Source organism: Phyllobates terribilis, unplaced genomic scaffold (genome assembly GCF_046119375.1).
Source record: "Phyllobates terribilis strain yellow unplaced genomic scaffold, ASM4611937v1 Scaffold_12__6_contigs__length_324123572, whole genome shotgun sequence".
Lineage (NCBI taxonomy): Eukaryota > Metazoa > Chordata > Amphibia > Anura > Dendrobatidae > Phyllobates > Phyllobates terribilis.
Window position 1 is genome coordinate 42,767,074 of NW_027362772.1, and position 144,179 is coordinate 42,911,252.

Consider the following 144,179-nt stretch of genomic DNA (forward strand, 5'->3'; position numbering starts at 1 on the left):
TGTGGGGAAAAGTACCAACCAAGATGCCAGAACATCAGCCTCAGAGGACTGTTGCAGCGCTGGTGGCCTTCACCAGAAACCACAGGTGGGGTAGTCGAACAACCACTTATCCAAGAAGCCCATTTTTCATGTGACAGCCCTGGGCATGGAACGGGTCAAGGCCACGACTGCATCCCCACAACATCAGCAAGGCCCGGCTCCGAGTATACCAATTCCCCCATCCGCTCAGGGAGGGCATCACAAAACTGGCGTAGTTGGCAGGATTGCGTGCCCGCAGCAACGGAAGAAGGTAATCCCCATTGCCGCCGCGTACTGTGCGCCTTTCGCAAAAGACTGTCTTTACATACTCAATGTGGCGCCCACCCAAGAAGAGCGGACGCCATTATATGCAAAAACGACAGCAACCTAAGACCTTCCATGGTGGGCCTGGCTCCCCAATGGTGCCAAAAGTGCCGACCACCCCCTCCAGCAGAGACAGTCCGCATAGTAGTGTCCTTCAAGACGGATGGGACGTTCCAATGAGTGCCCATCAGCCAGCCGCCCTTGAGCCACCCCAAAAGTAGGAGGAGAAGGAGACCGCACCTTGCAGCAAAGATGGATGCAGCTAAGTAGAAGCTCTCCGTCGCTGGCCCACCAGCTGCCACCTCCCTCGCTATGGAGGGAATTCACCTGACCGCGGAGGAGGCTGAGTTCCTCCGCAGTGAAACGCAGGATCTGACCCGGAGGGTCGATGATGCCCAACGACTGGCCGCTGCCAAATGGAGGAAAGGGGTACTGCGGAAGATCAAGGCCCGCCGCCAGAGCTCTCATCGCGTCTAATTCCGGAGGCCTCAGCCCAGGCGGAGGAAGCCCAGGAGGCCCTGTGCAGCCCAAGAGTGGGTAAGGTTAAAACCCCTATTCCGGGCGTGGGACGCACCGAAGCCCTCCTAGATCTCCTGCCATAACCACTGTCCCCAGGTGCCATCGTTTGGGAGCAACTCCTGGCTCCGGAGGCCGAGGCCCAAGCCACCACCACTGCCGGAGACCTGCTATGCCTCCCGACTCCCGATACGGAGAACCCTGCATTCACCTGGGTGTACACCTGCCCCAACCCGGACTGGTCCACACCAATAGAGGGCCCGCAGCAACCCCTGCTATTGCCGCTGCCCGCGCCTGCGATCGCCTGCCTTGCGGCAGAAGAGTTTGCCTGGGACAACCAGGGGGGTGATCTGATGGGCTTCCCCCGGGAGACCCAGTCCGAAGCGTGGAGGCGAGAGGACTTCTGCCGTAAGGAGATCCTCCAGCTCGACAAGGAGCGGCGAGAGAGGAGGATCTGCTGTGAGTGCCTGGAGGTGCGCACCAAGGCTGCCAAGTCACAGGCCCGTCAGGCAGAGGCCACCCGTCCAAGACCCCGGGAAGAAGGCCTTATCATGTGCTTCCACCAGGAGGCAGGATCGGGCTTCATCCGTAGCCCACAGTTCAGCCGTGACGTCTTTGTCAACCGGCGGGACGTCAAACCGTGGCTGGAGCAGGGCCACCCTTGCTGGAACCTCTACACGGGTGATCTCGTGTCCTACACCCGCCACCATGGGGAGCATGGGTGGTATGTCCTGGATATGCACTGGTTATTCAAGGAGGATGCCCCCACTCACCTAGCTACAGAGGATCGGTCAGGCTCCGTTGGTAAGAATGAGCCATTTCCCCGGTTAGGATACCACTGTTAAGCAGCCCCGGAAGATGCACCTCCCTGTTGTTTGAACTTTTATTTGTTTTCTTGTTCCTTGTTTGCACCCGGTTAATCGGAACCAAAAATTTGTCCCTGCGGACACTGCGCATGAGACAGACTAACATTGTATAGAGTTTGCACCTATTTAGGTGCTCCCTATCGGTTTTATGCAAAATCACCTCTACCTCTGACCTCAGAAGCAAAACCTGTCTGGTCGTGGCTCTACCGGAGGTCCAACTCAGGATCTCCATGCCCTGCAGCCACCCCGGGGCCTACGTTGAGGGTTTTGGGCAGGTCCCTCATGCTGCTGAACTAGCACTTTTTCTACCGAACTATTTTATAGTATTTTTCAACATGCATAATGTCTCTTTAATATTTAATATATTTATACTATAAATCCTGCAATGTTAAAGTAACTCAGCCTCCCATAAAGGGAAGATTTTTTTATTGTTTACAAAAGCATTTAAAATTTGGAATGTTTGTACCAATCTATTACTCTATTACAGCCCGCGGACGTGCTTTGTTTCACCAGGGGGGAATGTGGCACCTCTGAGGGTTCAGTCGCCACAGGGGTACTGCACCTCAGATGAGGTGTGGTATCTCCTCCTCCAGGTAAGGATGGAGCATCACACAAGACCCTACCTCACACTCAACACTACATCACTCCTGTCCTGTAGGGGGCCTAAATGCACCAGGGTGCTGCCCGGCCTGGGATAGAGGAGATGGGGGGATCCAAAGATAGGGGGAACCAAGTAGTGGGTGAGGGTGGAGGAAACACTTACAGGAAGCACTTATAGAATCTTATATAATAATTGGTCATCTTAGGTTCAAGGTCCTTTGATTGCGGGTCTTCTGTCGGGGTCCAGCAAAAGTCTGTAGCAGGCTAAAGATTTGTGGTCCTCGCTCTCTGGCCTTGAGACGAGGAGTGGGTCAGAGTTAACAAGGGTCTCTGCCCGGTTAAGGTCCTGATCTAAGAAGGCCTTGGAGGGGAGCAGAGGAGATAGGCTCCACAGGCAAAAGGATCCCAGGGGTATACGGATGGAGCGGAGTCGCCACCTGTATTCTTCACTCTGGCCTACCCAGGGGGATTCCTGCTGCAAAAGGAGTAACCAGCCCCCGATATCTGACTTTGTCACTTCACGTCTCAGTCAGAAAAGCCCGGAGGTTTAATGGATCCCAGGGGTTACGGACGGAGTGGAGTCGCCACCTGTATCTCTCAAACTGCGTTTACCCAGTGGGACCAGGTCTTACACCACGTTCATATCACACACAGTCAGGAGAAGACTCAGTGGGAGAACTTACTAAGGAGAGGAACACACCAGCGGGGTCTCGACACGTGCTCCTGATCTACCTGGGAAGTGCTGAACCCCCTTCCTGGTGGCCGCAGTACGCCATGTGTAGCAGAGAGAAGCTTTGCGGCTGAAAGTTCATCTAAAGTGAGTAAAGACCCGGATGTCTTAATTCACTGCCTCCGCTTGTTTATTCCCGGGCGGCACTGCACCCACCATACCTCCACACAGTTCATCAAACACTTCCCTGAGGCCTACTCCACCTGAGGGGAATAGTACCAACCAAGCTGCCAGAACATCAGCCTCAGAGGACTGTTGCAGCGCTGGTGGCCTTCACCAGAAACCACAGGGTGGCCAAGGAGTGCTGCGTCCGTCTGGGGTCAGCACGTGCGGAGCAGGGGTGCCCCGACGCGCGTTTCGGTATTACCCTTCGTCACTCCTTGGCCACCCTCAGACTGTTCTCTGCTATCCTGCTATCCTGACATCCCTGGTATGTACATAATGGTAACGCTAATAAATCAAGACAAACTATATTTGAGCACATGAGTGAAGTCATATTTAGTATGGTTAGGACAGGGTGGGTAGTTTTGCTGATATGTTCCACTTAAATATGTAATGTTAGATCGCTCTCTATATACTTCATAGAGAGGATAGAGTACAGTGTAATTTGATGTGGTGGCTATACACATCTTTTATATACCTGAATATCCTTTATATGGATTTGAATACTTTTTGATGTCCGGAATTGGGTCTGCTGTGTGGACGGGGTTGTTGCGGCTTTTATTGCCTCCCTCTTTTTCCACACTGATTCCCGTATTTGTCTGTTCATATACGTATTAACTAATAAATTTTGATATTTTTGTAATATTGTGGGCTCCTTTTTCGTTTCGTTCTTTGTTTTGGTTTGTAGATTTTTGGCGATGGAGCCATATTATGTCTTTAATAGGGGTAGTATCGAATACGGTCATCATTTAAGTATGTGATATGGTAATTGATATGCATGTTACTACCTAGTCATGATTAGTGTGTATTAAGAGAAAGAGAGAACCCTACTGACCATAAGTGCCTACGCTCTACAATAGAGAGATACTTACCCAGCGATTCAAGATATGAAAAACAACTCTGCCGTACAAACTGTGCTCCACTGAGATCCACTGATCTGTGATGGTCCAGGTACCAACCACCACTGTGCAAGGTATGATAATCCATAAGATGCCTTAGCCATTATAAAATACCCACGTGGCATCAGAAAATAAAATATCTTGCTCTTAAATGCTTCAACAGTTTGAGAATTGGTGCCGGACAAGTATTCTTTTTTTTTCTTTATTTTATTTAGTAAACTGCGAATCAAATCTAAAAGTATTTGAGACACTACGTATTTCAGGAAATGTACCTGAAGCTTGATTTTCTGCAGATCAGATGTCTCTAATCACCATGATTGTAAAGACCTGCAAAATCATGCGGCCTGGCCGCTTTTATTCCTCAATGGATGTCGTACAAACAATGTACCAAGGAAATATCGCAGAATTGCAATTTTTTTTTTCAACACTTCAAAAAATTTATTTGTCTTTGAAGGTGCATAAAATGTTATAGCTCTTTGAATGAGGGGAGAAAGAGAAGAAAGTGGAAAAAATGAAAAATGGCCAAGTCTGCACAAGTTAGGAGCTTTCAGATACAGTAGATAACAGGAATATAATTTACACATCAGTTGTGCGAATATTTCATATATTATTTTAGTGCTTGTCTACACCATTAGGATGTTCACCTAAGGCTCTTTCTAGCCTGGAGGGGATGGATCTGAAGAAACCTTGCTGGAAATCTCGTCCCATGAAAACATAAATGATTGGATTGATGCAACTGTTGAGGTAAGCCAGGCTGGTAATAATAGTCTGTACAATAGGGAATATAATGCTATAGTCATAATATATGTATGTTAGTGGCCAGATGTAATAAGGAAACCAGCAGATGAAGAAACACAATATAACAGTGGTGATAATCCTGGAGGATCTCTGAGATCTCTGGAATCTCTTAATTTTTCTAAGTTTGTAGAAAATGGTGACATAACTGGTGAATATGATGAGAAAAGGGATCACAAACATTGTAACTAATCTTATCAGCTGAATGGTCCGATGTAATTCTGAATTGTAAGGATGTATATAATAATAATGTACACACCATTCCTGTAGATCAGCTACATGGTATCTATATACATAATATACTAAACCTGAAAGCATTAAGCTCAGCCACCAAATAATCGTTGCAATGATTCTCACCAGTTTACACTTTCTGTGAACTTTGGCCCAAAATGGCCACATAATAGATACCCAGCGGTCAATACTCATGGCTGTCAGGAGAAGAACACTGGTGGTCATGTTTAGAGTAAACAGAATCATGTTCAGTATGCAATATGCAAAATCTGGGACATATGAGAAAACTGAAGCCCACTCAGCAATTCTCAGAGGGAGAGAAGCACAACAAAGGAAGTCCGCGATGGCCAGGTGGAGGAACCACACAGCACTGATTGTCTTCTTCATCCTGAATCCAGCAATCCAGATGACTAATCCATTACCGATAATCCCGAGAGCAAAAACAATGCAGTATAAGGTAATTGCCATTTTCTGTATAATGTTCAGATAATAACGTAACTTGCCATATTCATCAGGTGTCCTGAGAAGACAGGATAGGGTGGACATTATGGAAATGAAGAATTTGTAGTTCCTTAAATGTCTATCTTGCTTACAAGGGGTACATGGATGACGGAGCCTGACATGCATGTGTGGTCACCATTTGGAGCTAGAAGTCATGCCACCCTATTCCCCCCATTCTAGAACAGGAGGTCACAGGACTCATTGATCCTTTTGGCTTTATTTACCAAAAAAGATCCTAGGAACTTATTGCAAATCCAATAAAAAAATGTGGGAAGGGTTAAGAAGCTAATCTACAATACATGAGTCCAGAGTGATATACAGGTGCATCTCACAAAAATAGAATATCATCAAAAAGTTAATTTACTTCAGTTCTTCAATACAAAAAGTGAAACTCCTATATTATATAGAGTATTGACAAACAGAGTGATCTATTTCAAGTGCTTATTTCTGTTAATGTTGATGATTATGGCTTGCAACTAGTGTTGAGCGAGCATGCTCGTCACTGCTCGGTACTCACCCGAGCATCTCACTACTCGGAATGTTCGGCGAGCGCGGAGCATTTTCGGGTTACTCGGGCGGGAGCTCGGGCCTCTGCCATGCATGTTTGGCGCTCTTTACAGAGCCAATGAACATGCAGGGATTGCCAGACAGTCACTGTAATTCCGCAGCCATGTTGGTTGTGGGCATTACAGTGATTGGCTGGCCGCACAGCGTCACCTCAAGTATTTAAAACCGGGCGCCGCCATCTTGGACACAGTGCAGCTGAGCTAGGGAGAGATTTAAACTGCGAAATGGGTAGTGTAGGGTATCTAAAGCCTGCAAAATCAAACAAACAGTCCTTCTGAGGACTAATATCCATCCAAGTTATCAGGTAGGCAGGCAGGCTGTATAGGAGACGCAGTGGTTATACCAACAAACACTGCATTACAGTACTGTGTGCTGCTTCTCAAATTGCAAGACTTAGCCCCAGGCCTCAGGGGCCAGGAAAAATCCTTTTTTTTTTCATCTAAATGTTCTTTTTATTTTTTTCCTCGGTCATACTGTACAAATACCCGTCTTATTGACCTTTTGGCATTTTTTCACGCCCCCCCCAAAAAATTGAGTGTGTCTGTTAGTGTTCAGACAAAAATATATCAGTTTAAAAGATTCTGGTGTAGGCCAGAGAACTAGAACTGTGGTTTTCCTCTTCCACGGTTCAAATCTGGGTGTAAACCACCGTTTTGCATGAAAAAAAACAGTTTCAGTGTCTCGCTGACTGCTCAGACACAAATACATCTGTTTAACAGATTCTGGTGTAGGCAATCGAACTAGAACTGTGGTTTTCCTCTTCCATGGTTCAAATCTGGGTGTAATCCACCTTTTTGCAAAAAAAAACAGTTTCAGTGTCTTGCTGACTGTTCAGACACAAATACATCTGTTTAAAAGATTCTGGTGTAGGCCAGAGAAATAGGACTGTGGTTTTCCTCTTCCACGGTTCAAATATGGCTGTAATCCATCCTTTTGCATGAAAAAAAAAACAGTTTGAGTGTCTCGCTGACTGTTCAGACACAAATATATCTGTTTACAAGATTTTGGTGTAGGCCAGAGAAACAGAACTGTGCTTTTCCTCTTTCACGGTTCAAATCTCCTTTTTATTACCCTTTTGCCATTGATAGTGCGAGTGTAAGCTATTTTACTTCATTTACAATGGGCAAGGCGCATGGCAAGGGACGTGGAACTGGACTTTCTGGTGATGGTGCGTTCAGAAGACGGGGTCGTGATCAAGGTAAAAATGTGCCACAACCAACAGCCACATCTGCTCGCTCCCAGTTCTTGACCCAATTACTAGGGAAGCACACAAAAACACCACTATTGCGAACTGATCAGTGTGAACAGGTTATTAATTGGATAGCAGATAATACTTCCAGTCACCTGGGCACAACCACTTCTGGTCTGTCTTCCAGACGGTCAAGTGTTAGTAGCCGTGAGTCTCGACCGCATAATCCTCCTCACCCAGATGCTCCTTCCTCCCACCATGCCGAGTGTCGTCATACAGCAACTGATCCCACACTTGGACACACTGAAGAGCTGTTCACTGGTCCATTTCCATATTTGGGCCCCTCGCCCTGCTCCTCTTGAAGTGGTGGAAGAGGAGATCCCATGTAGCGATGGCCAAATATTTGAACAGCCATGGTCACAGGAAGACGACGCTGGCAATTTGTCGCAAGAGGTGGACGATGACGAGACACAATTGCCACGAAGTGAGGAGAAGGGCTGTGGTGCAGAAGTGGAAGAAGAGGAGGTGGTGGATGATCTAGTAACTGATCCAACGTGGCAGGAGGACACGCAGAGCGAGGCCAGCAGCACACAGGGGGAGGGAGGCAGAGTACCCCAACAGGCAGGAAGTAGCAGTGTGGAGGCTGCAGTCAGAAAGTGGGCAACCATTCCCTGTAACACCAACACGAGGGAAGTTGCCAGTAAAACAGGTAGGTCTTCCAGAGTCTGGAATTTTTTTAAAGACTCTGCCGATAACCCCAAAAAGGCTATTTGTACCACCTGCCAGGAAAGCATCAGCAGGGGTGACAAAACTACCAGCCTGACCACCAACAGAGTGATCAGGCACATGTCAGCAAAGCACCTGACTTTGGGGGGCGAACCCCAGTGTCCGCGACCAGTGTCAGCGGGTGTCACCACTGCTTTTTCCACTGTTGTGCATGTAAGAGAACCCCATGATGTGTGTGCAAGGCAATCCCCTGTCCATACTGCTTACAAAGATGCCCCCTTCTCTCAGTCTTCACTTGTTATGGCAGTTTCTCAAGAAACAGCATCGACGTCCACGCCCACGTCCCACCACAGCGTTCAATTGTCCATATCCCAGACCTTTGAATGAAAGCGTAAATTTGCAGCCAACGCCCCACAGGCCACAGTCCTAAATTCGCACATTTCACGGCTTCTTGCGTTGGAAGTGCTGCCTTTTAGGCTGGTGGAGACTGAATCCTTCTGCAACCTTATGGTGGTGGCCGTCCCACGGTACTCGGTCCCCAGCCGACACTATTTTGCCCGGTGTGCCATCCCCGCACTAAACAAGAATGTGTCCCAAAACATCTGCCGTGCCCTCAACTAAGCAGTTACTGGGAGAGTCCACCAGACAACGGACACATGGACAAATGCTTGTGGCCAGGGATGGTACATCTCCCTGATGGCACACTGGGTAAACATAGTGGAAGCTGGGACCCAGTTGGACCTTGGGACGGAACACATACTCCCCACACCGAGGATTGCGGGCCCTATGTCAGTCAGAGTTGCCCCCACAGTGTACAGCTCCTTTGCATCATCATCATCCTCCTTCTCATGTTCAGCCTCCATCTCACATATCACCACTAGTGTTGAGCATTCCGATACTGAAATATCGGGTATCGGCCAATATTCGCAGTATTGGAATTCCGATACTTAATTCCGATACTTTTGCAATATCGTATACCAGAATCGGAAGTTCTCATAATGCAATGAGCCATTTTCATTTTATTCAGCCAATGAGGATCCTAAGAAGTGTCGGCACATCCTGTTAGGCATATAGGCATCTTAACTAATGGCATGGCTGTGATTGGCTGCTGAAATGATGTCATGATGGACTATAAAAGCCGCCGCCGCCATTTTGAGCTCACTCTGCTGTGAATTCAGTTAGGGATAGGACGCTGTTGTTCTGAGGGACAGTTTTAGCTACCTATTTGGTCTATTCTGCTTTACCCAAGCTACTTTATAAATCGCTGTGCCTTGCAGTGCTAGTGCACAGTTCTCTGTGCAGTTCACCGCTTTCTGCAAGGTCTCTGTGTGTGAGTGCAGCTCACCCTGTAGTGTGTGCTTCAGCCACGTCTGGTTGTAGTGCACTCAGTGTGTGTCACTGCCTCATATATTGTCCTTTTTTGCCAATTCATAAGTTTTCCTGATATCTCCTATTAGTGTGGTGGTTCCATTCGTATTCAGCTAAATTGGCTCCAAACACACTATATAGGAGTAGATAGAGATTTTTTTTTGGTCTTGCAGCGCTAGTGCACAGTGCTCTGCTTCTGTACTGTTCACCGCTGTCTGCAAGGTCTGGTGTGTGAGTGCAGCTCACCCTGTAGTGTGTGCTTCAACCACGTCTGGTTGTAGTGCACTCAGTGTGTGTCACTGCCTCATACATTGTCCTTTTTTGCCAATTCATAATTTTTCCTGATTTCTCCTATTAGTGTGGTGGTTCCATCCGTATTCAGCTAAATTGGTTCCAAACACACTATATAGGAGTAGTTAGAGGAGCCTTTCTGCAGCATTGGGCCCTGCAGCCCCAGCCATATTAGTATTAGCCTATTTTTTGTAGCCTCATCTATTGCATTGTAGGTTATGTTCCTACATTGTAATAGCTACAAAAAGTTTGTGATACTATTGTTATTACATCTTTAGGCACATCCAGTGTCTTTTTGTGACAAAAAAAACCTAAATAAAGTTCACCAAACACTCCACTTTACAGTTGTGTAGGCCACATTAGCTCCTATTAAAGTCTAGTCCACACTTTATAAAATTAGTGTTTCTTATACCTGTTAGCAGCTGTTCAGGAATAAGCACACTAAGCCCTTAGTACTTTTCTGCCTATCTTTATCAGTCTACCAAGATGAAGAAGGCAGGGAGTAAGGCATGTGGTCGTGGGTGTGGGCATGGGCATGGAATTTCTGCAGGGAGAGGACGTGAGGATTCTGTGCCTGCAGGGAGAGGACGTGGGGATTCTGTGCCTGCTGCGGGCACCAGTGACTCAGCATCCCCCAGTTTTAGCAGGGAACAGTCCTTTATGCACAGCTTTGTAGGAGCTAGCCGTACCTCACTGCTGCGGGAGGACCAAATTGAAGCCGTTGTCGGATGGATGGCAGCTAACGCATCGACTTCAATCAGTTCCAGATCCTCTCAGGTCCTGAGCACTGAAGAGCACCCATCTGTCTCTTCACCACCTGCCAAATTGCCCAGACAGTCAGAGAGCCCTGGACAGGAGCCATCTCTACTTCTGTTCTCTGAATCTCTTGGCTTGGAAAGAGGGGGCCAGCCAAGCAGAATTCGAGAATTTGAAGAAGAGGTAGTATGCAGTGATGCGCAACCGTTTTGTCTCTCTGAATCTGAAGAGGCGGGTGGGCCAGTGCCTATGGTCTGCAGCACACCTCAGTACGCATCTGATGATGAGACTCAGGTGCCACTTTCTGGTGCGTACTGTGCTGTCGAGACTACCCAGGAGAAGAAGTTGTTTGAAGAGGGTGGTGTAGATGATGAGGTCCTTGACCCATCATGGCGTGAGGGACAGGAAGGTGGTGGGAGCAGCTCTGAGGAAGAGATTCCCCGAACAGCCCAAAAAGGAGGGAGAGGGAGGGGCAGACTTGGTTGCCTGTAGTCTCCACTTCGGCACCCATTAGGAGCATGGCTCTTCCAAAATCCAAAGTGGGCGCTCCCAAGACTTGCAGTGCCTGGTCCTTTTTTGACACAGTTGCAGATGACATTTGCTTTGTCAAATGCAAGCTGTGAAATCAGAAGGTGAAAAGAGGGAAAAGTGTCAGCAACCTCAATACCACAAATATGTGGAAACATGTGCGGACCAAGCATGTGGTGGAGTTACAAAAACACACTGAAGACCTAGGCCAACCTACAGTGCCACCTACCACCTCTTCAGCTCGTGTTGTAGCCTCTTCCTCCAGCTCACACACAGCTGGTTCGGCTTCCTCATAGGATCGCCATGGAAGAATCTCTGGCACTGTTGTACAGAGACACAGTGTAATTCCACCCACAGCACCACTTTCCCAGTCATCCTCACACTCCCAGGCCAGTCTACAGCCATCGTTAGCACAGGCATGGGAGAAAAGGCGCCCATACTCGACATACCACCCCCGAGCACAGGCTCTGAATGCTGGCATTGCTAAACTACTGGCCCTTGAAATGCTATCTTTCAGGCTGGTGGAGACTGACACATTCCGTAACTTTATGGCATTGGCAGTCCCACAATACAACGTGCCCAGCTGCTTTTATTTCAGCAGGCAAGCCGTCCCTGCCCTGTAACATCATGTGGAGGGAAAAGTTAAACATGCGCTACAAAACGCCGTCAGTAGCAAGGTCCACCTGACCACCGATGCGTGGACCAGTAAGCATGGACAGGGACGATACCTTTCCCTCACTGCCCATTGGGTAAATGTCGTGGAGCCGGGTACAGATCTTGAGAGTGGCGCTGTACGTGTTCTGCCAACTCCAAGGATTGCAGGACTCCAGTCTGTACACATTGACTCCTCCTCATACTCCAGTTCCTCTGAATCAGCGCTGCAGGAGCCATCACGGTCTACCTCCACATTGACCAGTGAACGGTTACCTGTTATGATGACCAATATGAGCACAGCCGTGGCCAAACGTTAACAGGCTGTATTAACATTAATTTCTTGGGGCAATCGAAGCCACACAGCGCAGGAGCTCTGGAATGCCATCAAGCAGCAGAGCGACGTGTGGTTTGTGCCAGCGAATCTCCAGCCAGGCATGGTAGTGTGTGACAATGGCCGAAATCTGGTGGCAGCTCTGGGCCTAGGCAACCTCACTCACATCCCATGTCTGGCACATGTGCTCAACGTGGTCGTTCAGAGTTTTTTGAGGGACTATCCGGATCTTGATGCACTGCTTCACAAGGTCCGCATATAGTGTGCTCTTGCGGCGTTCCAGCAATGCAAGATCACGCATTGCAGCTCTGCAGCTCTTCCGGAACATCGCATCATATGTGACCTACCCACCAGGTGGAATTCAACGTTACATATGTTGGAGAGGTTGTGTGAGCAGCAGGCAGCAGTAATGGAGTACCAGCTGCAGCAGGCTCAAACAAGTCGCAGTGCACGCCGTTCACACTTCACCACCACTGAGTGGGCCTCTATGAAGGACATTTGCCACGTTTTGCGTGCCTTCGATTATTCCACGCGGATGGCGAGTGCAGATGATGCACTACTCAGCATGACTATCCCCCTTATCTGCCTGCTTGAAAAAACACTGCAAGCACTAAGGGACAAGGTTTTGGAAGAGGTGGAGGATGAGGAGTCACAAATGCCATCTGCTTCTCTACAGTCTGTGCAACGTGGTTCCTCACAAAGGCCTAGGCAGGGGACACTTTGTGAGGAGGATGAGGAGGAGTCAATGGATGAGGAAGACATCTGTCCAGAGGAGGGAGGTACACAATGCTCTAGTAGTCAGTATCTAGAGTGAGGGTGGAGTGATGCAGAGCAGGCAGAGATCACGCCTCAAGCAGGGGACAGCGTTTCTTGGCCAGTTGGCAGTCTGCAGCACATGGTTGATTTCATGCTGCAGTGCCTGAGAAACGACCGCCGCATCGCCCACATTCTCAACACGGCTGATTATTGGGTGTCCATGCTCCTAGATCCTCGCTACCGGGACAACTTACAAAGCCACATAACACCATTGAACCGGGAGCGTAAAATGCGGGAGTACCAAGATGCACTGGTGCATTCCATCATGTTCTCCATTCCCACCGAGAGCAGTGCTGCTAGTGCTTTACAAAGCAGCTCAGTGCGTCGAGGCAGTGGAGGAAGCTCTGCGCAAAGAGGGAGCAGAAGCAGCGCCTCAGCACAAGGCAAGACCAGTATGGCCGAAATGTGGCAAAGTTTTGTGTCACCGCCACCACAAATGTCTACACCATCACAGACGACTCCAGTCAGCAGGAGGCAACGTTTCCGTCAGATGGTGAAAGATTACATGTCTTGCCCTCTTAGTGTACTCCCAGACGGCTCTTCTCCCTTCAAGTTTTGGGTCTGTAAGCTGGATACATGGCCAGAGCTTAGTCAGTATGCATTGGAGTTGCTAGCTTGCCCTGCTGCTAGTGTATTATCGGAACGGGTCTTTAGTGCCGCAGGTGGTGTACTAACAGACCGTCGCATGCGACTTTCCTCCGATAACGTTGACCGGCTTACTTTTCTCAAAATGAACAAGGCCTGGATGTCTCATGAATTTGTCAGTCCTCTTCCAGAATAAATAATTGGTTGGCAACAGTATCCAGGTATTCTGTTCTGTTCATGTTTCTACCACCTGAACTGTAATCCCTGAGCTCCAACACCTCCCCTCCAGTTGGCGCTCGGAAGTGCCATCTGCACAGTCAACAAATGCTGCCGTGTTATTGGGGTTCAGTAACGTCAGCTGTTCCCCTGCTGTGCGACCGGCAATTTCTATTGCTCTGTCCACATTCTCACTACTACAGATTTTAAAGTTGCTCCAATTACACCTCTGGCTCCTCTGTTTTCAGTATTATCGCTGAGCTCCAACACCGCCAGTTGGCGCTCGGAAGTGCCGTCTGCACAGTCAACACTTGCTGCCGTGTTATTGGGGTTCAGTAATGTCAGCTGTTCCCCTGCTGTGTGGACGGCAATTTCTCCTGCTCTGTCCACATTCTCACTACTACAGATTTTAAAGTTGCTCCAATTACACCTCTGGCTCCTCTGTTTTCAGTATTATCCCTGAGCTCCAACATCGCCAGTTGGCGCTCGGAAGTGCCGTCTGCACTGTCAACACTTGCTGCCGTGTTATTGGGGATCGGTAACGTCAGCTGTTCCCCTGCTGTGCGGACGGCAATTTCTCCTGCTCTGTCCACATTCTCACTTCTACAGATTTTAAAGTTGCTTGAATTACACCTCTGGATCCTCTGTTTTCAGTATTATCCCTGAACTCCAACATCGCCAGTGGCGCTCGGAAGTGCCGTCTGCACAGTCAACACTTGCTGCCGTGTTATTGGGGTTCGGTAACGTCAGCTGTTCCCCTGCTGTGCGGACGGCAATTTCTCCTGCTCTGTCTACATTCTCACTACTACAGATTTAATTAAAAGTTGCTCCAATTACACCTCTGGCTCCTCTGTTTTCAGTATTATCCCTGAGCTCCAACACCGCCAGTTGGCGCACGGAAGTGCCGTCTGCACAGTCAACACTTGCTGCCGTGTTATTGGGGTTCGGTAACGTCAGCTGTTCCCCTGCTGTGCGACTGGCAATTTCTCCTGCTCTGTCCACATTCTCACTACTACAGATTTTAAAGTAGCTCCAATTACACCTCTGGCTCCTCTGTTTTCAGTATTATCCCTGAGCCCCAACACCGCAAGCTGGCGCTCGGAAGTGCCTTCTGCACATTCAACACTTGCTGCCGTGTTATTGGGGTTCAGTAACGTCAGCTGTTCCCCTGCTGTGCGGACGGCAATTTCTCCTGCTCTGTCCACATTCTCACTACTACAGATTTTAAAGTTGCTCCAATTACACCTCTGGCTCCTCTGTTTTCATTATTATCCCTGAGTTCCAACACCGCCAGTTGGCGCTCGGAAGTGCCGTCTGCACAGTCAACACTTGCTGCCGTGTTATTGGGGTTCAGTAACGTCAGAGGTTCCCCTGCTGTGCGGACGGCAATTTCTCCTGCTCTGTCCACATTCTCACTACTACAGATTTTAAAGTTGCTCCAATTACACCTCTGGTTCCTCTGTTTTCACTATTATCCCTGAGCTCCAACACCACCAGTTGGCGCTCGGAAGTGCCGTCTGCACAGTCAACACTTGCTGCCGTGTTATTGGGGTTCAGTAACGTCAGCTGTTCCCCTGCTGTGCGGACGGCAATTTCTCCTGCTCTGTCCACATTCTCACTACTACAGATTTTAAAGTTGCTCCAATTACACCTCTGGCTCCTCTGTTTTCAGTATTATCCCTGAGCTCCAACATCGCCAGTTGGCGCTCGGAAGTGCCGTCTGCACTGTCAACACTTGCTGCCGTGTTATTGGGGATCGGTAACGTCAGCTGTTCCCCTGCTGTGCGGACGGCAATTTCTCCTGCTCTGTCCACATTCTCACTTCTACAGATTTTAAAGTTGCTTGAATTACACCTCTGGATCCTCTGTTTTCAGTATTATCCCTGAACTCCAACATCGCCAGTGGCGCTCGGAAGTGCCGTCTGCACAGTCAACACTTGCTGCCATGTTATTGGGGTTCGGTAACGTCAGCTGTTCCCCTGCTGTGCGGACGGCAATTTCTCCTGCTCTGTCTACATTCTCACTACTACAGATTTAATTAAAAGTTGCTCCAATTACACCTCTGGCTCCTCTGTTTTCAGTATTATCCCTGAGCTCCAACACCGCCAGTTGGCGCACGGAAGTGCCGTCTGCACAGTCAACACTTGCTGCCGTGTTATTGGGGTTCGGTAACGTCAGCTGTTCCCCTGCTGTGCGACTGGCAATTTCTCCTGCTCTGTCCACATTCTCACTACTACAGATTTTAAAGTTGCTCCAATTACACCTCTGGCTCCTCTGTTTTCAGTATTATCCCTGAGCCCCAACACCGCAAGCTGGCGCTCGGAAGTGCCTTCTGCACATTCAACACTTGCTGCCGTGTTATTGGGGTTCAGTAACGTCAGCTGTTCCCCTGCTGTGCGGACGGCAATTTCTCCTGCTCTGTCCACATTCTCACTACTACAGATTTTAAAGTTGCTCCAATTACACCTCTGGCTCCTCTGTTTTCATTATTATCCCTGAGTTCCAACACCGCCAGTTGGCGCTCGGAAGTGCCGTCTGCACAGTCAACACTTGCTGCCGTGTTATTGGGGTTCAGTAACGTCAGATGTTCCCCTGCTGTGCGGACGGCAATTTCTCCTGCTCTGTCCACATTCTCACTACTACAGATTTTAAAGTTGCTCCAATTACACCTCTGGTTCCTCTGTTTTCACTATTATCCCTGAGCTCCAACACCACCAGTTGGCGCTCGGAAGTGCCGTCTGCACAGTCAACACTTGCTGCCGTGTTATTGGGGTTCAGTAACGTCAGATGTTCCCCTGCTGTGCGGACGGCAATTTCTTCTGCTCTGTCCACATTCTCACTACTACAGATTTTAAAGTTGCTCTAATTACACCTCTGGCTCCTCTGTTTTCAGTATTATCCCTGAGCTCCAACACAGCCAGTTGGCGCTCGGAAGTGCCGTCTGCACAGTCAACACTTGCTGCCGTGTTATTGGGGTTCAGTAACGTCAGCTGTTCCCCTGCTGTGTGGACGGCAATTTCTCCTGCTCTGTCCACATTCTCACTACTACAGATTTTAAAGTTGCTCCAATTACACCTCTGGCTCCTCTGATTTCAGTATTATCCCTGAGCTCCAACATCGCCAGTTGGCGCTCTTAAGTGCCGTCTGCACTGTCAACACTTGCTGCCGTGTTATTGGGGTTCAGTAACGTCAGCTGTTCCCCTGCTGTGTGGACGGCAATTTCTCCTGCTCTGTCCACATTCTCACTACTACAGATTTTAAAGTAGCTCCAATTACACCTCTGGCTCCTCTGTTTTCAGTATTATCCCTGAGCCCCAACACCGCAAGCTGGCGCTCGGAAGTGCCTTCTGCACATTCAACACTTGCTGCCGTGTTATTGGGGTTCAGTAACGTCAGCTGTTCCCCTGCTGTGCGGACGGCAATTTCTCCTGCTCTGTCCACATTCTCACTACTACAGATTTTAAAGTTGCTCCAATTACACCTCTGGCTCCTCTGTTTTCATTATTATCCCTGAGTTCCAACACCGCCAGTTGGCGCTCGGAAGTGCCGTCTGCACAGTCAACACTTGCTGCCGTGTTATTGGGGTTCAGTAACGTCAGATGTTCCCCTGCTGTGCGGACGGCAATTTCTCCTGCTCTGTCCACATTCTCACTACTACAGATTTTAAAGTTGCTCCAATTACACCTCTGGTTCCTCTGTTTTCACTATTATCCCTGAGCTCCAACACCACCAGTTGGCGCTCGGAAGTGCCGTCTGCACAGTCAACACTTGCTGCCGTGTTATTGGGGTTCAGTAACGTCAGATGTTCCCCTGCTGTGCGGACGGCAATTTCTTCTGCTCTGTCCACATTCTCACTACTACAGATTTTAAAGTTGCTCTAATTACACCTCTGGCTCCTCTGTTTTCAGTATTATCCCTGAGCTCCAACACAGCCAGTTGGCGCTCGGAAGTGCCGTATGCACAGTCAACACTTGCTGCCATGTTTTTGGGGTTCGGTAACGTCAGCTGTTCCCCTGCTGTGCGGACGGCAATTCCTCCTGCTCTGTCTACATTCTCACTACTACAGATTTAATTAAAAGTTGCTCCAATTACACCTTTGGCTCCTCTGTTTTCAGTATTATCCCTGAGCTCCAACACCGCCAGTTGGCGCACGGAAGTGCCGTCTGCACAGTCAACACTTGCTGCCGTGTTATTGGGGTTCGGTAACGTCAGCTGTTCCCCTGCTGTGCGACTGGCAATTTCTCCTGCTCTGTCCACATTCTCACTACTACAGATTTTATAGTAGCTCCAATTACAACTCTGGCTCCTCTGTTTTCAGTATTATCCCTGAGCCCCAACACCGCAAGCTGGCGCTCGGAAGTGCCGTCTGCACAGTCAACACTTGCTGCCGTGTTATTGGGGTTCAGTAACGTCAGCTGTTCCCCTGCTGTGCGGACGGCAATTTCTCCTGCTCTGTCCACATTCTCACTACTACAGATTTTAAAGTTGCTCCAATTACACCTCTGGCTCCTCAGTTTTCATTATTATCCCTGAGTTCCAACACCGCCAGTTGGCGCTCGGAAGTGCCGTCTGCACAGTCAACACTTGCTGCCGTGTTATTGGGGTTCAGTAACGTCAGCTGTTCCCCTGCTGTGTGGACGGCAATTTCTCCTGCTCTGTCCACATTCTCACTACTACAGATTTTAAAGTTGCTCCAATTACACCTCTGGCTCCTCTGTTTTCAGTATTATCCCTGAGCTCCAACATCGCCAGATGGCGCTCGGAAGTGCCGTCTGCACTGTCAACACTTGCTGCCGTGTTATTGGGGTTCGGTAACGTCAGCTGTTCCCCTGCTGTGCGGACGGCAATTTCTCCTGCTCTGTCCACATTCTCACTTCTACAGATTTTAAAGTTGCTCCAATTACACCTCTGGCTCCTCTGTTTTCAGTATTATCCCTGAGCTCCAACATCGCCAGTTGGCGCTCGGAAGTGCCGTCTGCACTGTCAACACTTGCTGCCGTGTTATTGGGGATCGGTAACGTCAGCTGTTCCCCTGCTGTGCGGACGGCAATTTCTCCTGCTCTGTCCACATTCTCACTTCTACAGATTTTAAAGTTGCTTGAATTACACCTCTGGATCCTCTGTTTTCAGTATTATCCCTGAACTCCAACATCGCCAGTGGCGCTCGGAAGTGCCGTCTGCACAGTCAACACTTGCTGCCATGTTATTGGGGTTCGGTAACGTCAGCTGTTCCCCTGCTGTGCGGACGGCAATTTCTCCTGCTCTGTCTACATTCTCACTACTACAGATTTAATTAAAAGTTGCTCCAATTACACCTCTGGCTCCTCTGTTTTCAGTATTATCCCTGAGCTCCAACACCGCCAGTTGGCGCACGGAAGTGCCGTCTGCACAGTCAACACTTGCTGCCGTGTTATTGGGGTTCGGTAACGTCAGCTGTTCCCCTGCTGTGCGACTGGCAATTTCTCCTGCTCTGTCCACATTCTCACTACTACAGATTTTAAAGTTGCTCCAATTACACCTCTGGCTCCTCTGTTTTCAGTATTATCCCTGAGCCCCAACACCGCAAGCTGGCGCTCGGAAGTGCCTTCTGCACATTCAACACTTGCTGCCGTGTTATTGGGGTTCAGTAACGTCAGCTGTTCCCCTGCTGTGCGGACGGCAATTTCTCCTGCTCTGTCCACATTCTCACTACTACAGATTTTAAAGTTGCTCCAATTACACCTCTGGCTCCTCTGTTTTCATTATTATCCCTGAGTTCCAACACCGCCAGTTGGCGCTCGGAAGTGCCGTCTGCACAGTCAACACTTGCTGCCGTGTTATTGGGGTTCAGTAACGTCAGATGTTCCCCTGCTGTGCGGACGGCAATTTCTCCTGCTCTGTCCACATTCTCACTACTACAGATTTTAAAGTTGCTCCAATTACACCTCTGGTTCCTCTGTTTTCACTATTATCCCTGAGCTCCAACACCACCAGTTGGCGCTCGGAAGTGCCGTCTGCACAGTCAACACTTGCTGCCGTGTTATTGGGGTTCAGTAACGTCAGATGTTCCCCTGCTGTGCGGACGGCAATTTCTTCTGCTCTGTCCACATTCTCACTACTACAGATTTTAAAGTTGCTCTAATTACACCTCTGGCTCCTCTGTTTTCAGTATTATCCCTGAGCTCCAACACAGCCAGTTGGCGCTCGGAAGTGCCGTCTGCACAGTCAACACTTGCTGCCGTGTTATTAGGGTTCAGTAACGTCAGCTGTTCCCCTGCTGTGTGGACGGCAATTTCTCCTGCTCTGTCCACATTCTCACTACTACAGATTTTAAAGTTGCTCCAATTACACCTCTGGCTCCTCTGTTTTCAGTATTATCCCTGAGCTCCAACATCGCCAGTTGGCGCTCTTAAGTGCCGTCTGCACTGTCAACACTTGCTGCCGTGTTATTGGGGTTCAGTAACGTCAGCTGTTCCCCTGCTGTGCGGACGGCAATTTCTCCTGCTCTGTCCACATTCTCACTACTACAGATTTTAAAGTTGCTCCAATTACACCTCTGGCTCCTCTGTTTTCATTATTATCCCTGAGTTCCAACACCGCCAGTTGGCGCTCGGAAGTGCCGTCTGCACAGTCAACACTTGCTGCCGTGTTATTGGGGTTCAGTAACGTCAGATGTTCCCCTGCTGTGCGGACGGCAATTTCTCCTGCTCTGTCCACATTCTCACTACTACAGATTTTAAAGTTGCTCCAATTACACCTCTGGTTCCTCTGTTTTCACTATTATCCCTGAGCTCCAACACCACCAGTTGGCGCTCGGAAGTGCCGTCTGCACAGTCAACACTTGCTGCCGTGTTATTGGGGTTCAGTAACGTCAGATGTTCCCCTGCTGTGCGGACGGCAATTTCTTCTGCTCTGTCCACATTCTCACTACTACAGATTTTAAAGTTGCTCTAATTACACCTCTGGCTCCTCTGTTTTCAGTATTATCCCTGAGCTCCAACACAGCCAGTTGGCGCTCGGAAGTGCCGTATGCACAGTCAACACTTGCTGCCATGTTTTTGGGGTTCGGTAACGTCAGCTGTTCCCCTGCTGTGCGGACGGCAATTCCTCCTGCTCTGTCTACATTCTCACTACTACAGATTTAATTAAAAGTTGCTCCAATTACACCTTTGGCTCCTCTGTTTTCAGTATTATCCCTGAGCTCCAACACCGCCAGTTGGCACACGGAAGTGCCGTCTGCACAGTCAACACTTGCTGCCGTGTTATTGGGGTTCGGTAACGTCAGCTGTTCCCCTGCTGTGCGACTGGCAATTTCTCCTGCTCTGTCCACATTCTCACTACTACAGATTTTATAGTAGCTCCAATTACAACTCTGGCTCCTCTGTTTTCAGTATTATCCCTGAGCCCCAACACCGCAAGCTGGCGCTCGGAAGTGCCGTCTGCACAGTCAACACTTGCTGCCGTGTTATTGGGGTTCAGTAACGTCAGCTGTTCCCCTGCTGTGCGGACGGCAATTTCTCCTGCTCTGTCCACATTCTCACTACTACAGATTTTAAAGTTGCTCCAATTACACCTCTGGCTCCTCAGTTTTCATTATTATCCCTGAGTTCCAACACCGCCAGTTGGCGCTCGGAAGTGCCGTCTGCACAGTCAACACTTGCTGCCGTGTTATTGGGGTTCAGTAACGTCAGCTGTTCCCCTGCTGTGTGGACGGCAATTTCTCCTGCTCTGTCCACATTCTCACTACTACAGATTTTAAAGTTGCTCCAATTACACCTCTGGCTCCTCTGTTTTCAGTATTATCCCTGAGCTCCAACATCGCCAGATGGCGCTCGGAAGTGCCGTCTGCACTGTCAACACTTGCTGCCGTGTTATTGGGGTTCGGTAACGTCAGCTGTTCCCCTGCTGTGCGGACGGCAATTTCTCCTGCTCTGTCCACATTCTCACTTCTACAGATTTTAAAGTTGCTTGAATTACACCTCTGGGTCCTCTGTTTTCAGTATTATCCCTGAACTCCAACATCGCCAGTTGGCGCTCGGAAGTGCCGTCTGCACAGTCAACACTTGCTGCCAAGTTATTGGGGTTCGGTAACGTCAGCTGTTCCCCTGCTGTGCGGACGGCAAATTCTCCTGCTCTGTCTACATTCTCACTACTACAGATTTAATTAAAAATTGCTCCAATTACACCTCTGGCTCCTCTGTTTTCAGTATTATCCCTGAGCTCCAACACCGCCAGTTGGCGCACGGAAGTGCCGTCTGCACAGTCAACACTTGCTGCCGTGTTATTGGGGTTCGGAAACGTCAGCTGTTCCCCTGCTGTGCGACTGTTAATTTCTCCTGCTCTGTCCACATTCTCACTACTACAGATTTTAAAGTAGCTCCAATTACACCTCCGGCTCCTCTGTTTTCAGTATTATCCATGAGCTCGAACACCGCAAGCTGGCGCTCGGAAGTGCCGTCTGCACAGTCAACACTTGCTGCCGTGTTATTGGGGTTCAGTAACGTCAGCTGTTCCCCTGCTGTGCGGATGGCAATTTCTCCTGCTCTGTCCACATTCTCACTACTACAGATTTTAAAGTTGCTCCAATTACACCTCTGGCTCCTCTGTTTTCAGTATTATCCATGAGCTCCAACACCGCCAGTTGGTGCTCGGAAGTGCCGTTTGCACAGTCAACACTTGCTGTCATGTTATTGGGGTTCGGTAACGTCAGCTGTTCCCCTGCTGTGCGGATGGCAATTTCTCCTGCTCTGTCCACATTCTCACTACTACAGATTTTAAAGTTGCTCCAATTACACCTCTGGCTCCTCTGTTTTCAGTATTATCGCTGAGCTCCAACACCGCCAGTTGGCGCTCGGAAGTGCCGTCTGCACAGTCAACACTTGCTGCCGTGTTATTGGGGTTCGGTAACGTCAGCTGTTCCCCAGCTGTGCGGATGGCAATTTCTCCTGCTCTGTCCACATTCTCACTACTACAGATTTTAAAGTTGCTCCAATTACACCTCTGGCTCCTCTGTTTTCAGTATTATCGCTGAGCTCCAACACCGCCAGTTGGCACTCGGAAGTGCCGTCTGCACAGTCAACACTTGCTGCCGTGTTATTGGGGTTCGGTAATGTCAGCTGTTCCCCTGCTGTGCGACCGGCAATTTCTCCTGCTCTGTTCACATTCTCACTACTACAGATTTTAAAGTTGCTCCAATTACACCTCTGGCTCCTCTGTTTTCAGTATTATCCCTCAGCTCCAACACCGCCAGTTCGTGCTCGGAAGTGCCGTCTGCACAGTCAACACTTGCTGCCGTGTTACTGGGGTTCGGTAACGTCAGCTGTTCCCCTGCTGTGTGGACGGCAATTTCTCCTGCACAGTCCACATTCTCACTACTACAGATTTTATTGTTGCTCCAATTACACCTCTGGCTCCTCTGTTTTCAGTATTATCCCTGAGCTCCAACACCGCCAGTTGGCGCTCGGAAGTGCCATCTGCACAGTCAACACTTGCTGCCGTGTTATTGGGGTTCGGTAATGTCAGCTGTTCCCCTGCTGTGCGGACGGCAATTTCTCCTGCTCTGTCCACATTCTCACTACTACAGATTTTAAAGTTGCTCCAATTACACCTCTGGCTCCTCAGTTTTCATTATTATCCCTGAGCTCCAACACCGCCAGTTGGCGCTCGGAAGTGCCGTCTGCACAGTCAACTCTTGCTCCAGTGTTATTGGGGTTCAGTAACGTCAGCTGTTCCCCTGCTGTGTGTCCGGCAAATTCTCCTGCTTTGTCCACATCCACTGTACTACTGATTTAAAACCACCTCCAAATACACTTCTGGCTCCTCTGTTTTTAGTATTTACCCTGGGCTCCAATACCGCTAGTTGCTGCTCAGAAGTGCCGTCTGCACAGTCAATGCTTGCTCCAGTGTTATTGGGGTTCAGTAACGTCAGCTGATCCCCAGCTGTGTGTCCGGCAAATTCTCCTGCTTTGTCCACATTCACTGTAATACTGATTTAAAACCTCCTCCAAATACACCTCTGGCTCCTCTGTTTTTAGTATTGACCCTGGGCTCCAATACCGCTAGTTGCTGCTCATAAGTGCCGTCTGCACAGTCAACGCTTGCTCCAGTGTTATTGGGGATCAATAACGTCAGCTGTTTCCCTGCTGTTTGTCTGGCAAATTCTCCTGCTTTGTCCACATCCACTGTACTACTGATTTAAAACTTGCTCCAATTACACCTCTGGCTCCACTCTGTTTTTAGTATTTACCCTGGGTTCCAGCACCGCCAGCTGCTTCCCCGCAGTGTCTTTTGCACGGTTACTCCCTCCTGCCCAGGCTGGTTCCAGCATGCCAGCTGTTTCCGGGTAGTGTCAACGTCACTTTGCCTCCAATGCGTTGTCCTGTCGTGTTGCGGTCGGGTTAGCCGACTCTATGGTGCCTGCAATTTAGGTGACTCCTATGTGGGCTGCGGGATCTGGCAATGAAGGCTGGTTCCATAGTGCCAATAGGACAAGCACCCCCTGTAGGACTGTGTGTTTTGGTAACTGCGGCCGGCTCGCGGCCTTGAACTTTTTTTTACATGGGTACCTTCTGCTACCCATCCGGGTTTCAGTACCGTCAGCTGGTTCTCGGCAGTGTCTTTGGATTTGGTGCCTCCTTCTCGGTATCCAAGTTCCACCAACGTCTGCTGGTCCTTGGTAGTGCTTTCTGGCACAGGTACCTCCTGCTTAGTAACCGAGTTCCAGTACCGTCAGCTGGTCTTCGGCAGTTCCATTGGCTCTTGTACCTTCTGCTACCCATCCGGGTTCCAGTACCGTCAGCTGGTCCTCGATAGTTCCATTTGCTCTTGTACCTTCTACTACCCATCCGGGTTCCAGTACCGTCAGGTGGTTCTTGGCAGTGTCTTTGGCTTGGGTACTCCCTCCTGCCCAGCCTGGTTCCAGCATGCCAGCTGCTTCAGGGTAGTGTCAATGTCACTTTGCCTCCAATGCGTTGTCCTGTCGTGTTGCGGTCGGGTTAGCCGACTCTATGGTGCCTCCAGTTTAGGTGACTCCTATGTGGGCTGCGGGATCTGGCAATGAAGGCTGGTTCCATAGTGCCAATAGGACAAGCACCCCCTGTAGGACTGTGGGTTTTGGTAACTGCGGCCAGCTCGCGGCCTTGAACTTTTTTTTACATGGGTACCTTCTGCTACCCATCCGGGCTCCATTACCGTCAGCTGGTTCTCGGCAGTGGCTTTGGATTAGGTGCCTCCTTCTAGGTATCCAAGTTGCACCAACGTCTGCTGGTCCTTGGTAGTGCTTTCTGGCACAGGTACCTCCTGCTTAGTAACCGAGTTTCAGTACCGTCAGCTGGTCTTCGAAAGTTCCATTGGCTCTTGTACCTTCTGCTATCCATCCGGGTTCCAGTACATCAGCTGGTCCTCGGTAGTTCCATTTGCTCTTGTACCTTCTACTACCCATCCGGGTTCCAGTACCATCAGCTGGTTCTCGGCAGTGTATTTGGCACGGGTACTCCCTCCTGCCCAGCCTGGTTACAGCATGCCAGCTGTTTCCGGGTAGTGTCAACGTGACTTTGCCTCCAATGCGTTGTCCTGTCGTGTTGCGGTCGGGTTAGCCGACTCTATGGTGCCTGCAGTTTAGGTGACTCCTATGTGGGCTGCGGGATCTGGCAATGAAGGCTGGTTCTATAGTGCCAATAGGACAAGCACCCCCTGTAGGACAGTGGGTTTTGGTAACTGTGGCCGGTTCGCTGCCTTGAACTTTTTTTTACATGGGTACCTTCTGCTACCCATCCGGGTTCCAGTACCGTCAGCTGGTTCTCGGCAGTGCCTTTGGATTAGTTGCCTCCTTCTCGGTATCCAAGTTCCACCAACGTCTGCTGGTCCGTGGTAGTGCTTTCTGACACAGGTACCTCCTGCTTAGTAACCTAGTTCCAGTCCCGTCAGCTGTTCTTCGGCAGTTCCATTGGCTCTTGAACCTTCGGCTACCCATCCGGTTTCCAGTACCGTCAGCTGGTCCTCGGTAGTTCCATTAGCTCTTGTACCTTCTACTACCCATCCGGGTTCCAGTACCGTCAGCTGGTTCTCGGCAGTGTCTTTGGCACGGGTACTCCCTCCTGCCCAGCCTGGTTCCAGCACGCCAGCTGTTTCCGGGTAGTGTCAACGTCACTTTGCCTCCAATGCGTTGTCCTGTCGAGTTGCGGTCAGGTTAACCGACTCTATGGTGCCTGCAGTTTAGGTGACTCCTATGTGGGCTGCGGGATCTGGCAATGAAGGCTGGTTCCATAGTGCCAATAGGACAAGCACCACCTGTAGGACTGTGGGTTTTGGTAACTGCGGCCGGTTCGCTGCCTTGAACTTTTTTTTACATGGGTACCTTCTGCTACCCATCCGGGTTCCAGTACCGTCAGCTGGTTCTCGGCAGTGCCTTTGGATTAGGTGCCTCCTTCTCGGTATCCAAGTTCCAACAATGTCTGCTGGTCCTTGGTAGTGCTTTCTGGCACAGGTACCTCCTGCTTAGTAACCGAGTTCCAGTACCGTCAGCTGGTCTTTGGCAGTTCCATTGGCTCTTGTACCTTCTGCTACGCATCCGGGTTCCAGTACAGTCAGCTGGTCCTCGGTAGTTCCATTTGCTCTTGTACCTTCTACCACCCATCGGGGTTCCAGTACCGTCAGCTGGTTCTCGGCAGTGTCTTTGGCAGGGGTACTCCCTCCTGCCCAGCCTGGTCCCAGCACGCCAGCTGTATCCGGGTGGTGTCAACGTCACTCTGCCTCCAATGCGTTGTCCTGTTGTGTTGCAGTCGGGTTAGCCGACTCTATGATGCCTGCAGTTTAGGTGACTCCTATGTGGGCTGCGGGATCTGGCAATGAAGGCTGGTTCCATAGTGCCAATAGGACAAGCACCCCCTGTAGGATTGTGGGTTTTGGTAACTGCGGCCGGATCGCAGCCTTGAAGTTTTTTTTACATGGATACCTTCTGCTATCCATCCGGGTTCCAGTACTGTCAGCTGGTTCTCGGCAGTGCGTTTGGATTAGGTGCCTCCTTCTCGGTATCCAAGTTCCACCAACGTCTGTTGGTCCTTGGTAGTGCTTTCTGGCACAGGTACCTCCTGCTTAGTAACCGAGTTGCAGTACCGTCAGCTGGTCTCCGGAAGTTCCATTGGCTCTTGTACCTTCTTTAACCATCCGGGTTCCAGCACCGTCAGCTGGTCCTCGGTAGTTCCATTTGCTCTTGTACCTTCTACTACCCATCCGGGTTCCAGTACCGTCAGCTCGTTCTCGGCAGTGTCTTTGGCATGTGTACCCCCGCCTGCCCAGCCTGGTTCCAGCACGCCAGCTGCTTCCGGGTAGTGTCAACGTTACTTTGCCTCCAATGCGTTGTCCTGTCGTGTTGCAGGCGGGTTAGCCGACTCTATGGTGCCTGCAGTTTAGGTGACTCCTATGTGGGCTGCGGGATCTGGCAATGAAGGCTGGTTCCATAGTGCCAATAGGACAAGCACCCCCTGTAGGACTGTGGGTTTTGGTAACTGCGGCCGGCTCGCGGCCTTGAACTTTTTTTTTCTGGGGTACCTTCTGCTACCCATCCGGGTTTCAGTACCGTCAGCTGGTTCTCGGCAGTGCCTTTGGATTAGGTGCCTCCTTCTCGGTATCCAAGTTCCACCAACGTCTGCTGGTCCTTGGTAGTGCTTTCTGGCACAGGTACCTCCTGCTTAGTAACCGAGTTCCAGTACCGTCAGCTGGTCTTCGGCTGTTCCATTGGCTCTTGTACCTTCGGCTACCCATCCGGTTTCCTGTACCGTCAGCTGGTCCTTGGTAGTTCCATTTGCTCTTGTACCTTCTACTACCCATCCGGGTTCCAGTACCATCAGCTGGTTCTCGGCAGTGTCTTTGGCACGGGTACTCCTTCCTGCCCAGCCTGGTTCCAGCACGCCAGCTGTTTCTGGGTAGTGTCAACGTCACTTTGCCTCCAATGCGTTGTCCTGTCGTGTTGCAGTCGTTTTAGCCGACTCTATGGTGCCTGCAGTTTAGGTGACTCCTATGTGGGCTGCGGGATCTAGCAATGAAGGCTGGTTCCATAGTGCCAATAGGACAAGCACCCCCTGTAGGACTGTGGGTTTTCTTTACTGTGGCCAGCTCGCGGCCTTGAACTTTTTTTTACATGGGTACCTTCTGCTACCCATCCGGGTTCCCGTACCGTCAGCTGGTTCTCGGCAGTGCCTTTGGATTAGGTGCCTCCTTCTCGGTATCCAACTTCCACCAACGTCTGCTGGTCCTTAGTAGTGCTTTCTGGCGCAGGTACCTCCTGCTTAGTAATCGAGTTCCAGTAACATCAGCTGGTGTTCGGCAGTTCCATTGGCTCTTGTACCTTCTGCTACCCATCCGGGTTCCAGTACCGTCAGCTGGTCCTCGGTAGTTACATTTGCTCTTGTACCTTCTACTACCTATCCGGGTTCCAGTACCATCAGCTGGTTCTTGGCAGTGTCTTTGGCACGGGTACTCCCTCCTGCCCAGCCTTGTTACAGAACACCAGCTGTTTCCGGGTAGTGTCAACGTCACTTTGCCTCCAATGCATTGTCCTGTCGAGTTGCGGTCGGGTTATCCGACTCTATGGTGCCTGCAGTTTAGGTGACTCCTATATGGGCTGCGGGATCTGGCACAATGAAGGCTGGTTCCATAGTGCCAATAGGACAAGCACACCCTGTAGGACTCTGGGTTTTGGTAACTGCGCCCGGCTCGCGGCCTTGAAGTTTTTTTTACATGGATACCTTCTGCTACCCATCCGGGTTCCAGTACCGTCAGCTGGTTCTCGGCAGTGCCTTTGGATTAGGTGCCTCCTTCTCGGTATCCAAGTTGCACCAACGTCTGCTGGTCCTTGGTAGTGCTTTCTGGCACAGGTACCTCCTGCTTAGTAACCGAGTTCCAGTACCGTCAGCTGGTATTCGGCAGTTCCATTGGCTCTTGTACCTTCTGCTACCCATCCGGGTTCCAGTACCGTCAGCTGGTCCTCGGTAGTTCCATTTGCTCTTGTACCTTCTACTACCCATCCGGGTTCCAGTACCGTCAGCTGGTTCTCGGCAGTGTCTTTGGCACGGGTACTCCCTCCTGCCCAGCCTGGTTCCAGCACGTCAGCTGTTTCTGGGTAGTGTTAACGTCACTTTGCATCCAATGCGTTGTCCTGTCGAGTTGTGGTGAGGTTAGCCGACTCTTTGGTGCCTGCAGTTGAGGTGACTCCTATGTGGGCTGCAGGATCTGGCAATGTATGCTGGTTCCATAGTGCCAATAGGACAAGCACCCCCTGTAGGGCTGTGGGTTTGGGTAGCTGCGGCTGGTTCGCTGCCTTGAACTTTTTTTTACATGGGTACCTTCTGCTACCCATCCGGTTTCCAGTACCGTCAGATGGTTCTCGGCAGTGCCTTTGGATTAGGTGCCTCCTTCTCGGTATCCAAGATCCACTAACGTCTGCTGGTCCTTTGTAGTGCTTTCTGGCACAGGTACCTCCTGCTTAGTAACCGAGTTCCAGTACCATCAGCTGGTCTTCGTCAGTTCTATTGGCTCTTGTACCATCTGCTATCCATCCGGGTTCCAGTACCGTCAGCTTGTCCTCGGTAGTTCCATTTGCTCTTGTACCTTTTACTACCCATCCGGGTTCCAGTACCGTCAGCTGTTTCTCGGCAGTGTCTTTGGCACGGGTACTCCCTTCTGCCCAGCCTGGTTCCAGCACGCCAGCTGTTTCCGCGTAGTGTCAACGTCACTTTGCCTCCAATGCGTTGTCCTGTCGTGTTGCGGTCGGGTTAGCCGACTCTATTGTGCCTGCAGTTTAGGTGACTCCTATGTGGGCTGCGGGATCTGGCAATGAAGGCTGGTTCCATAGTGCCAATAGGACAAGCACCCCCTGTAGGATTGTGGGTTTTGGTAACTGCGGCCGGATCGCAGCCTTGAAGTTTTTTTTACATGGATACCTTCTGCTATCCATCCGGGTTCCAGTACTGTCAGCTGGTTCTCGGCAGTGCGTTTGGATTAGGTGCCTCCTTCTCGGTATCCAAGTTCCACCAACGTCTGTTGGTCCTTGGTAGTGCTTTCTGGCACAGGTACCTCCTGCTTAGTAACCGAGTTGCAGTACCGTCAGCTGGTCTCCGGAAGTTCCATTGGCTCTTGTACCTTCTTTAACCATCCGGGTTCCAGCACCGTCAGCTGGTCCTCGGTAGTTCCATTTGCTCTTGTACCTTCTACTACCCATCCGGGTTCCAGTACCGTCAGCTCGTTCTCGGCAGTGTCTTTGGCATGTGTACCCCCGCCTGCCCAGCCTGGTTCCAGCACGCCATCTGCTTCCGGGTAGTGTGAACGTTACTTTGCCTCCAATGCGTTGTCCTGTCGTGTTGCAGGCGGGTTAGCCGACTCTATGGTGCCTGCAGTTTAGGTGACTCCTATGTGGGCTGCGGGATCTGGCAATGAAGGCTGGTTCCATAGTGCCAATAGGACAAGCACCCCCTGTAGGACTGTGGGTTTTGGTAACTGCGGCCGGCTCGCGGCCTTGAACTTTTTTTTTCTGGGGTACCTTCTGCTACCCATCCGGGTTCCAGTACCGTCAGCTGGTTCTCGGCAGTGCCTTTGGATTAGGTGCCTCCTTCTCGGTATCCAAGTTCCACCAACGTCTGCTGGTCCTTGGTAGTGCTTTCTGGCACAGGTACCTCCTGCTTAGTAACCGAGTTCCAGTACCGTCAGCTGGTCTTCGGCTGTTCCATTGGCTCTTGTACCTTCGGCTACCCATCCGGTTTCCTGTACCGTCAGCTGGTCCTTGGTAGTTCCATTTGCTCTTGTACCTTCTACTACCCATCCGGGTTCCAGTACCATCAGCTGGTTCTCGGCAGTGTCTTTGGCACGGGTACTCCTTCCTGCCCAGCCTGGTTCCAGCACGCCAGCTGTTTCTGGGTAGTGTCAACGTCACTTTGCCTCCAATGCGTTGTCCTGTCGTGTTGCAGTCGTTTTAGCCGACTCTATGGTGCCTGCAGTTTAGGTGACTCCTATGTGGGCTGCGGGATCTAGCAATGAAGGCTGGTTCCATAGTGCCAATAGGACAAGCACCCCCTGTAGGACTGTGGGTTTTGGTTACTGTGGCCAGCTCGCGGCCTTGAACTTTTTTTTACATGGGTACCTTCTGCTACCCATCCGGGTTCCCGTACCGTCAGCTGGTTCTCGGCAGTGCCTTTGGATTAGGTGCCTCCTTCTCGGTATCCAACTTCCACCAACGTCTGCTGGTCCTTAGTAGTGCTTTCTGGCGCAGGTACCTCCTGCTTAGTAATCGAGTTCCAGTAACATCAGCTGGTGTTCGGCAGTTCCATTGGCTCTTGTACCTTCTGCTACCCATCCGGGTTCCAGTACCGTCAGCTGGTCCTCGGTAGTTACATTTGCTCTTGTACCTTCTACTACCTATCCGGGTTCCAGTACCATCAGCTGGTTCTTGGCAGTGTCTTTGGCACGGGTACTCCCTCCTGCCCAGCCTTGTTACAGAACACCAGCTGTTTCCGGGTAGTGTCAACGTCACTTTGCCTCCAATGCATTGTCCTGTCGAGTTGCGGTCGGGTTATCCGACTCTATGGTGCCTGCAGTTTAGGTGACTCCTATATGGGCTGCGGGATCTGGCACAATGAAGGCTGGTTCCATAGTGCCAATAGGACAAGCACACCCTGTAGGACTCTGGGTTTTGGTAACTGCGCCCGGCTCGCGGCCTTGAAGTTTTTTTTACATGGATACCTTCTGCTACCCATCCGGGTTCCAGTACCGTCAGCTGGTTCTCGGCAGTGCCTTTGGATTAGGTGCCTCCTTCTCGGTATCCAAGTTGCACCAACGTCTGCTGGTCCTTGGTAGTGCTTTCTGGCACAGGTACCTCCTGCTTAGTAACCGAGTTCCAGTACCGTCAGCTGGTATTCGGCAGTTCCATTGGCTCTTGTACCTTCTGCTACCCATCCGGGTTCCAGTACCGTCAGCTGGTCCTCGGTAGTTCCATTTGCTCTTGTACCTTCTACTACCCATCCGGGTTCCAGTACCGTCAGCTGGTTCTCGGCAGTGTCTTTGGCACGGGTACTCCCTCCTGCCCAGCCTGGTTCCAGCACGTCAGCTGTTTCTGGGTAGTGTTAACGTCACTTTGCATCCAATGCGTTGTCCTGTCGAGTTGTGGTGAGGTTAGCCGACTCTTTGGTGCCTGCAGTTGAGGTGACTCCTATGTGGGCTGCAGGATCTGGCAATGTATGCTGGTTCCATAGTGCCAATAGGACAAGCACCCCCTGTAGGGCTGTGGGTTTGGGTAACTGCGGCTGGTTCGCTGCCTTGAACTTTTTTTTACATGGGTACCTTCTGCTACCCATCCGGTTTCCAGTACCGTCAGATGGTTCTCGGCAGTGCCTTTGGATTAGGTGCCTCCTTCTCGGTATCCAAGTTCCACTAACGTCTGCTGGTCCTTTGTAGTGCTTTCTGGCACAGGTACCTCCTGCTTAGTAACCGAGTTCCAGTACCATCAGCTATTCTTCGTCAGTTCTATTGGCTCTTGTACCATCTGCTATCCATCCAGGTTCCAGTACCGTCAGCTTGTCCTCGGTAGTTCCATTTGCTCTTGTACCTTTTACTACCCATCCGGGTTCCAGTACCGTCAGCTGTTTCTCGGCAGTGTCTTTGGCACGGGTACTCCCTTCTGCCCAGCCTGGTTCCAGCACGCCAGCTGTTTCCGGGTAGTGTCAACGTCACTTTGCCTCCAATGCGTTGTCCTGTCGTGTTGCGGTCGGGTTAGCCGACTCTATTGTGCCTGCAGTTTAGGTGACTCCTATGTGGGCTGCGGGATCTGGCAATGAAGGCTGGTTCCATAGTGCCAATAGGATAAGCACCCCCTGTAGGACTCTGGGTTTTGGTAACTGCGCCCGGCTCGCGGCCTTGCAGTTTTTTTTACATGGATACCTTCTGCTACCCATCCGGGTTCCAGTACCGTCAGCTGGTTCTCGGCAGTGCCTTTGGATTAGGTGCCTCCTTCTCGGTATCCAAGTTGCACCAACGTCTGCTGGTCCTTGGTAGTGCTTTCTGGCACAGGTACCTCCTGCTTAGTAATCGAGTTCCAGTACCGTCAGCTGGTCTTCGGCAGTTCCATTGGCTCTTGTACCTTCTGCTACCCATCCGGGTTCCAGTACCGTCAGCTGGTCCTCGGTAGTTCCATTTGCTCTTGTACCTTCTACTACCCATCCGGGTTCCAGTACCGTCAGCTGGTTCTCGGCAGTGTCTTTGGCACGGGTACTCCCTCTTGCCCAGCCTGGTTCCAGCAATCCAGCTGTTTCCGGTTTGTGTCAACGTGACTCTGCCTCCAATGCGTTGTCCTGTCGTGTTGCGGTCGGGTTAGCCGACTCTATGGTGCCTGCAGTTTAGGTGACTCCTATGTGGGCTTTGGGATCTGGCACTGAAGGCTGGTTCCATAGTGCCAATAGGACAAGCACCCCCTGCAAGACTGTGGGTTTTGGTAACTGCGGCCAGCTCGCGGCCTTGAACTTTTTTTTACATGCGTACCTTCTGCTACCCATCCGGGTTCCAGTACCGTCAGCTGGTTCTCGGCAGTGCCTTTGGATTAGGTGCCTCCTTCTCGGTATCCAAGTTCCACCAACGTCTGCTGGTCCTTGGTAGTGCTTTCTGGCACAGGTACCTCCTGCTTAGTAACCGAGTTCCAGTACCGTCAGCTGGTATTCGGCAGTTCCATTGGCTCTTGTACCTTCTGCTACCCATCCGGGTTCCAGTACCGTCAGCTGGTCCTCGGTAGTTCCATTTGCTCTTGTACCTTCTACTACCCATCCGGGTTCCAGTACCGTCAGCTGGTTCTCGGCAGTGTCTTTGGCACGGGTACTCCCTCCTGCCCAGCCTGGTTCCAGCACGTTAGCTGTTTCTGGGTAGTGTCAACGTCACTTTGCATCCAAAGCGTTGTCCTGTCGAGTTGTAGTGAGGTTAGCCGACTCTATGGTGCCTGCAGTTTAGGTGACTCCTATGTGGGCTGCAGGATCTGGCAATGAAGGCTGGTTCCATAGTGCCAATAGGACAAGCACCCCCTGTAGGACTGTGGGTTTTGGTATCTGCGGCCGGTTCGCTGCCTTGAACTTTTTTTTACATGGGTACCTTCTGCTACCCATCCGGGTTCCAGTACCGTCAGCTGGTTCTCGGCAGTGCCTTTGGAATAGGTGCCTCCTTCTCGGTATCCAAGCTCCACCAACGTCTTCTGGTCCTTGGTAGTGCTTTCTGGCACAGGAACCTCTTGCTTAGTAACCGAGTTCCAGTACCGTCAGCTGGTCTTAGGCAGTTCCATTGGCTCTTGTACCTTCTGCTACCCATCCGGGTTCCAGTACCGTCAGTTGGTCCTCGGTAGTTCCATTTGCTCTTGTACCTTCTACTACCCATCCGGGTTCCAGTACCGTCAGCTGGTTCTCGGCAGTGTCTATGGCACGGGTACTCCCTCCTGCCCAGCCTGATTCCAGCAAGCCAGCTGTTTCCGGGTAGTGTCAACATCACTTTGCCTCCAATGCGTTGTCCTGTCGTGTTGCGGTCGGGTTAGCAGTCTCTATGGTGCCTGCAGATTAGGTGACTCGTATGCGGGCTGCGGGATCTGGCAATGAAGGCTGGTTCCATAGTGCCAATAGGACAAGCACCCCCTCTATAACTGTGGGTTTTGGTAACTGCAGCCAGCTCACTGCTTTGAACTTTTTTTTACATGGGTACATTCTGCTACCCATCCGGGTTCCAGTACCGTCATCTGGTTCTCGGCAGTGCCTTTGGATTAGGTGCCTCCTTCTCGGTATCCAAGTTCCACCAACGTCTGCTGGTCCTTGGTAGTGCTTTCTGGCACAGGTACCTCCTGCTTAGTAACCGAGTTCCAGTACCGTCAGCTGGTCTTCAGCAGTTCCATTGGCTCTTGTACCTTCTGCTACCCATCCGGGTTCCAGTACCGTCAGCTGGTCCTCGGTAGTTCCATTTGCTCTTGTACCTTCTACTACCCATCCGGGTTCCAGTAACGTCAGCTGGTTCTCAGCAGTGTCTTTGTCACGGGTACTCCCTCCTGCCCAGCCTGGTTCCAGAACGCCAGCTGTTTCCGGGTAGTGTCAACGTCACTTTGCCTCCAATGCATTGTCCTGTCGAGTTGCGGTCGGGTTAGCCGACTCTATTGTGCCTGCAGTTTACGTGACTCCTATGTGGGCTGCAGGATCTGGCAATGAAGGCTGGTTCCATAGTGCCAATAGGACAAGCACCCCCTGTAGGACTGTGGGTTTTGGTATCTGCGGCCGGTTCGCTGCCTTGAACTTTTTTTACATGGGTACCTTCTGCTACCCATACGGGTTCCAGTACCGTCAGCTGGTTCTCGGCAATGCCTTTGGATTAGGTGCCTCCTTCTCGGTATCCAAGCTCCACCAACGTCTTCTGGTCCTTGGTAGTGTTTTCTGGCACAGGTACCTCTTGCTTAGTAACCGAGTTCCAGTACCGTCAGCTGGTCTTAGGCAGTTCCATTGGCTCTTGTACCTTCTGCTACCCATCCGGGTTCCAGTACCGTCAGCTGGTTCTCGGCAGTGTCTTTGGCACGGGTACTCGCTCCTGCTCAGCCTGGTTCCAGCAAAGCCAGCTGTTTCCGGGTAGTGTCAACATCACTTTGCCTCCAATGCGTTGTCCTGTCATGCTGCGGTCGGGTTAGCCATCTCTATGGTGCCTGCAGTTTAGGTGACTCCTATGCGGGCTGCGGGATCTGGCAATGAACGCTGGTTCCATAGTGCCAATAGGACAAGCACCCCCTGTAGGACTGTGGGTTTTGGTAACTGCGGCCAGCTCGCTGCCTTGAACTTCTTTTTACATGGGTACATTCTGCTACCCATCCAGGTTCCAGTACCGTCAGCTGGTCCTCGGTAGTTCCATTTGCTCTTGTACCTTCTACTACCCTTCCGGGTTCCAGTAACGTCAGCTGGTTCTCAGCAGTGTCTTTGGCATGGGTACTCCCTCCTGCCCAGCCTGGTTCCAGAACGCCAGCTGTTTCCGTGTAGTGTCAACGTCACTTTGCCTCCAATGCATTGTGCTGTCGAGTTGCGGTCGGGTTAGCCGACTCTATGGTGCCTGCAGTTTAGGTGACTCCTATGTGGGCTGTGGGATCTGGCAATGTAGGCTGGTTCCATAGTGCCAATAGGACAAGCACCCCCTGTAGGACTGTGGGTTTTGGTAACTGCGGCCGGTTCGCTGCCTTGAACTTTTTTTTACATGGGTACCTTCTGCTACCCATCCGGTTTCCTGTACCGTCAGATGGTTCTCGGCAGTGCCTTTGGATTAGGTGCCTCCTTCTCGGTATCCAAGTTCCACCAACGTCTGCTGGTCCTTGGTAGTGCTTTCTGGCACAGGTACCTCCTGCTTAGTAACCGAGTTCCAGTAACATCAGCTGGTCTTCGTCAGTTCTATTGGCTCTTGTACCATCTGCTATCCATCCGGGTTCCAGTACTGTCAGCTAGTCCTCGGTAGTTCCATTTGCTCTTGTACCTTTTACTACCCATCCGGGTTCCAGTACCGTCAGCTGGTTCTCGGCAGTGTCTTTGGCACGGGTACTCCCTCCTGCCCAGCCTGGTTCCAGCACGCCAGCTGTTTCCGGGTAGTGTCAACGTCACTTTGCCTCCAATGCGTTGTCCTGTCGTGTTGCAGTCGGGTTAGCCGACACTATTGTGCCTGCAGTTTAGGTGACTCCTATGTGGGCTGCGGGATCTGGCAATGAAGGCTGGTTCCATAGTGCCAATATGACAAGCACCCCCTGTAGGACTGTGGGTTTTGGTAACTGCGGCCAGCTCGCGGCCTTGAACTTTTTTTTACATGGGTACCTTCTGCTACCCATCCGGGTTCCAGTACCGTCAACTGGTTCTCGGCAGTGCCTTTGGATTAGGTGCCTCTTCTCGGTATCCAAGTTCCACCAACGTCTGCTGGTACTTGGCAGTGCTTTCTGGCACAGGTACCTCCAGCTTAGTAACCGAGTTCCAGTACGTCAGCTGGTCTTCGGCAGTTCCATTGGCTCTTGTACCTTCTGCTACCCATCCGGGTTCCTGTACCGTCAGCTGGTTCTCGGCAGTGCCTTTGGATTACGTGCCTCCTTCTCGGTATCCAAGTTCCACCAGCGTCTTCTGGTCCTTGGTAGTGCTTTCTGGCACAGGTACCTCCTGCTTAGTTACCGAGTTCCAGTACCGTCAGCTGGTCTTCGGCAGTTCCATTGGCTCTTGTACCTTCTGCTACCCATCCGGGTTCCAGTACCATCAGCTGTTCCTCGGTAGTTCCATTTGCTCTTGTACCTTCTACTACCCATCCGGGTTCCAGTACCGTCAGCTGGTTCTCGGCAGTGTCTTTGGCACGGGTACTCCCTCCTGCCCAGCCTGGTTCCAGAACGCCAGCTGTTTCCGGGTAGTGTCAACGTCACTTTGCCTCCAATGCATTGTCCTGTCGAGTAGCGGTCGGGTTAGCCGACTCTATGGTGCCTGCAGTTTAGGTGACTCCTATGTGGGCTGTGGGATCTGGCAATGAAGGCTGGTTCCATAGTGCCAATAGGACAAGCACCCCCTGTAGGACTGTGGGTTTTGGTAACTGCGGCCGGCTCGCGGCTTTGAACTTTTTTTTACATGGGTACCTTCTGCTACCCATCCGGGTTCCTGTACCGTCAGCTGGTTCTCGGTAGTTCCATTTGCTCTTGTACCTTCTACTACCCATCCGGGTTCCAGTACTGTCAGCTGGTTCTCGGCAGTGTCTTTGGCACGGGTGCTCCCTCCTGCCCAGCCTGGTTCCAGCACGCCAGCTGTTTCCGGGTAGTGTCAAAGTCACTTTGCCTCCAATGCGTTGTCCTGTCGTGTTGCGGTCGGGATAGCCGACTATATGGTGCCTGAAATTTTGGTGACTCCTATGTGGGCTGCGGGATCTGGCAATGAAGGCTGGTTCCATAGTGCCAATAGGACAAGCACCCCCTGTAGGACTGTGGGTTGTGGTAACTGCGGCCGGCTAGCGGCCTTGAACTTTTTTTTACATGGGTACCTTCTGCTACCCATCCGGGTTCCAGTACCGTCAGCTGGTTCTCGGCAGTGCCTTTGGATTAGGTGCCTCCTTCTCGGTATCCAAGTTCCACCAATGTCTGCTGGTCCTTGGTAGTGCTTTCTGGCACAGGTACCTCCTGCTTAGTAACCGAGTTCCAGTACCGTCAGCTGGTCTTCGGCAGTTCCATTGGCTCTTGTACCTTCTGCTACCCATCCAGGTTCCAGTACCGTCAGCTGGTCCTCGGTAGTTCCATTTGCTCTTGTACCTTCTACTACCCATCCGGGTTCCAATACCGTCAGCTGGTTCTCGGCAGTGTCTTTGGCACTGGTACTCCCTCCTGCCCAGCCTGGTTCCAGCACGCCAGCTGTTTCCGGGTAGTGTCAACGTCACTTTGCCTCCAATGCGTTGTCCTTTCGTGTTGCGGTCGGGTTAGCCGACTCTATTGTGCCTGCAGTTTAGGTGACTCCTATGTGGGCTGCAGGATCTGGCAATGAAGGCTGGTTCCATAGTGCCAATAGGAGAAGCACCCCCTGTAGGACTGTGGGTTTTGGTATCTGCGGCCGGTTCGCTACCTTGAACTTTTTTTTACATGGGTACCTTCTGCTACCCATCCGGGTTCCAGTACCGTCAGCTGGTTCTCGGCAGTGACTTTGGATTAGGTGCCTCCTTCTCGGTATCCAAGCTCCACCAACGTCTTCTGGTCCTTGGTAGTGCTTTCTGGCACAGGTACCTCTTGCTTAGTAACCGAGTTCCAGTACCGTCAGCTGGTCTTAGGCAGTTCCATTGGCTCTTGTACCTTCTGCTACCCATCCGGGTTCCAGTACCGTCAGCTGGTTCTCGGCAGTGTCTTTGGCACGGGTACTCCCTCCTGCTCAGCCTGGTTCCAGCAAGCCAGCTGTTTCCGGGTAGTGTCAACATCACTTTGCCTCCAATGCGTTGTCCTGTCGTGTTGCGGTCGGGTTAGCCATCTCTATGGTGCCTGCAGTTTAGGTGACTCCTATGCGGGCTGCGGGATCTGGCAATGAAGGCTGGTTCCATAGTGCCAATAGGACAAGCACCCCCTGTAGGACTGTGGGTTTTGCTAACTGCGGCCAGCTCGCTGCCTTGAACTTTTTTTTACATGGGTACATTCTGCTACCCATCCGGGTTCCAGTACCGTCATCTGGTTCTCGGCAGTGCCTTTGGATTAGGTGCCTCCTTCTCGGTATCCAAGTTCCACCAACGTCTGCTGGTCCTTGGTAGTGCTTTCTGGCACAGGTACCTCCTGCTTAGTAACCGAGTTCCAGTACCATCAGCTGGTCTTCAGCAGTTCCATTGGCTCTTGTACCTTCTGCTACCCATCCGGGTTCCAGTACCATCAGCTGGTCCTCGGTAGTTCCATTTGCTCTTGTACCTTCTACTACCCTTCAGGGTTCCAGTAACGTCAGCTGGTTCTCAGCAGTGTCTTTGGCATGGGTACTCCCTCCTGCCCAGCCTGGTTCCAGAACACCAGCTGTTTCCGGGTAGTGTCAACGTCACTTTGCCTCCAATGCATTGTCCTGTCGAGTTGCGGTCGGTTTAGCCGACTCTATGGTGCCTGCAGTTTAGGTGACTCCTATGTGGGCTGTGGGATCTGGCAATGTAGGCTGGTTCCATAGTGCCAATAGGACAAGCACCCCCTGTAGGACTGTGGGTTTTGGTAACTGCGGCCGGTTCGCTGCCTTGAACTTTTTTTTACATGGGTACCTTCTGCTACCCATCCGGTTTCCAGTACCGTCAGATGGTTCTCGGCAGTGCCTTTGGATTAGGTGCCTCCTTCTCGGTATCCAAGTTCCACCAACGTCTGCTGGTCCTTGGTAGTGCTTTCTGGCACAGGTACCTCCTGCTTAGTAATCGAGTTCCAGTACCTTCAGCTGGTCTTCGTCAGTTCTATTGGCTCTTGTACCATCTGCTATCCATCCGGGTTCCAGTACCGTCAGCTTGTCCTCGGTAGTTCCATTTGCTCTTGTACCTTTTACTACCCATCCGGGTTCCAGTACCGTCAACTGGTTCTCGGCAGTGTCTTTGGCATGGGTACTCCCTCCTGCCCAGCCTGGTTCCAGCACGCCAGCTGTTTCCGGGTAGTGTCAACGTCACTTTGCCTCCAATGCGTTGTCCTGTCGTGTTGCGGTCGTGTTAGCCGACTCTATTGTGCCTGCAGTTTAGGTGACTCCTATGTGGGCTGCGGGATCTGGCAATGAAGGCTGGTTCCATAGTGCCAATATGACAAGCACCCCCTGTAGGACTGTGGGTTTTGGTAACTGCGGCCAGCTCGCGGCCTTGAACTTTTTTTTACATGGGTACATTCTGCTACCCATCCGGGTTCCAGTACCGTCAGCTGGTTCTCGGCAGTGCCTTTGGATTAGGTGCCTCTTCTCGGTATCCAAGTTCCACCAACGTCTGCTGGTACTTGGTAGTGCTTTCTGGCACAGGTACCTCCAGCTTAATAACCGAGTTCCAGTACGTCAGCTGGTCTTCGGCAGTTCCATTGGCTCTTGTACCTTCTGCTACCCATCCGGGTTCCTGTACCGTCAGCTGGTTCTCGGCAGTGCCTTTGGATTACGTGCCTCCTTCTCGGTATCCAAGTTCCACCAGCTTCTGCTGGTCCTTGGTAGTGCTTTCTGGCACAGGTACCTCCTGCTTAGTAACCGAGTTCCAGTACCGTCAGCTGGTCTTCGGCAGTTTCATTGGCTCTTGTACCTTCTGCTACCCATCCGGGTTCCAGTACCGTCAGCTGGTCCACGGTAGTTCCATTTGCTCTTGTACCTTCTACTACCCATCCGGGTTCCAGTACCGTCAGCTGGTTCTCGGCAGTGTCTTTGGCACGGGTACTCCCTCCTGCCCAGCCTGGTTCCAGAACGCCAGCTGTTTCCGGGTAGTGTCAACGTCACTTTGCCTCCAATGCATTGTCCTGTCGAGTAGCGGTCGGGTGAGCCGACTCTATGGTGCCTGCAGTTTAGGTGACTCCTATGTGGGCTGTGGGATCTGGCAGTGAAGGCTGGTTCCATAGTGCCAATAGGACAAGCACCCCCTGTAGGACTGTGGGTTTTGGTAACTGCGGCCGGTTCGCTGCCTTAAAATTTTTTTTACATGGGTACCTTCTGCTACCCATCCGGGTTCCAGTACCGTCAGCTGGTTCTCGGCAGTGCCTTTGGATTAGGTGCCTCTTCTCGGTATCCAAGTTCCACCAACGTCTGCTGGTACTTGGTAGTGCTTTCTGGCACAGGTACCTCCAGCTTAATAACCGAGTTCCAGTACGTCAGCTGGTCTTCGGCAGTTCCATTGGCTCTTGTACCTTCTGCTACCCATCCGGGTTCCTGTACCGTCAGCTGGTTCTCGGCAGTGCCTTTGGATTACGTGCCTCCTTCTCGGTATCCAAGTTCCACCAGCTTCTGCTGGTCCTTGGTAGTGCTTTCTGGCACAGGTACCTCCTGCTTAGTAACCGAGTTCCAGTACCGTCAGCTGGTCTTCGGCAGTTTCATTGGCTCTTGTACCTTCTGCTACCCATCCGGGTTCCAGTACCGTCAGCTGGTCCACGGTAGTTCCATTTGCTCTTGTACCTTCTACTACCCATCCGGGTTCCAGTACCGTCAGCTGGTTCTCGGCAGTGTCTTTGGCACGGGTACTCCCTCCTGCCCAGCCTGGTTCCAGAACGCCAGCTGTTTCCGGGTAGTGTCAACGTCACTTTGCCTCCAATGCATTGTCCTGTCGAGTAGCGGTCGGGTGAGCCGACTCTATGGTGCCTGCAGTTTAGGTGACTCCTATGTGGGCTGTGGGATCTGGCAGTGAAGGCTGGTTCCATAGTGCCAATAGGACAAGCACCCCCTGTAGGACTGTGGGTTTTGGTAACTGCGGCCGGTTCGCTGCCTTAAAATTTTTTTTACATGGGTACCTTCTGCTACCCATCCGGGTTCCAGTACCGTCAGCTGGTTCTCGGCAGTGCCTTTGGATTAGGTGCCTCCTTCTCGGTATCCAAGTTCCACCAAAGTCTGCTGGTCCTTGGTACTGCTTTTTGTCACAGGTGCCTCCTGCTTAGTAACCGAGTTCCAGTACCGTCAGCTGGTCTTCGGCAGTTCTATTGGCTCTTGTACCATCTGCTATCCATCCGGGTTCCAGTACCGTCAGCTTGTCCTCGGTAGTTCCATTTGCTCTTGTACCTTTTACTACCCATCCGGGTTAAAGTACCGTCAGCTGGTTCTCGGCAGTGTCTTTGGCACGGGTACTCCCTCCTGCCCAGCCTGGTTCCAGCACGCCAGCTGTTTCCGGGTAGTGTCAACGTCACTTTACCTCCAATGCATTGTCCTGTCGTGTTGCGGTCGGGTTAGCCGACTCTATGGTGCCTGCAGTTTAGGTGACTCCTATGTGGGCTGTGGGATCTGGCAATCAAGGCTGGTTCCATAGTGCCAATAGGACAAGCACCCCCTGTAGGACTGTGGGTTTTGGTAAATGCGACCAGCTCGCGGGCTTGAACTTTTTTTTACATGGGTACCTTCTGCTACCCATCCCGTTTCCAGTACCATCAGCTGGTTATCGGCAGTGCCTTTGGATTAGGTGCCTCCTTCTCGGTATCCAAGTTCCACCAATGTCTGCTGGTCCTTGGTAGTGCTTTCTGGCACAGGTACCTCCTGCTTAGTAACCGAGTTGCAGTACCGTTAGCTGGTCTTCGGCAGTTCCATTGGCTCTTGTACCTTCTGCCACCCATCCGGGTTCCAGTACCGTCAGCTGGTCCTCGGTAGTTCCATTTGCTCTTGTACCTTCTACTACCCATCCGGGTTCCAGTACCGTCAGCTGGTTCTCGGCAGTGTCTTTGGCACGGGTACTCCCTCCTGCCCAGCCTGGTTCCTGCACGCCAGCTGTTTCCGGGTAGTGTCAACGTCACTTTGCCTCCAATGCGTTGTCCTGTCGTATTGCGGTCGGGTTAGCTGACTCTATGGTGCCTGCAGTTTAGGTGACTCCTATGAGGGCTGCGGGATCTGGCAATGAAGGCTGGTTCCATAGTCCCAATAGGACAAGCACCCCCTGTAGGACTGTGGGTTTTGGTAACTGCGGCCGGCTCGCGGCCTTGAACTTTTTTTTACATGGGTACCTTCTGCTACCCATCCGGGTTCCTGTACCGTCAGCTGGTTCTCGGTAGTTCCATTTGCTCTTGTACCTTCTACTACCCATCCGGGTTCCAGTACTGTCAGCTGGTTCTCGGCAGTGTCTTTGGCACGGGTGCTCCCTCCTGCCCAGCCTGGTTCCAGCACGCCAGCTGTTTCCGGGTAGTGTCAAAGTCACTTTGCCTCCAATGCGTTGTCCTGTCGTGTTGCGGTCGGGATAGCCGACTCTATGGTGCCTGAAATTTTGGTGACTCCTATGTGGGCTGCGGGATCTGGCAATGAAGGCTGGTTCCATAGTGCCAATAGGACAAGCACCCCCTGTAGGACTGTGGGTTTTGGTAACTGCGGCCGGCTCTCGGCCTTGAACTTTTTTTTACATGGGTACCTTCTGCTACCCATCCGGGTTCTAGTACCGTCAGCTAGTTCTCGGCAGTGCCTTTGGATTAGGTGATTCCTTCTTGGTATCCAAGTTCCACCAACGTCTGCTGGTCCGTGGTAGTGCTTTCTGGCACAGGTAACTCCTGCTTAGTAACCGAGGTCCAGTACCGTCAGCTGGTCTTCGTCAGTTCTATTGGCTCTTGTACCATCTGCTATCCATCCGGGTTCCAGTACCGTCAGCTTGTCCTCGGTAGTTCCATTTGCTCTTGTACCTTTTACTACCCATCCGGGTTCCAGTACCATCAGCTGGTTCTCGGCAGTGTCTTTGGCACGGGTACTCCCTCCTGTCCAGCCTGGTTCCAGCACGCCAGCTGTTTCCGGGTAGTGTCAATGTCACTTTGCCTCCAATGCTTGTCCTGTCGTGTTGCGGTCGGGTTAGCTGACTCTATTGTGCCTGCAGTTTAGGTGACTCCTATGTGGGCTCTGGGATCTGGCAATGAAGGCTGGTTCCATAGTGCCAATATGACAAGCACCCCCTGTAGGACTGTGGGTTTTGGTAACTGCGGCCAGCTCGCGGCCTTGAACTTTTTTTTACATGGGTACCTTCTGCTACCCATCCGGGTTCCAGTACCGTCAGCTGGTTCTCGGCAGTGTCTTTGGCACGGGTACTCCCTCCTGCCCAGCCTGGTTCCAGCACGCCAGCTGTTTCCAGGTAGTGTCAACGTCACTTTGCCTCCAATGCGTTGTCCTGTCGTGTTGCGGTCGGGTTAGCTGACTCTATGGTGCCTGCAGTTTAGGTGACTCCTATGAGGGCTGCGGGATCTGGCAATGAAGGCTGGTTCCATAGTCCCAATAGGACAAGCACCCCCTGTAGGACTGTGGGTTTTGGTAACTGCGGCCGGCTCGCGGCCTTGAACTTTTTTTTACATGGGTACATTCTGCTACCCATCCAGGTTCCAGTACCGTCAGCTGGTCCTCGGTAGTTCCATTTGCTCTTGTACCTTCTACTACCCTTCCGGGTTCCAGTAACGTCAGCTGGTTCTCAGCAGTGTCTTTGGCATGGGTACTCCCTCCTGCCCAGCCTGGTTCCAGAACGCCAGCTGTTTCCGTGTAGTGTCAACGTCACTTTGCCTCCAATGCATTGTGCTGTCGAGTTGCGGTCGGGTTAGCCGACTCTATGGTGCCTGCAGTTTAGGTGACTCCTATGTGGGCTGTGGGATCTGGCAATGTAGGCTGGTTCCATAGTGCCAATAGGACAAGCACCCCCTGTAGGACTGTGGGTTTTGGTAACTGCGGCCGGTTCGCTGCCTTGAACTTTTTTTTACATGGGTACCTTCTGCTACCCATCCGGTTTCCTGTACCGTCAGATGGTTCTCGGCAGTGCCTTTGGATTAGGTGCCTCCTTCTCGGTATCCAAGTTCCACCAACGTCTGCTGGTCCTTGGTAGTGCTTTCTGGCACAGGTACCTCCTGCTTAGTAACCGAGTTCCAGTACCATCAGCTGGTCTTCGTCAGTTCTATTGGCTCTTGTACCATCTGCTATCCATCCGGGTTCCAGTACTGTCAGCTAGTCCTCGGTAGTTCCATTTGCTCTTGTACCTTTTACTACCCATCCGGGTTCCAGTACCGTCAGCTGGTTCTCGGCAGTGTCTTTGGCACGGGTACTCCCTCCTGCCCAGCCTGGTTCCAGCACGCCAGCTGTTTCCGGGTAGTGTCAACGTCACTTTGCCTCCAATGCGTTGTCCTGTCGTGTTGCAGTCGGGTTAGCCGACACTATTGTGCCTGCAGTTTAGGTGACTCCTATGTGGGCTGCGGGATCTGGCAATGAAGGCTGGTTCCATAGTGCCAATATGACAAGCACCCCCTGTAGGACTGTGGGTTTTGGTAACTGCGGCCAGCTCGCGGCCTTGAACTTTTTTTTACATGGGTACCTTCTGCTACCCATCCGGGTTCCAGTACCGTCAACTGGTTCTCGGCAGTGCCTTTGGATTAGGTGCCTCTTCTCGGTATCCAAGTTCCACCAACGTCTGCTGGTACTTGGCAGTGCTTTCTGGCACAGGTACCTCCAGCTTAGTAACCGAGTTCCAGTACGTCAGCTGGTCTTCGGCAGTTCCATTGGCTCTTGTACCTTCTGCTACCCATCCGGGTTCCTGTACCGTCAGCTGGTTCTCGGCAGTGCCTTTGGATTACGTGCCTCCTTCTCGGTATCCAAGTTCCACCAGCGTCTTCTGGTCCTTGGTAGTGCTTTCTGGCACAGGTACCTCCTGCTTAGTTACCGAGTTCCAGTACCGTCAGCTGGTCTTCGGCAGTTCCATTGGCTCTTGTACCTTCTGCTACCCATCCGGGTTCCAGTACCATCAGCTGTTCCTCGGTAGTTCCATTTGCTCTTGTACCTTCTACTACCCATCCGGGTTCCAGTACCGTCAGCTGGTTCTCGGCAGTGTCTTTGGCACGGGTACTCCCTCCTGCCCAGCCTGGTTCCAGAACGCCAGCTGTTTCCGGGTAGTGTCAACGTCACTTTGCCTCCAATGCATTGTCCTGTCGAGTAGCGGTCGGGTTAGCCGACTCTATGGTGCCTGCAGTTTAGGTGACTCCTATGTGGGCTGTGGGATCTGGCAATGAAGGCTGGTTCCATAGTGCCAATAGGACAAGCACCCCCTGTAGGACTGTGGGTTTTGGTAACTGCGGCCGGCTCGCGGCTTTGAACTTTTTTTTACATGGGTACCTTCTGCTACCCATCCGGGTTCCGGTACCGTCAGCTGGTTCTCGGTAGTTCCATTTGCTCTTGTACCTTCTACTACCCATCCGGGTTCCAGTACTGTCAGCTGGTTCTCGGCAGTGTCTTTGGCACGGGTGCTCCCTCCTGCCCAGCCTGGTTCCAGCACGCCAGCTGTTTCCGGGTAGTGTCAAAGTCACTTTGCCTCCAATGCGTTGTCCTGTCGTGTTGCGGTCGGGATAGCCGACTATATGGTGCCTGAAATTTTGGTGACTCCTATGTGGGCTGCGGGATCTGGCAATGAAGGCTGGTTCCATAGTGCCAATAGGACAAGCACCCCCTGTAGGACTGTGGGTTGTGGTAACTGCGGCCGGCTAGCGGCCTTGAACTTTTTTTTACATGGGTACCTTCTGCTACCCATCCGGGTTCCAGTACCGTCAGCTGGTTCTCGGCAGTGCCTTTGGATTAGGTGCCTCCTTCTCGGTATCCAAGTTCCACCAATGTCTGCTGGTCCTTGGTAGTGCTTTCTGGCACAGGTACCTCCTGCTTAGTAACCGAGTTCCAGTACCGTCAGCTGGTCTTCGGCAGTTCCATTGGCTCTTGTACCTTCTGCTACCCATCCAGGTTCCAGTACCGTCAGCTGGTCCTCGGTAGTTCCATTTGCTCTTGTACCTTCTACTACCCATCCGGGTTCCAATACCGTCAGCTGGTTCTCGGCAGTGTCTTTGGCACAGGTACTCCCTCCTGCCCAGCCTGGTTCCAGCACGCCAGCTGTTTCCGGGTAGTGTCAACGTCACTTTGCCTCCAATGCGTTGTCCTGTCGTGTTGCGGTCGGGTTAGCCGACTCTATTGTGCCTGCAGTTTAGGTGACTCCTATGTGGGCTGCAGGATCTGGCAATGAAGGCTGGTTCCATAGTGCCAATAGGAGAAGCACCCCCTGTAGGACTGTGGGTTTTGGTATCTGCGGCCGGTTCGCTACCTTGAACTTTTTTTTACATGGGTACCTTCTGCTACCCATCCGGGTTCCAGTACCGTCAGCTGGTTCTCGGCAGTGACTTTGGATTAGGTGCCTCCTTCTCGGTATCCAAGCTCCACCAACGTCTTCTGTTCCTTGGTAGTGCTTTCTGGCACAGGTACCTCTTGCTTAGTAACCGAGTTCCAGTACCGTCAGCTGGTCTTAGGCAGTTCCATTGGCTCTTGTACCTTCTGCTACCCATCCGGGTTCCAGTACCGTCAGCTGGTTCTCGGCAGTGTCTTTGGCACGGGTACTCCCTCCTGCTCAGCCTGGTTCCAGCAAGCCAGCTGTTTCCGGGTAGTGTCAACATCACTTTGCCTCCAATGCGTTGTCCTGTCGTGTTGCGGTCGGGTTAGCCATCTCTATGGTGCCTGCAGTTTAGGTGACTCCTATGCGGGCTGCGGGATCTGGCAATGAAGGCTGGTTCCATAGTGCCAATAGGACAAGCACCCCCTGTAGGACTGTGGGTTTTGCTAACTGCGGCCAGCTCGCTGCCTTGAACTTTTTTTTACATGGGTACATTCTGCTACCCATCCGGGTTCCAGTACCGTCATCTGGTTCTCGGCAGTGCCTTTGGATTAGGTGCCTCCTTCTCGGTATCCAAGTTCCACCAACGTCTGCTGGTCCTTGGTAGTGCTTTCTGGCACAGGTACCTCCTGCTTAGTAACCGAGTTCCAGTACCATCAGCTGGTCTTCAGCAGTTCCATTGGCTCTTGTACCTTCTGCTACCCATCCGGGTTCCAGTACCATCAGCTGGTCCTCGGTAGTTCCATTTGCTCTTGTACCTTCTACTACCCTTCAGGGTTCCAGTAACGTCAGCTGGTTCTCAGCAGTGTCTTTGGCATGGGTACTCCCTCCTGCCCAGCCTGGTTCCAGAACACCAGCTGTTTCCGGGTAGTGTCAACGTCACTTTGCCTCCAATGCATTGTCCTGTCGAGTTGCGGTCGGTTTAGCCGACTCTATGGTGCCTGCAGTTTAGGTGACTCCTATGTGGGCTGTGGGATCTGGCAATGTAGGCTGGTTCCATAGTGCCAATAGGACAAGCACCCCCTGTAGGACTGTGGGTTTTGGTAACTGCGGCCGGTTCGCTGCCTTGAACTTTTTTTTACATGGGTACCTTCTGCTACCCATCCGGTTTCCAGTACCGTCAGATGGTTCTCGGCAGTGCCTTTGGATTAGGTGCCTCCTTCTCGGTATCCAAGTTCCACCAACGTCTGCTGGTCCTTGGTAGTGCTTTCTGGCACAGGTACCTCCTGCTTAGTAATCGAGTTCCAGTACCATCAGCTGGTCTTCGTCAGTTCTATTGGCTCTTGTACCATCTGCTATCCATCCGGGTTCCAGTACCGTCAGCTTGTCCTCGGTAATTCCATTTGCTCTTGTACCTTTTACTACCCATCCGGGTTCCAGTACCGTCAACTGGTTCTCGGCAGTGTCTTTGGCATGGGTACTCCCTCCTGCCCAGCCTGGTTCCAGCACGCCAGCTGTTTCCGGGTAGTGTCAACGTCACTTTGCCTCCAATGCGTTGTCCTGTCGTGTTGCGGTCGTGTTAGCCGACTCTATTGTGCCTGCAGTTTAGGTGACTCCTATGTGGGCTGCGGGATCTGGCAATGAAGGCTGGTTCCATAGTGCCAATATGACAAGCACCCCCTGTAGGACTGTGGGTTTTGGTAACTGCGGCCAGCTCGCGGCCTTGAACTTTTTTTTACATGGGTACATTCTGCTACCCATCCGGGTTCCAGTACCGTCAGCTGGTTCTCGGCAGTGCCTTTGGATTAGGTGCCTCTTCTCGGTATCCAAGTTCCACCAACGTCTGCTGGTACTTGGTAGTGCTTTCTGGCACAGGTACCTCCAGCTTAATAACCGAGTTCCAGTACGTCAGCTGGTCTTCGGCAGTTCCATTGGCTCTTGTACCTTCTGCTACCCATCCGGGTTCCTGTACCGTCAGCTGGTTCTCGGCAGTGCCTTTGGATTACGTGCCTCCTTCTCGGTATCCAAGTTCCACCAGCTTCTGCTGGTCCTTGGTAGTGCTTTCTGGCACAGGTACCTCCTGCTTAGTAACCGAGTTCCAGTACCGTCAGCTGGTCTTCGGCAGTTTCATTGGCTCTTGTACCTTCTGCTACCCATCCGGGTTCCAGTACCGTCAGCTGGTCCACGGTAGTTCCATTTGCTCTTGTACCTTCTACTACCCATCCGGGTTCCAGTACCGTCAGCTGGTTCTCGGCAGTGTCTTTGGCACGGGTACTCCCTCCTGCCCAGCCTGGTTCCAGAACGCCAGCTGTTTCCGGGTAGTGTCAACGTCACTTTGCCTCCAATGCATTGTCCTGTCGAGTAGCGGTCGGGTGAGCCGACTCTATGGTGCCTGCAGTTTAGGTGACTCCTATGTGGGCTGTGGGATCTGGCAGTGAAGGCTGGTTCCATAGTGCCAATAGGACAAGCACCCCCTGTAGGACTGTGGGTTTTGGTAACTGCGGCCGGTTCGCTGCCTTAAAATTTTTTTTACATGGGTACCTTCTGCTACCCATCCGGGTTCCAGTACCGTCAGCTGGTTCTCGGCAGTGCCTTTGGATTAGGTGCCTCCTTCTCGGTATCCAAGTTCCACCAAAGTCTGCTGGTCCTTGGTACTGCTTTTTGTCACAGGTGCCTCCTGCTTAGTAACCGAGTTCCAGTACCGTCAGCTGGTCTTCGGCAGTTCTAATGGCTCTTGTACCATCTGCTATCCATCCGGGTTCCAGTACCGTCAGCTTGTCCTCGGTAGTTCCATTTGCTCTTGTACCTTTTACTACCCATCCGGGTTAAAGTACCGTCAGCTGGTTCTCGGCAGTGTCTTTGGCACGGGTACTCCCTCCTGCCCAGCCTGGTTCCAGCACGCCAGCTGTTTCCGGGTAGTGTCAACGTCACTTTGCCTCCAATGCATTGTCCTGTCGTGTTGCGGTCGGGTTAGCCGACTCTATGGTGCCTGCAGTTTAGGTGACTCCTATGTGGGCTGTGGGATCTGGCAATCAAGGCTGGTTCCATAGTGCCAATAGGACAAGCACCCCCTGTAGGACTGTGGGTTTTGGTAAATGCGACCAGCTCGCGGGCTTGAACTTTTTTTTACATGGGTACCTTCTGCTACCCATCCCGTTTCCAGTACCATCAGCTGGTTATCGGCAGTGCCTTTGGATTAGGTGCCTCCTTCTCGGTATCCAAGTTCCACCAATGTCTGCTGGTCCTTGGTAGTGCTTTCTGGCACAGGTACCTCCTGCTTAGTAACCGAGTTGCAGTACCGTTAGCTGGTCTTCGGCAGTTCCATTGGCTCTTGTACCTTCTGCCACCCATCCGGGTTCCAGTACCGTCAGCTGGTCCTCGGTAGTTCCATTTGCTCTTGTACCTTCTACTACCCATCCGGGTTCCAGTACCGTCAGCTGGTTCTCGGCAGTGTCTTTGGCACGGGTACTCCCTCCTGCCCAGCCTGGTTCCTGCACGCCAGCTGTTTCCGGGTAGTGTCAACGTCACTTTGCCTCCAATGCGTTGTCCTGTCGTATTGCGGTCGGGTTAGCTGACTCTATGGTGCCTGCAGTTTAGGTGACTCCTATGAGGGCTGCGGGATCTGGCAATGAAGGCTGGTTCCATAGTCCCAATAGGACAAGCACCCCCTGTAGGACTGTGGGTTTTGGTAACTGCGGCCGGCTCGCGGCCTTGAACTTTTTTTTACATGGGTACCTTCTGCTACCCATCCGGGTTCCTGTACCGTCAGCTGGTTCTCGGTAGTTCCATTTGCTCTTGTACCTTCTACTACCCATCCGGGTTCCAGTACTGTCAGCTGGTTCTCGGCAGTGTCTTTGGCACGGGTGCTCCCTCCTGCCCAGCCTGGTTCCAGCACGCCAGCTGTTTCCGGGTAGTGTCAAAGTCACTTTGCCTCCAATGCGTTGTCCTGTCGTGTTGCGGTCGGGATAGCCGACTCTATGGTGCCTGAAATTTTGGTGACTCCTATGTGGGCTGCGGGATCTGGCAATGAAGGCTGGTTCCATAGTGCCAATAGGACAAGCACCCCCTGTAGGACTGTGGGTTTTGGTAACTGCGGCCGGCTCTCGGCCTTGAACTTTTTTTTACATGGGTACCTTCTGCTACCCATCCGGGTTCTAGTACCGTCAGCTAGTTCTCGGCAGTGCCTTTGGATTAGGTGATTCCTTCTTGGTATCCAAGTTCCACCAACGTCTGCTGGTCCGTGGTAGTGCTTTCTGGCACAGGTAACTCCTGCTTAGTAACCGAGGTCCAGTACCGTCAGCTGGTCTTCGTCAGTTCTATTGGCTCTTGTACCATCTGCTATCCATCCGGGTTCCAGTACCGTCAGCTTGTCCTCGGTAGTTCCATTTGCTCTTGTACCTTTTACTACCCATCCGGGTTCCAGTACCATCAGCTGGTTCTCGGCAGTGTCTTTGGCACGGGTACTCCCTCCTGTCCAGCCTGGTTCCAGCACGCCAGCTGTTTCCGGGTAGTGTCAATGTCACTTTGCCTCCAATGCTTGTCCTGTCGTGTTGCGGTCGGGTTAGCTGACTCTATTGTGCCTGCAGTTTAGGTGACTCCTATGTGGGCTCTGGGATCTGGCAATGAAGGCTGGTTCCATAGTGCCAATATGACAAGCACCCCCTGTAGGACTGTGGGTTTTGGTAACTGCGGCCAGCTCGCGGCCTTGAACTTTTTTTTACATGGGTACCTTCTGCTACCCATCCGGGTTCCAGTACCGTCAGCTGGTTCTCGGCAGTGTCTTTGGCACGGGTACTCCCTCCTGCCCAGCCTGGTTCCAGCACGCCAGCTGTTTCCAGGTAGTGTCAACGTCACTTTGCCTCCAATGCGTTGTCCTGTCGTGTTGCGGTCGGGTTAGCTGACTCTATGGTGCCTGCAGTTTAGGTGACTCCTATGAGGGCTGCGGGATCTGGCAATGAAGGCTGGTTCCATAGTCCCAATAGGACAAGCACCCCCTGTAGGACTGTGGGTTTTGGTAACTGCGGCCGGCTCGCGGCCTTGAACTTTTTTTTACATGGGTACCTTCTGCTACCCATCCGGGTTCCTGTACCGTCAGCTGGTTCTCGGTAGTTCCATTTGCTCTTGTACCTTCTACTACCCATCCGGGTTCCAGTACTGTCAGCTGGTTCTCGGCAGTGTCTTTGGCACGGGTGCTCCCTCCTGCCCAGCCTGGTTCCAGCACGCCAGCTGTTTCCGGGTAGTGTCAAAGTCACTTTGCCTCCAATGCGTTGTCCTGTCGTGTTGCGGTCGTGATAGCCGACTCTATGGTGCCTGAAATTCTGGTAACTCCTATGTGGGCTGCGGGATCTGGCAATGAAGGCTGGTTCCATAGTGCCAATAGGACAAGCACCCCCTGTAGGACTGTGGGTTGTGGTAACTGCGGCCAGCTAGCGGCCTTGAACTTTTTTTTACATGGGTACCTTCTGCTACCCATCCGGGTTCCAGTACCGTCAGCTGTTTCTCGGCAGTGCCTTTGGATTAGGTCCCTCCTTCTCGGTATCCAAGTTCCACCAATGTCTGCTGGTCCTTGATACTGCTTTCTGGCACAGGTACCTCCTGCTTAGTAACCGAGTTCCAGTACCGTCAGCTGGTCTTCGGCAGTTCCATTGGCTCTTGTACCTTCTGCTACCCATCCAGGTTCCAGTACCGTCAGCTGGTCCTCGGTAGTTCCATTTGCTCTTGTACCTTCTACTACCCATCCGGGTTCCAATACCGTCAGCTGGTTCTCGGCAGTGTCTTTGGCACGGGTACTCCCTCCTGCCCAGCCTGGTTCCAGCACGCCAGCTCTTTCCGGGTAGTGTCCACGTCACTTTGCCTCCAATGCGTTGTCCTGTCTTGCTTCGGTCGGGTTAGCCGACTCTATGGTGCCTGCAGTTTAGGTGACTCCTATGTGGGCTGCGGGATCTGGCAATGAAGGCTGTTTCCATAGTGCCAATAGGACAAGCACCCCCTGTAGGACTGTGGGTTTTGGTAACTGCGGCCGGCTCTCGGCCTTGAACTTTTTTTTACATGGGTACCTTCTGCTACCCATCCGGGTTCTAGTACCGTCAGCTAGTTCTCGGCAGTGCCTTTGGATTAGGTGATTCCTTCTTGGTATCCAAGTTCCACCAACGTCTGCTGGTCCGTGGTAGTGCTTTCTGGCACAGGTACCTCCTGCTTAGTAACCGAGTTCCAGTACCGTCAGCTGGTCTTCGTCAGTTCTATTGGCTCTTGTACAATCTGCTATCCATCCGGGTTCCAGTACCGTCAGCTTGTCCTCGGTAGTTCCATTTGCTCTTGTACCTTTTACTACCCATCCGGGTTCCAGTACCGTCAGCTGGTTCTCGGCAGTGTCTTTGGCACGGATACTCTCTCCTGTCCAGCCTGGTTCCAGCACGCCAGCTGTTTCCGGGTAGTGTCAACGTCACTTTGCCTCCAATGCGTTGTCCTGTCGTGTTGCGGTCGGGTTAGCTGACTCCATTGTGCCTGCAGTTTAGGTGAATCCTATGTGGGCTGTGGGATCTGGCAATGAAGGCTGTTTCCATAGTGCCAATATGACAAGCACCCCCTGTAGGACTGTGGGTTTTGGTAACTGCGGCCAGCTCGCGGCCTTGAACTTTTTTTTACATGGGTACCTTCTGCTACCCATCCGGGTTCCAGTACCGTCAGCTGGTTCTCGGCAGTGCCTTTGGATTAGGTGCCTCTTCTCGGTATCCAAGTTCCACCAACGTCTGCTGGTCCTCGGTAGTGCTTTCTGGCACAGGTACCTCCAGCTTAGTAACCGAGTTCCCGTACGTCAGCTGGTCTTCGGCAGTTCCATTGGCTCTTGTACCTTCTGCTACCCATCCGGGTTCCTGTACCGTCAGCTGGTTCTCGGCAGTGCTTTTGGATTACTTGCCTCCTCCTCGGTATCCAAGTTCCACCAGCGTCTGCTGGTCCTTGGTAGTGCTTTCTGGCACAGGTACCTCCTGCTTAGTAACCGAGTTCCAGTACCGTCAGCTGGTCTTCGGCAGTTCCATTGGCTCTTGTACCTTCTGCTACCCATCCGGGTTCCAGTACCGTCAGCTGGTCCTCGGTAGTTCCATTTGCTCTTGTACCTTCTACTACCCATCCGGGTTCCAGTACCATCAGCTGGTTGTCGGCAGTGTCTTTGGCACGGGTACTCCCTCCTGCCCAGCCTGGTTCCAGAACGCCAGCTGTTTCCGGGTAGTGTCAACGTCACTTTGCCTCCAATGCATTGTCCTGTCGAGTAACGGTCGGGTTAGTCGACTCTATGGTGCCTGCAGTTTAGGTGACTCCTATGTGGGCTGTGGGATCTGGCAATGAAGGCTGGTTCCATAGTGCCAAAAGGACAAGCACCCCCTGTAGGACTGTGGGTTTTGGTAACTGCGGCCGGTTCGCTGCCTTGAAATTTTTTTTACATGGGTACCTTCTGCTACCCATCCAGGTTCCAGTACCGTCAGCTGGTTCTCGGCAGTGCCTTTGGATTAGGTGCCTCCTTCTCGGTATCCAAGTTCCACCAAAGTCTGCTGGTCCTTGGTACTGCTTTCTGGCACAGGTGCCTCCTGCTTAGTAACCGAGTTCCAGTACCATCAGCTGGTCTTCGGCAGTTCTATTGGCTCTTGTACCATCTGCTATCCATCCGGGTTCCAGTACCGTCAGCTTGTCCTCGGTAGTTCCATTTGCTCTTGTACCTTTTACTACCCATCCGGGTTCCAGTACCGTCAGCTGGTTCTCGGCAGTGTCTTTGGCACGGGTACTCCCTCCTGCCCAGCCTGGTTCCAGCACCCCAGCTGTTTCCGGGTAGTGTCAACGTCACTTTGCCTCCAATGCATTGTCCTGTCGTGTTGCGGTCGGGTTAGCCGACTGTATGGTGCCTGCAGTTTGGTGACTCCTATGTGGGCTGTGGGATCTGGCAATGAAGGCTGGTTCTATAGTGCCAATAGGACAAGCACCCCCTGTAGGACTGTGGGTTTTGGTAAATGCGACCAGCTCGCGGGCTTGAACTTTTTTTTACATGGGTACCTTCTGCTACCCATCCCGTTTCCAGTACCGTCAGCTGGTTATCGGCAGTGCCTTTGGATTAGGTGCCTCCTTCTCGGTATCCAAGTTCCACCAATGTCTGCTGGTCCTTGGTAGTGCTTTCTGGCACAGGTACCTCCTGCTTAGTATCCGAGTTGCAGTACCGTTAGCTGGTCTTCGGCAGTTCCATTGGCTCTTGTACCTTCTGCCACCCATCCGGGTTCCAGTACAGTCAGCTGGTCTTCGGTAGTTCCATTTGCTCTTGTACCTTCTACTACCCATCTGGGTTCCAGTACTGTCAGCTGGTTCTCGGCAGTGCCTTTGGATTAGGTGCCTCTTCTCGGTATCCAAGTTCCACCAACGTCTGCTGGTCCTTGGTAGTGCTTTCTGGCACAGGTACCTCCAGCTTAGTATCCGAGTTCCAGTACGTCAGCTGGTCTTCGGCAGTTCCATTGGCTCTTCTACCTTCTGCTACCCATCCGGGTTCCTGTACCGTCAGCTGGTTCTCGGTAGTTCCATTTGCTCTTGTACCTTCTACTACCCATCCGGGTTCCAGTACTGTCAGCTGGTTCTCGGCAGTGTCTTTGGCATGGGTACTCCCTCCTGCCAAGCCTTGTTCCAGCACGCCAGCTGTTTCCGGGTAGTGTCAAAGTCACTTTGCCTCCAATGCGTTGTCCTGTCGTGTTGCGGTCGGGATAGCCGACTCTATGGTGCCTGAAATTTTGGTGACTCCTATGTGGGCTGCGGGATCTGGCAATGAAGGCTGGTTCCATAGTGCCAATAGGACAAGCACCCCCTGTAGGACTGTGGGTTGTGGTAACTGCGGCCGGCTAGTGGCCTTGAACTTTTTTTTACATGGGTACCTTCTGCTACCCATCCGGGTTCCAGTACCGTCAGCTGGTTCTCGGCAGTGCCTTTGGATTAGGTGCCTCCTTCTCAGTATCAAAATTCCACCAATGTCTGCTGGTCCTTGTTAGTGCTTTCTGGCACAGGTACCTCCTGCTTAGTAACCGAGTTCCAGTACCGTCAGCTGGTCTTCGGCAGTTCCATTGGCTCTTGTACCTTCTGCTACCCATCCAGGTTCCAGTACCGTCAGCTGGTCCTCGGTAGTTCCATTTGCTCTTGTACCTTCTACTACCCATCCGGGTTCCAATACCGTCAGCTGGTTCTCGGCAGTGTCTTTGGCACGGGTACTCCCTCCTGCCCAGCCTGGTTCCAGCACGCCAGCTGTTTCCGGGTAGTGTCAAAGTCACTTTGCCTCCAATGCGTTGTCCTGTCGTGTTGCGGTCGGGTTAGCCGACTCTATGGTGCCTGCAGTTTAGGTGACTCCTATGTGGGCTGCGGGATCTGGCAATGAAGGCTCGTTCCATAGTGCCAATAGGACAAGCACCCCCTGTAGGACTGTGGGTTTTGGTAACTGCGGCCGGCTCTCGGCCTTGAACTTTTTTTTACATGGGTACCTTCTGCTACCCATCCGGGTTCTAGTACCGTCAGCTAGTTCTCGGCAGTGCCTTTGGATTAGATGCCTCCTTCTTGGTATCCAAGTTCCACCAACGTCTGCTGGTCCGTGGTAGTGCTTTCTGGCACAGGTACCTCCTGCTTAGTAACCGAGTTCCAGTACCATCAGCTGGTCCTCGGTAGTTCCATTGGCTCTTGTACCTTCTGCTACCCATCCGGGTTCCAGTACCGTCAGCTGGTCCTCGGTAGTTCCTCAGCCTTCTTGTACCTTCTGCTACATTTCCAAGTTCAAGCTTTTTGAAATGGTTCTTGGTAATCACTCTGGATCTCCCTGACGAGGACCCTGAAGACCAACCCGAAGAAGACTAGGACTCCGAAGACAACAACCCTGAAGACGAGGACCATGAAGACCACCCCGAAGAAGACGAGGACCCTGAAGACCACCCCGAAGAAGACAAGGACCCTGAAGACCACCCCGAAGAAGACGAGGACCCCGAAGACGAGGACCCCGAAGACCAACCCGAAGAAGACGAGGGCCCCGAAGACGATAACCCCCGAAGACGACGACCCTGAAGACCACCCCGAAGAAGACCAAGAAGATGACACAGAAGAAGTTGACCAAGAGGACAAAGAAGAGAAGACTAGCACCAAGATACAGAAGAACCAGAGACAGAAAACCAAAAAGCAGAAATACAAGAAGCTGCAGAACAAAAAGCGGAAGAACATTAAGCATAAGACTAAAAATCGGAGCAAAAGATAAAATCTAAATTATAAGCAGAAGATGACTAAGCAGTGTATGGGGATGAGTCCGTTCCTCCTCGTGGTGCCCCTGGAAAAGACCTGCTGCTGCAGGCCAAACTGAACATGGACAAATCCTGTTGTAAATCTTTTGTGACGGGCAGAACGAAAGGTGTAATGTCCAACCTTTTATAGATAACAACTACAGGAATGCCTGTCACAAATAAGAATATGATGAAGAAGAAGAATATGAAGAAGATGAAGAAGTAGAATATGAAGAATGTAAAAAAAAAGAATAATACGAAGAAGGTGAAGAAGAAGAAGATGAAGAAGGTGAAGAAGAAGTGGATGAAAAAGATGCTGAGGATGATAAAGGAGAAAGTGTGGGAGAAGTAAAAAAGAAGGTGAAGAGCATGGAAGTGGTGAAACATAAATATCTGACAAAATATAAAAATACTTAACATAGTCAATATTTCCGTAACTCAGAACGTCTTAAAAAAAATATTAATTCCTGCTATTCCATTTGATTGGGCTAAACCTCTATGCCTTATTGTCTCCCCCACCTCCCCCAATACATTCTACATTATTCTTAGTTGTTTTCCTTCATGTAGAATTAACCTACAAGGAAAGAAGGGGTTTATTTTCATTCCGATAATTCTGTCCCATTAACTTGCATTGGTTTCCGGTATCGGAATCGGCGATATCCGATACTTTTTCGGTATCGGTCCGATCCAATCCGATCCGATATTTCCCGATATCGGAAGGTATCGCTCAACACTAATCACCACATCAGTTACAAGCTGGAAGCACTGCAGTACTGACTCAGCCAATTGGCAACAGGCTGTGCTTAAGCTCATAACTTTATGTGAGAAACCTCACACTGCTTGTGAGTTGTGGACAGCTGTGGCTGAGACCACTGAACCTACATCCAGGCATTGTCATGTGTGACAATGGCCTTAACCTGGTGGCGTCTCGGAGGCGAGGCAAGAACACACACCTACCATGCCTGGCTCATGTGCATAACCTCGTGGTTCAGAGGTTTCTTAAATCGTACCCTGAGTTGCCAGATCTGCTCGTCAAAGTACACCGCCTGTCAGCTCATTTTCGCAAGTCGGCTACAGCTTCTGCCGCCCTTGCTGTGTTGCAGTAGCGTTTGCAGCTTCCGGCACACCAACTGGTGTGTGATGTTCCCACACGTTGGAACTCTACCCTCCACATGTTCCAAAGGATTTGTGAGGAGATGAGAGCAGTTGTGGAGTACCAGCATCAACATGGCTGTTGGTATTCAGTTCAGACTCCACACATAAGACCTCAGGAGTGGACCTTGATGTCTGACATATGTAACATTCTGACAAACTTTGAGGAGTCCACCAAGATGGTGAGTTGCGATGAAGCCAAAAGAGGAGGCATTGCAACCACAGTATGATGAGATGGATCAAGAAACCATAGCAGTCGATTACACACAGCCCAGCCTCATCTCATCCCAACATGCAATGGGGAACAATGGGGGAGAGGAGGAGGAGGAGGAAGAGCAGGAGCTGGTATCATGCGTTGTATACGGTAGTACCTGTACAACTGTCATACCGTCAGTTTAGCGTGGGTGGCCTGAGAACAGGGGTGAGTAGGAGGAGGAGAGCATGGTCAGTAGTCATCTTGGTGAGGACACGGAAGTCTTGCCTGTTAGAGGTCACAGTTCATTGCCCAACCAGGGCATACAGGCGAGAGAGACGCAACTCCAATCCAGCAGAGGCAGGGGGAGACTGTCAACATTCTGGGACAGTTTTCTGAGACCCGTCCAGCTTACAGGCCCTGAGGTGCGGTGTAATCCGACAAGGAGTGGAAAGTTTCAAAAGATGGTGAGGGAGTACCTAGCCGACCGTACCAGCGTCCTCCGTGATTCCTCTGTGCCTTTTAAATATTGGGTATCCAAGCTGGACACTTGGAATGAACTCGTTCTGTAATCCTTGTAGGTCCTGGCCTGCCCTACCGCTAGCTTGTTATCGGAGCGTGTTTTTAGTGCCACTGGGGGAATTATAACTGATAAGCGCACATGCCTGTCAAGTGACAATGCGGACAAGCTGACCCTTATCAAAATGAATAAGGGCTGGATTGGGCCTGACTTCTCATTACCACCAAATGACAGCAGAGTAACATAAAGTCAAATCCATTGTGTTTTTTCGGGAGGTGTATTCCCATGCACCGCTTCACACCCACACATGGGTATTCGCTTCCTCATTTCGGCTGTTTTCTGCTCTTCTCCTTATCCTCAGCCTCCACCACCACTATACCACCAGGGTGTCCGTAGTCCGTGTTGCCAGCATTGCAAGTTCTTCTGTCCTAATTTTTGGCAGCTTTTGCTTGGAAGGCATAAGCAAAGACTATGGGAGACTCACTCCCCAATAATGGGAATAATGTTTTTAATATACTGTACTGCATGGCTCTTGAAAGGGGCATTGCCAGTTCCTCCATCCTAATTTTTGGCAGCTTTTGCTTGGAAGGCATAGGCAAAGACTATGGGAGACCCACTCCCCAATAATGGGAATAATGTTTCTAATATGCTTTACTGCATGGCTCTTGTAAGGGACATTAAAATCGTCATGTTAAGATACTGTTACCTCCACGTCTCTTCCAAGGGGCATTAAAACCGTCTTGTTAAACCACTCTGAACTCCACGTCTCTTCCAAGGGGCATTAAAACTGTCTTGTTAAACCAATCTGAACCCCATGTCTCTTCAAATGGGCATTAAAATCGTCTTGTTACTCCACGTCTCTTCCAAGGGTCATTGATATTCTCTTTTTATTCCACTATAACCTCTACCACTCTTCCAAGGGGCATGGATATTGTCTTTTTATTCCACTGGGACCTCAACCACTCTTCCTAGGGGCATTAATATTGTCTTTTTATTCCACTGGAACCTCCACGTCTCTTCCAAGGGGCATTAAAACCGTCTTTTTAAACCACTCTGAACTCCACGTCTATTCCAAGGGGCACTAAAGCCATCTTGTTAAACTACTCTGAACGCCACGTTTCTTCGAAGGGGCATTAAAACTGTCTTGTTAAGCTATTGTGACCTCCACGTCTCTTCTAAGGGGCATTAAAACCGTCTTGTTAAACCACTCTGAACTCCACAGCTTTTCAAAGGGACATTGAAATGTTGCTTTTAATTACCTCTAACCTTCTCGACTCTTCCAACGGACATTGCATTTCCTTTTAATTTTAGTCAGCTTGTGCTTTTCAATGCATAAGTGAACACTAAGGGAGACCCACTCCCCAATAATGGGTAGAAGGTTTTTAGTACACTGTGATCCACGTCTCTTTCAGGGGGCATTGCAGTTCCTCATATTTTTTGGGAAGCCTTCCATTCACTGCTTAGGCCAACAGTATACAGGAGACCCAGTTGCTATAAATGGAAAAAATGGTCTAGATAAGGCCCTCTGACCTCCATGTCACTTCCAAAAGGCATTGGAGTGCCTCGAAATTTTTGGTAGGCATTGCACTCACTGTATGCCCTATAACTGTGTAGCCAAAATGCTCCTTTTGGTACAGAAACATATCCTACAAGACATGTGTGGTTGACTGGCCTGATATTGATGTGAATAGTCCCTGTTCCTCCTGCTCTTTCTCCTTTGCCTCCACCTCATCCATCATTCATCACCTGAAGCTTTGTTTTAACGGGAGTCATAGAACTAGGATAGTAGCAGGAAAACATCCAGCAATCCTTGGAGGAGGTAGGATATGCGCCAAAATGCTGACCACCTCAGGCCTAGCCGCTACTACATACATGCGCTTGCATTCCAAGGAACAGAAAGCTAAGGAGATGGATGGCCTCATGATCATGAATAATTTACTCATTGTGTTGGAGGCCGACCACTGCTGCTGTCTCCCTTCTGAACTTTGTGTTGAAGCCTGATTGACCCAGGACCCACAATCCTCTATGTCTGGAGGACGTGTTGCATCCCAGAGTCAAACTGTGTCCCAGCTTCCACAATATTAACCCAGAGTGAAGGCGCCAGCAAGATGGACCATCCCTGGCAACAATCACTTGTCCATGTGTTTGTGGTTAGGCTGTCTTTCCCACTAAATCCATTGGGGAGGGCACAGATAATGTTTTGGTATGCACGCTTGTGTATAAGGCGCACCGGGACAAATAGGGGTGGCTGGGGACCGTTTAAGGACACCAGGCCACCACCAGTCGGCTGGGGACCATGTGTGGGCACCCGTCCTCAGGGTGGCTGGGGACCGAGTATGGACACCCGGCCGCCCTCTGGCAGCTGGGTACTAAGCGTGGACACCCGGCTGCCAGGCGGCTGGGAACTGAGTATGGATACCAGGCCGCCAACGCAGCCATGACTTGGTGGCCAGATTCCGCCTCCACACGCCTAAAAGGCCCAATTTCAAGTGCAAGCAGGCAAGCAGTAGGGTATTGCAGTCTGGGTGTGGGTGGCAGGCTGCATACTTGCGCTTGCATTGCAAGGAATGGGGGAGGTACAATTGAACACTGTCATGGTAGAAGGACTTTCACGGGGATAGTTGCAAGTCTGCATCTTCTGATGCGGCAAGGATCACGTCTGATGGGCACACTTTTAGGCAGTGACCTGGGTGTCAGAGATGCTTCCAGGGGTCTTCCCCATGCTGTTACCATATCTTTTCAGCACTGTATGCATGTGTCACACAGCACATGGCCAGATAAGTTTGCAAAATGTTAAAATGACATTTCCCGGTGAATGCATTTGTCACGGTTGAAAGCAATACAAAAGTGCAAAAAGACATAAAAAATGCTACTTGTGAACATAGCCCAAGGTGTGGAGGAGTATTTTTGTTTTTGGTTATTTATTTTACCTTATACATAAGTCTTTGACCTGGAAACGATGTTCCTTAACATATTTCAGAGGAAAGCAGTTTCTGTTTCGTTCTTGAACGTTTTATTGTGAGCCCGTAAAAGTGGCTTAATACCAATGACCACGTTGTTGACAGCAGTGACCTGGGGGTTAGAAATGCTTCCTGGGGCAATCCCCTTGCTGTCCTCATGTCATTTGAGCACTGTCACTATCTGTCACTTTTTAGGTTTTCTACAGACTGCCGGGTGTACCGCCGCAAAAATGCTCGGGTCTCCCATAGACTAACATTGGGCTCGTTGCTTGGGTCGAGCACCCGAGTATCACAGTGAGCTCGGCCTGAGCTTCGAGCACCCGAGTATTTTAGTGCTCAGTCAACACTACTTGCAACCAATGAAGACACAAAAGTCATTATCTCAGTAAATTAGAAAATACTTTATAACAACAGCTTGAAAAATGTTTATAAAATCCGAAATGTTGGCATACTGAAATGTATGTTCAGTAAATGCACTCAATACTTGAATGGGGCTCTACAAGGTCTCAAATTTTATTTCGGCTCATATGGACCAAAACAGAACAGCAAGATGCATTCACTGCATAGGCCCTCTTTGTCTCTTCCAAGGGGCATTTGAGTGGCTCCAAATTTTGGGGCATCAATTACTGCATCAATGTGGCGTGGCATGGAGGCGATCAGCCTGTGGCACTGCTGAGGTGTTATGGAAGCCCAGGCTGCTTTGATAGCCGCCTTCAGCTCGTCTGCATTTTTGGGTCTGATATCTCTCATCTTCCTCTTGACAATACCCCATAGATTCTCTATGGAGCTAAGGTCAGGCGAGTTTGCTGCCAATCAAACACAGTGATACTGTTGTTTTTAAACCAGGTATTGGAACTTTTAGCAGTGTGGACAGGTGCCAAGTCCTGCTGGAGAATGAAATTTCCTTCTCCAAAAATCTTGTTGGCAGAGGGAAGAATGAAGTGCTCGAAAATTTCCTGGTAGACGGCTGCACTGTCCTTGGTCTTGATAAAACACAGTGGACCTACACTAGCAGATGACATGGCTCGCCAAACCATCGCTGATTGTGGAAACTTCATACTAGACCTCAAGCAGCTTGGATTGTGTGCCTCTCCACTCTTCCTCCAGACTCGGTGACCTTGATTACATAATGAAAATTGGAACTCTGGGACCTTGTTGAGTTTGTCAATGACTGCCTTCTGAACATCTGTCAAGTCAGCAGTCTTCCCATGAGTGTGAAGCCTACTGAAACAGACTAAGGGACCTTTTTAAACACTTAGGAAGCCTTGGCAGGTGTTTTTTGTTAATTATTAGTGATGGGCGAGCACTAAAATGCTCGGGTGCTCAATGCTCGGGTCGAGCAAATTGGAATGCTCGGGTGCTCGACCCGAGCAACGAGCCCAATGTAAGTCTATGGGAGACACGAGCATTTTTCATACAGCTCCCTCTGGCAGTCTGCAGAGGGCCTAAAAATTGCCCAAATCGAGGGGAATAGTGCTCAAATGACATGGGGACAGCTTGGGGAAGACCCCTGGAAGCATTTCTGACTCCTTGGTCACTTCTGTCAACAACGTTGTTAGAGGTATTATGTCACTTTTACGGACTCACAACAAAACATACAAAAACAAAACCAGAATGGATTTTCCTGGGAAATATGTTAAGGAACATCTTTTCTAGGGTAATGACTTGTATATAAAGCAAAATAAATAACCAAAAACAAAAATGCTCCTCCACATCTTGGGCTATGTTCAGACGTAGCGTTTTTGATGCGTTTTTGCACTTTTGCATTACTTTCAACCGTGACAAATGCATTCACAAGGAAATGTCATTTTAACATTTTACAACCTTATCTGGCCATGTGGTGTGTGAGATATCATCAGACACATAATTTTTCAATTATGAAGAAAGGACTCTGAAAGTCACAAAGCCTATTTTTATAGGGCCATCAGGTGGCCTTTACTATTCTTAAAGGGCCAGCAGTTGGCCCTCACTAATCTAAGAGAGCCATCAGTTGGCTAGGTTTTTATGTTCCCATTACTAAAGAGTTGGTCTCCTATACTGTTATTTCGTATGCAGTGAGTGGCAGGGCTGCCAAAAATTTGAACACACCCCAATACCACTTTGAAAATTTGGACGCACCCCAATACCACTCTGAAAAGACTTAGAGGAGGGCCTCCTGAAAACAATGTTCCCATTATTAGGAGGTAGGTCTCCCATTGTGTTTGCCTATGCAGTGAATGCAAGGGTTTCCAAAAATTTGGAAGAACTCCAATGCCTCTTGAAAGAGACATGGAGGTCAGAGAGCCTCCTGAAAACAATGTTCCCATTATTAGGAAGTGGGTCTCCTATTGTGTTGGCCTATGCAGTGAATACAAAGGCTGCCAAAAATTTGGAGCCACTCAAATGCCCCTTGGAAGAGAGAAAGAGGGCCTATGCAGTGAATGCATCTTGCTGTTCTGTTTTGGTCCATATGAGCCGAAATAAAATTTGAGACCTTGTAGATTATTTATTATGCGAATCTGAAACTTGTGATTAATTGACTTTTCCTCATTTGAGAGGTTCTTACTATGAGTGGGCTTTTTTTGTTTACTTTTTGCTACACGCTGATTGTTACACTTCTACTGTTCGGGTCAATATGACCCGATAACATTTTATACTGTTCAACTGGTCACTAATTATTTCTGCCTGCAAAATGCATTTGTTTTCCTGTGTACTTCATCTCATTATTCAAAAGGGTGGAGGTTACACTGTTCTTATCAGTGAGCAAGTACTCATCCAGTCATTTCTCTTTCTATTCTGTGAGAGAGGACACTGAGCTGTGAATACACATCTTTACAGGTATGTAGCATATAAGCTATGTGTTTCTTCTCCAATTATTCAATTCTGTTCTTTAGATTGCATATTGTAAAGCCATTTTTTGATTACTGTGTCATGATGTAATCTAATGTGTGGCAGTCTAAAGGTACCATTAGGCTTGTGTAGACTGAATGTTTGTATAGGAGTAGGTGTATTCTCACTGATGTGATATGTTGATTGCATGGATGAGCATTGAGTACAGATTTGACCAGAGTCTGTTTTAGGGCCCCATCACACACAGATGCACCCTGCGATTGCTATGCTGCAATATCACAAATGTGAGCCTCCAGCATCGCAAGCGTGGTGGTCACACTGCACTTTCTTCATCGCTCGGAGAGCGATAGGGCCTTTACTCTAGTATATAAGCTCTTTTTTCTGTGAAACTGGTTATAGATTTTTTTTCTCTTTTATTGTTATTTATTTATATAGGTCATTTTTTTCATTATTTTTCATTTGTTGTTTTATAAAATATGTTAACATAAAGTTATATTTAGTTAGATTTCATGCTATAGTAATAGAAATCTAAAGCACGTTTGTTATTTGTGTGCAGAATGCTATAAAGCGAACATAATTGCAAACAGCCCGTGTAACATTTTTCTGAAAAAAATAATTAAAAATTAAGTTTTAATTTCATTTTTCATTTGTTTATGATCAACCATGTTCACATAGAGTTTAATAATGAAATATGTATTCAAATAAAACACTTAAAGTAGCTAAAATCAACATTTTTATAGGTCGGGTCATATTGACCCGAAACAGTACAAGTGTATAGTAAATGTGATCAGAACAGCAGGGTTAAAACAATGTTCCCATTATTAGTAAGTGGGTCTCCCATTGTGTTTGCCTATGCAGTGAATGCAAGGGTTGCCAAAGGTATTGAGGCACTCCATTGCCCCTTGGAAGAGACGTAGAGGAGGGCATACTGAAAAAAAATGTTCCCATTATGAGGAAGTGGGTTTCCCATTGTGTTTGCCTATGCAGTGAATGCAAGGGCTGCCAAAAATTGGAAGGCACTCCAATGCACCTTGGAAGAAATGTGGAGGAGGACCTCATAAAAAAAGTTCCCATTAGAAAGGAGCAGGTCTCCTATGCTTGTAATGCCCATGCACTAAGTGTATGGGATGACAAACATTTAACCCTGGGGGTATACATGAACATACTGTATAAAAAAAAATTTTTTTACCGGCATCATAAACACTTTTTAAAAAAAATTATGTGGGTGTTGCATCACGGACCTTGGTCACCCTGGTGATATGGTGGTGGAGAATGAGGATGAGGAGAAGAAGGAGGAAAAGAGAAAATAGCCAAAATTAGGAAGCGTATACCCATGTGTGGGTGTGAAGAGGTGCATGGGAATACACCTCCCAAAAAAAGACACTGGATTTGAGTTTATATCACGCTGCTATCATTCGGTAGTGTTGTGAAGTCTGGCCCATTCCAGTCCTTGTTCATTTTTATAAGAGTCAGCCTGTCAGCATTTTCAGCTGTCAGGTGGATGCGCTTATTAGTTATAATTCCACCAGAGGCTCTAAAAACCCGCTCTGAGAAAACGCTGGCGGCAGGGCAGGCCAGGACATCCAAGGCATAGAGAGCTCATAGAGTTCATTCCACGTATCCAGCTTGGATACCCAATAATTATATGGCACAGAGGAATCACGGAGGACGTTGGTACGGTCGGCAAGGTACACCCTCAGCATCTTCACAAACTTTGCACTCCTCAGGGCTTGTGCGAAGGGAGGGAATGAGAAAATTCTCCCAGAACTTTGACAGTGTTCCCTACCTCTGCTGGATTGAAGTTGTGTCTCTCTCCGTGGGACACATGCTTGTGTAATGCGGGGACGGCACACCGGGAGAAATAGTGGCAGCTGTGGACCGAGTACCGAGGAATGGCCGCCGCCATCAGGTGGCCGAATGCTTCCGTCTCTTCGAGCCTAAAAGGCAACATTTTGAGCGCAAGCAGTCGCGAAATGTGGGAATTTAGTATTGTTGCCTGTGGGGCGTTGGCTGCGTATTTGCGTTTGCGTTCCCAGGACTGGGGTGTGGACAACTGAACGCTGAGCTTGGACAAGTACGTGGACGTGCTTCCTGATGCTGCTACTTGAGAGTGTGCAATGACAGGTGCAGGGCAGGAGGCATTTTCACATGCACCATGGACAGGGGAATGGATTTCATGCACAACAGCAGTAGAAGCAGTGGTGCCAACACAGACACTCATCCTGGACTCTGGGGTTCGGTCCACAAAGTCTGGTGTTTTGCTGCCGTGTGCCTGATTATGCTGGTGGTGGTCAGGCTGGTCTTTTTGTCACTCCTGCTGATGCTGGCCTGGCAGGTGGTGCAAATGGCCTTTTTGGCGTTATCGGCAAAGTCTTTAAAAAACAACCAGAAGACCTAACAGTTGTACTGGCAACTTCCTTCGTCTTGGTGTTACGGGGAACGGTTGCCTGCCTTCTGTCTGCAGCCACCACACTGCTTCTTCCTGCCTGTTGGGTTGCTCTGCCTCCTTCCCCCTTTGTGTGCTGCTCTACTCGCTCTGCATGTCCTCCTGCCAGGTTGGGTCAGTTACTATATCATCCACTACTACCTCGTCTTCCACTTCCACACTCTGGTCCTCCTCCTGACTTTCTGGCAATTGTGTCTCATCATCGTCCACCTCTTGTCACACTTTCCCACCATTGCCTTCGTGTGACCGTGGCTGCTCAATTGTCTGGGCATCGCTACATGCGATCTCCTCTTGCCCCGCTTCAAGTGGACCAGGCGAAAGGCCCGAATCTATAAATGGAAAAGTGAGCTGCTCTTCGGAGTGTGCAAGTGTGGGATGAGTTGTCTCTGGGCACTCGGCATGGTGGGAGGAAAGAGGTTCAGGGTGAGGAATATGTGGTCCAGACTCACAGCTTCTGAGACTTGACCATGTGGAAGACAGGGTGATGGTGGTGGTGGCAAAGTGACTGGAAGTATTATCTGCTATCCAACCAACAACCTTTTCACACTGCTCTGTGTTCAATAGTGGGGTTCTGCGGTCCCCTATTAAATGGGACAGGAAGGTCGAGCAAAAAGATGTGGGTGTTTGTTGTAGCACAATTTCAGATTGCCGACGACCTCGGCTTCTGCATCCACCATCACCATCACATCCATTTCCCCGTCCCTTGCCACGTGCCTTGCCCATTTTAAATGGAGGAAATATCTTCCACGCTCATAACAAATGACTGAATTTGGAGAGAACTTATATGTGATCCATGTGATGGAGAAAACACAGTTTTAAATACCTGGCCTGTAGGTAAATATTTTGAACAGCAAACTGGTGTCAATAGCTTCACTGACACACTGAAAAAAATTTATATTGGAAGCCAGAAATGGCAGTATTTTCTGAAAACGTATATGTGATCCGTGTGACAGAGAAAACACAGTTTTAAATGACTGGCCTGTAGGTAACTATTTTGAACAGCAAACTGGTGACAATTGCTTCACTGACACACTGAAACAAATTTTTAATGGAGGTCAGAAATGGCAGTATTTTCTGAAAGCGTATATGTGATCCATGTGATGGAGAAAACACAGTTTTAAATACCTGGCCTGTAGCTAACTGTTTTGAACAGCAAACTGGTGTCAAAATCTTCACTCACACACTGAAACTAATTTTTAATGGAGGCCAGAAATGTCAATATTTTCTGAAAACGTGTATGTGATCCGGGTGACAGGCAAACCACAGTTTTAAATACCTGGCCTGTAGGTAAATATTTTGAACAGCAAACTGGTGTCAATAGCTTCACTGACACATTGAAACAAAATTTTAATGGAGGAGAGTAATGGTAGTAATTTCTGAAAACATATATGTGATCTGTGTGATGGAGAAAACACAGTTATAAAAATCTTTTAATGGAGGCCAGAGATGGCAGTATTTTCTGAAAACGCATATGTGATCCGTGTGACGAAGAAAGCGCCGTTTTAAGTACCTGGCCTGTAGGTAACTTTTCTGAACAGTAAACTTGTAACTGGTATCAATTGCTTCACTGATAGGCTGAAATTTTTTTAATGGAGGCCAGAAATAGCAGTATTTTCTGAAACTGTATACTGTATGTGATCAGTGTGACGTACAAAAAACAATTTTAAATACCTGGCCTGTAGGTAACTATTTTGAACAGCAAACTGATGTCAGTATCTTCACTGACACACTGAAACTAATTTTTCATGGAGGCCAGAAACGGCAGTATTTTCTGAAAACTTATATGTGATCCGTGTGACGGAGAAAACACGGTTTTAAATACATGGCCTGTAGGTAACTATTTTGAACAGCAACATAGTAACATAGTAACATAGTTTGTAAAGCCGAATAAAGACTTGCGTCCATCAAGTTCGACCTGTTAGTTCTGTAATTGCTAAAGTTGATCCAGAGGAGTGCAAAAACTCCAAATGATTTGGCCAATCTTCACCTGAGGAAAAATTCCCTCCCGACTCTGAAACCAGCAGTCAGAATAAATCCCTGTATCAACCTACTATTTTATTTTATTTTTAAGTATATGCTGAAATCTGCCTGGTATCTAGAAATGCATCCAGTCCCCGATTGAACTGGTGTAGTGAATCCGACATTACCGTCTCATCACTCAGTGAATTCCATATTCTCACTGCTCTTACCGTAAAGAACCCCTTCCTATGCTGGTGCTGAAACCTTTTCTCTTCCAGCCTTAGTGAATGCCCTCTTGTTACCGTAATATCCCTCCTTTTGAACAAATCCCGGGCAAGATCTCTATACTGTCCCCTAACATATTTGTACACATTTATTATGTCCCCCCTCAACCTTCTCTTTTCCAGGCTGAATAGTCCTAGTTTTGCCAACCTCTCTGGGTATTGCAGTCCCTCCATTCCCTTTATTAATTTTGCTGCCCTCCTTTGTACCTTTTCAAGCTCATTTACACAAGCAAACTTGTGTAAATATCTTCACTGACATACCGAATTTTTTTTTTAATGGTGGCCAGAATTGGCAGTATTTTCTGAAAACGCATATGTGATCCGTGTGACGGAGAAAGCGCGGTTTTAAGTACCTGGCCTGTAGGTAACTATTTTGAACAGTAAACTAGTAACTGGTATCAATTGCTTAACTGATAGGAGGAAATTTTTTTGTAATGAAGGCCAGAAATGGCAGTATTTTCTGAAACTATATAGGTGATCCGTGTTATGGACAAACCACAGTTTTAAATACCTGGCCTGTGCGTAACTATTTTGAACAGCAAACTGATGTCAGTATCTTTACTGACACACTGAAAGTAATTTTTCATACAGGCCAGAAATGGCAGTATTTTCTGAAAACTTATATGTTATCTGTGTGATGGAGAAAACACGGTTTTAAATACCTGGCCTGTAGGTAACTACTTTGAACAGCAAACTGGTGTCAATAGCTTCACTGACACACTGAAACTAATTTTTAATGGAGGCCAGAAATGGCAGTATTTTCTGAAAACGTATATGTGATCTGTGTGACGGAGTAAACACATTTTTCAATATCTGGCCTGTAGGTAACTATTTTGAACAGCAAACTGGTGTCAATATCTTCACTGACACACTGAAATTATTTTTTAATGGTAGCCAGAATTGGCAGAATTTTCTGAAAACGCATATGTGATCCGTGTGTCGAAGAAAGCGCGGTTTTAAGTACCTGGCCTGTAGGTAACTATTTTCAACAGTAAACTAGTAACTGGTATCAATTGCTTCACTGATAGGATGAAATTTTTATCTAATGGAGGCCAGAAATGGCAGTATTTTCTGAAACTATACATGTGTTCCGTGTGATGAACAAACCACAGTTTTAAGTACCTGGCCTGTAGGTAACTATTTTGAACAGCAAACTGATGTCAGCATCTTCACTGACACACTGAAACTAATTTTTCATGGAGGCCAGAAAAGGCAGTATTTTCTGAAAACTTTTATGTGATCTGTGTGACGGAGAAATCACGGTTTTAAATACCTGGCCTTTAGGTAAATATTTTGAACAGCAAACTGGTGCCAATAGCTTCACTGACACACTGAAACAAATTTTTAATGGAGGCCAGAAATGGCAGTATTTTCTGAATATGTATATGTGATTCCTGTGACAGAGAAAACACAGTTTTAAATGTCTGGCCTGTAGGTAACTATTTTGAACAGCAAACTGGTGTCAATTGCTTCACTGACACACTGAAACAAATTTTTAATGGAGGTCAGAAATGGCAGTATTTTCTGAAAACGTATATGTGATCTGTGTGATGGAGAAAACACAGTTTTAAATACGTGGCCTGTTGGTAACTATTATGAACAGCAAACTGGTGTCAATAGCTTGACTTTCACATTGAGCAAAATTTTAATGGAGGCCAGAAATGGCAGTATTTTCTGAAAATGTATATGTGATCCGTGTGATAGACAAACCACAGTTTTAAATACCTGGCCTGTAGCTAACTATTTTGAACAGCAAACTGGTGTCAATAGCTTCAATGACACACTGAAACAAATTTTTAATGGTGGCCAGAAATGGCAGTATTTTCTGAAAACATATATGTGATCTGTGTGACGGAGGAAACACAGTTTTCAAAATCTGGCCTGCAGGTAACTATGTTGAACAGCAAACTGGTGTCAATATCTTCACTGACACACTGAAATTTTTTTTAATGGAGGCCTGAAATGGCAGTATTTTCTGAATACGCATATGTGATCCGTATGACGGAGCAAGCGCGGTTTTAAGTACCTGGCCTGTAGGTAACAATTTTGAAGAGTAAACTTGGAACTTGTATCAATTGCTTCACTGATAGGCTGAAATCTTTTTTAATGGAGGCCAGAAATTGCAGTGTTTTCTCAAACTGTATTTGTGATCCGTGTGACGGACAAACCACAGATTTGAGTACCTGGCCTGTAGGTAACTTTTTTGAACAGCAAACCGATGTCAGTATCTTCACTGACACACTGAAACAAATTTTTCATGGAGGCCAGAAATGGCAGTATTTTCTGAAAACGTATATGTGATCTGTGTGATGGAGTAAACACAGTTTTCAATATCTGGCCTGTAGGTAACTATTTTGAACAGCAAACTGGTGTCAATATCTTCACTGACACACTGAAATTTTTTTTTAATGGAGGCCAGAAATGGCAGTATTTTCTGAAAACGCATATGTGATCCGTGTGACGGAGAAAGCGTGGTTTTAAATACCTTGCTTGTAGGTAACTATTTTGAACAGTATACTGGTAACTGGTTTCAATTGCTTCACTAATAGGATGAAATTTTTTTCTAATGGAGGCCAGAAATGGCAGTATTTTCTGAAACTATACATGTGATCCGTGTGATGAACAAACCACAGTTTTAAGTACCTGGCCTGTAGGTAACTATTTTGAACAGCAAACTGATATCAGTATCTTCACTGACACACTGAAACTAATTTTTCATGGAGGCCAGAAAGGCAGTATTTTCTGAAAACTTTTATGTGATCTGTGTGATGGAGAAATCACGGTTTTAAATACCTGGCCTTTAGGTAAATATTTTGAACAGCAAGCTGGTGCCAATAGCTTCACTGACACACTGAAACTAAATTTTAATGGAGGCCAGAAATGGCAGTATTTTCTGAAAACGTATATGTGATCCGTGTGACGGAAAAAACACAGTTGTAAATGTCTGACCTGTAGGTAACTATTTTGAACAGCAAACTGGTGTCAATTGCTTCACTGACAGACTGAAACAAATTTTTAATGGAGGTCAGAAATGGCAGTATTTTCTGAAAACGTATATGTGATCTGTGTGACGGAGAAAACACAGTTTTACATACCTGGCCTGTTGGTTACTATCATGAACAGCAAACTGGTGTCAATAGCTTGACTGGCACACTGAAACAAAATTTTAATGGAGGCCAGAAATGGCAGTATTTTCTGAAAATGTATATGTGATCCGTGTGACAGACAAACCACAGTTTTAAATACCTGGCCTGTAGCTAACTATTTTGAACAGCAAACTGGTGTCAATAGCTTCAATGACACACTGAAACAAATTTTTATTGGTGGCCAGAAATGGCAGTATTTTCTGAAAACATATATGTGATCTGTGTGACGTAGAAAAGACAGTTTTCAAAATCTGGCCTGCAGGTAACTATGCTGAAGAGCAAACTTGTGTCAATATCTTCACTGACACACTGAAATTTTTTTTTAATGGATGCCAGAAATGGCAGTATTTTCTGAAAACGCATATGTGATCCGTGTGATGGAGCAAGCGCGGTTTTAAGTACCTGGCCTGTAGGTAACTATCTTGAACAGTAAACTTGGAACTGGTATCAATTGCTTCACTGATAGGCTGAAATTTTTTTCAATGGAGGCCAAAAATGGCAGTATTTTCTGAAACTGTATATGTGATCCGTGTGACGGACAAACCACAGTTTTAAGTACCTGGCCTGTAGGTAACTATTTTGAACAGCAAACTGATGTCAGTATCTTCACTGACACACTGAAACTAATTTTTCATGGAGGCAAGAAATGGCAGTATTTTCTGAAAACGCATATGTGATCCGTGTGACGGAGAAAGCGCGGTTTTAAGTACCTGGCCTGTAGGTAACTATTTTGAACAGTAAACTGGTAATTGGTATCAATTGCTTCACTGATATGATGAAATTTTTTTCTAATGGAGGCCAGAAATGGCAGTATTTTCTGAAACTATATATGTGATCCTTGTGATTGATAAACCACATTTTAAATACCTGGCCTGTAGGTAGTTATTTTGAACAGCAAACTGATGTCAGTATCTTCACTGACACACTAAAACTAATATTTAATAGAGGCTCGAACTGGCAGTATTTTCTGAAAACTTATATGTGATCTGTGTGACGGAGAAAACACAGTTTTAAAAACCTGGCCTGTAGGTAACTATTTTGAACAGCAAACTGGTGTCAATAGCTTCACTGACACACTGAAACTAATTTTTAATGGAGGCCAGAAATGGCAGTATTTTTTGAAAACTTATATGTGATCTGTGCGATGGAGAAAACACGGTTTTAAATACCTGGCCTGTAGGTAACTATTTTGAACAGCAAACTGGTGTAAAAATCTTCACAGACACACTCAAAAAATTTTTTTAATGGAGGCCATAAACGGCAATATTTCCTGAAAACGCATATGTGATCCGTGTGATGGCAAAATCGCGGTTTTAAGTACCTGGCCTGTAGGTAACTATTTTGAACAGTAAACTGGTAACTGGTATCAATTGCTTCACTGATAGGATGATTTTTTTTTAAATGGAGGCGAGAATTGGCAGTATTTTCTGGAACTATATATGTGATCCGTGTGATGGACAAACCACAGTTTTAAATACCTGGCCTGTAGGTAACTATTTTGAACAGCAAATTGATGTCAGTATCTTCACTGACACACTGAAACTAATTTTTCATTGAGGCCAGAAATCTCAATATTTTCTGAAAACTTATATGTGATCCGTGTGATGGAGAAAACACGGTTTTAAATACCTGGCCTGTAGGTAACTTTTTTGAACAGCAAACTGGTGTCAATAGCTTCACTGATACACTGAAACTAATTTGTAATGGAGGCCAGAAATGGCAGTATTTTCTGAAAACATATATGTGATCCGTATGACGGACAAAGCACAGTTTTAAATGGCTGGATTTTTAGCACTGTAATATGGAAAGTACCTGGCCGTATTCTGCAGTGCCAACAAGCAAATGGCGCAGAACAACATTGTTCTCTGGATTGCTTTTTAAGCAAATAATGAGGATTATGATACAAAAAAAATTATTCCTGGTCCCTGAGACCTGGGCCTATTTCTCGAAATATCTAACAGCAGCAGCAACAGCAGCAGACAAAACTGGAATGGAGACAGCTATGCTATATGCACTGCAGTCTGCTATTTACCCTGCCTGCCTATATACATTGCCTGCTTGATATCTCTGCAGATGGATTAGTCCTCAAAAGGACTGTTTGTTGAGATGAATATGTGTCTCTAATATAGTCTGTGCACCTACACTAACTAGAAACAAGCAAATCTCTCCCTAGCTCAACAGCAACTCCCTACACTGTCTGATTCCGGTTTGACTGTGACGAGCATGGCGGCACCCTGTCTGATATAGATCTGATGATGCTGTGCGGCCAGCCAATCACTGTAATGCCATAACAAACAGGGCTGCGGCATTACAGTGAGTGGCAGGCAATCCCTGCATGTTCATTGTCTCTGTAAAGAGCGCCAAACATGCAGGGAGGGGACCCGAGCCCCCGCCGAGCAACCCCGGAAATACTCGGCGAGCGCCGAACATCTCGAGCACTGAGAAGCTCGGGCGAGCACCGAGCAGTAGCGAGCATGCTCGCTCATCACTATTAATTATGTTAATTTACTGAAATAATGAATTTTGTGTTTTCATTGGCTGTAAGCCGTAATCATCAACATTAACAGAAATAAACACTTGAAATAGATCACTCTGTTTGTAATGACTCGATATATGAGTTTCACTTTTTTTTTACTTTAAGAATTGAAGTAAATTAACTTTTTGATGATATTCTAATTTTGTGAGATTCATCTGTATAAGAGCTAGTTTCTACAGATTTCTCCATTCTGAATATTCCACACATGTTTCATGTGTTTTACAATATGATATGAATATCCCTATTTCAGTGATGACGTGCTCTACAGCACATGTGCACATGACTATTGCAGCCAATCATTGGTGATGAAGGAGTCTTCACGTCTACTCCTGCTCAGCAGCCATTTTAGAGACTTAAGATTAAGACTCCAATTTGAGTTTCATTTTCTTTGTGCGGAATGAATAAGAAGAAATTTAGTGGTGTTATTGCATCCTGATTTAATGCAAGATACACTCTGCTAATTCTATGAAATGGCTGAACACAAGCTGATTAGTGTTGAGCGAGCACTAAAATGATCGGGTGCTCGAAGCTCTGGCCGAACTCACCGTGATACTCGCGTGCTCGACCCGAGCAACGAGCTCAATATTAGTCTATGGGAGACCTGAGCATTTTTGCGGCGGCACCCCCGGCAGTCTAGAAAGCCTAAAAAGTGCCGAAAACGATAGTGGCAGTGCTCAAAAGACATGGGGGCAGCATGGGGATCGCCCCTGGAAGCATTTATGACCCCCAGGTCACTTCCGTCAACAAAGTGGTCATAGGTATTAAGCCACTTTTACAGGCTCACCATTAATCGTTCAAAAACGAAACTGAAACGGTTTTTCTGTGAAATATGTTAAGGAATTTCCTTTCCAGGGTAAAGACTTGTGTATAAGGTAAAATAAATAACCAGAAACAAAAATACTCCTCCACACCTTGGGCTATGTTCACAAGTAGGATTTTTCATACGTTTTTGCACTTTAGTATTGCTTTCAATCGTGACAAATGCATTCACCGGGAAATGTCATTTTAACATTTTACAACCTTATCTGGCCATGTGCTGTGTGACACATGCATACAGTGCTGAAAACACATGGGAACAGCATGGGGAAGACCCCTGGAAGCATCTCTGACTCCCAGGTCACTGCCTAAAAGTGTGCCCATCAGAAGTGATCCTTGATGCATCAGAAGATGCAGACTTGCAACTATCCCCGTGCAAGTCCTTGTCCCAGGGCAGTGTTCAGTTGTACTTCCCCCATTCCTTGCAATGCAAGCGCAAATATGCAGCCAACCACCCACCCGCAAGCTGCAATACCATACTGCTAGCTTTCACTTGAAATGGGGCCTTTTAGTTTGGAGGAGGCAGAAGCTGTCCACTACCTCTTGGCTTCTTCGGCAGCGAGGTATCCCCAGCCACCCACCGGCCGGGTGTCCACGCTTGGTCCCCAGCTGCTCTGGGGCCGGATGTCCACACACGGTCCCCAGACTCCTGGGGGCAGCCGGGTATCCATAAATGGTCGCCAGCCGCCCCTATTTCTCCTGTCGCCTTCCCCCACACTTTTCTTAGCCTGGCCTGCTTTAGGGCAGCATTGGACGAGCCTGCCAGAGAACCAGACTCCTCCAATGGGCCCTGGCTTCTCCTGAGAGTGCCAAGGTGAGGAGCATGATGATGATGATAGAAGTTATCATCTGCTTTGTTTCCTTTTAATGCAAGCATAAGTGTGTAGCCTGACACCCACCCACCCCCAGGCTGCAATGCCATACTGCTAGCTTGCACTTGAAATTGGGCCTTTTAGTTTGGAGTAGACATAAGCTGGCCTCTACCTCATGGCTCATACTCAGTCAGCCAGCCGCCCAGCGGCCGGGTGTCCACACTCAGTCTCCAGCCGCAATGGGGCGGCCGGGTGTCCATACTCGGTCCCCAGCTGCCCCGCGGCCGGGTGTCCACACACGGTCCCCAGCTGCCTGGGGGCGGCCGGGTGTCCATAAACGGTCCCCAGCTGCACATATTTCCCCTGTCACCTTCCCACACACTTTTCTTAGCCTGGCCTGCTTTAGGGCAGCATTGGACGAGACCACAAGAGAACCAGACTCCTCCGGTGGGCCCTGGCTTCTCCATCAGGGGAGTTGAAAGTGCCAAGGTGAGGAGCATGATGATGATGATAGAAGTAAGCATCTGCTTTGTTTTCTTGGAATGCAAGCGCATGTGTGTAATATCGGCTAGGCCTGAGGTGGTCAGCATTTTGGCACATATCCTAGCTCCTCCGAGGATTGCTGGATGTTTTCATGCTACTATCCCAGTTCTATGACTCCCGTTCAAACAAAGCTTCAGGTGATAAATGATGGATGAGGTGGTGGAAAAGGAGAAAGAGCAGGAGGAACAGGGACCATTCACATCAATATCTGGCCAGTCAACCACACATGTCTTGTAGGATATGTTTCTGTACCAAAAGGAGCGGTTCGGCTACACAGTTATAGGGCATGCAGTAAGTGCAATGCCTGCCAAATTTTCGAGCCACTCCAATGCCCCTTGGAAGTGACATGGAGGTCAGAGGGCCTTAACTAATCCATTTTTTCCATTTATAGCAACTAGGTCTCCTGTGCACTGTTGGCCTAAGCAGTGAATGGAAGGCTTTCCAAAAATTAAGAGGAACTGCAATGCCCATTGAAACAGACGTGGATTACAGCATAATAAAAACTTTCTACCCATTATTGGGGAGTGATCGCCAATGCATTGAAAAGAAAAAGCTGACTAAAATTAGGAGGAAATGCAATGCCCGCTGAAAGAGTCGTGGAGGTCGCAGTAGCTTGACAAGATGGTTTTAATGCCCCTTGGAAAAGTGGTGGAGGTCACAGTAGCTTAACAAGATGGTTTGAATGCCCCTTGGAAAAGAGGTGGAGGTCACAGTAGCTTAAAAAGACGGTTTTAATGCCCCTTGGAAGAGACGTGGAGGTCGCAGTAGCTTAACAAGACGGTTTTAATGCCCCTTGGAAAAGTTGTGGAGGTCACAGTAGCTTAACAAGACGGTTTGAATGCTCCTTAGAAAATCGGTGGAGGTTGCAGTAGCTTAACAAGATGGTTTTAATGCCCCTTACAAGAGCCATACAGTACAGCATCTTAAAAACATTATTCCCCTTATTGGGGAGTGGGTCTCCCATAGTCTTTGCTTATGCCTTCCAAGCAAAAGCTGCCAAAAATTTGGATGGAGAAACTTGCAATGTCCCTTACAAGAGCCATGCAGTACAGCATATTACAAACATTATTCCCATTATTGGGGAGTGGGTCTCCCATAGTCTTTGCTTATGCCTTCCAAGCAAAAGCTGCCAAAAATTAGGATGGAGAAACTTGCAATGTCCCTTACAAGAGCCATGCAGTACAGCATATTACAAACATTATTCCCATTATTGGAGAGTGGGTCTCCCATAGTCTTTGCTTATGTCTTCCAAGCAAAAGCTGCCAAAAATTATGATGGAGGAACTTGCAATGCCCCTTACAAGAGCCATGCAGTACAGCATATTGCAAACATTATTCCTATTATTGGGGAGTGGGTATCCCATAGTCTTTGCTTATGCCTTCCAAGCAAAAGCTGCCAAAAATTAGGACGGAGGAACTTGCTCTGCCCCTTGCAAGAGCCATGCAGTACAGCATATTACAAACATTATTTCCATTATTGGGGAGTGCGTCACCCATAGTTTTTGCTTATGCCTTCCAAGCAAAAGCTGCCAAAAATTAGGATGGAGGAACTTGCAATGCCCCTTGCAAGAGCCATGCAGTACAACATATTACAAACATTATTCCCATTATTGGGGAGTGGGTCTCCCATAGTCTTTGCTTATGCCTTCCAAGCAAAAGCTGCCAAAAATTAGGACGGAGGTACTTGCAATGCCCCTTACAAGAGCCATGCAGTACAGCATATTACAAACATTATTCCCATTATTGGGGAGTGGGTCTCCCATAGTCTTTGGTTATGCCTTCCAAGCAAAAGCTGCAAAAAATTAGGACGGAGGAACTTGCAATGCCCCTTGCAAGAGCCATGCAGTACAGCATATTACAAACATTATTCCCATTATTGGGGAGTGGGTCTCCCATAGTCTTTGCTTATGCCTTCCAAGCAAAAGCTGCCAAAAATTAGGACGGAGGAGCTTGCAATACCCCTTGCAAGAGCCATGCAGTACAGCATATTACAAACATTATTCCCATTATTGGGGAGTGGGTCTCCCATATTCTTTGCTTATGCCTTCCAAGCAAAAGCTGCCAAAAATTAGGAGGAAATGCAATGCCCTTTCCAATAGTCGTGAATGTTAGAGTTAATTAAAAACAACATTTCAATGCCCCTAGGAAGAGCTGTGGAGTTCAGAGTGGTTTAACAAGACACTTTTAATGCCCCTTGGAAGAGACGTGGAGGTCCCTGTAGCTTAACAAGACTGTTTTAATGCCCATCGGAAGAGACGTAGAGGTCGCAGTAGCTTAACAGGATGGTTTTAATGCCCCTTAGAAAAGTGGTGTAGGTCACAGTAGCTTAACAAGATGGTTTTAATGCCCCTTGGAAGAGAAGTGATGGTTCCAGTAGCTTAACAAGACGCTTTTAATGACCCCTCTGAAGAGACATGGAGGTCGCAGTAGCTTAACAAGATGGTTTTAATGCCCCTTACAAGAGCCATACAGTACAGCATCTTAAAAATATTATTCCCATTATTGGGGAGTGGGTCTCCCACAGTCTTTGCTTATGCCTTCCAAGGAAAAGCTGACTAAAAGAAGGACAGAGGAACTTTCAATAATGGCAACACGGACTACGATCACCCTGGTGGTACAGTGGTAGTGGAGGCTGAGGATAATGAGAAGAACATAAAACAGCCGAAATGAGGAAGCATATACCCATGTGTGGGTGTGAAGCGGTGCATGTGAATACACCTCCCGAAATAACACAGTGGATTTGACTTTATGTTACTTTGCTGTCATTTGGTGGTGATGAGAAGTCTGGCCAAATCCAGCCCTTGTTCGTTTTGATAAGGGTCAGCTTGTCAGCAATGTCAGTTGACAGGCGAGTGCACTTATCAGTTATAATTCCCCCAGCGGCACTAAAAACACGCTCCGATAACATGCTAGCGGCAGGGCAGCCCAGGATCTCCAAGGCGTACAGAGAGAGTTCATTCCAAACGTCCAGCTTGGATACCCAATAATTAAAAGGCACAGAGGAATTACGGAGGATGCTTGTACAGTCGGCAAGGTACTCGCACACCATCTTATGAAACTTTCCATTCCTTGTGAGAGTACCCCACGCCTCAGGGTCTGTCCGAAGGGAGGGTCTGAAACAACTGTCCCAGAACGTTGACAGTGTTCCCCTGCCTCTGCTGGATTGGAGTTGCTTCTCTCTCGCATGTACCCCTTGGTTGGGCAACGAACTGTGACCTCTGATGCTAGCGTGTTCAGATGGGAATTTTTTTAACAGTTCTGCAGCAAGGGCCTTGTGGTACTACCCCATTTTTGTAGACCTCTCCACCTCAGGAATAAGAGAGTGAAAGTTCTCCTTGTAGCGGGGGTCTAAAATTGTCACCAACCAGTAATGACTGCCACCCAACATTTTGACAACGCGAGGGTCATGGTTAAGGCAGCGTAACATAAAGTCAGCCATGCGTGCCAGACTGCTAACGGGCAAGACTTCCGTGTCCTCACCAAGATGACGACTAACCATGCTATCCTCCTCCTCCTCCTCCCCGTGTCCTCAGGCCACCCACGCTGAACAGACGGTATGACAGTTCTACAGGTACTACCATGTACAGCACATGATTCAAGCTCCTGTTCTTCCTCCTCCTCCTCTCCCTCATTGTCCCCCAAGGAAAACAAAAACAGTAGGAGCGCCAATGGTGAAGAGCCTGAGGTTTGGGGGGGGGGGAATGAAGGGGGAAATGTAGTGACCACTCACCTGGTCCTGTTGTGCAAAGGAGCCCCGCACAACAAGGAAAAACGCTTCCAGGTAGGAGTCTGTAAGATGATCACAACTTAGCAGGAACTGTTGTAGGGAGCTTCTGTCTGCTTCAGCGGTCACATGACCAGGACCGTGTGACCGAAGTGGGCATTCCACAATGACATCACGGCAGGTCCAGTAGTAGGCTAGTTGTAAACAGAGCAGCTTCCACCGCTCTCCACAGGGGAGATTAACAATCAAGAAAGAAGGAATTCTGCGGTGTTAGTGAAGCGCTAGAACAACTAGACAGTGGATTAGGTTATAACACACAAACCTTTTATTGTTTAGTACGCTCTCTAATGCCACGACGCATTTCGATAGCAGACGCTATCTTCCTCAGGTAGATTAGAGAGCAAATGAAAGAGCAACCATTATATAGGGTAGGTGCACCAATCAAAGGACACTAACAATTATGACAACACAGGAAATACAAAACAGGAAGTTAAAAAAAAAAAAAAAGATAAGTAAAAGAAATGAATATCATATAAATATGAATATAAATACTACATTAGATCAGCAGGTTAAAAGAGAGGATAAAAGATGCCACAGTATACCCAATAATTTCATGATGTACTAAAAGCAGGGATTATGAATAAAATATAAAATTAATAAAAAAACAAATAATATAATATAAAATGAAATAAAAACTAGTAATGCATGAATAAGAACCAAGAGAGAAATAGGGTTAATGAATCGCATTCTCAATTGTTAAATTAAGGCCCTCAGGGGACAGAGTGCCCAATCTAAAAATCCAATAGCTCTCACAATTAATTAGACGGCCCAAGCAGTCAGTCGTGGTTTCAGCAATCTGATCAATAGTTTTAAGCCTTAAGTCAGTTGGATCCTTATTATGCGCCACAGAAAAATGTTTAGAAACGCTATGTAGAAGGAAACCACTAGGAATGTTAGACCTATGCTTATTCATCCGTGCATGCATGGCCTGTATTGTACGGCCCACGTATTGTAGGCCGCACATACATTCAAGAAGATATACCACGAACATGGAGTGACAGTTTAAAAATTGTCTAATGGTATATGTATTGCCAGTGGTAGTCGAGGAGAAAGTCTTTGAACCACTAATGATGCTCTGGCAACACATGCATTTTGGGGACCCACAAGAGAAACAACCACTGATCAAATTGCCCATGCTGGTAGATTGGGTTGGAGAGGATTCACATAGCGTATTGCTAGGAGCCACCATATTGCAGAGGTTCTTACCCCTTCTGAACACCACCCTTGGTTTATCAGGAAGGTGCCTAGAGAGGACCGGATCGCTCTTAAGTAGAGATGAGCGGTGTTCGACTAGAACTGTTCGCCAATCTCAAATTCGAGCTGTTTTGGGCGGTGTTCGAGTTGTTCGACGAACCCGAACGATTTGCAAAAAATTCGGCTGTTCGAGGTTATGTTCGATAACTGTTCGTGCACCAAAAGCGTGTCCTGCATGTCTGGCGCTATTTAGAGCACCAATCATGTAGGGATTGTCTGCCACTCACTGTAATGCCACAGCCATGGTGGTTGTGGCATTACAGTGATTGCCCAAATCGATGGGAACAGTGCTCACAGTGAAACATGAAAAGCCGGCAATTCAGCAGCGGCATACACCGGTACCCGACAATTTAGAACCGAAAGAATAGAGCTTCACACATAGATTAGATAGATAGAAACATGTCAGTCACATATATATGAAGCACAGTGATAGTGCTGCTGACTGTACTTGTCATTTAGCGTAAAGGATTTATCAAAAAAAATAATAGTGTTTTCGTGCACCGTCTCTTTAAAAAAGCCGGCCGGCAATTCAGCAGCGGTACCCGACAATTTATAACAGACAGAATAGAGCTTCACACATAGATTAGATAGATAGAAACATGTCAGTCACATATATATGAAGTACAGTGATAGTGTTGGTTACTGTACTTGTCATTTAGTATTAAAATAAAGGATTTATTATTAAAAAAATTGGCGTGGGGTTCCCCTTAATTTTAGGCTCTAGCGGAGGTTAAGCAGACGGCTGGGGCAGATGTTTGAAGCCTGGGAAGGGGGTAATACCCACGGAGCTTCCCAGGCTACTAATATCAGCCCCCAGCTGAATACATAGCCTTTACTAGCTATTAAAATGGGGACCCCCCAAAAAAAATGACGTGGGGTCCCCCCTAATTTAATAGCTAGCAAAGGCTAGGCAGACAGCTGGGGGCTGATATTAATAGCCCAGGAAGGGAGCCATGAATATTGGCCCCCTCCCAGGCTAGAAACACCAGCCGTCAGCCGCCCCAGAAATGGCGCATTCATAGGATGCGCCAATTCTGGCACTTAGCCTCGCTCTTCCACGCTGCCCTGGTGCGGTGGCAGGGGGTAATAGGGCTGGGGTTGATGTCAGCTTATAATGCCAGCTGACATCAAGCCCAGGTTAGTAATGGAGAGGCGTCTCTAAGACACCCCCATTACTAACCCCATAGTCAAAGTTAAAAAAAACACAAACACCCAGAATAAAGTCCTTTAATTGAAATAAAGACACAATCCTTTATTGTTCTAAATTAAACCATACTTACCGTCACGCCCATTCCAGCTGAAGCCAACGATCTCCTGCAATAAAAGAAAAATAATAAAGCAACCTCATCCTTACCTTTCCATGGTTCCCACGACAGCTTCAGCTCTGCTACATCGAGATGACAGGCTGGACCGCAGCAGAACGCTGCCATCCAGCCTCTCATCCCGCAGACACTGAGAAACGCAGGCTTGCTTGCGCTGCTCAGCGTCTCTCTGTGACGACATCCAGATGAGCCGAGTTCATGTCCAATGAACTCGGCTCACCTCATGCACGTCACTGACAGCGTGGGAAAATTCTCACGCTGAAGCGGTGAGTGCAGGAGAATTCTCCCACGCTGTCAGTGACGTGCATAAGGTGAGCTCATGTCCAATGAACTCAGCTCACCTCCTGCACGTCACTGACAGCGTGGGAGAATTCTCCTGCACTCAGCGCTTCAGCGTGAGAATTCTCCCACGCTGAAGCGCTGAGTGCAGGAGAATTTTCCCACGCTGTCAGTGACGTGCATAAGGTGAGCTCATGTCCAATGAACTCAGCTCACCTCCTGCACGTCACTGACAGCGTGGGAGAATTCTCCTGCACTCAGCGCTTCAGTGTGAGAATTCTCCCACGCTGAAGCGCTGAGTGCAGGAGAATTTTCCCACGCTGTCAGTGACGTGCATGAGGTGAGCCGAGTTCATTGGACATGAACTCGGCTCATCTGGATGCCCTCACAGAGAGACACTGTGGAGCGCAAGCAAGCCTGCGCTTCTCAGTGTCTGCGGGATGACAGGCTGGATGGCAGCGTTCTGCTGTGGTCCAGCCTGTCATCTCGATGTAGCAGAGCTGAAGCTGTCATGGGAACCATGGAAAGGTAAGGATGATGTTGCTTTATTATTTTTCTTTTATTTCAGGAGATCGTTGGCTTCAGCTGGAATGGGCGTGATGGTAAGTATGGTTTAATTTAGAACAATAAAGAATTGTGTGTTTATTTCAATTAAAGGACTTTTTTCTGGGTGTTGTGTTTTTTTTAAATACTTTACTAGAAATTCATGGTGGTCATGTCTAATATTGGCGTGACCCCATGAATTTCGGGCTTAGGGCCAGCTGATAATGCCAAGCTGGCCCTAACCCCTTTATTACCCAGTGAGCCACCGCATCAGGGCCCTGGATGAGTAGGGTACAGCGCCAGAAGATGGCGCTTCTATGAACGCGCCATTTTCCGGGGTGGCTGCGGACTGCAATTTGCAGCGGGGGTGGCCCAGAAAGCTTGGGCCTCCCTGCGCTGCGGATTCCAGCCCCCAGCTGCCTAGTTGTACCTGGCTGGACACAAAAATAGGGCGAAGCCCCACGTACTTTTTTTTTAATTATTTCATGAAATTCATGAAATAATTAAGAAAAAAAGGCCTTCCCTATATTGTTGTGTCCGGCCAGGTACAAATAGGCAGCTGGTGGTTGGGGGCAGCCCGTTCCTGCCTGCTGTACCTGGCTGGACACAAATATAGTGCGAAGCCCCACGTCAACTTTTTTTAAATTATTTCATGAATTTCCTGAAATAATTTAAAAAAATTGAAGTGGGGCTTCGCACTATATTTGTGTCCAGCCAGGTACAGCAGGCAGGAACGGGCTGCCCCCATCCACCAGCTGCCTATTTGTACCTGGCCGGACACAACAATATAGGGAAGCCCTTTTTTTCTTAATTATTTCATGAATTTCATGAAATAATTAAAAAAAATTGAAGTGGGGCTTCGCACTATATTTGTGTCCAGCCAGGTACAGCAGGCAGGAACGGGCTGCCCCCATCCACCAGCTGCCTATTTGTACCTGGCCGGACACAACAATATATTGAAGCCCTTTTTTTCTTAATTATTTCATGAATTTCATGAAATAATTAAAAAAAATTGAAGTGGGGCTTCGCACTATATTTGTGTCCAGCCAGTTACAGCAGGCTGCCCCCATCCACCAGCTGCCTATTTGTACCTGGCCGGACACAACAATATAGGGAAGCCCTTTTTTTCTTAATTATTTCATGAATTTCATGAAATAATTAAAAAAAATTGAAGTGGGGCTTCGCACTATATTTGTGTCCAGCCAGGTACAGCAGGCAGGAACGGGCTGCCCCCATCCACCAGCTGCCTATTTGTACCTGGCCGGACACAACAATATAGGGAAGCCCTTTTTTTCTTAATTATTTCATGAATTTCATGAAATAATTAAAAAAAATTGAAGTGGGGCTTCGCACTATATTTGTGTCCAGCCAGGTACAGCAGGCAGGAACGGGCTGCCCCCAACCACCAGCTGCCTATTTGTACCTGGCCGGACACAACAATATAGGGAAGGCCTTTTTTTCTTAATTATTTCATGAATTTCATGAAATAATTAAAAAAAAAGTACGTGGGGCTTCGCCCTATTTTTGTGTCCAGCCAGGTACAACTAGGCAGCTGGGGGCTGGAATCTGCAGCGCAGGGAGGCCCAAGCTTTCTGGGCCCCCCCCCCCGCTACAAATTGCAGTCCGCAGCCACCCCGGAAAATGGCGCGTTCATAGAAGCGCCATCTTCTGGCGCTGTACCCAACTCATCCAGGGCCCTGGTGCGGTGGCTCACTGGGTAATAAAGGGGTTAGGGCCAGCTTGGTATTATCAGCTGGCCCCAAGCCCAAAATTCATGGGGTCACGCCACTATTAGACATGACCGCCATGAATTTCTAGTAAAGTATTTAAAAAAAACACAACACCCAGAATAAAGTCCTTTAATTGAAATAAAGACACAATTCTTTATTGTTCTAAATTAAACCATACTTACCATCACACCCATTCCAGCTGAAGCCAACGATCTCCTGCAATAAAAGAAAAATAATAAACCAACCTCATCCTTACCTTTCCATGGTTCCCACGACAGCTTCAGCTCTGCTACATCGAGATGACTGGCTGGACCGCAGCAGAACGCTGCCATCCAGTCTGTCATCCCGCAGACACTGAGAAGCGCAGGCATGCTTGTGCTCCTCACTGTCTCGCTGTGACGGCATCCAGATGAGCCGAGGTCATGTCCAATGAACTCGGCTCACCTCATGCACGTCACTGACAGCGTGGGAAAATTCTCACGCTGAAGTGCTGAGTGCAGGAGAATTCTCCCACGCTGTCAGTGACGTGCAGGAGGTGAGCTGAGTTCATTGGACATGAGCTCACCTCCTGCACGTCACTGACAGCGTGGGAAAATTCTCCTGCAATCAGCGCTTCAGCGTGAGAATTTTCCCACGCTGTCAGTGACGTGCATGAGGTGAGCCGAGTTCATTGGACATGAACTCGGCTCATCTGGATGTCGTCACAGAGAGACGCTGAGCAGCGCAAGCAAGCCTGCGCTTCTCAGTGTCTGCGGGATGACAGGCTGGATGGCAGCGTTCTGCTGCGGTCCAGCCTGTCATCTCGATGTAGCAGAGCTGAAGCTGTCGTGGGAACCATGGAAAGGTAAGGATGAGGTTGCTTTATTATTTTTCTTTTATTGCAGGAGATCGTTGGCTTCAGCTGGAATGGGCGTGATGGTAAGTATGGTTTAATTTAGAACAATAAAGGATTGTGTCTTTATTTCAATTAAAGGACTTTATTCTGGGTGTTTGTGTTTTTTTTAACTTTGACTATGGGGTTAGTAATGGGGGTGTCTTATAGACGCCTCTCCATTACTAACCTGGGCTTGATGTCAGCTGGCATTATAAGCTGACATCAACCCCAACCCTATTACCCCCTGCCACCGCACCAGGGCAGCGTGGAAGAGCGAGGCTAAGTGCCAGAATTGGCGCATCCTATGAATGCGCCATTTCTGGGGCGGCTGACGGCTGGTGTTTCTAGCCTGGGAGGGGGCCAATATTCATGGCTCCCTTCCTGGGCTATTAATATCAGCCCCCAGCTGTCTGCCTAGCCTTTGCTAGCTATTAAATTAGGGGGGACCCCACGTCATTTTTTTGGGGGGGTCCCCCATTTTAATAGCTAGTAAAGGCTATGTATTCAGCTGGGGGCTGATATTCGTAGCCTGGGAAGCTCCGTGGGTATTACCCCCTTCCCAGGCTTCAAACATCTGCCCCAGCCGTCTGCTTAACCTCCACTAGAGCCTAAAATTAAGGGGAACCCCTCGCCAATTTTTTTAATAATAAATCCTTTATTTTAATACTAAATGACAAGTACAGTAACCAACACTATCACTGTACTTCATATATATGTGACTGACATGTTTCTATCTATCTAATCTATGTGTGATGCTCTATCTTTCTGTTCTAAATTGTCGGGTACCGCTGCTGAATTGCCGGCCGGCTTTTTTAAAGAGACAGTGCATTAAAACACTATTATTTTTTTAAATAAATCCTTTACACTAAATGACAAGTACAGTAAGCAACACTCTCACTGTACTTATTATATATGTGACTGACATGTTTCTATCTATCTAATCTATGTGTGAAGCTCTATTCTTTCTGTTATAAATTGTCGGGTACAGATGCTGAATTGCCGGCCGGCTTTTTTAAAGAGACGGTGCATGAAAACACTAATATTTTTTTTAATAAATCCTTTACACTAAATGACAAGTGCAGTAACCAACACTGTCACTGTGCTTCTTATATGTGTGACTGACATGTTTCTATCTATCTAATCTATGTGTGATGCTCTATTCCTTCTTGTCTAAATTGTCGGGTACCGGTGTATGCCGCTGCTGAATTTGTAGGCCGGCTTTTTTAAAGAGAGTGTCTTCTGAGCAGTTTGTCAGCTTTTGGACACCTTTGCAGGTGTTTTCTATGTGTTTCTATGTGTTTTTGTTTGCCTGCCATTGGTTTTAACGGTGTTCGACGGTGTTCTAAGGTGTTCGACGAACAGTTCGACGAACAGTTCCTCGAACATCCCGGTGTTCGAGGAACCGAACCGAACCCGAACACTACGGGGGTGGCTCAACACTACTCTTAAGGATAAACCAGAATTTGTCTAGTAACTTCTGGATGTTCCTGTGAGACTGGCTATAAGTAGTCACCAGGCTCCAGTTACTCAACTCAGTAGCATCATCAGGGTTTTTATCACTGGCCGAAGTCATACTCTTAACAATACTGTCTTGGGAACGGAGCTGGAGTTTTTTGATACAGGACTCTTGAGATAATGCTCTACATTTCTGAAAGGCATCACTCAGTAATTTCCGTGGATATCCTTTTTGCCTGAACCGTTTGTTGAGGATTTTGGCCTCCAGGGCAAAATCAGAATTATTAGTGCAGTTTTTTCTGATCCTCCAGTATTAGCCATATGGTACGTTTCTGACCTATCTAGGGAGGTGTCCACTGTCAAAGCAAAGGTAGCTGTTAACATCAACCTGTTTAAAATGGGTAGACGTGGACAACCTCCCCGACGGGTCAACCCGCACCAAAAGGTCCAAATAATGGAGGGCTGTTTCTGACACAGTTGCTGTAAAGGAAAGACCCCATGTATTCAAATTTAATTCTTCCACAAACATAGATGCCTCCTCTTTAGTCCCTGACCACAAAAAGAAGAGATCATCAATGAAACGCTTGTAGGGGAGAACATGTCCTGCTGCAGAGGAGGACTGCGCGATGAAGACAGACTCAAACACCCCCATAAACAAGTTAGCGTAACTGGGGGCGAATCTCGTCCCCATCGCGCAGCCCTTCAACTGCTTCTAAACAGATGTCCCAAAAGTAAAAACATTATTGTTCAAAATGAATAGGATCCCCATCTTTAGATTGGGCACTCTGTCCACTGAGGGCCTTAATTTAACAATTGAGAATGCGATTCATTAACCCTATTTCTCTCTTGGTTCTTATTCATGCATTACTAGTTTTTATTTCATTTTATATTATATTATTTGTTTTTTTATTAATTTTATATTTTATTCATAATCCCTGCTTTTAGTACATCATGACATTATTGGGTATACTGTGGCATTTTTTATCCTCTCTTTAAACCTGCTGATCTAATGTAGTATTTATATTCATATTTATATGATATTCATTTCTTTTACTTATCTTTTTTTCTTTTTTTTAAACTTCCTGTTTTGTATTTCCTGTGTTGTCATAATTGTTAGTGTCCTTTGATTGGTGCACCTACCCTATATAATGGTTGCTCTTTCATTTGCTCTCTAATCTACCTGAGGAAGATAGCGTCTGCTATTGAAACGCGTCGTGGTGTTAGAGAGCGTACTAAACAATAAAAGGTTTGTGTGTTATAACCTAATCCACTGTCTAGTTGTTCTAGCGCTTCACTAACACCGCAGAATTCCTTCTTTCTTCATTGTCCCCCAATGCACACTGGGATGAGATGAGGCTGGGCTGTGTGTAATCGACCGCTATGGCTTTTTGATCCATCTCATCATACTGTGGCTGCAATGCCTCCTCTTTAATTCTCTGCATAGAGCGTTGCAAAAGACAGACAAGTGGAATGCTGACGCTAATGATGGCATCATCGCCTCTCACCATCTTGATGGACTCCTCAAAGTTTGTCAGGATGGTACATATGTCAGACATCCAGGTCCATTCCTGAGATATTATGTGTGGAGTCTGACCTGAATATCGACAGCCTTGTTGCAGCTGGTACTCCACAACTGCTTTCTTCTACTCACAAATCCTTTGCAACATGTGGAGGGTAGAGTTCCAACGTGTGGGGACATCACACACCAGTCGGTGTGCCGGAAGCTGCAAACACTGCTGCAACACAGCAAGGGCGGCGGAAGCTGTAGCAGACTTACGAAAATGAACTGACAGGCGACATACTTTGATGAGCAGATCTGGCAACTCGGGGTACGATTTAAGAAACCGCTGAACCACGAGGTTAAGCACATGAGCCAGGCATGGTACGTGTGTGATCTCGCCTCGCCTCAGAGCCACAATCAGGTTACGGCCATTGTCACACACGACCATGCCTGGATGTAGGTTCAGCGGTCTCAGCCACAGATCTGCCTGCTCTTTCACAGCTGTCAACAACTCACAAGCAGTATGAGTTTCAGCACAGCCTGTTGCCACTTGGCGGAGGCAGTACTGCAGTGCTTCCAGCTTGTAACTGATGTGGTGATATCTGAGATGGAGGCCGAACATGAGGAGGAGGAGGAGGAGGATGCAAAGGAGCTGTACACTGTGGGGGCAACTCAGACTGACATAGGGCCCGCAATCTTCTGTGTGGGGAGGATGTGTTCCATCCCAAGGTCCGACTGGGTCCCGGCTTCAACTATGTTTACCCAGTGTGCCATCAGGGATATGTAACATCCCTGGCCACAAGCACTTGTTCACGTGTCCATTGTCAGGTGGACTCTCCCAGTAACTGCGTTGTTGAGTGCTCGGCAGATGTTTTGGGACACGTGCTTGTGTAGTGCGGGGATGGCACAAAGGGAAAAATAGTGTTGGCTGGGTACCGAGTACCGAGGGATGGCCACCGCCATAAGGTTGCGGAAATATTCCGTCTCCACCAGCCTGCAAGCCAGCATTTCCAATGCAAGCAGTCGTGAAATGTGCGAATTTAGGACTGTGGCCTGTGGGGAGTTGGCTGCGAATTTGCGCTTTCGTTCAAAGGTCTGGGATATGGATAATTGAACGCTGCGGTGGGACGTGGACGTGGACGTGGATGTTGATGCTGTTTCTTGAGAAACTGCCATAACAAGTAAAGACTGAGAGGAGGGGGCATCTTTGCATGCTGTATGGACAGGGGATTGCCTTGCACACACAACAGGGGGTTCTAATGAATGCACAACAGCGGAAGAAGCAGTAGTGAAACCCGCTGACACTGGTCGTGGACCCTGGGGTTCACCCCACAAAGTTGGGTGCTTTGCTGCCATGTGCCTGATCATGCTGGTGGTGGTCAGGCTGGTAGTTTTGTCACCCCTGCTAATGATGGCATGGCAGGTGGTACAAATGGCCTTTTTGGGGTTATCAGCAGTGTCTTTAAAAAAATTCCAGACTCTGGAAGACCTAAAGATTGTACTGGCAACGTCCCTCGTTTTGGTGTTACGGGGTACTGTTGCCTGCCTTCTGTGTGCGGCCACTACACTGCTGCTTCCAGCCTGTTGGGGTACTCTGCCTCCCTCACCCTGTGTGCTGCTGGCCTCACTCTGCATGTCCTCCTGCCACGTTGGGTCAGTTACTAGATCATCCACCACCTCCTCCTCTTCCACTTGCGCACCACGATCCTCCTCCTCACTTTGTGGCAATTGTGTCTCGTCGTCGTCCACCTCTTGTGTCAAATTACCAGCGTCGACTTCCTGTGGCCGTGGCTGTTCAAATATTTGGGCATCGCTACATGGGATCTCCTCTTCCATCACTTCAAGCGGAGCAGGCGATGGGCACAAATCTGGAAATGGACAAGTGAACAGCTCTTCAGAGTGTCCAAGTGTGGGATCAGTTGCTGTCTGACGACACTCGGCATGGTGGGGGGAAGGAGCATCAGGGTGAGGAGGAGTATGCGGTCGAGACTCACGGCTAGTAAGATTTGACCGTGTGGAAGACAGACCGGAGGTGGTGGTGCCCAGTTAACTGGAAGTATTATCTGTTATCCAATTAATAAACTGCTCACACTGATCAGTTCACAATACTGGTGTTGTTCTGTGCTTCCCTAGTAGTTCGGTCAAGTAGCGGGAGCGAGAAGATGTGGCTGTTGGTTGTGGCACATTTTCACCTTGGCCACGGCCCCGTCCTCTGCACGCATCATCACCAGAACGTCCATTTCCACGTCCCTTGCCAGGCACCTTGCCCATTGTTTAGGAATTAAAATAGCTTACACTTGCACTATCAATGGAAAAAGGGTAATAAAAAGTTGATTAGAACCGTGGAAGAGGAAAACCACAGTTCTATTTCTCTGGCCTACACCCGACTCTTTTAAACAATCAGGGAGAAACTATTACTGTTTTTCTTTATGGAAAAAATACCAAAAGCTGAATAATAGAGATTTTTTACTGTGGAATGGCAAAACCACAGTTATTGTTTACTGTGGTATACCATACAATTTTAAATAGATATGTTTTGCGGCTGAACAGTGAGCGACACTCTCAAACTGTTTTTTTTTGTAGGTAAAAATGGCCCAAAAGTGGATATTACAGAGGTTTGAACCATGGAACTGCAAAACCACACTTCTATTTCTCGGGCCTGCACCAGAGTATTTTCAACAAATATATTTGTGTCTGAACAATCAGGGAGACACTATTAAATTTTTTTTTACAGCAAAAAATGCCAAAAGCAGGAAAATAGAGATTTTTTACCGTGGAACTGCAAAATCACAGCTATAATTTACCTTTGTATACCAGACTCTTTTAAACAGATGTATTGGTGTCTGAACAGTCAGGAGACACTATTACTGTTTTTATTTACGGAAAAAATACCACAAGTTGGATAATAGAGATTTTTTACCGTGGAACGGCAAAACCACAGTTATAATTTACTGTTCTATATCAGATTATTTTAAATAGATATGAAATCCTATCAACAGACCAAATAATATATGGTCTGTAACCCCTACAATACTAACAACACCAACAAAAAAGTTCAGCTAGGGAAAAGAGAAATAAATAAAGCAAAACAGACAGGGAAAAAACCTGTACTATAAATGATTACTAATATTATTCAATAAGTAATCCCAGGCTGACACAAAAGGGGTTTGAATCAAAAAGTATATACATTTTTATTGCACAATATTACATTTAATTACACAATAGTAATAAAAAGATGTAAAAAGTGGATGGGGAGGAGAGAGGACAGCTAAAGGAAACAGGGTAAAGCAGAAATACCCCGTTCAGAGACTAACATCCCCAAAGAGAAAGCAGCTTACAATGTATACCTAATTTAGAGTATAAGTTGTTTAAGCTGTCAAATAAGTAGTGTGATTGTATAAGATCCTGACACAGGATCATGCCAGATGATATCAAGTCTACCAATAGAGATACAACATAGAACATATATATATAACTATGATGGATTATAAGTTAAGAATTTTAATAAAATCCATGTTGTCAAATCAGTAAAGTTATATGGTCTCCGTTACCTTGAGTCATTGTTGGTAGATCTTAGGACAGCATAAAGTAAGGTGCTGGGGATGCCTGGCAGCCTCGACGCGCGTTTCGCCCGGAAATGGCTTCGTCAGGTTTTCCCTGTCTGTTTTGCTTTATTTATTTCTCTTTTCCCTAGCTGAACTTTTTTGTTGGTGTTATTTTAAATAGATATGTTTGCAGCTGAACAGTGAGCAACACACTCAAACTGTTTTTTTTAAGGTAAAAATGGGCCCAAAGTGGATAATACAGAGGGGTTTTTTTAGGGGGGGGCACCAAAATGTTAATAAGATGGGTATTTGTACAGTCTGAAGGAGGGAAAAAAAAAAAAGAGTATTTAGATGGAAAAAAAGGGATTTTTCCTGGCCCCCAAGACCTGGAGCTAAGTTCAGCAATTTCAGCAACAGGAGCACACAGGACTGTAATGCAGCGTTTGCTGGTATAACCACTGTGTCTCCTATACAGCCTGCCTGCCTGCCTGCCTGATATCTGGGATGGATATTAGCCCTGAGAAGGACTGTTTGTTTGATCTGGCAGCCTTTACAGACCCTACACTAACTATTTTGCAGTATATATCTCTCCCTGAATCAGCAGCGATGTCCCTACACTGTCTGATCTCAGCCATCTGTGTCCAAGATGGCGGCGCCCGGTTTTAAATACTCGAAGTGACTTTGTGCAGCCAGCCAATCAATGTAATGCCCACAACCAACATGGCTGCGGCATTACAGTGACTGGCTGGCAATCCCTGCATGTTTATTGGCTCTGTAAAGAGCGCCAAACATGCAGGGCGGAGACCCGAGCTCCTGCCCGAGTAATCCGGAAATGCTCGGTGCTCGCTGAACACCCCTAGTAGCGTGATGCTCGGGCGAGTACTGAGCAGTGTCGAGCATGTTCGCTCAACACTAAAGCTGATACCATCAGGACTATATATGTCATAAGCAGTAGTGTGTCTATGATGATAACTTTAAGCTCATAGAAATGAATTGAATGTATATAAGTTGCTTAGTATGACTTAGTAAGTTCCCATTAAAGCATATTGATCTAATAATGTATAAGTAAAGCAGTCAGACACTAGTCTGGGGGAAGCTGAGTGTGATCAAGACTACCTGTTTGAGTCTCCTTTTGATCCTCTATTGCAATGACATCTACCTGCACCACGTGGATCACTATTAATTATAGCAGACAATTGATTTGCTGTGACAGCGGCCTCAGTAGATTAGTGTCTATATGTAGACATCACTACTGAGGTCCCTGATTGACTGTAGCAGTCATGTGCACATGTGCAGTACAGAGCGTCATCACTGCAGGGGAAGTTCATAATACCCCAATGGGAGTAAGAGAGGGACAGCACTGGAGAAGAAGGGGAATTATCAGGTAAGCAGGGAAAATATATATTTTTGTACGGTGCTAACCAGTAGATAAAAATATATTTAGATTTGAGAGTCCTCAGTGGTTGAACTATGAACTGCTCCAATATTTACAGCCAGAACTGTTTATCTCTCTCCTATAGTAATAGCTCTGCTTTACATCACCTGTCTCATTTATTACATTATTTCTATGTCCTATTGTGTATAAATATGTGACTTCAGATTTTGTGTTATACTATGCCTGATGAAGATACCTGAGTAGTCTCGAAAGCTTTCAACTATCATCTTTTCAGTTAGCCATTAAAAGGTATCAACCACTGAGGACTTGAAAATCTAAATATTTTTCAGATAAGCAGGGGAATTATAAGTATGCACAGTACTTGAAGGGGGGTGATTATTTTATGACATTCTCTTCCTTTTGAAAACTTTTGTTTATTCCATGGACTTCAGGCCATGATAAACTTTTATCTTATGGGGGATTATTTAAAAAATATAATTTTTTTTCAAAAGTTTTCTTTTATTTGACCCAAGGGCAGCATTACTATGAATACAATCCAGTTTATGGGGTGAAACTGCAATTCATATGACCTTATATGTAAAAGGTAGCGATGAGCGAACGTGCTTGCCACTACTTGGTACTCGCCCGAGCATCACGGTGCTCAATAAGCTCGGCACTCGGCGAATATTTCTGGCTTGCTCGAGCAGGAGCTCGGGTCCAGGCCCTACATGTTTGGTGCTCTTTAGAGAGCTTATGACCATGCAGGGATTGCTTGCCACACACTGTAATATCGTAGCCATGTTGGTTGTGGGCATTACAGTCATTGGCTTACCGCGTAGCGTCATCGGTCTATATAAGACCTCGCGCTATGCACGTAACAGTCTACCCCGGAAGTAGACTCAGGAACCCGGGTTTTCTCTGCAGGCTTTATTAAACAGTATAAAGCTCTGCACTCCAGCAAAATAAACATGGCCTTACTGGCAAAACGAAAAAACAAAAGAATAAACTATAGCAAACTCCATATGAGTATGGGATTCGACCACACAGGTTGTAGTCCCAGCCTTCAGAACTGTCCTGAGCTGAAGCTCTCCCAGTCTGGAGACTTTGCCTCTCCAAACCACAACACAGGGAAAAAAAACAGTACTGAACATTTAAACCTTTCTCAGTCACACGATGAGGTGTAGGTATGGGAAATTAGTTCCCTCCCATCTCTGTCATTCCCATAAAACCACATCCTTTAAAAGAGTTAACCCCCACCATATAACATGCTGGCAGAAAGTTTATTGGTTTCAGTTCACACAGGCTAGCAATCTACGTGACACATACCTCCCATCATATATGATACCAGTGACTCTGTCACAATATCCATCTGAACTAACAGTCCTTCTGAGGACTAATCCAACTGCATATATTCAGTGGTGAATGGTGATAGCAGGAGTTAGGCAGGCAGGCAGGCAGACAGGGTTTGTGGCAGACTGCAGTGCATATAGCATGTTCTGTCTGCTGCTGCTGCTGTTGTTACAGATATTTGTAGACATAGCCGAAGATATCAGAGGACAAGGCTAATTCTTTTTTTATATTAATCCTGATTATTTGCTTAAAAAGCAATCCAGAGGACACCATTTTTCTGTTCTATTTGCTTGTTGGAAAATATTGATCTTCATTTCCATTTTGTTGCAGTTTGTCGGTGAAGTTATTCACACGAGGTCGCTTTGAAGAATAGTATAAGTAAACTACAGGCCCGCTTTTTAAAATCGTGGTTCTCCGTCTGACGTATCACATATAACTGTGTTCCAAATTCAGCATTTTCTGACCTCCATTTCCATTTTGTTGCAGTGTGTCAGTGACGCTATTCACATGTGGTCACTGTGAAGTATAGTATTAGTAAACTACAGGCCCGCTTTTTAAAACTGTGTTTCTCCGTCAGACGGATCACATATAACTGCGTTCCAAAGTCAGCCATTTCTGGCCTCCATTTCCATTTTGTTGTAATGTGTCAGTGAAGCTATTCACATGAGGTTGCTGTGAAGAATAGTATTAGTAAACTACAGGCCCACTATTTAAACCGTGTTTCTCCATCAACCGTATTAGATATAATTGCATTCCAAAATCAGCCATTTCTGGCTTCCATTTGCATTTTGTTGCAGCGTGTTAGTGAAGCTATTCACACAAGGTTGCTGTGAAGAATAGTAACCTACAGGCCTGCTATTTAAAACCGTGGTTGTCCATCAGATCTATCACATATAACTGCTGTTCAAATCCAGCCATTTGTAGTGAACGTGGAAAATATCATCCTCCACTTAAAATGTGCGTGGCAAGGAACGGGGAAATGAAACTGATGGTGATGGTGCATGCAGAAGCCAAGGCCAAGGCCATGGGCAAGCTGAAATTGTGCCACAACAAACATCCACATCTTGCTGCTCGACCTTCCTGTCCCAATTACTAGGGGACCCAAGAACACTACTATTGAACATATAGCAGTGTCAAAAGGTTGTTGGTTGGTTAGGAGATAATGCTTCCATCACTTTGCCACCACCACCATGTCTTCCACATGGTCAAGTCGCAGTAGCTGTGAGTATGGACCGCATATTCCTCACCCTGATCCTCCTTCCTCCCACCATGCCGAGTGCCCATGGACAACTGATCCTATACTGGGACACTACACTCAGAAGAGTGTATTGAAAAAAGATTAAAAGATCATACAGGTTGTGTATACATCTCAACGCATTTCTGGCAAAAGCCCTTATTCACTAAGATACAGATTCCTTATGATACATGGTATAAAAACAAATAGTGACCAACTGTTGATCAATAAACACATATGTTAGCAATCAATCACATTTGAGAATAATCAGCATAATCACAAGGCTAAATCACAAGAAACCCAGAGAGAGAAAAAAAAAACAAAAAAAACCTTAGACATTCAATTCTCTGAGATTTAATATAAATAAAGAGTATCATTCCTATAGTTCATGCCATTGGGGTATTTTGTATCCATTTTGATAATCCAAAATAGCTCTCTTAGGCTAGGTGCCCACGTAGCATTTTTCAAGCGTTTATGCTGCGGAATTTCCGCAGCATAAACGCTTGTGAAACGCTAGGTAATCCGCACCCCATGGTCCCCATGGCCTCGGCCAAACGGCAACAGGCTGTGCTGAAACTAATATGCTTAGGTGACAAACCACTCAATTCTGAAGAGCTTTGGACTGCTCTGAAAGAGCAGGCAGATCTGTGGCTGACACCGCTGAACCTACAGTCAGGCATGGTCATGTGTGACAATGGCCGGAGCCTGCTGGCAGCTCTGAAGCGACGCGAGCTCACACACATACCATGCCTGGCCCATGTGCTTAAACTCATGGTTCAGTGGTTTCTCAAAACCTACTTAGATCTACTGGATCTGCTTGCAAAGTACAATGTTTGCCCATTTTTGAAAGTCAGCTACAGCTTCTGCCACCCTTGCCATGCTTCAGCAGTGTTTGCAGCTTCCAGCTCACCAACTGGTGTGCGATGTCCCCACAAGTTGGACCTCTACATTGCAGATGTTGTGAAGGATTTGTGAGCAGAAGAGGGCATTTGTTAACTACCAGCATCAACAAGGCCATCGCCATTCAGATCAGACTCCACACATAAGATCTCATGAGTGGACATGGATGTCAAACACCTTTACCATCCTCCAAAACTTTGAGGACCCTACTAAAATGGTGAGCAGCGATAACGCCCTAATTAGCGTCACCATCCCACTTTTTTGTCTTCTGAAGCACTCTCTGCTCACAATTAAAGAAGATTCATTGCAGAAGGAGAAAGATGAAATGGAGCCAGGAACCATACAGGGTGATACCACATAGCCAAGCCCCATCTCATCCAAACGTGGATTGGGTGACAACGAGTAAGAGGAGGAGGAGGAGGAGGAAGAACAGTAGCTTATTCCCTGTGCTATAGACGGTACTACTTGAACAACTGTCATACCATCTGTTCAGCGTCGATGGGATGAGGACAGAAAGGAGGAGGAGGATGAGGAGGAGAGCATGGTCAATCGTCCTATTGGTGAGGACACAGAAGTCTTGCCTTTTAGCAGTCTGGCACACATGGCTGAGTTTATGTTATGCTGCCTTTCCCGTGTCCCTCTCGTTTTCCAAATTTTGTGACAGTCATTACTGGTTGGTGACACTTCTAGACCCACACTACAAGGAGAACATTCTGTCTCTTTTTACCACACAGGACAGGCCTAATAAAATGGGGCAGTATGAGAAGGCCCTTGTTGAGGAATTATTTTAAAAAATTGCCATCTGAAAACACTGGCAGAAGAGGTCACAGTTTGTTGGACAACCAAGGAGTACAGGCGACAGAGACACAAATGCAAACCAGCAGAGACAGGAAAACACTGTCAAAGTTCTTGGACAGTTTTCTCAGACCCTCCCATTGCACAGACCCTGAGGCATGAGGTACTCTCACAATGAGGGAAAAGTTTTGGAAGATGGTCAGGGAGTACCTTGCCGACCGCACCAATGTCCTCCGTGATTCCTCTGCGACTTATAAATATTGGGTATCCAAGCTGGAGATGTGGCATGAACTGGCTCTCTACACCTTGGAGGTCCTGGACTGCCCTTGCTTCTAGCGTTTTGTCAGAGCAGATTTTTAGCGCCGCTGGTGGAATTATAACCAATAGGTGCATGTGCCTGTCAATTTAAAATGCTGACAGGCTGACTCTTCTAATAATGAACAAGGCCTGGATTGGGCCAGACTTCTCAACACCACCGAATGGTAGCAGCATAACATAAACTCAAATACAGTGTCTTTTTTTTGGGAGGTCTAACTCTATTTGCATGCACCTCTGTTTTCACACCCAGACATGGGCATACGCTTCCTGATTATTGTCTATTTGCTCTTGTGCTCCTCCTTTTCCTCATCCTCATCCTCCACCACCATATCACCACCATATCTACCATATTACCATATCTTTGTCTTTTGCAAGAGTCAATGGAGTGCCTCCAAATTTTTGCCAGCCATTGCATTCACTGCATAGGCAAACAGTATGGGAGACCCAGTTTCTAATAATGAGAATTTTTTTTTCATGAAGCCCTCCTCTATGTCTCTTAGAAGGGACATTGGAGTGCCTCCAAATTTTTGGCAGCGGTTGCAGTAACTGCATATGCAAGAACAGTATGGGAGACCCACTCCTTTCTAATGGGAGCATGTCATAAGTGAGGCCCACCTCTATGTGTCTTTAAATTATTATTGTTTTTTTTCCAAATTTTGGCAGCTGTTGTACTCACTGCATACCCTATAACTGGATAGCAGAATTACTCCTTCCTAGGAACCTGTCATTACTGAGGGCCACATCTATGTGTTTTTAAATTGTTATTGGGGTTTTTCCCAAATTTTGGCAGCCGTTGTACTCACTGCATACCCTATAACTGTATAGCAGACCCGCTCCTTTCTAATGGGAACATGTTGTTACTGAGTCCCACCTCTATATGTCTTTAAATTGCTATTATTGGTTTTCTTAAATTTTGGCAGCTGTTGTACTCACTGCATACCCTATAAATGTATAGCAGAACCAATCCTTTCTAATGTGAACATGTCGTTACTGAGGCTCACATGTGTCTTTAAATTAGTACTGGGGTTTTTCCCAAATTTTGGCAGCCCTTACAGTCACTGCATGGACATTATCGCTATAGGAGGCCCACTCCTTTATAATGGGAACATTTTTTTTAATGAGGTCCTCCTCTACGTCTCTTCAAAAGGGTATTGGGGTGTGTCCAAATTTTTTGGCAGCCCTTGCAGTCACTGCATATGCAATAACAGTATAGGAGACCCACTCGTTAATAATGGGAACAACAAAGCATAGCTGGCTGATGGCTCTCTAACAATAGCAAGGGCCAACTACTGGCCCTTTAAGAATGGTAAGGGCCACCTGATGGCCCTGTAAATACAGGCTTTGTGACATTCAGAGTCCCTCCTTCATGAATGAAACAGGATGTGTCTGATCATGTCTTGCAAACCACATGGCCAGATAAGGTAGTAAAATGTGAAAATGACATTTACCGGTGAATGTATTTTTCACAGATGAAAGCAATGTAATAGTGCAAAAATGCATCAAAAATTCCACGTGTGAACATAGCCAAAGGTATGGAGGATCTTTTTTGTTTTTGGTTATTTATTTTGCCTTATATTGAAGTAATTACCCTGGAAAGGATGTTCTTTAACATTTTTCACAGGAAAATACTTATTGTTTTTGTATGTTTTATTGTGAGTCCATAAAAGTGGCGTAATACTTTGACAACATTGCTGACAGCAGTGACCTGGCAGTCATAAATGTTTCCAAGGGTCTTTCCCATGCTGTTTCCATGTAATTTGAGCACTGTTCCCTTCAATTTGGGCAATTTTTAGGCCCTCTGCAGACCACTGGGGCGGGGGCGCCGGAAAAATACTTGAGTTCCCCATAGACTTACATTGCGCTCATTGCTTGGATCGAGCACTCGAGCATTCCAATTTGCTCGACCCGGGCAACGAGTACCTGAGCATTTTCACTAATAAAAACTTCTACCTACAGATATCTCCATCCTTAACTTCCCCCAAATTTTAAGTACTCTTACTTTTAGTGCCGAATTGGAATTTGAAAGTCGATTCATGAGGCACAAACAGTGGATAGCATTAATCATTGCCTGGCTGTATGATGGAAGCAAAGTATAATTTTTTAATAAACTCCTCGGCATTTGCGAAAATTTATAGTTACAAGAGCTTAGCCAGAGTCAAGACTAGTCAGGTGCTGCCCCTGGCCATCGTTTCCCAGTGCAGCTGAAGGTGACTAAAAGAAATTTCCTATTTATTTTAACCAGACAACTTCTAGAAAAGAGAACATCTAAAGCACCTTTGTAAGGACATATTCAGATGTGACAGACTTGTTCGGCTGTGGAGTAGCAGACCTGGGCATGTTTGCTGCTTTCTATATGAACTTTAGCTAAAATAAATAAAAAAATATATAATAAACCCTGTTCTATACCTTTGTGTCTTCCCAGTAAATGAATTTAGTGAGAAAGTCAATGTCTGGCTCTGGTGACATCTGTGTTATTATACAGGAGCCACAATGCAGAGCCGAATCCTCTGCACCACATACACCACTGATGCCTAGTGGACGACACTGATGTGTAGAGGAGTTGGATGGGTTAACCAGAATTTCCATAATTTTGGTAATCGGGGATGGAGGCTCGAATATAGATGTTAATGGAGTCTGCACTAAATCATGAGAAATAAAGAATTAAAGAATTAGGAATATAAACTTACCAGTTGTCATCCAGAGTTATATTAGATATGGACATATTATTATCTGTAGCATCCATTCTGAGGATTTACCTACAAGAAAAATACATAATAATGCAATTATTTTTATTTTATTATTAATAACACAGATGACTATTATGTGACCATAGTTTCTATGCAGAAGTTGTGTCATTTTATTATCTCTCCATCAAATTTTTCTTTTCTTAGCAATAGTAATGTGTGTAGCGAGTGTATTACAATACTTACCAGTCACCATGTTTTGCCGTTTCCATCTTTCCAAGCCATGTTCTGAGTCTTATATACTAACACTGAAAAAGTGGCTTCCGGTCAGCACAGGAGACGCAAAGTGAGTCGGCAGATCAGAACTGTGATTACAGCAGACTGGAGCAGGGCTGGAAACGGCAGAAGATGGTGACTGGTAAGTATTCTAATACATTCTCTACTCACATTACTGATTGCAAACAGAGGGGACAGAAAAATGATCTGCATGTTATATAGTTCTTGGTAACTTACAGTATCCAGAAAAATTGTTGCTGGGCAAAGTATGTAAAATGTATAGAATAGTAATATTTTATTACTTTATACATCAGTGCAGGTCTAAATCTACCTATATTATGTGCTGCAAATATATCTCCAAGAATAGCTGGATCCCACCGCTGATAAAGACATAATTTTCTGATGTGGAATGACTAACTACAGTTATATCATTATCACTCATCACACGAGACATAACACCCAAACCGATCAGTGCAATATCTTCCTGAAGATGCCTAAAAAGGAATCTGGCAGCACAACCCTCTCCCCAAACTGTTTATATGGTCGTGTTCCTCTCTGAAAATAATGAAAAGATACAACAAAACCATATACAAAATTTGTGAGGGTGTGGGAGGAAGGTTCTTACAGATTCCCTATAAGAAAATAAATCCCATAAGGAGCAAATTACTGGTATAATATATTGCTGCTCTTTAAAAAAAATAGAAAAATAATATAATAATGAGGGCAAGTACTTGTTACTAGAGTTTGTCTACAGTGGTCGGGTATGCACCGAGTACCGCGGGTGCTCAAGTGACATGTTCAAGTCCCCACGGCCTCATGTTTTTGTGGCTGTCTATTATGCAATACACTGGAAAGCGGGAAAAAAAATCCAAGTGTGTTGGAATTACAATAAAAGTGCAATTCTACAATTGTTTTGGGGTTTTTTTATTTACCATATTCACCATACGGTAAAACTTAGCTGGCAATATGATTCTCGAGGTCAGTACGAGTACTCAGATACCAAACATATATAGTTTATTTTTAATTTAAGTGAAAATAAATTTGGAAAATTGTACGAAAAATTTTTTTGCTTGTGTTGCCATTTTTCGAGAACCGTAAAGTTTTCCTTTCTTGGCATATAGGGCAGTGTGAGGGCTAATGTTTTGTGCCCTGACGTTTTTACTTTTGGGGTGAAGACAATATTTTAATCGCCTCTTATTGCATTTTACTGCAATGCTGCGGTGAGCAAAAAAAGTTATTTTGGCGTTTTGACATTTTTTCATGAAGCCGTTTATCAATCTAATTAATTTGCTATATATTTTGATCGATTGGACTTTTATGAATGCAACAATGACTAATATGTGTATTTTTATTCTATTAATTGTTTTATTTTTGATGGGACAAAAGAGGGGTGATTTGAACTGTTGTAGTGTTTAAAATTTTTTCAAAAACTTTTTTTTTTTTTTTTTCCTGTATTTAATAGTGCCTTTAGGGGACTATATTTTTTTCCCTGACCGAGTGGCCTGCACAAGATCACAGAGTCATATTCAATGTTGATCCAAGTGTCAGCTATGTGATGTCTTCTGAGTGAGGTCCATTTTTCTTAGACTGCTGATAGGAGAAGAAGGATAATTTTTTTTTCTATCTTATCCAAGAAAAACTGATGAAACTCTGATGAGACAATGAACAAAGACAATGATGAAACTACGACTGTTTTTATCAAACGTTAGAAAAATGGACGTCTGAATGAGACCTTACTTGTAAAACTAGGTTCATACATCAGTGAAATGAAGACCTCGATTTACTGCAGGGTCTCATAAATTAAGAACACTGCCTTATATATCAGAAAAAAACAGCTGTCTCTGATTATTCCAATCCGGGCACGATCCATGTAAGGGCTCTGTCAGACGTCCGGTTTTTTTCACTTAAGAGAAAAATGTTCAGAGTTTCATCTTACTTTTTTATACACGAGAGAGAAAAGTTTCCCAGTTTTCCTATCAAACAGTCCATGAAAAACTTACAGCATACGGATGGCATCTGAGTGTTGTCCGATTCTTTCACTGACCTATAGACTTGCATTGATGACTTTGATTTGACTCTCGGATCAATATCGGACAAGTCTCCATGATTTTTTGCATATCACTTGGTCAGAGGAACAAATCAGATAGAAGAATTACCCCATAGACAATTATAGGTACAAGTACTATCTGTGAAAAATATGGATATCAATCGAATGAGGAAAACTGCCGTGTGAATGAGTCTTTACGTGTGAAACTGACCCCATTCTGGGTTATTTTGACATTTTTTACATCCATGGCTGAAAATTCAATTGTCCTTTTACTTTTTCATTTTTTTTTCTTTTTTTCGTGAAGCAAACACCATTATATATTATTACTAAATATGCGTACACATGTACAGAGTAGCACTTGCCCTTTTTTTCAGTAAAATTTGTCATTTTATGCTATTTACCTTTAGAAATCTTATAGCAACATGGCTTACAAGCCTTCTTCTAGACACTTCTATTGCATTTTTGGTGAGCCTGGTATAAACAGAGACATTTACATGAAATATTTTCTCATCATCAATTTGTAACATATTTTGTGCCTTTTTTGTCCAAAAGTAGCAAAAATCAAGTGATACATTTTTTATTGATGTGTTTTTTTTAATTAAAAGATGCATACATTTTGTATTCTGGAAAAAAATAAGAATCTTCTAATTTTGCAGAAATTTTCATTAGCTGTAAGAGACATGTAATTATGGGAAGCCATTGGAGCACATTTAGGTTACTTCCAGGTAATCCTGTATATGCAGTTAGGGGAGTGTAAAGGAAGTAATGGCACCCAAGACCCGGTGCCTTAAGGGTCCCAAAGAGCCCTGTACCACTTAAGCATGCACCAGCATTGTAATAGGCACATGATGGTTGTGAGGTTTTGGTTATGATTTATATTGGGACTCAAGGAAGAGTTGAGCAAAACTCTTAAATTTAAACTAGGTGAATTGGCTCAATCCAGGAGGAGAGATTTGATTTATATTGAATAAATTTGGTGTGAATCAAACCTGCCTGTTAATAGGTTAAAAAATAATAAAATATTCTCACTTCTCCTGGGTCCTCCTAATATCTGTTATTCCTGAAATTCTAGTTCTTAAAGAGGTTGTTCACGATGAGAAAAAAACAATCTGCACTCTTCCTAAATCAGTGTTCCATCTATCAACAGGTTATTGTGCTTTTCACCTCTACCCTGTTAACAATGTTAACACTGTACTACACTAACAGACACAACCCATGGACAGATGTCCTGTATCTGGAAAGAATCAGCCATGTTTATGGACAATCCCATTCATAATCCAAATTAGTAGAAGAGTGATCTCTTACCAGCTACTTCTGAAGAGATGGTGTTGTAGAACGTTCTCCGTCTCCTCCACGGCTGAAGTTGTCACAGTGTTATTGAGAATACTTGCAGTATAATATGGTTTCCTCAGTTATCAGTCTCTGATGGGAGTGTATCACATGACCGTACATCATTATCTAAATTAGCGTGACTTATTGTGTGATTAGACGATCAGATACTGAGATGGTTGAAGCCCTTAATGTGATGAAATAACTGCAAGATTTAAAAGCAATTGACGCAAAGTGAAACAAGAAGAAACAAGAACATGAAATGCAACCACTCTATCGATAGTCAGTCTGTCCATGAAAGCCACCAACCGTTGGTTACTGATCGACTTAATGTCATCTCCAGAATAACAAATGACAAAAGACACTGATTATGGAGAGAAAATGTGAGGAATCGGTTGTTCAAAGTAATTTAGAGACTCTTTGGGAATTCAATATTGGAGATGGAAGGATCATATTGCATTTTATGTCCATGATCTGCTCCTATTCGTTGACTCGCACACTTTGTAAGGGATATGACTGCAGTTACATGTCGGCTTTTTATAACTTCACTTTTTTTTTTTAAACACAATTCTCCTCTTTCCAAAAAAAGACCAACCAAAAATCTCCAAAGACAAAGCTCAACAGTGGTAAATGCAAAAAGACTCAGTATTGGTAGGTCGTGTATGTGCATCCAATTGTGTATTAATTAAGACTATTATATCAAGTGCACAAAAAAATCAGTCCCATGTAACATTTGCGACTTTTGAAGAAGTCATAGATTTATATAATTTACTCTTAGTGATAGTAGTTGCCTTCTTCAGTGTGAATGCGATATAATAACCACAGTGATCAATCACTTCCAGCTCTGTCTCTCTTTCTCTTTCTTTCTCTCTACCAATAGATTTTTGTCATTGAATGATCTTCTGACAGCCATGTAATGTGTAAGGGCCAGCTTATTAAAGAATTAAACATGTCTTTTGTGGCCCATGGAGTCAATTATTGTGAACAGTGGTGATGTACAAACTCATGCAGGTCAGGTGGTGACTGGTGACACCTCTACTCCAGGCAGCACTTAGGCATCTCCTAAACATCCTCCTCAATGGTCAACTCTACATCCCCAACAGCAACAGAGCAGATTGTTGTATCAAATTTCATACCATATTCCACTCTGTTACCTACAAGTAAGGGACAATGCCAGAAATATTGTGGCTGCCATTATTATTAGAGACAACTTTGAGCTCAGCAATGTATTTCTCCTCTTATTTATAGTGGAAAATGCTCACAAAGATGCAGCACAGGATGAAAGAGTAATAGCAACTTCCAAACTTATCCTGCCACCCTTGGTCTGTTGGCATTTTGGTGCTTCCAATATCTTTTCCATAGACTATAGTGTATGGGCCTGCTCCTGCTGGTTCACAATGCTTTACAAATGTCATTGACATTTTCTTGGTGCTTTTTATTGGATGTGGCAAGAAAGGACATCTAGCCACCATTTTTCAGAACTGTAAAAAGTTATTAAAATGTTAAAATATGCAAAGCAAAATTTGTATAATTACATTACCACTCACCTGTCTGGTCCCTATGCTTCTCATTGTCGCTCGATAAGCTCTCGCAGCATCTTTTCATCACCCCTGCTCACGCTAAATTCCCCAGGCTTCTCATGCTGGGGTGGAACTTCTGGCATTTTTTAACAGTTCTGAGCATGCGCGACAAGCGTCACGGAGCATGCTTTGATATCAAGACACCATGACCTTTTAAGTATTTTTGTACAAGCAGCAGTGAGCTGAAGGTACTATGAGGATGGGGCAGGTAAAAGAGAGGTAAAGAGGAGCCATACACTTGAGTGGTCACATGCAGAGCAGCTGGAGAGGCAAGTGGTGAGGTGTTGAGGTGATGGAGAGGTGAACAATAAGACGTGACAGAGCCAAGGAAGAGCGTGGTTAGGTGTGTCGGAACTAGATAGGTGAAAAGTAAAGTGAGCAGTGAGATACAAAGGAGCCAGACAGATGAGTGTTGAAGAGTAGTGTTCGAGTTCGGTTCGATTCGTCGAACACCCGTGTGTTCGCCGAACTGTTCGTCGAACTGTTCGTCGAACACCTTCGAACACCGTTAAAACCAATGGCAGGCAAACAAAACACATAGAAACACATAGAAAACACCTTCAAAGGTGTCCAAAAGCTGACAAACTGCTCAGAAGACACAACTATCACATGGAAAAGTGACAAGTACATATAGTCATGCGAAAAGAAAAGAGGTGGAGGAGTAAAAGGAGGGGGAGACACAGATATAGGCATGTCATGCCCTTCTAAAATCCAAAAAGTGAGAAGCCGACACGTTCAGTCTGCTCCTGCCCGTGCCACCTCCGCGTCGCCATGTTTGTGCCAGAGCCGCGGTGAACCCTGATGGCCAGCCCCCCTCTCCCAATACTGGTGCCTGTCCGCTGGTGGGTCGAGCGAGCCCCCCTGTGGTGGAGGCAGCTCTAAGCTTTTTAATTTAAATTGTCTCTCTAATTTGAATGAATACACTTTAAATCCATTTACAAGGATCTATTGGAGGGCAAGTCTCATGCCAGCAGCCGCGTAATTCCAGCTCCAGTAGCGTCCACTAAAGCTGCTGCAGTTAAAAAGCTTTTATAAGGATCGAGCTCGGCTGTCCACCGCAAGGCATCCTACTGCCAGTCCCAGCCCCTATGCCTTGGGGTGCCTCCTGATGCTCTTCACTGAGTATCCCGTGGTCCCGAAGCATTTCCTTTGAAAAAATTAAGTGTCCAAACTACAGGTGGTGTAGCTTGCTTAACAGCCGGGATAATCCGCTGACTAGCAGACACTGCTACTAGGCACAAAGTATTTCCTGGGCTAGATGCAGTTAAAAATTTGTAATTAGATACTCTCTTTGGATGCTGAGAAAGCATTCCATAGAGTCTCCTGGCACGCCATATATGATTCTCTTAAAAAGCTTGGGGTAGGGGTCTAGGGGACCCTTTTATAGCCAAAATCACGGCCCTGTATCGCAATACGTCATCTAGGCTGAAGATAAATGGAACTGTAGCACCCTGATGGCTCGGTTGCTACAGAGGTATTGCACCTCACCCAGAGGTGTGATATCTCACTCTCAGGTAAGGATGTAGTGTGGATCAGGACCCGACACCTGCATGCATTACACCACATTGCCGTGGGGCAGGGCGACCAATATGCCCCTGAGATGGGCACGACAGTCCCTGTCCCTGGCTGGAGTGGGGGGAGGGAACACTGAGGAAGGGGAACCCTGTAGTGCAGGAGCAGGGAGGAAGCAGTTCCTGGGTGCATTGCGAAGGGAGTATAAAAGGTGGGCACCATCTTAGTTCAGTGCAGAGAAGTCTGAGCAGAAGTGGCAGGGAGCAGGGGCTCTGCATGAGCTCTGCTCCGGAGGCGGGCCTAGTAACAGAGGCCCAGGCCTGGAAGAGGGAGAAGGAAGGAAGAGGAGCGGAGAAGGCTCCAGGAACGAGGAACGAAGGGATCCCAGGGGTGCGGACGGGCGAGTCGCCACCGCACGCCCGAATCCACCTGCGTGGAGGGGTCAGGCCAAAGGGTGAGACCGGTCCCCGAAACTAGTGGAGGCAGGAAACGACCATCAGCTAGAAACAGGAGGCTGTGACATTTTATGTGGCGCAGCCCCTCGCTACACCCGCTAGGAAGGCACCACATAGGGTCAGGGAAACTGGCGCCATGTTTACCAAGAGGAGGCCCGAGGCAGCCGGACAGAAGGGTGGGTAAGAAAGGCCAGACAAAGGACACACAAAGGGGGTCCTGTGACTTGCTCCAAAGTTATCTGGGAGTTGTCTGAGCCCCTCACCTGGTGAGCACAGTACGACGTGGGCAGCCGTTACCTGCAGACGTGGTCTGGATAATAAGAACTGTGAGTAAAGGCCCTGGACTGCATCACTGACTCCGTGTCGTTACTGCTGCTGCCCTGCACCATCACCCCCATCCTCCGCATACACTGCCCTGAGGCTATACTCCTCCCGTGGGGAGTTATGCTACACTCTGCTGCACCCACAACACCAGCCTCAGCGGTCTGCCCTGGAGCGGCGGTTCACTCTGACCGCAATCCACCGGTGGCGTAGTCGGACATTTAAACATCAAAACCACATAAATAGTTCCGCCACTGGTTTGACCGCCCTGAGCCACGGAACGGGGTCGCCGCCACGGAGACTACAACCACCAGCATCCACCAAAAAGGGTCCGGCTCCGGGTGTCCCAAGGCCCAGGGGGCGCGTCAGAACATTTTCATCACCTTTCACAATCACCAATGGGACAAGGCAGGGATGTTCTCTGTCCCCTCTCTTATACATCCTAGTGACGGAGCACCTGCTCTCATCAATTCGCCATAACCCCAATATTAGGTGGATTGAGGTGGGAGGCACCGAGTACAAGTGCTCTCTATTTGCTGATGATGTCCTAGTATATATCACTCAATCACATATATCCATCCATGCTGTTATGGCTGAAATAGATCACTTTGTTACATGGTCAAATTTTAAAATCAATGCAGCGAAGTCTGAGGCCCTCGATGTCTCCCTCCCCAAATCCATATAGGATTCCATCCAGTCCAACTTTCCCTTTGCCTGGCCCTCACAGGGTATCAAATACTTAGGAATTCCTATTCATAGAGACCTCCCCCATCTATGTTATCTTAATTTTGGGCCCTTTATTGAACAACTAAATACAGACCACGGTTGGCAAGTTAGAACTGTAAGATTCACTACGTGAACCACTGGTGTTTTGTGGAAAAGCACATGTACACTGTGTTCCAAATTATTATGCAAAAAGTGTTTAGGAGTGATAAGGGAAGAATTTGTTTGTTTGTCAGTTAAACTCATTGATGGTGATGTGTGTCAGGGCTCTTTATATCACTGTAAGCAATTGCAGACACCTGTGCTAATTAGTTTGGCAGGTGTGTCCAATGAAAGGCAAGACTACTTAAGAAGGCTGTCTCACATTATTAAGCAGCCTACATTTTCTGCCAAAATGGGAAAGAAAAAGGATGTGTCGGCTGCTGAGAAGCAACAAATTGTGGAGTGTTTAGGTCAAGGCATGACTACAATCAACATTGTGCGATGATCAGGATGAAGTGTCTTGGCAATCAAGAAGTATGTAGCTGATTCACAGTACACACGTGTGCGTGCTGATAAGGGCAAATTGAGGACTCTTTCCTACAGGCAATTACGTCAGGTTGAAAGAGCAGCGGCAAAAAAGCCTTGTCATAGCAGCAGACAAGTTTTTGAAGCTGCTGGGGCCTCCAACGTCCCCCGAACAACAAGATGCAGGGTCCTTCAGAGGTTTGCAGCTGTGCATACGCCATCCTGTCGACCTCATCTATCCACTTCACACAAGCAGAAACGGCTCCAGTGGGCCAAACATTACATGAAGACTGATTTCAAAACTGTTTTGTTCACGGATGAGTGCCGTGCAGCGCTCGATGGTCCAGATGGATGGAGTGAAGGATGGCTGGTTGATGGACACCCCACGCAAACACGGCTACAGCGCCAATAAGGAGGAGGTGGAGTAATGTTTTGGGCTGGAATCATGGGGAGAGAGATTGTCGGCCCCTTTAGGATCCCTGAAGGCGCTAAAGATGAACTCCATAATGTATGTGGATTTTCTCAAACAGTACTTCCTGCCATGGTTCAAGAAGAAGAACCGTGTATTTCACAGCAAGATCATTTTTTTGCATGATAATGCACCATCTCATGCTGCACATAAAACATCGGAATCTCTGGCTGATATGGGCATAAAAGGGGACAAACTTATGGTGTGACCCCCATGCTCCCCTGACCTCTACCCCATTCAGAACCTTTGGAGCATCATTAAAAGGAGTGTCTATGATGGCGGGAGGCAGTTCACATCTAAGCAACAGCTCTGGGAGGGTATTCTGTCCTCATGCAAAACAATTGAAGCAGAAACCATCCAAAACCTGACAAATTCAATGGACGAGAGAGTTCAGAAGCTCCTTTCGAACAAGGGGTCCTATGTGAAAATGTAACATCACCTAGAATAAAGTTTTGAGTTGAAAACTGTTTGATTTCAGTTTCTAACAACCTGCTAATGCTTATAATTTCAAAAATGACCATTTTTTTGGTCTTTATTAAAATGAAAAGGTTGATCGAAAAGTTTGGGGGATCTAAGAGTGTGGCAACCCAGTAGTCATGATTACTTCGAATTCTGACAATATGAGGGTCATGCTGCAGGTAGTGCAGCAAGAAGGCACTTATGTGTCTTGCGCATCTCGGAGCCCCAAAATTATTTTCTGGGCTAGATACAGCTAAAAATTAATATTAATTTTAAATATGGTGAAGCTTTAGTATAGATGGCCTAATAGGATCAGTGCTGCACACTGCTACAAAGCCCAAATTATTTTCCAGTCAAGATACAGATAAACATGATTAGTAATTTTAAATCTGGTGGAGCTTATTATAGATGGCCTAATAGAATCAGTGCTGCACACTGCTACAAAGCCCAAATTATTTTCCAGCCAAGATACAGATAAACATGATTAGTAATTTGAAAGCTTAAAACGGTTGGTAGGGTGATTTTAACCAATCATCAAGCTTTTACTCTCCCCAGGATGACACAGGGGTAGAAAAGTCGTTTCGGATCCATGATTTGTTCATCTTTATGAACGTGAGTCTGTCTACATTATCAGTGGAGAGCCGCGTGCGCTTATCTGTCAGCACACCACAAGCAGCGCTGAACACACGTTCAGACAGAACGCTGGCTGCGGGGCATGACAAGATCTCCAAGGCGTAAGTGGCTAGCTCCGGCCATTTATCCAGATTGGAAGCCCAAAAAGAGCAAGGGTCCAGTGACACAGTCATGGCTTCAATGTTTACTTGGAGATACTCCTGTACCATCGTCTCTAGGCGTTGACTATGTGTCAGACTTCTTGTCTCCTGTGGCCTTGCAAAGGATGGGCTAAAAAAGTGGTGAAATGATTCCGCAAAATTGATGTTACCAGCAGATACTGTGGTTCTGTTACGGTTTGAGTGCTGAACACTTGACGGTCCCACGGTTAGCAAGTTGGAACTGTGAGATTCACTACGTGCACCACTGGTATTTTGTGGAAAAGCACATGTAAGATTCTGCAACAGTCTCTGCTGATACTCCTGCATGCGTGCATCCCTTTCTATGGCAGGAATAATTTCTGCAAATTTACTTTTGTACCGGGGATCTAACAGTGTGGCAACCCAGTAGTCAGGATTATTTCTAATTCTCACAATTCGAGGGTCATGTTGCAGGTAGTGCAGCAAGAAGGCACTCATGTGTGTTGCGCATCCAGGAGCACCAAGTCCCTGTTGTGTTGGTGGCGAGGTAACAATCATGCTTCCTTCCTCTGTCCTCTCACCCCAACCTCGCACAACAGAAATGTGGTCAAGGTCTCCCTCTTCTGATGAGTCTTCCATCAGTTCGTCCTCCACTTCTTCCTGGGCTCCTGCACCTTCCTCACTAGTTTGGCTGCTACCATGCGCCCTGGTAAAACCATCTCCCCCACCCTCACATGCCTGCCGCCTTGGTGCTGCCGACTGTCTGGACCTTGCAGATGTTAGCCCTTCCGCATACAACTCCTCCTCTACTTCCTCCACCTCCTCTTGTGCCACCACCTGACTCCGAATTCTGTTTAACATGTGCTCCAGCATGTAAATCACCGGAATAGTCATGCTGATAATGGCATCGTCAGTAGTGTTGAGCCACCCCCGTAGTGTTCGGGTTCGGTTCGGTTCGTCGAACACCGGGATGTTCGAGGAACTGTTCGTCGAACTGTTCGTCGAACACCTTAGAACACCGTCGAACACCGTTAAAACCAATGGCAGGCAAACAAAAACACATAGAAACACATAGAAAACACCTGCAAAGGTGTCCAAAAGCTGACAAACTGCTCAGAAGACACTCTCTTTAAAAAAGCCAGCCGGCAAATTCAGCAGCGGCATACACCGGTACCCGACAATTTAGACAAGAAGGAATAGAGCATCACACATAGATTAGATAGATAGAAACATGTCAGTCACACATATAAGAAGCACAGTGACAGTGTTGGTTACTGCACTTGTCATTTAGTGTAAAGGATTTATTAAAAAAAATATTAGTGTTTTCATGCACCGTCTCTTTAAAAAAGCCGGCCGGCAATTCAGCATCTGTACCCGACAATTTAGAACAGAAAGAATAGAGCTTCACACATAGATTAGATAGATAGAAACATGTCAGTCACATATATAATAAGTACAGTGATAGTGTTGCTTACTATACTTGTCATTTAGTGTAAAGGATTTATTTAAAAAAATAATAGTGTTTTCATGCACTGTCTCTTTAAAAAAGCCGGCCGGCAATTCAGCAGCGGTACCCGACAATTTAGAACAGAAAGATAGAGCATCACACATAGATTAGATAGATAGAAACATGTCAGTCACATATATATGAAGTACAGTGATAGTGTTGGTTACTGTACTTGTCATTTAGTATTAAAATAAAGGATTTATTATTAAAAAAATTGGCGTGGGGTTCCCCTTAATTTTAGGCTCTAGCGGAGGTTAAGCAGACGGCTGGGGCAGATGTTTGAAGCCTGGGAAGGGGGTAATACCCACGGAGCTTCCCAGGCTACTAATATCAGCCCCCAGCTGAATACATAGCCTTTACTAGCTATTAAAATGGGGGACCCCCCAAAAAAAATGACGTGAGGTCCCCCCTAATTTAATAGCTAGCAAAGGCTAGGCAGACAGCTGGGGGCTGATATTAATAGCCCAGGAAGGGAGCCATGAATATTGGCCCCCTCCCAGGCTAGAAACACCAGCCGTCAGCCGCCCCAGAAATGGCGCATTCATAGGATGCGCCAATTCTGGCACTTAGCCTCGCTCTTCCACGCTGCCCTGGTGCGGTGGCAGGGGGTAATAGGGTTGGGGTTGATGTCAGCTTATAATGCCAGCTGACATCAAACCCAGGTTAGTAATGGAGAGGCGTCTATAAGACACCCCCATTACTAACCCCATAGTCAAAGTTAAAAAAAACACAAACACCCAGAATAAAGTCCTTTAATTGAAATAAAGACACAATCCTTTATTGTTCTAAATTAAACCATACTTACCATCACGCCCATTCCAGCTGAAGCCAACGATCTCCTGCAATAAAAGAAAAATAATAAAGCAACCTCATCCTTACCTTTCCATGGTTCCCACGACAGCTTCAGCTCTGCTACATCGAGATGACAGGCTGGACCGCAGCAGAACGCTGCCATCCAGCCTGTCATCCCGCAGACACTGAGAAGCGCAGGCTTGCTTGCGCTGCTCAGCGTCTCTCTGTGACGACATCCAGATGAGCCGAGTTCATGTCCAATGAACTCGGCTCACCTCATGCACGTCACTGACAGCGTGGGAAAATTCTCACGCTGAAGCGCTGATTGCAGGAGAATTTTCCCACGCTGTCAGTGACGTGCAGGAGGTGAGCTGAGTTCATTGGACATGAGCTCACCTCATGCACATCACTGACAGCGTGGGAGAATTCTCCTGCACTCAGCACTTCAGCGTGAGAATTTTCCCACGCTGTCAGTGACGTGCATGAGGTGAGCCGAGTTCATTGGACATGACCTCGGCTCATCTGGATGCCGTCACAGCGAGACAGTGAGGAGCGCAAGCATGCCTGCGCTTCTCAGTGTCTGCGGGATGACAGACTGGATGGCAGCGTTCTGCTGTGGTCCAGCCAGTCATCTCGATGTAGCAGAGCTGAAGCTGTCGTGGGAACCATGGAAAGGTAAGAATGAGGTTGGTTTATTATTTTTCTTTTATTGCATCAGATCGTTGGCTTCAGCTGGAATGGGTGTGATGGTAAGTATGGTTTAATTTAGAACAATAAAGAATTGTGTCTTTATTTCAATTAAAGGACTTTATTCTGGGTGTTGTGTTTTTTTTAAATACTTTACTAGAAATTCATGGCGGTCATGTCTAATACTGGCGTGACCCCATGAATTTTGGGCTTGGGGCCAGCTGATAATACCAAGCTGGCCCTAACCCCTTTATTACCCAGTGAGCCACCGCACCAGGGCCCTGGATGAGTTGGGTACAGCGCCAGAAGATGGCGCTTCTATGAACGCGCCATTTTCCGGGGTGGCTGCGGACTGCAATTTGTATCGGGGGGGGCCCAGAAAGCTTGGGCCTCCCTGCGCTGCAGATTCCAGCCCCCAGCTGCCTAGTTGTACCTGGCTGGACACAAAAATAGGGCGAAGCCCCACGTACTTTATTTTTAATTATTTCATGAAATTCATGAAATAATTAAGAAAAAAAGACCTTCCCTATATTGTTGTGTCCGGCCAGGTACAAATAGGCAGCTGGTGGTTGGGGGCAGCCCGTTCCTGCCTGCTGTACCTGGCTGGACACAAATATAGTGCGAAGCCCCACTTCAATTTTTTTTAATTATTTCATGAAATTCATGAAATAATTAAGAAAAAAAGGGCTTCCCTATATTGTTGTGTCCGGCCAGGTACAAATAGGCAGCTGGTGGATGGGGGCAGCCCGTTCCTGCCTGCTGTACCTGGCTGGACACAAATATAGTGCGAAGCCCCACTTCAATATTTTTTAATTATTTCATGAAATTCATGAAATAATTAAGAAAAAAAGGGCTTCCCTATATTGTTGTGTCCGGCCAGGTACAAATAGGCAGCTGGTGGATGGGGGCAGCCCGTTCCTGTCTGCTGTACCTGGCTGGACACAAATATAGTGCGAAGCCCCACTTCAATTTTTTTAAATTATTTCAGGAAATTCATGAAATAATTTAAAAAAAATTGACGTGGGGCTTCGCACTATATTTGTGTCCAGCCAGGTACAGCAGGCAGGAACGGGCTGCCCCCAACCACCAGCTGCCTATTTGTACCTGGCCGGACACAACAATATAGGGAAGCCCTTTTTTTCTTAATTATTTCATGAAATAATTTAAAGAAAATTGACGTGGGGCTTCGCCCTGTTTTTGTGTCCAGCCAGGTACAACTAGGCAGCTGGGGGCTGGAATCCGCAGCGCAGGGAGGCCCAAGCTTTCTGGGCCACCCCCGCTGCAAATTGCAGTCCGCAGCCACCCCGGAAAATGGCGCGTTCATAGAAGCGCCATCTTCTGGCGCTGTACCCAACTCATCCAGGGCCCTGATGCGGTGGCTCACTGGGTAATAAAGGGGTTAGGGCAAGCTTGGCATTATCAGCTGGCCCTAAGCCCGAAATTCATGGGGTCACGCCAATATTAGACATGACCACCATGAATTTCTAGTAAAGTATTTAAAAAAAACACAACACCTAGAAAAAAGTCCTTTAATTGAAATAAACACACAATTCTTTATTGTTCTAAATTAAACCATACTTACCATCACGCCCATTCCAGCTGAAGCCAACGATCTCCTGAAATAAAAGAAAAATAATAAAGCAACATCATCCTTACCTTTCCATGGTTCCCATGACAGCTTCAGCTCTGCTACATCGAGATGACAGGCTGGACCGCAGCAGAACGCTGCCATCCAGCCTGTCATCCCGCAGACACTGAGAAGCGCAGGCTTGCTTGCGCTCCACAGTGTCTCTCTGTGAGGGCATCCAGATGAGCCGAGTTAATGTCCAATGAACTCGGCTCACCTCATGCACGTCACTGACAGCGTGGGAAAATTCTCCTGCACTCAGCGCTTCAGCGTGGGAGAATTCTCACACTGAAGCGCTGAGTGCAGGAGAATTCTCCCACGCTGTCAGTGACGTGCAGGAGGTGAGCTGAGTTCATTGGACATGAGCTCACCTTATGCACGTCACTGACAGCGTGGGAAAATTCTCCTGCACTCAGCGCTTCAGCGTGGGAGAATTCTCACACTGAAGCGCTGAGTGCAGGAGAATTTTCCCACGCTGTCAGTGACGTGCATGAGGTGAGCCGAGTTCATTGGACATGAACTCGGCTCATCTGGATGTCGTCACAGAGAGACGCTGAGCAGCGCAAGCAAGCCTGCGCTTCTCAGTGTCTGCGGGATGAGAGGCTGGATGGCAGCGTTCTGCTGCGGTCCAGCCTGTCATCTCGATGTAGCAGAGCTGAAGCTGTCGTGGGAACCATGGAAAGGTAAGGATGAGGTTGCTTTATTATTTTTCTTTTATTGCAGGAGATCGTTGGCTTCAGCTGGAATGGGCGTGACGGTAAGTATGGTTTAATTTAGAACAATAAAGGATTGTGTCTTTATTTCAATTAAAGGACTTTATTCTGGGTGTTTGTGTTTTTTTTAACTTTGACTATGGGGTTAGTAATGGGGGTGTCTTATAGACGCCTCTCCATTACTAACCTGGGCTTGATGTCAGCTGGCATTATAAGCTGACATCAACCCCAACCCTATTACCCCCTGCCACCGCACCAGGGCAGCGTGGAAGAGCGAGGCTAAGTGCCAGAATTGGCGCATCCTATGAATGCGCCATTTCTGGGGCGGCTGACGGCTGGTGTTTCTAGCCTGGGAGGGGGCCAATATTCATGGCTCCCTTCCTGGGCTATTAATATCAGCCCCCAGCTGTCTGCCTAGCCTTTGCTAGCTATTAAATTAGGGGGGACCCCACGTCATTTTTTTTGGGGGTCCCCCATTTTAATAGCTAGTAAAGGCTATGTATTCAGCTGGGGGCTGATATTAGTAGCCTGGGAAGCTCCGTGGGTATTACCCCCTTCCCAGGCTTCAAACATCTGCCCCAGCCGTCTGCTTAACCTCCGCTAGAGCCTAAAATTAAGGGGAACCCCACACCAATTTTTTTAATAATAAATCCTTTATTTTAATACTAAATGACAAGTACAGTAACCAACACTATCACTGTACTTCATATATATGTGGCTGACATGTTTCTATCTATCTAATCTATGTGTGAAGCTCTATTCTGTCTGTTATAAATTGTCGGGTACCGCTGCTGAATTGCCGGCCGGCTTTTTTAAAGAGACGGTGCATGAAAACACTATTATTTTTTTTGATAAATCCTTTACGCTAAATGACAAGTACAGTAAGCAGCACTTTCACTGTACTTCGTATATATGTGGCTGACATGTTTATATCTATCTAATCTATGTGTGAAGCTCTATTCTTTCGGTTCTAAATTGTCGGGTACAGGTGTATGCCGCTGCTGAATTGCCGGCTTTTCATGTTTCACTGTTGGCACTGTTCCCATCGATTTGGGCAATCACTGTAATGCCACAACCACCATGGTTGTGGCATTACAGTGAGTGGCAGACAATCCCTGCATGATTGGTGCTCTAAATAGCGCCAGACATGCAGGACACGCTTTTGGTGCACGAACAGTTATCGAACATAACCTCGAACAGCCGAATTTTTGGCAAATCGTTCGGGTTCGTCGAACAACTCGAACACCGCCCAAAACAGCTCGAATTTGAGATTGGCGAACAGTTCTAGTCAAACACCGCTCATCTCTAATCGTCAGCACTAAACATCTTCGTCGCCATTTCAAAACTGTGCAGAAGGGTGCATAGGTCCCTGATCTGAGACCACTCCTCCAGCGTGATTTGCCCCACCTCTGGATCTCGTTGGCCCAGGCTATACGTCAGAACGTATTGCACCAGGGCTTGTCGGTGCTGCCACAGTCGCTGCAACATGTGCAGAGTTGAATTTCACTGGGTAGGCACATCGCATTTTAGCCGGTGAAGTGGCAGGCCCAACGACTTCTGTAGAGATGTAAGTCGCTGAGCTGCGGGATGCGAACGGCGGAAGTGAGCACATAGCGACCGTGCCCTCTGCAGAAGGCCATCTATTCTGGGATAGTGGGCTAAAAATTGCTGGACAACCAGGTTCAACACGTGATCCATACAAGGCACGTGTGTGACATTGCCCCAGCGAAGGGCCGCACCCAGGTTTGCAGCATTGTCGCACACGGCCTTCCCTGGTTTCAGGTCCAGTGGAGACAACCATTCATGAAATTGGTTCTCCAGAGCTGAACTCAACTCCTCAGCTGTGTGACTCACATTTCCCAGACATTTCAATGTAAAAACCGCCTGATGACGTTGAGCCCTACTGCCAGCATAGTAAGGAGGTGTGCAGGATCTCTTCTGCGCAGTTAGAAAGCTTGTGGCATGACCAGGCAGGCTTTGGGTGCAGGTGGAAGACCGAGAGGAGGTTGAGGAGGCAGAAGCAGTGGAGGAACTTTGACATAAAGAGGATTGACGCACAACTCGTGGGGACGGCAAGACTTGGACAGCAGCCCCTTGTCCTGCTGTCACCATAGTTACCCAATGCCCAGTCAGCGACATGTAACGCCCCTGTCCATGCCTACTCGTCCAAGTGTCTGTGGTGAAATGCACACTGTCACACACAGAGTTTCTCAAAGAAGCGGTGATGTTGTGTGCGACATGCTGGTGGAGCGCAGGCACACCTTTCTTTGAGAAGTAGTGCCGACAGGGCATCTGGTACTGGGGCACTGCGACGGACATAAGGTCTCGAAAATCCTCTGTGTCCACCAGGCGGAAAGGCAGCATTTCTGTAGCCAAGAGCTTGCAGATGGTGAAATTCAACCTCTTAGCTTTCTCATGGCTAGGAGGAAATGGTCTTTTACTTGTCCACATCTGAGGGACCGAGGGCTGGCTATTGTGCTTAGACGGGGTTGATAAGGGTGTCCCCGGCAAACTGCCGGTCTGTGAGGAAGATGCAGGCGGACATGTTAGGTTGCCTTGATCCAAAGGTGGTGCTATCAATGTCGGACAGTGCTCAACACCAGCTGGTGTTACCACCTCCAAAGAAAATGATGACCTGCCAATCACGCTGGCTGTTGCGGGTAAAGAGGTGGCAGGTCTGCGCCCCAAAACAGGTGTGACTGATCTCCCCCCAGTCACAGAGGATGAAGAGGCCGCGGATGCACAAGGTATGACAGACGGTGGTTGGCCCGGCCGGCTATGCCGCATTGTAGCACACTGAGCTTCCCACTGCAACTTATGCTTCATGTCCATGTGCCGGTTCATGCATGAAGTACTCAAACTATGTATTTTTTGGCCTCTACTTAGCTTTTGCTGACAAATGTTACAGATAACACGAGTTGGGTCATCTTTATCAATCTGAAAAAATGCCCAGGCTATGCAAGGCTTAGCACCCATGCGACCTGAAGAGCCACCATGACTTGTGGTGAGAGGCAGAGTTGTGTTTGAGGATGCAGTTGTTGACGTGCTTCCAGTACTACGTCTCTGTCCAGGAAGGCGCAACCTGACCTCGTCGTCACTAGCATCTTCCTCCACCTCCTCTGCTGACCTCATCTCTTGGCTGACTGTGGGTTGACAGTAAGTGGGATCTCCAACCTCATCATCATCACCCTGTGCGTTATCACACCCATCGTCCTCAGAGCCAACCTGTTCCTGCCCTGACAAAAAACTAAAGTTGTCGCTCCAATCAGGTATTTGAGTCTTATCATCGTCTTCCTCATTGTCTCCACCAACAGGAGTTACAGTTTGGGAATGAGGGTCTACATTATGGTCAGAACCTTCTGCGTCTGGTCCTGGATCCGACTCATAAAAATTCTGGGCATCAGTGCAGATCATTTCCTCGTCTGGATTCACAGAAGCGCTGGAGTTGACCTCTGATTCCCAGGCTATAGTATGAGTAAACAGCTCTGCAGACTCAACCATCTGTTCTACCTCATACTCAGACGGGCAGCTGGAGATTTGGGAGCTGTGAGGAAGCAAGTGCGATTTGGGTGACACCTTTGAGGACTGGAGTATTTGTGATGTTGAAGTTGATGTGGAGGAGAGCCCACTTAAAGGAGCACTTGATATCCGTTGAAGCACCTGCTGTTTTTGTGCCTCATCTGGAATTTGTAGCGATTGGCGTGGCCGTAAGAAAGGGATCTTATCACATTGTCCGCTAAAAGAAGTAGACATTTTAGTTTGGCTGGAAGATAGTCTTTCTTCTGCAGATGTTACTGTTGCTTTAACACCTACCCCACGGACACAACCTTTTTTCCCCTTCCCAACACGCCTATTCCCCTTTCCACCAGCAGCAGGCCTTTTTCCACTCATTTTGGTGGTTAACTAATTCACAACTCTGGAGTTGTTTGCACAAAAAAACAATGGATGGGAACCGAGCAGAGCTGAGTGGCCAAACTGTGGTATTAGGCCAAAACTATTGGCTGGGTTAGATGCAGAAAAAAATTATATTCAATTTGCAACCTGATGGAGGTCAGTATAGATGGACTAATAGAACAAGTCCCACACACAGCTAGAAGCCCAAATATTTTTTCAGAGGTAGATGCAGAAAATTTTTTTATTCAGTTTGCAACCTGATGGAGGTCTGTATAGATGGATTAATAGAACAAGTCCCACACACAGCTACAAGCCCAAATATTTTTTCAGAGGTAGATGCAGAAAAAAAATATATTCAGTTTGCAACCTGATGGAGGTCAGTATAGATGGACTAATAGAGAAAGTCCCACACACTGCTAGAAGGCCAAATATTTTTTCAGAGCTAGATGCAGACAAAAAACTATTTTGAATTTGCAACCTGATGGAGGTCAGTATAGGTGGACTAATAGAACAAGTCCCACACACTGCTAGAAGGCCAAATATTTTTTCAGAGCTAGATGCAGAAAAAAATTATATTCAGTTTGCAACCTGATGGAGGTCAGTATAGATGGATTAATAGAACAAGTCCCACACACAGCTAGAAGCCCAAATATTTTTTCAGAGCTAGATGCAGATAAAAATTATTTTTAATTTGCAACCTGATGGAGGTCAGTATAGATGGACTAATAGAGAAAGTCCAACACACTGCTAGAAGGCCAAATATTTTTTCAGAGCTAGATGCAGATAAAAATTATTTTTAATTTGCAACCTGATGGAGGTCAGTATAGATGGACTAATAGAGAATGTCCCACACACTGCTAGAAGGCCAAATATTTTTTCAGAGCTAGATGCAGATAAAAATTATATTCAATTTGCAACCTGATGGAGGTCAGTATAGATGGACTAATAGAACAAGTCCCACACACAGCTAGAAGCCCAAATATTTTTTCAGAGGTACTGTAGATGCAGATAAAAATTATTTTTAATTTGCAACCTGATGGAGGTCAGTATAGATGGACTAATATAACAAGTCCCACACACAGCTAGAAGCCCAATATTTTTTCAGAGGTAGATGCAGAAAAAAATATATTCAGTTTGCAACCTGATGGAGGTCAGTGTAGATGGAGTAATAGAACAAGTCCCACACACAGCTAGAAGCCCAAATATTTTTTCAGAGGTAGATGCAGATAAAAATTATTTTTAATTTGCAATCTGAAGGAGGTCAGTATAGATGGACTAATAGAGAAAGTCCCACACACTGCTAGAAGGCCAAATATTTTTTCAGAGCTAGATGCAGATAAAAATTATATTCAATTTGCAACCTGATGGAGGTCAGTATAGATGGACTAATAGAGAAAGTCCCACACACTGCTAGAAGGCCAAATATTTTTTCAGAGCTAGATGCAGATTAAAATTATATTCAATTTGCAACCTGATGGAGGTCAGTATAGATGGACTAATAGAACAAGTCCCACACACAGCTAGAAACCCAAATATTTTTTCAGAGGTACTGTAGATGCAGATAAAAATTATTTTTAATTTGCAACCTGATGGAGGTCAGTATAGATGGACTAATAGAGAAAGTCCCACACACTGCTAGAAGGCCAAATATTTTTTCAGAGCTAGATGCAGAAAAAATTATTTTTAATTTGCAACCTGATGGAGGTCAGTATAGATGGACTAATAGAGAAAGTCCCACACACTGCTAGAAGGCCAAATATTTTTTCAGAGGTACTGTAGATGCAGATAAAAATTATTTTTAATTTGCAACCTGATGGAGGTCAGTATAGATGGACTAATACAACAAGTCCCACACACAGCTAGAAGCCCAATATTTTTTCAGAGGTAGATGCAGATAAAAATTATTTTTAATTTGCAACCTGATGGAGGTCAGTATAGATGGACTAATATAGAAAGTCCCACACACTGCTAGAAGGCCAAATATTTTTTCAGAGCTAGATGCAGAAAAAAATTATATTCAGTTTGCAACCTGATGGAGGTCAGTATAGATCAGGGGTCTCAAACACGCGGCCCGCGGGCCGCATGCGGCCCCTGAGGCTGCTTTATGCGGCCCGCAGGCACAGACCCCTTGACGATCCCGACCTGGTCCAGGAGGAGCCGCCGACAGCAGCGCTGAATTGCCACACAGCCAGCAGCTGATATCTGCGTGTCGGCGCAGCGAGTATGACGTCATTGCCATATGCAGATGCCAGCTGCTGGCCTCTGATTGGCCGGCGGCTGACATTGAAAATGCTGTGCTGGGAGACAGTCTCTGTGCGGCAATGCAGCGCTGCTGTCGGCGGCTCCTCCTGGACCAGGTCGGGATCGTCAAGGGGTATGACTCTGTGGTGCCTGCGGGCCACATCTGCAGGAAGGCCGCCGAGGGAACGGAGGACAGGTGAGAATCATCTTCTTTTTTTTTCTATTTTATGTGTGTGAAGAACAGCACAGGGGGCACAGAGCCACAACATGGGGACCTGGATGGGGCACATAGCCACAAGAGGGGACCTGGATGGGGCACATAGCCACAAGAGGGGACCTGGATGGGGCACATAGCCACAGGATGGGGACCTGGATGGGGCACATAGCCACAGGATGGGGACCTGGATGGGGCACATAGCCTCAAGATGTGGACCTGGATGGGGCACATAGCCACAAGATGTGGACCTGGATGGGGCACAGAGCCACAAGATGGGGACCAGAGCCACAAGATGGGGACCTGGATGGGGCACCTAGCCACAAGATGGGGACCTGGATGGGGCACATAGCCACAAGATGGGGACCTGGATGGGGCACATAGCCACAAGATGGGGACCTGGATGGGGCACATAGCCACAAGATGGGGACCTGGATGGGGAACATTGCCACAGGATGGGGACCTGGATGGGGCACATATCCCCAAGATGGGGACCTGGATGAGGCACATTAGTACAAGATGGGCGCCAGGATGGGGAACGTTGCCACAGGATGGGGACCTGGATGGGGCACATAGCCACAGGATGGGGACCTGGATGGGGCACATTAGTACAAGATGGGGACTTGGATGGGGAACATTACTAAAAGATGTTTTCCATTATTACTATATGATGCTAATTGTAAGACAATATTACTGTATGTGGCCAATTGGGGGAAATAAAATTGTAAAAAAAATAAAAAATAAAATAAAGCATGAAAAAATATTGGGCACTAAAAATGCTGTTTTATATGTAGACTAAAGTAAACACAAAAAAGTGCACGTTTATTATCGCCACATCCATAACGACCCAAGCCATAAAAAACACGGCAAAAATGTTCAAAAGGTGTATACAAAAAAAATGGTATCACTAAAAATGTCACATTGAACAAAGAATGCGGCCCCCCAAATTCAAATTTTTTCCATGTGCGGCCCATATACCCAGCCGAGTTTGAGACCCCTGGTATAGATGGACTAATAGAGAAAGTCCCAAACACTGCTAGAAGGCCAATATTTTTTCAGAGGTAGATGCAGAAAAAAATATATTCAGTTTGCAACCTGATGGAGGTCTGTATAGATGGATTAATAGAACAAGTCCCACACACAGCTAGAATCCCAATATTTTTTCAGAGGTAGATGCAAAAAATAATATATTCAGTTTGCAACCTGATGGAGGTCAGTATAGATGGACTAATACAACAAGTCCCACACACAGCTAGAAGCCCAATATTTTTTCAGAGGTAGATGCAGAAAAAAATATTTTCAGTTTGCAACCTGATGGAGCTCTGTATAGATGGATTAATAGAACAAGTCCCACACACAGCTAGAAGCCCAATATTTTTTCAGAGGTAGATGCAGAAAAAAATATATTCAGTTTGCAACCTGATGGAGATCAGTATAGATGGACTAATACAACAAGTCCCACACACAGCTAGAAGCCCAATATTTTTTCAGAGGTAGATGCAGAAAAAAATATATTCAGTTTGCAACCTGATGGAGGTCTGTATAGATGGATTAATAGAACAAGTCCCACACACAGCTAGAAGCCCAATATTTTTTCAGAGGTAGATGCAGAAAAAAATATATTCAGTTTGCAACCTGATGGAGGTCAGTATAGATGGACTAATACAACAAGTCCCACACACAGCTAGAAGCCCAATATTTTTTCAGAGCTAGATGTAGAAAAAAATTATATTCAATTTGCAACCTGATGGAGGTCAGTATAGATGGACTAATAGAATGATGCTATGCCCAAAAGATTTTACTTCACTAGGTGCAGTAAAAAAATTGGTATTCTATGCACAGGTGGTATATCTTGCAACACAGATAGGCTACTCCACTGACTAACACACTCTGCAATAGGCCAAAAAGGATTAGCTTTGCTAGATTCAGCCAAATGCTGTGAAAAAAACTTGCACAGCACTGGCACAGACCTGCCTGGCAAAAACTGATAGGAACTGATGTAACCTAGTCCTGAAAAGGACTCCAATTACAATTAGTCTTTACTCCCACAATCTATCTATTTAAGAGCACAGACCTGCCTGATAAAAGTCGAAGGAAATGCTGTAACCTAGTCCTTAAAAGGACTGCAATCACAACTATTCCCTACTCCCAAGCTATCTGTAGATTTGTGCGAAAATTGGCTTGAAATTAACAAGGTATAGCGCACACAACAACAGCGGTGCCGTCTAACACGCAGCTGCAGCAGTGAGAAAATGGTGGCGACGGGGAAAATGGCTTGGTCTTATAGGGCAAGGACATGTGACATACACTGCCAATGACACATGCCCTTGCTTGTGTGAAAAAAAGCACTTCGCTCCGTGTGTGCTCTGCTGATAGGCTGACAGATTGCACCTCCCCACTATAAATGCGAGAAAGAGAAAAAAAAAATGGAGATCTTCATTGTTCCTGCAGAGATCCATCCCCTGCCCCTCCCCCCACCCCGCTGTACACTCAAACTGCGTATTAACATTAATTTTCATCATTACTGAGAAAAAATCCAGTTATGATTTTGGTTCACGAACAGTTATCGAACATAACCTCGTACAGCCGAATTTTTCTCAAATTGTTTGTGTTCGCCGAACGGCTCGAACACCGCCCAAAACAGCTCGAATTTGAGATTGGCGAACAGTTCGAGTAGAACAACGATCATCTCTATTGAAGAGCAAAGGAGCTAAAGAGGCAAGCGGTGAGATGTAGAGGAGGTGAGTGGTGAGATGTGGAGGAGCCAGAGAGGTGAGCAGTGAGATGCAAAGGGGCCAGAGAGGTGACACTGAGGTGCTGAGGGGCCGGAGAAGTGAATAGTGAAGTTTAGGGGATCCAGAGAAGTGAACAGTGACATGCGTAGGAGCCATAAAGGTGACAGTGAGGTGCAGTGAAACCGTAGTGGTGAGTGGTGAGGTTCAGAGGAGACAGAAAGGTGAGCAGTGAGATGTGGAGGGGCCAGAGAGGTAACACTTAGGTGCTGAGGAGCCGGAGAGATGAACATTTAAGTGTGGAGGAGCCAGAAAGGTGACAGTAGTGAGGTATAATGGAACTGGAGAGGTGAGCGATGAGGTGCTGAGGAGTGAGAGAGGTGAGAGTAAGGTGTGGAGGAGCTGGAGAGGAGAGCTGGAAGGTGCGGAGGAGCCGGAGAGGTGAGCTGTGAGGGGCTGAGGAGTAGAGATGAGCGGTGTTCGACTAGAACTGTTCGCCAATCTCAAATTCGAGCTGTTTTGGGCGGTGTTCGAGTTGTTCGACGAACCCGAACGATTTGCAAAAAATTCGGCTGTTCGAGGTTATGTTCGATAACTGTTCGTGCACCAAAAGCGTGTCCTGCATGTCTGGCGCTATTTAGAGCACCAATCATGCAGGGATTGTCTGCCACTCACTGTAATGCCACAGCCATGGTGGTTGTGGCATTACAGTGATTGCCCAAATCGATGGGAACAGTGCCAACAGTGAAACATGAAAAGCCGGCAATTCAGCAGCGGCATACACCTGTACCCGACAATTTATAACTGAAAGAATAGAGCTTCACACATAGATTAGATAGATAGAAACATGTCAGCCACATATATACGAAGTACAGTGAAAGTGCTGCTTACTGTACTTGTCATTTAGCGTAAAGGATTTATCAAAAAAAATAATAGTGTTTTCATGCACCGTCTCTTTAAAAAAGCCGGCCGGCAATTCAGCAGCGGTACCCGACAATTTATAACAGACAGAATAGAGCTTCACACATAGATTAGATAGATAGAAACATGTCAGTCACATATATATGAAGTACAGTGATAGTGTTGGTTACTGTACTTGTCATTTAGTATTAAAATAAAGGATTTATTATTAAAAAAATTGGCGTGGGGTTCCCCTTCATTTTAGGCTCTAGCGGAGGTTAAGCAGACGGCTGGGGCAGATGTTTGAAGCCTGGGAAGGGGGTAATACCCACGGAGCTTCCCAGGCTACTAATATCAGCCCCCATCTGAATACATAGCCTTTACTAGCTATTAAAATGGGGGACCCCCCCAAAAAAATGACGTGGGGTCCCCCCTAATTTAATAGCTAGCAAAGGCTAGGCAGACAGCTGGGGGCTGATATTAATAGCCCAGGAAGGGAGCCATGAATATTGGCCCCCTCCCAGGCTAGAAACACCAGCCGTCAGCCGCCCCAGAAATGGCGCATTCATAGGATGCGCCAATTCTGGCACTTAGCCTCGCTCTTCCACGCTGCCCTGGTGCGGTGGCAGGGGGTAATAGGGTTAGGGTTGATGTCAGCTTATAATGCCAGCTGACATCAAGCCCAGGTTAGTAATGGAGAGGCGTCTATAAGACACCCCCATTACTAACCCCATAGTCAAAGTTAAAAAAAACACAAACACCCAGAATAAAGTCCTTTAATTGAAATAAAGACACAATCCTTTATTGTTCTAAATTAAACCATACTTACCGTCACGCCCATTCCAGCTGAAGCCAACGATCTCCTGCAATAAAAGAAAAATAATAAAGCAACCTCATCCTTACCTTTCCATGGTTCCCACGACAGCTTCAGCTCTGCTACATCGAGATGACAGGCTGGACCGCAGCAGAACGCTGCCATCCAGCCTCTCATCCCGCAGACACTGAGAAGCGCAGGCTTGCTTGCGCTGCTCAGCGTCTCTCTGTGACGACATCCAGATGAGCCGAGTTCATGTCCAATGAACTCGGCTCACCTCATGCACGTCACTGACAGCGTGGGAAAATTCTCACGCTGAAGCGTGAGTGCAGGAGAATTCTCCCACGCTGTCAGTGACGTGCATAAGGTGAGCTCATGTCCAATGAACTCAGATCACCTCCTGCATGTCACTGACAGCGTGGGAGAATTCTCCTGCACTCAGTGCTTCAGCGTGAGAATTCTCCCACGCTGAAGCGCTGAGTGCAGGAGAATTTTCCCACGCTGTCAGTGACGTGCATAAGGTGAGCTCATGTCCAATGAACTCAGCTCACCTCCTGCACGTCACTGACAGCGTGGGAGAATTCTCCTGCACTCAGCGCTTCAGTGTGAGAATTCTCCCACGCTGAAGCGCTGAGTGCAGGAGAATTTTCCCACGCTGTCAGTGACGTGCATGAGGTGAGCCGAGTTCATTGGACATTAACTCGGCTCATCTGGATGCCCTCACAGAGAGACACTGTGGAGCGCAAGCAAGCCTGCGCTTCTCAGTGTCTGCGGGATGATAGGCTGGATGGCAGCGTTCTGCTGCGGTCCAGCCTGTCATCTCGATGTAGCAGAGCTGAAGCTGTCATGGGAACCATGGAAAGGTAAGGATGATGTTGCTTTATTATTTTTCTTTTATTTCAGGAGATCGTTGGCTTCAGCTGGAATGGGCGTGATGGTAAATATGGTTTAATTTAGAACAATAAAGAATTGTGTGTTTATTTCAATTAAAGGACTTTTTTCTGGGTGTTGTGTTTTTTTTAAATACTTTACTAGAAATTCATGGTGGTCATGTCTAATATTGGCATGACCCCATGAATTTCGGGCTTAGGGCCAGCTGATAATGCCAAGCTGGCCCTAACCCCTTTATTACCCAGTGAGCCACCGCATCAGGGCCCTGGATGAGTTGGGTACAGCGCCAGAAGATGGCGCTTCTATGAACGCGCCATTTTCCGGGGTGGCTGCGGACTGCAATTTGCAGCGGGGGTGGCCCAGAAAGCTTGGGCCTCCCTGCGCTGCGGATTCCAGCCCCCAAGCTGCCTAGTTGTACCTGGCTGGACACAAAAACAGGGCGAAGCCCCACGTCAATTTTCTTTAAATTATTTCATGAAATAATTAAGAAAAAAAGGGCTTCCCTATATTGTTGTGTCCGGCCAGGTACAAATAGGCAGCTGGTGGTTGGGGGCAGCCCGTTCCTGCCTGCTGTACCTGGCTGGACACAAATATAGTGCGAAGCCCCACGTCAATTTTTTTTAAATTATTTCATGAATTTCCTGAAATAATTTAAAAAAATTGAAGTGGGGCTTCGCACTATATTTGTGTCCAGCCAGGTACAGCAGGCAGGAACGGGCTGCCCCCATCCACCAGCTGCCTATTTGTACCTGGCCGGACACAACAATATAGGGAAGCCCTTTTTTCTTAATTATTTCATGAATTTCATGAAATAATTAAAAAAAATTGAAGTGGGGCTTCGCACTATATTTGTGTCCAGCCAGGTACAGCAGGCAGGAACGGGCTGCCCCCAACCACCAGCTGCCTATTTGTACCTGGCCGGACACAACAATATAGGGAAGGCCTTTTTTTCTTAATTATTTCATGAATTTCATGAAATAATTAAAAAAAAAGTACGTGGGGCTTCGCCCTATTTTTGTGTCCAGCCAGGTACAACTAGGCAGCTGGGGGCTGGAATCTGCAGCGCAGGGAGGCCCAAGCTTTCTGGGCCCCCCCCCCGCTACAAATTGCAGTCCGCAGCCACCCCGGAAAATGGCGCGTTCATAGAAGCGCCATCTTCTGGCGCTGTACCCAACTCATCCAGGGCCCTGGTGCGGTGGCTCACTGGGTAATAAAGGGGTTAGGGCCAGCTTGGTATTATCAGCTGGCCCCAAGCCCAAAATTCATGGGGTCACGCCAGTATTAGACATGACCGCCATGAATTTCTAGCAAAGTATTTAAAAAAAACACAACACCCAGAATAAAGTCCTTTAATTGAAATAAAGACACAATTCTTTATTGTTCTAAATTAAACCATACTTACCATCACACCCATTCCAGCTGAAGCCAACGATCTCCTGCAATAAAAGAAAAATAATAAACCAACCTCATCCTTAACTTTCCATGGTTCCCACGACAGCTTCAGCTCTGCTACATCGAGATGACTGGCTGGACCGCAGCAGAACGCTGCCATCCAGTCTGTCATCCCGCAGACACTGAGAAGCGCAGGCATGCTTGCGCTCCTCACTGTCTCGCTGTGACGGCATCCAGATGAGCCGAGGTCATGTCCAATGAACTCGGCTCACCTCATGCACGTCACTGACAGCGTGGGAAAATTCTCACGCTGAAGGGCTGAGTGCAGGAGAATTCTCCCACGCTGTCAGTGATGTGCATGAGATGAGCTCATGTCCAATGAACTCAGCTCACCTCCTGCACGTCACTGACAGCGTGGGAAAATTCTTCTGCAATCAGCGCTTCAGCGTGAGAATTTTCCCACGCTGTCAGTGACGTGCATGAGGTGAGCCGAGTTCATTGGACATGAACTCGGCTCCTCTGGATGTCGTCACAGAGAGACGCTGAGCAGCGCAAGCAAGCCTGCGCTTCTCAGTGTCTGCGGGATGACAGGCTGGATGGCAGCGTTCTGCTGCGGTCCAGCCTGTCATCTCGATGTAGCAGAGCTGAAGCTGTCGTGGGAACCATGGAAAGGTAAGGATGAGGTTGCTTTATTATTTTTCTTTTATTGCAGGAGATCGTTGGCTTCAGCTGGAATGGGCGTGATGGTAAGTATGGTTTAATTTAGAACAATAAAGGATTGTGTCTTTATTTCAATTAAAGGACTTTATTCTGGGTGTTTGTGTTTTTTTTAACTTTGACTATGGGGTTAGTAATGGGGGTGTCTTATAGACGCCTCTCCATTACTAACCTGGGCTTGATGTCAGCTGGCATTATAAGCTGACATCAACCCCAACCCTATTACCCCCTGCCACCGCACCAGGGCAGCGTGGAAGAGCGAGGCTAAGTGCCAGAATTGGCGCATCCTATGAATGCGCCATTTCTGGGGCGGCTGACGGCTGGTGTTTCTAGCCTGGGAGGGGGCCAATATTCATGGCTCCCTTCCTGGGCTATTAATATCAGCCCCCAGCTGTCTGCCTAGCCTTTGCTAGCTATTAAATTAGGGGGGACCCCACGTCATTTTTGGTGGGGGGTCCCCCATTTTAATAGCTAGTAAAGGCTATGTATTCAGCTGGGGGCTGATATTAGTAGCCTGGGAAGCTCCGTGGGTATTACCCCCTTCCCAGGCTTCAAACATCTGCCCCAGCCGTCTGCTTAACCTCCGCTAGAGCCTAAAATGAAGGGGAACCCCACGCCAATTTTTTTAATAATAAATCCTTTATTTTAATACTAAATGACAAGTACAGTAACCAACACTATCACTGTACTTCATATATATGTGACTGACATGTTTCTATCTATCTAATCTATGTGTGATGCTCTATCTTTCTGTTCTAAATTGTCGGGTACCGCTGCTGAATTGCCGGCCGGCTTTTTTAAAGAGACAGTGCATGAAAACACTATTATTTTTTTAAATAAATCCTTTACACTAAATGACAAGTACAGTAAGCAACACTGTCACTGTACTTCATATATATGTGACTGACATGTTTCTATCTACCTAATCTATGTGTGAAGCTCTATTCTTTCAGTTCTAAATTGTCGGGTACAGATGCTGAATTGCCGGCCGGCTTTTTTAAAGAGACGGTGCATGAAAACACTAATATTTTTTTTAATAAATCCTTTACACTAAATGACAAGTGCAGTAACCAACACTGTCACTGTGCTTCTTATATGTGTGACTGACATGTTTCTATCTATCTAATCTATGTGTGATGCTCTATTCCTTCTTGTCTAAATTGTCGGGTACCGGTGTATGCCGCTGCTGAATTTGCCGGCCGGCTTTTTTAAAGAGAGTGTCTTCTGAGCAGTTTGTCAGCTTTTGGACACCTTTGCAGGTGTTTTCTATGTGTTTCTATGTGTTTTTGTTTGCCTGCCATTGGTTTTAACGGTGTTCGACGGTGTTCTAAGGTGTTCGACGAACAGTTCGACGAACAGTTCCTCGAACATCCCGGTGTTCGACGAACCGAACCGAACCCGAACACTACGGGGGTGGCTCAACACTACTGAGGAGTCAGAGAGGTGACAGTGAAGTGCAGAGGAGCTGGAAAGGTGTCAGTGAGGTACAGAGGAGCTGGAGAGGAGAGCGATGAGGTGCGGAGGAGCTGGAGTGTTGAGCAGCAAGATGTGTATAAATATAATTTTACCAAAAGAAGGGACAATATATTCTCCACAAGTTGAATTTTGTAGGATAATCCATGAGAACAGGTGAACTGGAATTTTGCCTGATCTGTAAATCTATCTTTATTATCATACTACATGATAACATAATGTAGAATTTATACTATATAAAAAAATAATTTTCACACTGTATGTTTAAAATTTATTTAAAGTTAACATCATTTCATGACTCTTCCTATTTTCGCTATTTTTTATTTTTGCATTATAACTAGAGATGAGCGTTGTTCTACTCGAACTGTTCGCCAATCTCAAATTCGAGCTGTTTTGGGCGGTGTTCGAGCCGTTCGGCGAACACGAACAATTTGAGAAAAATTCGGCTGTTCGAGGTTATGTTCGATAACTGTTCGTGCACCAAAATCATAACTGGATTTTTTCTCAGTAATGATGAAAATTAATGTTAATACGCAGTTTGAGTGTACAGCGGGGTGGGGGGAGGGGCAGGGGATGGATCTCTGCAGGAACAATGAAGATCTCCATTTTTTTTTCTCTTTCCCGCATTTACAGTGGGGAGGTGCAATCTGTCAGCCTATCAGCAGCGCACACACGGAGCGAAGTGCTTTTTTTCACACAAGCAAGGGCATGTGTCATTGGCAGTGTATGTCACATGTCCTTGCCCTATAAGACCAAGCCATTTTCCCCGTCGCCACCATTTTCTCACTGCTGCAGCTGCGTGTTAGACGGCACCGCTGTTGCTGTGTGCGCTATACCTTGTTAATTTCAAGCCAATTTTCGCACAAATATACAGATAGCTTGGGAGTAGGGAATAGTTGTGATTGCAGTCCTTTTAAGGACTAGGTTACAGCATTTCCTACGACTTTTATCAGGCAGGTCTGTGCTCTTTAATAGATAGGTTGTGGGAGTAAAGACTAATTGTAATTGGAGTCCTTTTCAGGACTAGGTTAAATCAGTTCCTATCAGTTTTTGCCAGGCAGGTCTGTGCCAGTGCTGTGCAAGTTTTTTTCACAGCATTTGGCTGAATCTAGCAAAGCTAATCCTTTTTGGCCTATTGCAGAGTGTGTTAGTCAGTGGAGTAGCCTATCTGTGTTGCAAGATATACCACCTGTGTATAGAATACCAATTTTTTTACTGCACCTAGTGAAGTAAAATCTTTTGGGCATAGCATCATTATATTAGTCCATCTATACTGACCTCCATCAGGTTGCAAACTGAATATAATTTTTTTCTGCATCTAGCTCTGAAAAAATATTTGGCCTTCTAGCACTGTGTCGAACTTTCTCTATTAGTCCATCTATACTGACCTCCATCAGGTTGCAAATTCAAAATAATTTTTATCTGCATCTACAGTACCTCTGAAAAAATATTTGGGCTTCTAGCTGTGTGTGGGACTTGTTGTATAAGTCCATCTATACTGACCTCCATCAGGTTGCAAACTGAATATATTTTTTTCTGCATCTACCTCTGAAAAAATATTGGGCTTCTAGCTGTGTGTGGGTCTTGTTCTATTAATCCATCTATACAGACCTCCATCAGGTTGCAAACTGAATATAATTTTTTTCTGCATCTAGCTCTGAAAAAATATTTGGCCTTCTAGTAGTGTGTGGGACTTTCTCTGTTAGTCCATCTATACTGACCTCCATCAGGTTGCAAACTGAATATATTTTTTTCTGCATCTACCTCTGAAAAAATATTGGGCTTCTAGCTGTGTGTGGGTCTTGTTCTATTAATCCATCTATACTGACCTCCATCAGGTTGCAAACTGAATATAATTTTTTTCTGCATCTAGCTCTGAAAAAATATTTGGCCTTCTAGTAGTGTGTCGGACTTTCTCTATTAGTCCATCTATACTGACCTCCATCAGGTTGTAAATTAAAAATAATTTTTATCTGCATCTACAGTACCTCTGAAAAAATATTGGGCTTCTAGCTGTGTGTGCGACTTGTTGTAGTAGTCCATCTATACTGACCTCCATCAGGTTGCAAACTGAATATATTTTTTTCTGCATCTACCTCTGAAAAAATATTGGGCTTCTAGCTGTGTGTGGGTCTTGTTCTATTAATCCATCTATACAGACCTCCATCAGGTTGCAAACTGAATATAATTTTTTTCTGCATCTAGCTCTGAAAAAATATTTGGCCTTCTAGCAGTGTGTGGGACTTGTTCTATTAGTCCACCTATACTGACCTCCATCAGGTTGCAAATTCAAAATAATTTTTTGTATGCATCTAGCTCTGAAAAAATATTTGGCCTTCTAGCAGTGTGTGGGACTTTCTCTGTTAGTCCATCTATACTGACCTCCATCAGGTTGCAAACTGAATCTAATTTTTTTCTGCATCTAGCTCTGAAAAAATATTTGGCCTTCTAGCAGTGTGTCGGACTTTCTCTATTAGTCCATCTATACTGACCTCCATCTGGTTGCAAATTAAAAATAATTTTTATCTGCATCTACAGTACCTCTGAAAAAATATTTGGGCTTCTAGCTGTGTGTGGGACTTGTTGTATTAGACCATCTATACTGACCTCCATCAGGTTGCAAACTGAATATATTTTTTTCTGCATCTACCTCTGAAAAAATATTGGGCTTCTAGCTGTGTGTGGGACTTGTTGTATTAGTCCATCTATACTGACCTCCATCAGGTTGCAAACTGAATATATTTTTTTCTGCATCTACCTCTGAAAAAATATTGGGCTTCTAGCTGTGTGTGGGACTTGTTGTATTAGTCCATCTATACTGACCTCCATCAGGTTGCAAACTGAATATATTTTTTTCTGCATCTACCTCTGAAAAAATATTGGGCTTCTAGCTGTGTGTGGGACTTGTTGTATTAGTCCATCTATACTGACCTCCATCAGGTTGCAAATTGAATATAATTTTTTTCTGCATCTAACCAAGCCAATAGTTTTGGCCTAATACCACCGTTTGGCCACTCAGCTCTGCTCGGTTACCATCCATTGTTTTTTTGTGCAAACAACTCCAGAGTTGAGAATTAGTTAACCACCAAAATGAGTATAAAAAGGCCTGCTGCTGGTGGAAAGGGGAATAGGCGTGTTGGGAAGGGGAAAAAAGGTTGTGTCCGTGGGGTAGGTTTTAAAGCAACAGTAACATCGGCAGAAGAAAGACCATCTTCCAGCCAAACTAAAATGTCTACTTCTTTTAGCGGACAATGTGATAAGATCCCTTTCTTACGGCCATACCAATCGCTACCAATTCCAGATGAGGCACAAAAACAGCAGGTGCTTCAACGGATATCAAGTGCTCCTTTAAGTGGGCTCTCCTCCACATCAACTTCAACATCACAAATACTCCAGTCTTCAAAGGTGTCACCCAAATCGCACTTGCTTCCTCACAGCTCCCAAATCTCCAGCTGCCCTTCTGAGTATGAGGTAGAACAGATGGTTGAGTCTGCAGAGCTGTTTACTCATACTATAGCCTGGGAATCAGAGGTCGACTCCAGCGCTTCTGTGAATCCAGACGAGGAAATGATCTGCACTGATGCCCAGAATCTTTATGAGTCGGATCCAGGACCAGACGCAGAAGGTTCTGACCATAATGTAGACCCTCATTCCCAAACTGTAACTCCTGTTGGTGGAGACAATGAGGAAGACGATGATAAGACTCAAATACCTGATTGGAGCGACAACTTTAGTTTTTTGTCAGGGCAGGAACAGGTTGGCTCTGAGGACGACGGGTGTGATAACACACAGGGTGATGATGATGAGGTTGGAGATCCCACTTACTGTCAACCCACAGTCAGCCAAGAGATGAGGTCAGCAGAGGAGGTGGAGGAAGATGCTAGTGACGACGAGGTCAGGTTGCGCCTTCCTGGACAGAGACGTAGTACTGGAAGCACGTCAACAACTGCATCCTCAAACACAACTCTGCCTCTCACCACAAGTCATGGTGGCTCTTCAGGTCGCATGGGTGCTAAGCCTTGCATAGCCTGGGCATTTTTTCAGATCGATAAAGATGACCCAACTCGTGTTATCTGTAACATTTGTCAGCAAAAGCTAAGTAGAGGCCAAAAAATACATAGTTTGAGTACTTCATGCATGAACCGGCACATGGACATGAAGCATAAGTTGCAGTGGGAAGCTCAGTGTGCCACAATGCGGCCTAGCCAGCCGGGCCAACCACCGTCTGCCATATCTTGTGCATCCGCGGCCTCTTCATCCTCTGTGACTGGGGGGACAGCAGTCACACCTGTTTTGGGGCGCAGACCTGCCACCTCTTTACCCGCAACAGCCAGCGTGATTGGCAGGTCATCATTTTCTTTGGAGGTGGTAACACCAGCTGGTGTTGAGCGCTGTCCGACATCGATAGCACCACCTTTGGATCAAGGCAACCTAACATGTCCGCCTGCATCTTCCTCACAGACCGGCAGTTTGCCGGGGACACCCTTATCAACCCCGTCTAAGCACAATAGCCAGCCCTCGGTCCCTCAGATGTGGACAAGTAAAAGACCATTTCCTCCTAGCCATGAGAAAGCTAAGAGCTTGAATTTCACCATCTGCAAGCTCTTGGCTACAGAAATGCTGCCTTTCCGCCTGGTGGACACAGAGGATTTTCGAGACCTTATGTCCGTCGCAGTGCCCCAGTACCAGATGCCCAGTCGGCACTACTTCTCAAAGAAAGGTGTGCCTGCGCTCCACCAGCATGTCGCACACAACATCACCGCTTCTTTGAGAAACTCTGTGTGTGACAGGGTGCATTTCACCACAGACACTTGGACGAGTAGGCATGGACAGGGGCGTTACATGTCGCTGACTGGGCACTGGGTAACTATGGTGACAGCAGGACAAGGGGCTGCTGTCCAAGTCTTGCCGTCCCCACGAGTTGTCGTCAATCCTCTTTATGTCAAAGTTCCTCCACTGCTTCTGCCTCCTCAACCTCCTCTCGGTCTTCCACCTGCACCCAAAGCCTGTCTGGTCATGCCACAAGCTTTCTAACTGCGCAGAAGGGATCCTGCACACCTCCTTACTATGCTGGCAGTAGGGCTCAACGTCATCAGGCGGTTTTTACATTGAAATGTCTGGGAAATGTGAGTCACACAGCTGAGGAGTTGTGGTCAGCTCTGGAGAACCAATTTCATGAATGGTTGTCTCCACTGGACCTGAAACCAGGGAAGGCCGTGTGCGACAATGCTGCAAACCTGGGTGCGGCCCTTCGCCGGGGCAATGTCACACACGTGCCTTGTATGGCTCACATGTTGAACCTGGTTGTCCAGCAGTTTTTAGCCCACTATCCCAGACTAGATGGCCTTCTGCAGAGGGCACGGTCGCTGTGTGCTCACTTCCGCCATTCGCATCCCGCAGCTCAGCGACTTACATCTCTACAGAAGTCGTTGGGCCTGCCACTTCACCGGCTAAAATGCGATGTGCCTACCCGGTGGAATTCAACTCTGCACATGTTGCAGCGACTGTGGCAGCACCGACAAGCCCTGGTGCAATACGTTCTGACGTATAGCCTGGGCCAACGAGATTCAGAGGTGGGGCAAATCACGCTGGAGGAGTGGTCTCAGATCAGGGACCTATGCACCCTTCTGCACAGTTTTGAAATGGCGACGAAGATGTTTAGTGCTGACGATGCCATTATCAGCATGACTATTCCGGTGATTTACATGCTGGAGCACATGTTAAACAGAATTCGGAGTCAGGTGGTGGCACAAGAGGAGGTGGAGGAAGTAGAGGAGGAGGAGTTGTATGCGGAAGGGCTAACATCTGCAAGGTCCAGAAGGTCGGCAGCACCAAGGCGGCAGGCATGTGAGGGTGGGGGAGATGGTTTTACCAGGGCGCATGGTAGCAGCCAAACTAGTGAGGAAGGTGTAGGAGCCCAGGAAGAAGTGGAGGACGAACTGATGGAAGACTCATCAGATGAGGGAGACCTTGATCACATTTCTGTTGTGCGAGGTTGGGGGGAGAGGACAGAGGAAGGAAGCATGATTGTTACCTCGCCACCAACACAACAGGGACTTGGTGCTCCTGGATGCGCAACACACATGAGTGCCTTCTTGCTGCACTACCTGCAACATGACCCTCGAATTGTGAGAATTAGAAATAATCCTGACTACTGGGTTGCCACACTGTTAGATCCCCGGTACAAAAGTAAATTTGCAGAAATTATTCCTGCCATAGAAAGGGATGCACGCATGCAGGAGTATCAGCAGAGACTGTTGCAGAATCTTACATGTGCTTTTCCACAAAATACCAGTGGTGCACGTAGTGAATCTCACAGTTCCAACTTGCCAACCGTGGGACCGTCAAGTGTTCAGCACTCAAACCGTAACAGAACCACAGTATCTGCTGGTAACATCAATTTTGCGGAATCATTTCACCACTTTTTTAGCCCATCCTTTGCAAGGCCACAGGAGACAAGAAGTCTGATGTAGCGCTGGCGTCCCTGCCCTCTGCTAGGCAGGGACGCTGCTCCCCTCACCGCTCTGCTCCGTGCCCGGCGTCCTCTCCCCGCTCTGCTGTCAGCGCGCGCTCCTTCCCGGCCCCTGTGCTTAGGGCGCGCGCGCGCGCGCTCCCCTCCTCTTAAAGGGGCCGCGCGCGCCGTCCTAAGGAGTCCCCGGCCAATGGCCGGAGGACTTCATCATATATAAGGCACCTCCTCCAAAATGGAGGTGCCCGAGCAATGTTGTTTGCACCTGTGTCTCACCTGTGCTTCAGCCCTCAGGTCCCGTTGCCAGTTACCTGCCAGTTTCCTGCTAGTTACCTGCCAGTTACCTGCCTGATTCCTGCCTGAATACTTGTTACCTGTCTGCCAGTCTGAGGTCCGACGGTCTGCCTTACTACTCCTGTCAGTCTGTCTAAAGGACCAGCCTGCCCGCTCACCTGGGAGCGCATACCAGCTACCTGCCTGCTTGCCTGAGGTCCGACGGTCTGCCTTACTACTCCGGTCAGTCTGTCTATGGACCAGCTTGCCCGCTCACCTGGAAGCGCTTCTCCGTTATCTGCCTGCTTGCCAGCCCGGAGGCTCCGTTGTCACGTGCTGTGACCACCAGCTATCTCAGAGACTCTTGCCCGCTCACCTGGGAGCGCATCTCCGTTACCTGCCTGCTTGCCAGCTCGGAGGTCCCGTTGTCACGTGCGGTGACCACCAGCTATTCCAGAGACTCTTGCCCGCTCACCTGGGAGCGCTTCTCCGTTACCTACCTGCCTGCCAGCCCGGAGGTTCCGCCGTCACGTGCCGTGACCACCTGCTATTCCAGAGACTCTCGCTTGCTCACCTGGGAGCACACATCTACCATCTGCCTGCTAGCCTACCCGGAGGCTCTGCCATCACAGGTCGTACCTACCCCTTACCCAGAGACTGCCCTGATCACTTGCCGTAACTCCCTGTCCGTTCACCCAGAGACTGCCACCCGCTCCGTTACAAGGGCCGCCCCCTTGTATAGTAGCTCAGAGGTTCCGCCTCCCGGACCCGTTACAGTTTGCTCGGGCCATGGAACCCGGTGGCACCCAAGCTCCCTCGCTCACGGACCTGTGTCATGAACTGTCCCGTCAAAGGTCCCAACAGGAGTCCATCCTGGGTCACCTGCGGAATGTCAATACTCGCCTGGACACTCTGACTGCACCACCTGCAGCCACTGCCAGTACCATGACTCGCAACCCGGCAGCTCCGCTACCCACTAATACCATGGTAACCTATCCCGGTCCCCGGCTGTCTGCACCTCCTCGCTTCGGAGGCGACTCCGTCCAGGCTCGGGGCTTCATAAATCAGTGCACCCTGCACTTTGAACTTTTGTCCCATCAGTTTAATTCCGATCGGGCCAAAATTGCCTTTATCATGTCCCATCTCACCGGGGAGGCCCTGGCCTGGCTAAATCCTCTATGGGAGAGAGGAGACCCCCTGGTGTCCAACTTGCCTGCTTTTCTCTCGGCTTTCCGGAAAGTCTTCGACGAACCCGGACGGAAGACCTCATCCGCATCCTCTCTGCTACGCCTCCGTCAGGAGGGTCTCACCGTGGGCCAATATGCCATACGGTTCCGCACCCTTGCCTCGGAGCTGGCCTGGGATAACGACGCTCTGGTATCCGTCTTCTGGGAGGGTCTGTCCGGTCGTATTAAAGATGAACTTGCTGGTCGGGACATTCCTACCTCTCTCGATGATCTAATAACCCTTGCCACCCGGATTGACCTACGGTTCCAGGAGCGTGCCAAAGAGGTCACCCGTGAGAGAAGGATTCCACGTTTAGCTCCTACTTTCCAGAAACCCGTCATTCCCTCCATCTCTCCCCAGGTACACTCTCCTGAGCCTATGCAGGTCGACCAGACCAAGATGGTCAAAACCCGTCAGGACTCATGCCGTGCCGAGGGGAGCTGCTTCTACTGTGGCAGTAAGGAGCACCGGATCCGTGCCTGCCCGGAGAGGTCGGGAAACGCCTGTGTCTAGGTTCGCTCAGAGAGGTCCACCTAGACAAGAATAAATCCTCTCCATCCCTGCTGTTGTCAGTTTCGATCATCTACGGGGAGAACCGTTATTTCGAACTAGCCCAACTTGACTCTGGAGCAGCCGGGAACCTTATTTCACAGTCCCTGGTTGAGAAATACCGCATCCCCACCAAACCTCTGGCTGTACCCTTGTCTGTCGCTGCCGTGGATGGGGGCCTCTTACCTCGCCCCATTCAACTCATCACCGAATCCATTACCCTGCAGGTGGGAATGCTGCATTCTGAAAGTATCTCCTTTCAGGTTCTGCCTGGACTCTCTCACGCCCTCTTGCTAGGTCTGCCCTGGCTCCAGAGACATGCACCCGTGCTAGACTGGCAAACCGGAGAGGTCCTTCGCTGGGGACAAGACTGTCATAAAACCTGCCTGGTTCCCGTCCATCCCGTCCGTCCCTCTCCTACCCCAGCTAATCTACCTGGACTTCCGATTCCTTATTGGTCTTATGCAGATGTCTTTAATAAAAAGGAGGCAGAGACATTACCACCACATAGACCATACGACTGTCCCATCGATCTGCTACCCGGTACTACTCCTCCCCGTGGGCGTATCTATCCTTTATCCGCTGCTGAGACCCGGTCAATGTCCGAATATATTGAGGAGAATCTGGCCAGAGGATTCATCCGGAAATCTACCTCCCCGGCGGGAGCAGGCTTCTTTTTCGTCAAAAAGAAGGACGGCTCTCTCCGTCCCTGTATAGACTATAGAGGCCTAAACCTGATCACGGTGAAGAATAAGTACCCCCTTCCGCTTATTCCAGAATTATTTGATCGTCTGAGGGGGGCTAGGATCTTCACCAAACTGGACCTTCGTGGGGCGTACAACCTGGTTCGTATTCGTCAGGGGGATGAATGGAAGACGGCATTCAACACCCGGGACGGCCACTATGAATACCTGGTAATGCCCTTTGGTCTCTGTAACGCTCCTGCCGTCTTTCAAGAGTTGGTCAATGACATCTTCCGGGACCTTCTCTACTCCTGCGTAGTGGTGTACCTGGACGACATCTTGGTCTTCTCTCCGGATCTCCAGACTCACCGGAGGGACGTTCGTCAGGTCCTGCTCAGGCTAAGGCAGAACCATCTCTACGCTAAATTTGAGAAGTGCCTCTTTGAGCAGACCTCGCTTCCGTTTCTGGGCTACATTATCTCTCAGACCGGCCTACAAATGGATCCTGAGAAACTGTCTGCCATCGAGAAATGGCCCCGACCGGAGGGGTTGAAGGCCATTCAGCGATTCCTGGGCTTCGCCAACTACTACCGCCTCTTCATACCACACTTCTCTTCCCGGACGGCCCCAATTTCTGCGCTCACCCGTAAAGGTACTAATCCCAAAGAGTGGCCACCCGAAGCAGAGGAGGCCTTTCTTTCCCTTAAACAGGCCTTCTCTTCCGCCCCGGTGCTGCATCGCCCAGATGGCAACAAGCAGTTCTTCCTGGAAGTTGACGCCTCCTCCTCTGGAGCCGGAGCGGTACTTACTCAAAAATCATCTTCCGGGAGGATGGTAACTTGTGGCTTCTTCTCTAAACTCTTCTCCTCCTCTGAGCGCAACTATTCCATAGGAGACCGAGAGTTATTGGCCATCAAACTGGCATTGGAGGAGTGGCGTTACCTGCTCGAGGGGGCTCTTCACCCGGTAATAATTTACACTGACCACAAGAACTTGGCTTACCTCCAGCATGCCCAGAGACTTAACCCGCGCCAAGCCCGGTGGTCCTTGTTTTTTGCTCGTTTTGATTTTGTCCTTCATTTTCGCCCGGCTGACAAAAACGTCAAGGCGGACGCCTTGTCTCGGTCCTTTCTGGTGTCTGATCTCGAGGAGGATCCGAAACATATCATCGATCCCGCCAGAGTAATGCAGGTGGCTCCCGTGAGTCTAAATCGTCTTCCTCCTGGTAAGACGTTCGTACCAGTACCTGATCGGGAGAAGATCCTACACTGGGGTCATTCGTCTAAACTAGCTGGCCACGCCGGTCAGAAAAAGACCCTCCAGCTTATTACCCGGCACTACTGGTGGCCTAACCTGCACAAGGATGTAATAGACTTTGTTTCTGCCTGTGTGTCCTGCGCCCGCAACAAAGTTCCGAGACACCTGCCAGCCGGCCGCCTCCTACCTCTGCCAGTACCTGCTGCCCCCTGGCAGCATATAGCGATGGACTTCATTACTGATCTGCCCGTCTCTGCCGGTTGTACGGTCATTTGGGTGGTCGCTGACCGCTTCTCCAAGATGGCTCACTTCATTCCACTGCCAGGTCTTCCGTCTGCACCCGAGCTGGCTAAAGACTTTATCCGCCACATCTTCCGTCTTCATGGCCTGCCCCGTCACATCGTGTCGG

General features: G+C 47.7%; 1 protein-coding gene across 1 annotated transcript; it reads right to left on the reverse strand.

The window, feature by feature from the left end:
• Positions 1-3,882: 3,882 nt before the first annotated feature.
• LOC141173024 (chemerin-like receptor 1) lies at positions 3,883-105,993 on the reverse strand. The gene is made up of 3 exons (XM_073657650.1): positions 105,917-105,993; positions 102,292-102,360; positions 3,883-5,661 (listed from the first exon to the last, which is right to left on the reverse strand). The coding sequence occupies exons 2-3, from the start codon at positions 102,345-102,347 to the stop codon at positions 4,728-4,730; spliced, it is 990 nt and encodes a 329-aa protein (XP_073513751.1). The 5' UTR covers positions 102,348-102,360; positions 105,917-105,993; the 3' UTR covers positions 3,883-4,727.
• Positions 105,994-144,179: the final 38,186 nt, after the last annotated feature.

Excerpts from the sequence above, each read along its gene's own strand:
- LOC141173024 (XM_073657650.1), bottom strand. The coding sequence starts at position 102,347 with ATGGATGCTACAGATAATAATATGTCCATATCTAATATAACTCTGGAT. Across the intron at positions 5,662-102,291 it reads ATAACTCTGGATGACAACTG|GACACCTGATGAATATGGCA; the intron begins GTAAGTTTATAT and ends CTGTCTTCTCAG.